At 39.8% G+C, this 144,179-nt stretch overlaps 3 protein-coding genes across 11 annotated transcripts; 2 read left to right on the top strand and 1 right to left on the bottom strand.

The window, feature by feature from the left end:
• The first annotated feature begins 32,118 nt into the window (after positions 1-32,118).
• LOC124124600 lies at positions 32,119-62,357 on the top strand. 3 transcript variants are annotated; one of them, XM_046487814.2, is made up of 25 exons: positions 32,119-32,159; positions 37,519-37,554; positions 38,788-38,823; positions 40,995-41,030; positions 41,294-41,329; positions 41,912-41,947; positions 42,533-42,568; positions 42,993-43,028; positions 43,283-43,315; positions 44,887-44,913; positions 45,207-45,242; positions 47,775-47,810; positions 49,348-49,383; positions 50,062-50,106; positions 51,270-51,299; positions 53,378-53,413; positions 54,681-54,716; positions 55,206-55,247; positions 56,929-56,958; positions 58,288-58,311; positions 59,246-59,287; positions 59,527-59,559; positions 61,362-61,427; positions 61,920-61,967; positions 62,258-62,357. In XM_046487814.2, the coding sequence occupies exons 1-25, from the start codon at positions 32,132-32,134 to the stop codon at positions 62,260-62,262; spliced, it is 885 nt and encodes a 294-aa protein (XP_046343770.2). In that variant the 5' UTR covers positions 32,119-32,131; the 3' UTR covers positions 62,263-62,357. The 3 variants fall into 3 exon arrangements, with proteins under 3 accessions (XP_046343770.2, XP_046343771.2, XP_048257831.1); XM_046487815.2 differs by lacking the exon at positions 59,246-59,287; XM_048401874.1 differs by lacking the exon at positions 49,348-49,383.
• Positions 62,358-73,375: 11,018 nt separating this feature from the next.
• Positions 73,376-111,905, bottom strand: LOC124113530. Of its 7 annotated transcripts, none has more exons than XM_048401878.1 (28): positions 111,861-111,905; positions 109,585-109,620; positions 108,269-108,304; positions 102,403-102,438; positions 102,104-102,139; positions 101,106-101,141; positions 100,607-100,642; positions 100,098-100,133; positions 99,614-99,649; positions 98,075-98,101; positions 97,620-97,655; positions 94,923-94,958; positions 93,647-93,682; positions 92,845-92,889; positions 90,712-90,741; positions 89,892-89,927; positions 89,557-89,592; positions 89,319-89,360; positions 88,195-88,224; positions 84,522-84,572; positions 81,564-81,614; positions 80,389-80,439; positions 79,252-79,293; positions 78,090-78,140; positions 76,932-76,982; positions 74,768-74,833; positions 73,775-73,822; positions 73,376-73,511 (listed from the first exon to the last, which is right to left on the bottom strand). In XM_048401878.1, the coding sequence occupies exons 1-28, from the start codon at positions 111,901-111,903 to the stop codon at positions 73,486-73,488; spliced, it is 1,122 nt and encodes a 373-aa protein (XP_048257835.1). In that variant the 5' UTR covers positions 111,904-111,905; the 3' UTR covers positions 73,376-73,485. The 7 variants fall into 7 exon arrangements, with proteins under 7 accessions (XP_048257835.1, XP_048257834.1, XP_048257836.1 ...); XM_048401877.1 differs by having other exon boundaries at positions 79,243-79,293; XM_048401879.1 differs by lacking the exon at positions 97,620-97,655 and having other exon boundaries at positions 79,243-79,293.
• Positions 111,906-113,633: 1,728 nt separating this feature from the next.
• LOC125383516 (proline-rich proteoglycan 2-like) lies at positions 113,634-115,089 on the top strand. The gene is made up of 2 exons (XM_048401839.1): positions 113,634-114,211; positions 114,714-115,089. Exons 1-2 carry the CDS (start codon positions 113,634-113,636, stop codon positions 115,087-115,089), a joined length of 954 nt encoding a protein of 317 aa, XP_048257796.1.
• Positions 115,090-144,179: the final 29,090 nt, after the last annotated feature.

Below are 144,179 nucleotides of genomic sequence, written 5' to 3' on the forward strand. Positions count from 1 at the left end.
TTAAAAAACTGTACGCTCGTTACGAGTCTAGACTGGGAGCTACCATGACTAAAACGATAGGGTCTTCTATATTACAACTATACACAGCCGTAGCTAGTACGTTTCTCCCCATCCCGGCAGAACATCGCCTGTATTTATGCGAATCTCTAGAGAAAGACCCATTCATCGAACACGCTATAAGCGCAGTGAGCTGTGAGTTTTATCATAGATACGGAATGTTCTTAGCTCCGTTCACCACAGCTTTAATAACGGCTAGGTATTGTCAATTTAAACATACGTGCCCACTTAATAATATAAATGGAGACACAGGTGACACCACAGATTGTGAACGAGGAACCACAGATTGTGGAAACGCAACAACAGATTGCGGAACAACAAGTGAATGAGGAACCACCACCAGTGAATGAGAAAACAAAAAAACAACCCAGAGTTACTAAGAATCCTTTGAAAATAGCCGCAGGAAGAAAGGGTGGGCTGGCGCGCAAAGCAAAATTAATAAATAATTCAAATATTAATCCGATTAAAACATGGGCACTAGTAGGAGTTGCTGGTATAGCGGCTGTATGGTTCTTTTATAAGTCCGGAGAAGATAAAACGTCACCCCCGCCGCAACAACAAGTTCAATTAGAGGTTAGTCCCCATATAATGCTATAAGAAGCATGACTACTCCAGCTACAGACGGTAAAATGTTGGTAAACGCGACGTATCATTCAGCGGTGGTCACCGGCTTGGCCATTGGCTATGCCCGTATGGCTAAAATGATTACTAAAGCCACACCTCCCAAGCTAGATTTTAATGGATATGACATACCAATGATGGTTCTGGATATTGGATTAGCTATGGCAACGAAGGATATGCTCATCAAACAAGGACTTATCCCGGAAGACATAATGAAGTAATTAAACATTTGAATATTTATATTCATATAAACATGGCATCAATTGCGATGATGGTCGGTGGAGCTGTTGTTAATGCTCTAGCTTTTTCGGGGAGTAATTTTTTATTTTCCAGTATGAGGGAATCAAACGCTAAAGAAGTTGAAGAGGAGCGTAAACGACATAACGAAGCTTTAGAACAATACCAAGCAGCTCAGTTACAATATACACAGCAGAGAATGAAGAGATTAGACTTTATTCATGAACAACTGATTAAGGAAGGACATTCAATTCAAACGTTTAAGGATGTCGAATCTGCCATGCACGAATACTTCCTCGTTTATGGGAAAAAACTAGACCCAATACCGAGACCAACAATGAGTCAGTTTTATACACCGTCAGAGGAACAAAAGAACCGAGAGATCACATTTATCATGTTGGGATTGACTTCTGTATTGATTTTCAGCTATACCATGCATAAGTCGGAGTGACAGCTGTGGCTATGCATAATCAATATCTCGCAGTGTAGCTGTGATTTGCATTTAGACAAATGATATGATAGATGTATATACCATGAATAACTGCAAGTTTACACTCATGGGAAAGACTACCCTTTGTAACCGGCGCTGTGTTGATTTTTTTTACTGCGGGATACACAACTATTACATCAGGCGCGGAAACATTAACTATAAGTGTTCTGTATGCGGGATAGGGGTCAAAGGTCGTTATTGTTTATGCAAGGAACACGGTGCTGATAGGGTCAGGAACCAGATTATTTATGCTAGGAAGAGAGATTACATCAATGAGAGGAATAGGTTGGGGAGAATATGTATTTAGATATATGAAAACAACCAATTAGACATTTGTCTCATTTTGCATATACCATTCAACCACAATGGTTTTTGTCAGAGAATTAAAAGCTATGGCAAAGCAAAGTGGACTGCGTGGATATTCTCGTATGAGAAAAGCTGAATTGATGGATTTACTCGGTTTGGAATACAACAGACCCCAGACTGTTAGAGAACTCAAAGTTCGAGCGAGAAACGGTGGGCTGAGAGGTTATTCTCGAATGAGAAGAGCTGAATTGATCGCTTTACTAGATAATAATCAACCTATTGATAATGTTGATAATGATAATGATGATAATGATGATGATAATCAACATCAAGAATTAATATTTGTACCCACATCCGCCGGCGTTGGTAAATATCTAAGAGGTTGGAAGATGGATATTAATTCCAACATGGATGTTAACGATATTAAGCCCATCATATCGAGTAAAATTAACGAGGAATTAGATGATTTACATAGTATAAAATACCAGCTGACGATTAAAATGACATTGAGTAAAAGTAACACAGACGATAGCACCGAATATACCGAACCATATTTCCGTAGCAATCAAGAAGTTATAACCGAATCCGATACTATAAACTCATCATTAGATACATCAATTCAGAGGATACAGGAAACTTTAGAATGCTGGACTAATAGAGGTTCGGGTTGGGGTGTTGATAAAATTGATAGTTTATATTTAGATATAGCAAATTATATGCCCTTCAAAGGTGGATCTTATATAGATTTACCTCCGTATTATAAGAAGAAAAAAGCCATAATTAACGTAAAAAATAAATCCGATGACTGTTTAAGAATGATGATAAGATCTGCATTGTTCCCCGTAGACAAGCATCCGGATAGACCTTCTAGCTATCCTCAAAACGATGGACTCAACTTCGATGGTATAGACGAACCTACGCCAATATCACAAATTGATAAGGTAGAAAAGCAAAATAATTTAGCTATAAATGTTTTTGGACATTCTAAAGGAATTGTTGTACACAGGATAAGCTCCGCTCCGGAAAATATCTCCAGAATCAATTCATTTCTGATCGAAAAAGATGGTAAATATCATTATACGTGGATAAAGAGTTTAAACAGGCTGCTATACGATCAAACTAAATATAAGGGAAAGAAATATTTCTGCGAAAGATGCCTGCATGGGTACAGCAGACAAGATCTATTAGAAGCGCATAAAGAAGACTGTAGAGGTGTTGGACAGAATGCTATCAGGATCGATATGCCTAAAGAGGGAAAAAATATATTAAAATTTGAACATTATTGTAATCAAATGCCAGTACCGTACGTAATTTACGCCGACTTCGAAGTGCTTATCAAACCCATAGAAAATAATCAAGATAATAATCAAGATAATAGTTTTACGTACAAAACTCAAGAACATATTCCTTGTGGGTTTGGATATATAGTTGTAAGGTATGATGGGAAAACAAACACTCCCGTGATTTACAGAGGTCCCGATGCAGCGGGAAAGTTCCTAGAATATCTACAAAATGAAGAGAGAATAATCAGGGAAAAATTATCGTGTAAGATACCCATGCGTATGACGAGGGATGATTGGAGTGCCTATAAGAAGTCAACGAGTTGTCACGTTTGTAATAAACCCCTGGATGGGCATTCCGTAAGAGATCATTGCCACGTCACGGGTAATTATCGGGGAGCCGCTCATAACGAGTGTAACTTGAAACTAAAAATGAATTCTCAAACAATACCCATCCCCGTTGTGTTTCACAACCTTAGGGGATACGATTCACATCTCATTATGCAAGCTATCTCGAAGACCGACGGCGGTTTAACGTGCATTCCTAACAATATGGAAAAATACATATCGTTCTCGTTGACTAAACCTATACATTATACGGACAAGGATGGGAAATCTAGAACAAAGCAAAGTAATGGGCTTAGATTCATAGACTCCGTACAGTTTCTGTTATCTTCCCTGGACAATTTAGCTAATGCGAACAATCCCGATGACTTCGCGATAACAAATAAATATACCGATAAGATAACACGTCATTTGTTGCTGAGAAAAGGTGTATATCCTTACGAATATATGGATGATTGGTCTAGATTCGAAGAAACTGAATTACCACCCCTCGAATCATTCTATAGTAACTTAACAGAATCTAGAATAACAGATGCCGATTATGAACACGCTCTGACGGTGTGGGATAAATTAGGTTGTAAGAATTTAGGCGATTATCACGATCTGTACTTAAAAACCGATGTACTGTTACTCGCCGATATATTCGAGATATTTAGAAAGACGTGTTTCAAACAATATGGCTTGGACCCGGCATGGTACTATTCCAGTCCCGGACTATCGTGGGATGCATTGTTGAAGAAGACCGGCGTAGAACTAAAACTACTCACAGATTACGATATGCACTTGTTTATTGAGAAAGGATTAAGAGGTGGTATATCGATGGCAGCTAAAAGGTATTCTAAGGCTAATAATAAATTAGTGGAAGGATACGATCCCAGTAAACCCGACACCCACATATTATATCTCGACGCTAACAATTTTTACGGATGGGCTATGAGTCAACCTTTACCCACGGGTGGTTTTGAATGGATCGAAGTTAATGATATCGATAATATTCATAATAATGATGTGAATAAAGGGTACATACTAGAAGTTGACTTGGAATATCCAAGTTCGTTACATAAAGATCATAACAGTTATCCGCTAGCTCCCGAAAGATTAATGGTTAATAAAGATTGGATGTCGGAATATCAACGCTCCTTGATGGGTAATAGTAGGTTAGCTAACGTAGAAAAACTCGTACCAAATTTGATGGATAAGACAAAATATATAGTTCACTACAGAAATCTCCAGTTGTATCTATCGTTGGGTATGAAACTTAAGAAAATACACAGAGTTCTAAAGTTCGATCAAAGCCCTTGGATGGAGCCCTATATAAGGTTGAACACAGATTTAAGAAAGATAGCTACCAGCGATTTCGAAAAGAATCTATATAAGCTCATGAATAACTCGGTATTTGGTAAAACTATGGAGAATCTAAGGAAGCGTGTTGATGTTAAATTAGTCAGATCTAATGAGGAAGAAAGACTCAGGAAACTTATAGCCAGTCCGGCTTTTAACAGAAGCAAGATATTTGATAACGACTTAGCCGCGTTGCATATGTAGAAGAGTAATATAAAATTCAACAGGCCGGTGTACGTCGGTATGAGTATTCTTGACTTGTCAAAACACTTAATGTATGACTTTTATTACAACGAACTTAAGAAGCAATACGGCGATAGATGCGAGGTGTTATACACCGACACAGATTCTTTGTTGATGGAAATACAAACCGAGGATGTATATAAAGATATGGCAGAAAAAATAGATATGTACGACACGAGCGATTACCCAAAAGATAATCCACTGCACAACGTAGTAAATAAAAAGGTGTTAGGTAAGATGAAGGATGAATGTGCTGGGACCCCTATAGCGGAGTATGTAGGATTAAGACCTAAGATGTATTCTATAAAGAAGTCCGATAATGGAGAGATAAGAAAAGCTAAGGGTGTTAAGAAGTATGTTGTAAAAAAGCATATCAAACACGAACAGTATAAAGAATCATTATTCAATGGTAGAACGTTCAAACACGAGATGAACTCTTTAAGAAGTTACGATCATAGGATATATGGATTAAGAATGAACAAGACATCATTATCCCCCTTAGATACAAAGAGATGGATTGATAATGATGGTGTAAATACCTATGCTTATGGTTATGGTGGTAATACCGTACCGTCGGGAACTATGAACAACTCTTCTCGTACAAATGCCCTACCCGGTCCATCTTGAAGATAATAAAGAATGGGCTCTCCTTCTTTCGTAACCAATCTACTAATGTTATACGTCTTAAGGGACCATATTGGATCGGTTGCGCGACGTAGGCCTCCTTCGAGTTCACCGGCCTGGTATAAATATCTTACCCTTACTCTATCCGGAAGTTTTCGTTCTTTGCCTCTCCTCGGTGCTGAAGATTCGGAAGTCACGGATTTCATTTTAATAGCATCGGATGGTTTCTTCCCTATTAATCTCGTCACTTCATTATTCAGTGCTGATACAACGGCTGATAATCGTGTCACCCATTCGGTTGATCTCAATCGCTCGGATTTCATTTCGATCCCATACTGATAGCCAAACAAACGTTCCGCTAATGTCCTGTTAAATCTTTCGACGATAGCTTGACTGCGGTGGGCCTCTCTTTCACCACGGACGATTTTGACATCGTGCTTTGTTAACAGTTTAGTTACCGATCCCATAAACTCGCGACCGGGATCTACTTGAAATAGCTTAGGCCATTTTAGTGGTCCACGTTTGTATATGCGACTCAGTGCATTAGCTACCTCTGTTGATTCTTTCGATGTTAATGGCTCAGCCTCTTTGTATCGACTAGCCACATCCACTACCGTTAAAGCGTATTTATACGTTTTGCGTTTTACCTTATCGTGGGGAAGAAACAAGAGGTCAGCCTGATGAACTTCATTCGTTGTAAAAATATCAAACTTCTTCCTCGGTATATAACGTGGTGCCGGTAAATATATTTGCCACATCGCTTGTTTCTTTAACCAATCCTTGGCCACATCTTTAGATACCTTAGCCGTGGTGGCTAAATTTTTTATTGCTCCTACACCTTTCCAATATCCTCGTGGGCTATAGTAAATTTTATCCATTATTAATTAATATTGATATTTCTTTTAAAACGACTTTCGTTGAATCGCATCACTAATAGAAGCAATGATTGGCCCCAGGTATTGGTGAGCTAGAGCCAATTTAACTTAATCTCATGACTATTATTAAATCGCATCATCATTTTGGCATAAAAAATTCCATCTGTAGTAGCAGTATAGGTATATGAATCCGGCTCCAGTGGAAGTGGTCCAGAACCCCTATTACCTATACTACTCTTGGTAATATTCAACTTTTCAAGGTTTTACATTATTAATGAAAGTATACAATAAATAAGATATTCCATGTGTCTCGTGAAATAGAGGAATAGAGGATACGTCATCTGTTGAGTGTATTATCATGTTTCTCTCAACTCGAAATGTAAAAGTAGATATTCCACTCGTGAAAATACCTCCTTTGCCCCCGTCACTGGATGACAGAAACATGATAATACACTCAACACATGACATATCCTCTATTCGGTTCATGATAAAACATTGTTCTATCATGACGTCATTTCTGAAGATTCGAACACCCGCTCGCAAGTTGATGACGTCATATATTGGATGACGTAAGTAGTTTGGGGCCCCGTTACATTACCAGGGGAGATAACTCTGGTAGTAAGATGACGTCACTTCCGGTTCCAGTGGCGTGCGCCTCCAAGATGGCGGCACGTCCGGTTCCGGGAGGCGGGCGCACCTCCAAGAGGGCGGCGTATCCGGTTCCGGGGAGGAGGCCATAAGAAGCGCACGTAAAATCCTCCTCTTTCATTTGTTTCTTTTTTCTTTTTTTTTAAAGTGGTGGTGGTGGTGGTGGAGGAAGAAGGAGCTGGGTTCTTTGTTTTGGTTTGAGGGTCGTCAAAGCAATGGATGAACGCATTCTTTCGGGAGAGATGGGTGGCCCTGAAAAGGGCCGTTTTGGAGAAGAAGTAGATTACTTCTTCTCCCACAAAGGGGCTGTGGTGCAAAGACACGGATGGCCTGACACCTGTCTCCTGACAGGACACTTACTGGTGTGGCATAGTCGCCGCACGTAGGTGTCCTTCAGGACAGTGTTACATTAGATGCAATGAAATGTGCCATCACGCGTACGTTCCCTTTTGCCATGCGGATAGACTGGCAGGCACCCTTTGCACTTGTTGCATTGCCATGGAGGAATGTGTTCCAAGTCCCAGTGGCACCCTTTGCACAGTGGCAAAGGGTGCACAACTGAAACCAGCTCCAAATCCCAATTTTCTTCATTAGTTTGCATGATGATGAGGATCTCATGGAATGCAGTGTGAGTGGCTGAGCTCTTGTTTTATAGGAGAAGCACTGACACCCTGCTTCTTGATTGGTTCGCCACGCAGCGCCCCGATTGGTTCGTTCCGGTGCCTGGTCTGCAGGCCAGTTTTCCAAACTGGACCGACCCTTGTGTTTCTTTTCCATAGGAAATGGATTTTACAATGGGAGAGAAAGCACAACCTCGGTCCGAGCACGGTCCGAGCGCGGCCTCTGATTGGTCCAAAACCAAAGTCTCTGATTGGTCAGATTTTGATCCTATTCTTTCGGGTAGTCATGTTTTTTAGGTAGACGGTCTGCTGAATTCTAAAGGTGGACCCTCATGGGCAGACATGGACGTGATGTGGGAATGCCTACGTGGTGTACTTTGTGTCTCCCCATGCAAATCGTGGTGTCATGTGTGTGCTTTCAAACAGACGTTTATCAATATGATTATTATTATTATTTATACCGATGTGTTGGCACTTGTGTATGTTTACATGCGTACTGTTACTCGTGTTTCCATGCAAACGTGATGTACTTCATGTCTCCATGCAAACGTTGTGTCACGCGTGTCTCCATGCAATCGTGGTGTCATGTGTGTGTCTTCAAACAGACGTTTATCAATATGATTATTATTATTATTTATACCGAGGTGTTGGCACTTGTGTATGTTTACATGCGTACTGTTACTCGTGTTTCCATGCAAACGTGATGTACTTCATGTCTCCATGCCAACGTTGTGTCACGCGTGTCTCCATGCAATCGTGATGTCATGTGTGTGTCTTCAAACAGACGTTTATCAATATGATTATTATTATTATTTATACCGAGGCGTTGACACTCATGTATGCCTACATGCATACTACCATTCGTGTTTTCATGCAAACGTGATGTTCTACATGTCTCCATGCAAACGTAGTGTCACGCGTGTCTCCATGCAATCGTGGTGTCATGTGTGTCTTCAAACACACGTTTATCAATATGATTATTTATCATATTTAGATGAATAAGCATAGAGAGAGATCGATAGTCATACGTGGTGTTTGACTCGTGTCTCCATGCAAACGTGATGCCACTCGTACTCCAGCATCCATGAGCATCTGCACTATCAGTCACCAAGTCTCCCTCACATGTAGTCGTACAGCTCTTCTGTGTCTCTGCCATTCTTGATGCGATGATGATGATTTTCCTTTTTCACAAGTGACACTGACCCACTCGAGTGGTTGTTCTCTTGTTTTATAGGAGAGGAACCGGATCGAAAATTGCTGAACGTTGATTGGTTCAAAACGCAGCGGGCTGATTGGTCCATTCCAGTGCCTGGCCTGCACCTCGGTTTTCCAAAACGACCCGACCCTTGTGTTGCTTTTCCATAGGAAATTGTTTTTATGGGAGAGAAAGCACAACTCGGCTAGGGTGCTGTCTTCTGATTGGGCGGTGCTGTCTTCTGATTGGTCGAAAACCAAAGCCTCTGATTGGTCAGGTTTCGATCCTGTTTTGGGGAAGACATTTTTAGGGAGTCATGATTATCAAAATTTGGGAGAGTTTTGTCAAAGGTTGTACATTTTATCAACATCCTTAAAGAGGATGTATATTGCTAATCGCCTATCAGCGCCAATTATCTGTTGGTTTGTCTTGTTAAGTTTCTACGTTTTTATTTTCATATTCGTTTTTACATGTAGATACTATGCTCTCTGCCTCATACTATTCATTAACCTGATGAAGGAGTAAGCATATACACTGAAACGTTGTGTTCCTCATAACAAAAAAGTTGACATCCATACATTCTCTTCTTATGCGTATCACTTCTTAGTGCCTTTCAAAGCCTTATTCCTTTTTTCGGAGACAAAAAACTTCAAATGACGTCACTGGAGATTTATGCATTCATTTTATTTCAATTAAAAGTAGAGCAACGCGGCTTTATTCAATGTTCTCAGTTTTCTCGGCGTCATTCAGTTTTAGGGAAGAAAAGTAATTTTGAGTGAAATAATGTCGTTTTGTCACCTGCCAGCATGTGTTAATGAACATGGTAGTGATAAGTAATAAGCCACCGATTCTGTATATGATGTATTCGAAAAAGATATTAGGTACTCACCGCATATATTGGCAAACCGTCTGTCTAAACACAGAAAAAAGACAGGTGTCAGATTTATGATTTTGCATTTCGTTTTAACAACAGCAGGCTCTTTATGTCAGGTGTCATTTGAAGCTAAATAAGTGAGTTGGCTTTGCACGTTATTGCGTTTATCGCCATCCTGTCTTCTTTCTCAATGCCGAGCTGCATGTCTTAACCCCTTCTTTCTCAATGCCGAGCTGTATGTCCAAACCCCTTCTTTCTCAATGCCGAGCTGTATGTCTTAACCCCTTCTTTCTCAATGCCGAGCTGTATGTCTTAACCTTTCTTTCTCAATACCGTCATATATGTCTTAACCCCTTCTTTCTCAATACCGAGCTGCAGGTTTGAACCCCCTTTTACTCAATGCCGAGCTGTATGTCTTAACCCCTTCTTTCACAATGCTGACTTGTATGTCTTAACCCCTTCTTTTTCAATACAGAGCTGGATGTCTTGGCCCCTTCTTTCTACACAATGCCGAGCTGTATGTCTTAACCCCCTCTTTCTCAATGCCGAGCTGTATGTCTAAACCCCTTCTTTCTCAATGCGGAGCTGTATGTCTTAGCCCCCTCTTTCTACACAATGCCGACCTGTATGTCTTAGCCCCCTCTTTCTACACAATGCCGAGCTGTATGTCTTAACCCCTTCTTTCTCAATGCGGAGCTGTATGTCTTAGCCCCCTCTTTCTACACAATGCCGAGCTGTATGTCTTAGCCCCCTCTTTCTACACAATGCCGGGCTGTATGTCTTAACCACTTCTTTCTCAATGCCGAGCTATATGTCTTAACCCCTTCTTTCTCAATGCCGAGCTGTATGTCTTAACCCCCTCTTTCTCAATACCGAGCTGTATGTCTTAACCCCTTCTTTCTCAATGCCGAGCTGTATGTCTTAACCCCTTCTTTCTCAATGCCGAGCTGTATGTCTTAACCCCTTCTTTCTCAATGCCGAGGTGTATGTCTTAACCCCATCTTTTTACACAATGCCGAGCTGTACGTGTTAACCCATTAATTCTCAATGCCGACCTGTATGTCTTAACCCATTCTTTCTCAATGCCGAGCTGTATGTCTTAACCCCTTCTTTCTCAATGCCGAGCTGTATGTCTTAACCCCATCTTTCTCAATGCCGAGCTGTATGTCTTAGCCCCTTCTTTCTACAAAATGCCGAGTTGTATGTTTTAACCCCTTCTTTCTACACAATGCCGAGCTGTATGTCTTAACCCCTTCTTTTTCAATACCGGGCTGGATGTCTTAGCCCCTTCTTTCTACACAATGCCGAGCTGTATGTCTTAACCACTTCTTTCTCAATGCCAAACTGAATGTCTTAACCCCTTCTTTCTCAATGCCGAGGTGTATGTCTTAACCCCCTCTTTGTCAAGACCGAGCTGTATATCTTAACCACTTCTTTCTCAATGCCGAGCTGTATGTCTTAACCCCTTCTTTCTCAAAGCCGAGCTGTATGTCTTAACCCCTTCTTTCTGAATGGCGAGCTGTATGTCTTAACCCCTTCTTTCTCAATATCGCACTGTATGTCTTAACCCCTTCTTTCTCAATACCGAGCTGTATGTTTGAACCTCCTCTTTCTGAATGGCGAGCTGTATGTCTTAACCCCTTCTTTCACTATGCCGAGTTGTATGTCTTAACCCCTTCTTTCTACACAATGCCCAGCTGTATATTTTAACCCCTTCTTCTTGAGTGCCGAGCTGTTTGCCTTAACCCCTTCTTTCTCAATGCCGAGCTGTATGTCTTAACCCTTTTTTCTCAATGCAGAGCTGTATGTCTTAACCCCTTCTTTTTTAATACCGAACTGTATGTCTTAACCCCTTCTTTTTCAATGCCGAGCTGTATGTCTTATCCCCTTCTTTCTCAATGCCGACCTGTATGTCTTAACCCCTTCTTTCTCAATGCCGAGCTGTATGTCTTAACCCCTTCTTTCTCAATGCCGAGCTCTATGTCTTAACCCCTTCTTTCTCAATGCCGAGCTGTATGTCTTAGCCCCTTCTTTCTACAAAATGCCGACCTGTATGTCTTAACCCCTTCTTTCTCAATACCGAGCTGTATGTCTTAACCCCCTCTTTCTCAATGCCGAGATGTATGTCTAAACCCCCTCTTTCTACACAATGTCGAGCGGTATGGCTTAACCCTTTCCAGTCAGTGCCGTGATGTATGTCTTAACCCCTTCTTTCTCAACGCCGAGCTGTATGTCTTAACCCCTTCTTTCTACACAAAGCCGAGCTGTATGTCTTAACCCCTTCTTTCTACACAAAGCCGAGCTGTATGTTGTATTCCCGTTTTTTCATAACAATGCTTAACCGTATATTTTCACCCCTTAATCCTGAACAATGCTTAACCCCTTCCTTCGGAACAGGATCGGGCTATGCTTTGATGCCTTATTTCTTAACAACACCGAACTGTATATGTAAACCCCTTTTCTTCTCAAAAATGCTAAACTGTTTTTTAAACTTTTTTTTCTCAAGTTGTATGTTTCGACCCCTTCTTTCTCAACAGTGCCGAGCTATAGGTCTCAGGCCCTTCATTCTCAAAAATTCCGATCTGTATGTTTTTTTTCACAAATGTGCAAGGCTCGTAACACTTACCAACAACAGACTGCATGTTCAAGCTCCAGGCTCATTCCTCAACACACTGTATAAGTAGTACTTGTGTGTGATACTTGCATGGGGTTGGATTGCGTCAACTGTCTGGAAGGAAGGACATTAAAACATTTACATTGACATTCACCAGACAATAATACATATATCTGGTGATTATATATGTTGTCTTGTTTGTCTGTGTACACCGTATGTGAATTGTGTTAGTTGAATCAATGTCAGGATGCATTTTCAGTGGGGTTAGTGGGTTTTCCTCCTGATAATCTCGACCCGTGAAGATCCGGGGTAGAATAGGTCTTCAGCAATTTATGCTTGTCGTAAGAGGCGACTAAAGGGATTGGGCGGTCATGTTCGCTGACTTGGTTGATGCATGTCATCGTATCTCAATTGCCAGGATCGATGCTCATGATGTGAATCACTGGATCGTCTGGTCCAGGCTCGATTATTTACAGACCGCCGTCATATAGCTGGAATATTGCTGAGTGCGGCGTTAAACAACCAACCAACCTCACAAGATGTACGAATTGACTAAAGGACAAGGCATTTTTTTTATATATTTCTTAGATATATGACAAACAAAACATTTACAAAATAATAAACGTGGTCAGGAGAAATTACTTGAACAGGAAATTGTATTGTTTTCTTATTATAGTTAACGCTAACACGGTTTCTAGAAAGTTAACATTAGCAAGTCGTTGCACAATGATGAATTCTGAGGCAAATGTAGGTTTAGGTAGCTTAAACTTATTGTGAAAAAGTCTTCAACCGTTACAAAAGACTCGGAAACTGAGATCTTCTCATTGAACACATCCATATTTATTTGTTTGATTGTATTTTTATTCATCCAAAATATGTTCAAAGAAACAAAGGGCTCGCTGAACGCCATATAAACAAATCCTATTATAAATAATTTCAAAAGAATATTTCGATAACTTTCAAGTGGGCCAAAACAGAGCCTTTGCAGAACTCGTCCTTTGTTATTTACACGCTGGAACAAATCGCCAAACCTACCACAGTAATATCGCAGACTTGCCACCCTGACTGATCTATCAAGTTACCAATATCATTACAGGAGCAGAGTCAGGTAAAAACGGTTTTGTTCAGTATCTACTACATAAAGTGAGTGGGTGTGTTTGGTTTTACGCGCTTTTAGCAATATTCCAGCAATATCACGGTGGGGGACACCAGGAATGGGCTTCACACATTGTACCCATGTCGGAAATCGAACCCGGGTCTTCGGCGTGACGAGCGAACGCTTTAACCACCATACTACCGGACCGCAAACACCACTATGAAACGTGAAATAAACATGATCGACGACCTCGAGTTCGCCAAGCCACGCATGGACTGAGCAAATTTGCAAAAAGTACACTGACGTGTTCATGGTATGCGGTTATGCGATACAACATTTCTGTCATTGAATGTACTGTCACATTGTACCTATATGCCGACGAGGTTATGAAGAAGAAGAAGGCCTTATTTGTACTAAGGCCACTGGCCCATATACAATACATACATTTGAAATAGTGTGGTACATGAAAAAAGGTAATGTCAGGTACAAATTTACAGATTTAAAGGGTTTTTCATAATTACGTCTTCTTTCGTAGCTGTAATACAGGTATTTACATAGTTTTACAAGTAATTGTTTACATGAAGATGACAGCAACGTTTTAAATTTATGCATAGTTGGATTATGGCAAAAAGTTGTTGGTAAATACAGTTGTCTAATATCGTTGTAATATTCACATTCTAAAGTAAAATGATATTCATTCTCTATACTTGTTTCACATATTGGGCAGAGTCGTAAACGTAAATCAATATCAGCCTATCTACCTTCGTTTACCTTAAGTCTTAGTAGCCCGGCTCTGAGCCTTATCATAACCTTTCGATACTTTATTTCAGTTATAATGGAAAGGTATTTTTCTGGTTCCAGGAGACTTTTAAACTCTTTATACAGGATGTACCTAGAAAAAGCCTTGATAGTACTATTCCATGATTGGTAGAACATATTTATCAAAAACTTTTTTAAAACTATTCATGAATGATGGTTTGTCGCGAACAGCTTGACTGAGCCAAACTACTCCAAATCCGTGAGAAAATAATATGGAACGAATAGAAGAAGCAAAGTTATGATGACCACACTTGTCGTTATATAAAAGCATATTATAAGATTGTATCCTATCTTCATCAATTTCAATCACTTTTAGCCAATACTTTAGAGAACGACACATAGCCTTCACATGTAGAGGGTACCGACCGCATTCCCCATACACAATAGCATTTGGAGTTTGCAAACCAACGTTAAGTAACTTCTTACAAGCCATAATATGCACTTATTCTAATTTTTCAAATCTGTCTACACCCCATATTTGCGCACCATATAAAAGAATAGGTTGAATCTGAGTATCAAATATTTTAAAGAAAACTGAAGTGTCAACAAAACCAATCTTCCGTAGATTGCGAAATATTTCCATTAAAGCTCGTTTACCCCTTGATGCTAGATCTGAAACACATTGGTTCATCTTTGATGTATATGAGAATACAAACCCAAGATATCTATAGGAGTTGGCGGTTGAAACACGTTTGCCTTTATAGAACCATTTCTCATGAACAGATAACCGCACTCCTCGTCTAAATACAACAACACTCGTTTTATCTAAATTTACCTTTAATCCATGTGAATCTGCAAACTTTTCAAGAATATTAAGTTGGTTCTGTAAACCAGTTACTGTGTCAGAGACAAGAATAACATCATCGGCAAACAATAATAATATTATTTCAAACAAGTCTCGAAACAATTGTACGCCGTGTTTCCCATGTGATGAAACACCATTTGACAGTTCATTGATGAAAAAGGAAAATAATAGAGGGCTTAATATACAGCCTTGTTTAACTCCGTTAGGACAATCAAAATATTCTGTATAAATGTTATCATCACATCTCACACACGCTTTCACGGAGGCATAGATTCCCTTAAGTGCTCTCATCATCTTTCCGTCCTAGCCTACATCATGCAGACACTCCCATAGCTTAAGGTGATTTACTGAATCAAACGCTTTTTTAAAATCAACAAAAGCAACGTATAATTTCCCTTTTCTTTTCGATAAACATTTGTTAACAATTGCATTCAACGTGAATATGTGATCAGCAGGAGAATATCCCTGTCTAAAGCCTGCTTGTGTCTCGGGTAGTTTACTTCTTATATTAGCCAAGTTTGTAAGTCTAGAATTTAAGACACTTGTGTAAACCTTACTAATTGTACACAATAGAGATATCCCTCTAAAGTTATCTGGATTATTTTTGTTACCTTTCTTATGTAGTGGAAGGATGATAGCTTTCGTCCAGTTCTCAGGAAATAATCCAGAATCAAATAACTCATTGAACAAATTTCGTAGGAAAGGAGTTATTACATTTTCACAACATTTTAACAGTTCAATGACCACGTCATCAACACCAGGGGATTTGCCATTCTTTAAACGATGTATAGCCTTGTGGATTTCTGAGTCGGTAATGGGCGACTCACAAATACACTGGTCAATCCCATCAAGTATAAAATCGTCATGACATTTACATTCGACTTCAGCATGTAATACATCTGTACACTGAAAAACGTTTGTAAAATGATCAAACCAGCACTCTTTACTTATGTTATTCTTTGTTTCCCTACGACCTGATATACTCCGTAACTCTTTCCAAAATGTGGTTGAATCAGATAGAGATAGCTTTAGTTTTGTTCGTGTCATAAATTGATAGTTTGATTTTGCTGTTCTGCAAACATGTTTATACTTGTTTCTCATTTTACAAAAGATTAATTTATTTTCGTTAGATTTCTTCTCTTTGAATTTCCTCATGTATCGCCTTGCTCCCCGTTTTGCTATGATAAAACAATCTATTTCTGAAATACGTATCTCGAAATGCACCTTTCGATTCACTTCCGGGATCCTGACATCAAAATGCTAATTCCAGTGTATTACAGGCATATTTTAGTTGGACCTCGGGATTAAATGTGCAATATCTGCTGTATTAGATACAGAGGATACTATTTTTTGTTTGAAAATGACCATCAGAGAAATGCACAACATGCTCTCTGTTCCCTATAAGCTGATGCGACTCACACTGCATGGAGCTATGCTCTCCAAGCTTTGTTTTCGATCCAAGATTGCGAAAGTGTGAGAGAGACTCGAGAGACAGTCTAATACCAGGTACCCATTGTCAAAACGAGGTACATTTATAAATATATCTTTGTGGTGGGAATGGATGCAGTATTAAGTATACATTTTTACACAAATTTACACGACACAAGGCACAGAGTTACTTCACTGACAAACAAAGATGTCTCGTTGTATGATCATTATAAGCCGACATTTGACAAAATGACGATTCTAAAAACGATATATGCTACATCTGATTTACCTTTCTTAAAATAGAATGTATCTATGGTTAAATTTGTTTTACATTGAACTAAAGAAAGTGCACTTACATAAAAGACTACTTTCTGAAACAATATACTCGCTAGTACACCTTTCTCTAGTAGGTGTTTTCAGAGCTAACTATAAAACAAAAGATACTTACGAAAATGTTCTCATATGAAACATTTTGTGAGTGGTTAAATCTGGTACGTATGCATTACTCCGACGTCCGAGATATATGTCTGAGCCCAACAGCTCATCACACTTACTTAACACTACCAGACTATACAAGGAACCATATTAATGAATGTCCGGCGGACACGAGTCAGATCCTGAATCCGAGCTGTGAGTGAGTCTTGTTTGATTATTTACCATGGACACTATCACAGCCATATACCAGAGGGTTTTTGAATAATCGTGTCTCAACAACCCAGGCTAATGTTTCATTCCAAACCTACCAATGTGTTTAAGTGTGTGAAGGTTGTTTTAATGTGTAGTGGGTAATATCACAGCTGTATATATTAACCTGTCCAGACAAACCAATGGTTGATAGCAGAAGCATATCATTATATCATGACAATATTATATGATACAAAATACACATTAAATGCATGATGTAATGAATTGCAATCATGTCGCATTTATCACATTTTCACGAAATAACCACGCGAGACGAAATATTTTTTTCGTGTCGTGTAATTATTTCGTGACGTTTTCGTACAGTTTGTGACCATGCGAGAGAATGCGAGCCATTATTCATCAACATGACCTTAAACACTTTTAAAAACAAACAATACACTGTATTATAATATATTCAACAACAAAACATGGCGCGATTTGGTACATGTGTATATCGTCACGGGTGACAAGACTGTTAATCCTTTAACTTACCTCAACATGACCTTAAAAACATTAAAAACACATAATACACTGTCATATAGGTGTATCTATTGTAAGCACCTGTAAGTTATCTTGTATCTAAGTTTACACCAAGATAGGATTTTAGCGAGTCAAGAATTTCTGTACACTATCAATATGTTAAGATCACAATTGAAGTAGTGCATGAAAAAATGAACAGCTAATACTACTACTCATAAACTGATTAAGTTATGGAAAAAATAAGTTACTGAAAAGAGCAATATATTTAATTAGGTCCCATAATTATAATAAAGTTAACATCTAGCATAAAAGTGACTCACTAAAATATTCTACACATATCCTTTTTGCAGTACGACTGCACAGATATATAAATTTCCCTGTGCTATATTTTATACTTCCTTGTGGAGTCTTGCCTTTATGTCTTCTCAACAAAATCACATGTGGCACTCGTACTGCAACAATAACAGCTACAATCCCCTTTCCACTCTCATAAGAAATTTCTGTCAAAAACAGAGTCGATTATACGATTCCGACTATATCATGGACATGTGTTTATGAATCACTGTGAAATAATAATGATACCAGGTGTTCGCGAAAAGGTGAAGCGTATCCTGCCCCGCCAGTGGCACCTGTCACAGACACATGCAAAGGCAAGTCAACTGTTCATCTGAAAAAAACGCGGGAACATATGGTAAAGTCGAAATAGGGAATTGCATCGGGCATTAAATTTTTTAACCGATGTGTCAAAGTTACTCTGTCTTAAGAAATCTCGACTGTACGACTCCGACCATATCATGAGCATGTGATGACACCAGATGTTCGAGAAAAGTTGAGCGTATCCTGTCCAAACCCACAAGGAAGGTTTAAATTATATCAGTATGGCCACCTGTCAAAATCAGATAGATTGCAGCGCACAGTTTGCGCAGACATCCGTGAGGATGTATAATCAGTGAATGATCTTATATACGTGAATCAGCATTACTCACAAACTAGAGTTAAAGACAACGAGAAATATTGTAAATAGAATCAACAAAACCTGTTCCTTAGTCATAAACATATCTGCTTCAAGCAGACACTGGAAATGTATTTGTATGACATACATATAAAGGGCCCGTGAACTATTGTAGGATCTCACGTTTGGCTTTTTTTCGAATCCAGTTCAATTAAATATGTCTAGTTTCCAATACCACACAATGACACGTCTAGTTACTAATCTCACTCAATAACCTAGGTTTGGATCCCACTTAATAACCTGAGTCTAGGTTTTGATCCCACTTAATAACCTAAGTCTAGGTTTTGATCCCATTTAATAACCTAAGTCTAGGTTTTGATCCCACTTAATAACCTGGGGCGGTCGGGTAGTCCAGGTGTTAAAGCGTTCGCTCGTCACGCGGAAGACCAGGGTTCGATTCCCGACTTGGGTACAATGTGTGAAGCCCATTTCTGGTGTCCCCCGCCGTGATATTGCTGAAATATTACTAAAAGCGGCGTAAAACCATACTCACTCACTCACTCACTCACTTAATAACCTAAGTCTAGGTTTTGATCCTACTAAATAACCTAAGTCTAGGGTTTGCTCCCACCTAATAACTTAAGTCTAGGTTTTGATCCCACTTAATATCCCATGTCTGGTTTAGAATCCCATTCAGTCACCTATGTTTAGTTTTCACTTCCTCTCACTGACTGACTTATGACTGAATTCACCGTGTGTATATTTGTAACCTTCACCGTGTGTCATTGTTCCCTTCATCGTCTGTGTCATTGTACCCTTCACCGTGTGTCATTGTACCCTTCACCGTGTGTGTCATTGTACCCTTCACCGTGTGTGTCATTGTACCCTTCACCGTGTGCCATTGTACCCTTAACCTTGTGTCATTGTACCCTTCACCGTGTGTGTCATTGTACCCTTCACCGTGTGCCATTGTAACCTTCACCGTGTGTCATTGTACCCTTCACCGTGTGTGTCATTGTACCCTTCACCGTGTGCCATTGTACCCTTAACCTTGTTTCATTGTACCCTTCACCGTGTGTCATTGTACCCTTCACCGTGTGTCATTGTACCCTTCACCGTGTGTGTCATTGTACCCTTCACCGTGTGCCATTGTACCCTTAACCTTGTGTCATTGTACCCTTCACCGTGTGTGTCATTGTACCCTTCACCGTGTGTCATCGTACCCTTCACCGTGTGTGTCACTGTACCCTTCACCTTGTGCCATTGTACCCTTAACCTTGTGTCATTGTACCGTTCACCGTGTGTGTCATTGTACCCTTCACCGTGTGCCATTGTACCTTAACCTTGTGTCATTGTACCCTTCACTGTGTGTGCCATTGTACCCTTCACCGTGTGTCATTGTTCCCTTCATCGTCTGTGTCATTGTACCCTTCACTGTGTGTGTAATTGTACCCTTCACCGTGTGTGTCATTGTACCCTTCACCGTGTGTGTCATTGTACCCTTCACTGTGTGTGTAATTGTACCTTTCACTCTGTGTTTCACTGTACCCTTCATCGTGTGTGTCATTGCACCCTTCACTGTGTGTGTCATTGTACCCTTCACCGTGTGCCATTGAACCCTTCATCGTGTGTCATTGTACCCTTCACTGTTTGTGTCATTGCACCCTTCACCGTGTGTGTCATTGCACCCTTCACCGTGTGTGTCATTGCACCCTTCACTGTGTGTGTCACTGTACCCGTCACTGTGTGTGTCATTATACCAATCACTGTGTGTGTCATTGTACCCTTCACTGTGTGTATCATTGTACCCTTCACTGTGTGTGTCATTGCACCCTTCACTGTGTGTATCATTGTACCCTTCACCGTATGTGTCATTGTACCTGTCACCGTGTGTGTCATTGCACCCTTCACTGTTTGTGTCATTGTACCCTTCACTGTGTGTATCATTGTACCCTTCACTGTGTGTGTCATTGTACCCTTCACTGTGTGTATCACTGTATCCGTCACCGTGTGTGTCATTATACCAATCACTGTGTGTGTCATTGTACCCTTAACTGTGTGTATCACTGTACCCTTCACCGTGAGTGTTATTGGACCCTACACAGTGTGTGTCATTGTACCCTTCACCGTGTGTGTCATTGTATCCTTCACTGGGTGTGTCATTGCACCCTTCACCGTGTGTGTCATTGCACCCTTCACCGTGTGTGTCATTGCACCCTTCACCGTGTGTGTCATTGCACCCTTCACCGTGTGTATCACTGTACCCTTCACCGTATGTGTCATTGCACCCTTCACCGTGTGTGTCATTGCACCCTTCACCGTGTGTGTCATTGTACCCTTCACTGTGTGTGTCACTGTACCCGTCACTGTGTGTGTCATTGTACCCTTCACTGTGTTTATCACTGTACCCGTCACCGTATGTGTCATTGTACCCTTCAATGTTCTGTGTCATTGTACCCTTCACTGTGTGTGTCATTGTACCCTTCACTGTGTGTGTCATTGTACCCGTCACCGTGTGTGTCATTGTACCCTTCACTGTGTGTAACACTGTACCCGTCACTGTGTGTGTCATTGTACCCTTCACTGTGTGTATCACTGTACCCGTCACTGTGTGTGTCATTGTACCCTTCACTGTTCTGTGTCATTGTACCCGTCACCGTGTGTGTCATTGTACCCGTCACCGTGTGTGTCATTGTACCCTTCACTGTGTGTGTCATTGTACCCGTCACCGTGTGTGTCATTGTACCCTTCACTGTGTGTAACACTGTACCCGTCACTGTGTGTGTCATTGTACCCTTCACTGTGTGTATCACTGTACCCGTCACCGTGTGTGTCATTGTACCCGTCACTGTGTGTGTCATTATACCAATCACTGAGTTTCATTGTACCCTTCACCGTGTGTGTCATTGTATCCTTCACTGTGTGTGTCATTGTACCCTTCACTGTGTGTATCACTGTACCCGTCACTGTGTGTGTCATTTTAGCCTTCACCGTGTGTATCACTGTACCCTTCACCGTATGTGTCATTATACCTGTCACTGTGTGTATCACTGTACCCGTCACCGTGTGTGTCATTGTACCCGTCACTATGTGTGTCATTATACCAATCACTGTGTGTGTCACTGTAATCTTCATTGTGTGTATCACTGTATCCGTCACTGTGTGTGTCATTGTACCCGTCACCGTGTGTATCACTATACCCGTCACTGTGTGTGTCATTGTAGCTGTCAATGTGTGTATCATTGTACCCTTCACTGTTGTGTGTCATTGTACCTGTCACTGTGTGTATCATTGTACCCTTCACTGTTCTGTGTCATTGTACCCTTCACTGTGTGTATCACTGTACCCGTCACTGTGTGTGTCATTGTACCCTTCACTGTGTGTATCACTGTACCCGTCACTATGTGTATCACTGTACCCGTCACTGTGTGTGTCATTGTACCCTTCACTGTGTGTATCACTGTACCAGTCACTGTGTGTGTCATTGTAGCCTCCACCGTGTGTATCACTGTACCCTTCACCGTATGTGTCATTATACCTGTCACTGTGTGTATCACTGTACCCGTCACTGTGTGTGTCATTATACCCGTCACCGTGTGTGTCATTGTACCTTAACTGTGTGTATCACTGTACCCGTCACCGTATGTGTCATTGTACCCTTCACTGGTGTGTTATTGTACCCTTCACTGTGTGTATCACTGTACCTGTCACTGTGTGTATCACTGTACCCGTCACTGTGTGTGTCATTGTACCCGTCACTGTGAGTGTCATTGTACCCTTCACTGTGTGTGTCATTGTACCCTTCACTGTGTGTATCATTGTACCCTTCACTGTGTGTATCATTGTACCCGTCACTGTGTGTGTCATTGTACCCGTCACCGTGTGTGTCATTGTACCCTTAACTGTGTGTATCACAGTACCCGTCACCGTATGTGTCATTGTACCCTTCACTGGTGTGTTATTGTACCCTTCACTGTGTGTATCACTGTACCTGTCACTGTGTGTATCACTGTACCCGTCACTCTGTGTGTCATTGTACCCGTCACTGTGAGTGTCATTGTACCCTTCACTGTGTGTGTCATTGTACCCTTCACTGTGTGTATCATTGTACCCTTCACTGTGTGTATCATTGTACCCGTCACTGTGTGTGTCAGTGTACCCGTCACTGTGTGTGTCATTGTAGCCTTCACCGTGTGTATCACTGTTCCCTTCACCGTATGTGTCATTGTACCCGTCACTGTGTGTGTCGTTATACCAATCACTGTGTGTCAGTGTACCCGTCACTGTGTGTGTCACTGTCCCTTCACCGTATGTGTCATTGTACCTGTCACTGTGTGTATCATTGTACCCTTCACTGTTCTGTGTCATTGTACCCTTCACTGTGTGTATCACTGTACCCGTCACTGTGTGTGTCATTGTACCCTTCACGGTGTGTATCACTGTACCCGTCACTATGTGTATCACTGTCCCTTCACTGTTTGTATCACTGTACCCTTCACTGTGTGTGTCACTGTGCCCGTCACCGTGTGTGTCATTGTACCCGTCACTGTGTGTATCATTGTACCCTTCACCGTGTGTATCATTCTACCCTTCACTGTGTGTATCACTCTACCCGTCACTGTGTGTGCCATTGTACCCTTCATCGTCTGTGTCACTGTACCCTTCACCGTGTATCATTGTACCCTTCACCGTGTGTGTCATTGTACCCTTCACCGTGTGTGTCACTGTACCCTTCACCGTGTGTGTCACTGTACCTTTCACTTTGTGTGTCACTGTACCCTTCACCGTGTGTGTCACTGTACCCTTCACTGTGTGTGTCATTGTACCCTTTACCGTGTGTGTCACTGTACCCTTTGCTGAGTGTATCACTGTACCCTTCACCGAGTGTGTCATTGTACCCTTCACCGTGTGTGTCATTGTACCCTTCACTGTGTGTGTCACTGTACCCTTCACCGAGTGTATCACTGTACCCTTCACCGTGTGTGTCATTGTACCCTTCACTGTGTGTGTCACTGTACCCTTCACCGTGTGTGTCACTGTATCCTTCACTGTGTGTGTCACTGTACCCTTCACCGTGTGTGTCATTGTACCCTTCATCGTGTGTATCACTGTACCCTTTACTGTATGTATCACTGTACCCTTCACGGTGTGTGTCATTATACCAATCACAGTGTGTGACATTGTACCCGTCACTGTGTGTGTCATTGTACCATTCACTGCGTGTGTCATTGTACCCGTCACTGTGTGTGTCATTGTACCATTCACTGTGTGTATCACTGTACCCGTCACTGTGTGTGTCATTGTAGCCTTCACCTTGTGTATCACTGTACCCTTTACCGTAAGTGTCATTATACATGTCACTGTGTGTATCACTGTACCCGTCACGGTGTGTGTCATTATACCCGTCACTGTGTGTGTCATTGTACCCTTCACTGTGTGTATCACTGTCCCCGTCACTGTGTGTGTCATTGTAACCGTCACTGTGTGTGTGATTGTACCCTTCACTGTGTGTATCACTGTACCCGTCACTGTGTGTGTCATTGTAGCCTCCACCGTGTGTATCACTGTACCCTTCACCGTATGTGTCATTATACCTGTCACTGTGTGTATCACTGTACCCGTCACTGTGTGTGTCATTATACCCGTCACCGTGTGTGTCATTGTACCCTTAACTGTGTGTATCACTGTACCGGTCACCGTATGTGTGATTGTACCCTTCACTGTTGTGTGTCATTGTATCCTTCACTGTGTGTATCACTGTACCTGTCACTGTGTGTATCACTGTACCCGTCACTGTGTGTGTCATTGTACCCGTCACTGTGTGTGTCATTGTACCCTTCACTGTGTGTATCATTGTACCCTTAACTGTGTGTATCATTGTACCCGTCACTGTGTGTGTCAGTGTACCCGTCACTGTGTGTGTCACTGTCCCTTCACCGTATGTGTCATTGTACCCGTCACTGTGTGTGTCACTGTACCCGTCACTGTGTGTGTCATTATACCAATAACTGTGTGTGTCATTGTGACGTTCACTGTTTGTATCACTGTCCCTTCACTGTATGTGTCATTGTACCCGTCACTGTATGTGTCACTGTGCCCGTCACCGTGTGTGTCATTGTACCCGTCACTGTGTGTGTCATTATACCAATCACTGTGTGTGTCACTGTACCCGTCACTGTGTGTATCACTGTATCCGTCACTGTGTGTGTCATTATACCAATCACTGTGTGTGTCATTGTACCCTTCACTGTGTGTATCATTGTACCCTTCACCGTGTGTATCATTCTACCCTTCACTGTGTGTATCACTGTACCCGTCACTGTGTGTGTCATTGTACCCGTCTCTGTGTGTGTCACTGTCCCTTCGCCGTATGTGTCATTGTACCCGTCACTGTATGTGTAACTGTACCCGTCACCGTGTGTGTCATTATACCAATCACTGTGTGTGTCATTGTAGCCGTCACTGTGTGTGTCATTGTACCCGTCACTGTGTGTGTCACTATACCCGTCACTGTGTGTGTCATTGTACCCGTCACTGTGTGTGTCATTGTACCCGTCACTGTGTGTGTCATTGTACCCTTCACTGTGTGTATCACTGTACCCGTCACTGTGTGTGTCATTGTACCCTTCACTGTGTGTATCACTGTACCCGTCACCGTGTGTGTCATTGTACCCGTCACTGTGTGTGTCATTGTACCCGTCACTGTGTGTGTCATTGTACCCGTCACCGTGTGTATCACTGTTCCCTTCACCGTATGTGTCATTATACCTGTCACTGTGTGTATCACTGTACCCGTCACTGTGTGTGTCATTATACTCGTCACCGTGTGTGTCATTGTACCCTTCACTGTGTGTATCACTGTACCCCTCACTGTGTGTGTCATTTTAGCCTTCACCGTGTGTATCACTGTACCCTTCACCGTATGTGTCATTATACCTGTCACTGTGTGTATCACTGTACCCGTCTCCGTGTGTGTCATTGTACCCTTCACCGTGTGTGTCATTGTACCCGTCACTATGTGTGTCATTATACCAATCACTGTGTGTGCCACTGTACCCGTCACCGTTTGTGTCATTGTACCCTTCACTGTGTGTGTCATTATACCAATCACTGTGTGTGTCATTGTACCCTTCATTGTGTGTATCACTGTACCCGTCACTGTGTGTGTCATTGTACCCGTCACCGTGTGTATCACTGTACCCTTCACTGTGTGTATCACTGTAGCCGTCACTGTGTGTGTCATTGTACCCTTCACTGTGTGTATCACTGTACCCGTCACTGTGTGTGTCATTGTACCCTTCACTGTGTGTATCACTGTACCCGTCACCGTGTGTGTCATTGTACCCGTCACTGTGTGTGTCATTGTACCCGTCACTGTGTGTGTCATTGTACCCGTCACCGTGTGTATCACTGTTCCCTTCACCGTATGTGTCATTATACCTGTCACTGTGTGTATCACTGTACCCGTCACTGTGTGTGTCATTATACTCGTCACCGTGTGTGTCATTGTACCCTTCACTGTGTGTATCACTGTACCCCTCACTGTGTGTGTCATTTTAGCCTTCACCGTGTGTATCACTGTACCCTTCACCGTATGTGTCATTATACCTGTCACTGTGTGTATCACTGTACCCGTCTCCGTGTGTGTCATTGTACCCTTCACCGTGTGTGTCATTGTACCCGTCACTATGTGTGTCATTATACCAATCACTGTGTGTGCCACTGTACCCGTCACCGTTTGTGTCATTGTACCCTTCACTGTGTGTGTCATTATACCAATCACTGTGTGTGTCATTGTACCCTTCATTGTGTGTATCACTGTACCCGTCACTGTGTGTGTCATTGTACCCGTCACCGTGTGTATCACTGTACCCTTCACTGTGTGTATCACTGTAGCCGTCACTGTGTGTGTCATTGTACCCGTCACCGTGTGTATCACTGTACCCTTCACTGTGTGTATCACTGTACCCGTCACTGTGTGTGTCATTGTACCCGTCACTGTGTGTGTCATTGTACCCGTCACTGTGTGTGTCATTGTACCCTTCACTGTGTGTATCACTGTACCCGTCACTGTGTGTGTCATTGTAGCCTTCACTGTGTGGATCACTGTACCATTCACCGTATGTGTTATTAAACCTGTCAGTGTGTGTATCACTGTACCCGCCACTGTGTGTGTCATTATACCCGTCAATGTGTGTGTCATTGTACCCTTAACTGTGTGTATCACTGGACCCGTCACTGTGTGTTATTGTACCCGTCACTGTGTGTGTCATTGTACCCGTCACTGTGTGTGTCATTGTACCCTTCACTGTGTGCATCACTGTACCTGTCACTCTGTGTATCACTGTACCCGTCAATGTGAGTGTCATAGTACCCTTCACTGTGTGTGTCATTGTACCGGTCACTGTGTGTGTCATTATACCTGTCACTGTGTGTATCACTGTACCCGTCACTGTGTGTGTCATTCTACCCGTCACTGTGTGTATCACTGTACCCTTCACCGTATGTGTCATTATACCTCTCACTGTGTGTATCACTGTACCCGTCACTGTGTATGTCATTGTACCCTTTACTCTGTGTATCACTGTACCCGTCACTGTGTGTATCACTGTACCCGTCACTGTGTGTGTCATAGTACCCGTCACTGTGTGTGTCACTGTACCCTTCCACATGTGTGTCATTATACCCGTCACTGTGTGTATCACTGTACCTGTCACTGTGTGTGTCATTATACCCGTCACTGTGTGTGCCATTGTACCCGTCACTGTGTGTATCACTGTACCCTTCACCGTGTGTATCACTGTACCCTTCACTGTGTGTTTCATTGTTCTCTTCACTGTGTGTGTCACTGTTCTCTTCACTGTGTGTGTCATTGTACCCTTCACTGTGTGTATCATTGTGCCCTTCACTCTGTGTGTGTCACTGTTCTCTTCACTGTGTGTGTCACTGTTCTCTTCACTGTGTGTGTCACTGTTCTCTTCACTGTGTGTGTAACTGTTCTCTTCACTGTGTGTGTCACTGTTCTCTTCACTGTGTGTGTCACTGTTCTCTTCATTGTGTGTCATTGTACCCTTCACTGTATGTCTCACTGTACCCTTCACCGTGTGTGTCACTCTAACTTTCACCGTGTGTATCATTGTACCCTTCACCGTGTGTATCACTGTACCCTTTACTGTGTGTGTCATTGTACCCTTCACTGTGTGTGCCACTGTTCTCTTCACTGTATGTCTCACTGTATCCTTCACCGTGTGTGTCACTGTACCCTTCACTGTGTGTATCATTGTACCCTTCACTGTGTGCAATTGTACCCTTCACCGTGTGTGTCACTGTACCCTTCACTGTGTGTGTCATTGTACTCTTCACTGTGTGTGTCACTGTTCTCTTCACTGTGTGTATCATTGCACCTTTCATTGGTCCTTCCATTTTACTCTGTAATATAACTGACCATTGCTTCGCTTTGAGGTGACAATTTTTTCTATGTCTAAGCACGTGGGTGTGTGTGGCTGGTGGATGTTTGTGATGAGCTAGCCTTCGGCGGATTTGGAGCTGTTGAGGGCTGTGATACTTTTGGTGCCCTGTTTGCTTTTGCATGTTGTTTCTGGGTGTTTGTAGCCCTTTGTTTGTTTGTTGTTGTTGGTGTGGGGCACTTCGGAGTTTATTGTTGACTGGTAGGACTTTTTCCTTTCTTACCCTCCTTCGTACCCTTGTTCTTGTTATTACCCAGTGTAAGGTCTGGTGGTGACGGTGATTAACAGGTAGGACTAGGAGGGGGACCTGTCTGAAGGTCAGGATCCTCATCAATTTCTTCAGGGTCAATGTCTTGACCATTATTGACCAGAGGCTCAGGTGGATAGGCTGGACGATCAGCAGGGTCAAAGTAGTGTTTCAGTCTGTTTGCATGGACTAAGGCCTTGTGTCGCTTATCATCTGAACATCTTCGTAACTGATAAGTGTAGTTGGATCCTAGATACACAATGTAGTAAGGGCCATACCATTTCTTAGTTAACTTGTTGCAAAGACCCTTTTCAACTTTCTGACAGTAAAGCCAAACGCTGTAGCCTGGAGAAAAATCTGGTTCTTTACCTTTACGAGTATACTGCTCTGAGTATACTGCTTTGGCTCTAATGACATTTTCTGCTGCACTGTCCTAGTTACTTCTAAATCCTGCAACAAGTCAGACAAGTAGTTCTTGTGGTTCTTTCCTAAATTTTCCTATGGAGCTAAGGCAACATGGTGCACTATGAACCTAATCTGTCAGGCATGGTGTACTGGGGACCTACACTGTCGGATAGGGTGTACTGGGGACCCACACTGTCGAACATTATGTACGGGGGACCTACATCATCAGGCATGGTGTACTGGGTACCTACATCATCAGGCATGGTGTACTGGGGACCTACTTAATCAGGCATGGTGTACTGGGGACCTACTTAATCAGGCATGGTGTACTGGGGACCTACTTAATCAGGCATGGTGTACTGGGGATCTACATTATCAGGCATGTTGTACTGGGGACCTACTTAATCAGGCATGGTGTACTGGGGACCTACTTTATCAGGCATGGTGTACTGGGGACCTACTTAATCAGGCATGGTGTACTGGGGACCTACTTAATCAGGCATGGTGTACTGGGGACCTACTTAATCAGGCATGGTGTACTGGTTACCTACATTGTCAGACATGGTGTACTGGGGACCTACTTAATCAGGCATGGTGTACTGGGGACCTACATCATCAGGCATGGTGTACTTGGGACCTTCATCATCAGGCATGGTGTACTGGGGACCTACTTAATCAGGCATGGTGTACTGGGGACCTACACTTTCGACATGGTGTACTGGGGACCTACATCATCAGACATGGTGTACTGGGGACCTACATCATCAGACATGGTGTACTGGGGACCTACATCATCAGGCATGGTGTACTGGGGACCTACTTTATCAAGCATGTTGTACTGGGGACCGACACTGTCAAACATGGTGTACTATGAACCTAATCTGTCAGACATGGTGTACTGGGGACCTACATCATCAGGCATGGTGTACGGGGGACCTACTTAATCAGGCATGGTGTACTGGGGACCTACTTAATCAGGCATGGTGTACTGGGGACCTACTTAATCAGGCATGGTGTACTGGTTACTTTCATTGTCGGATAGGGTGTACTGGGGGCCTACATTTCCGGCATGGTGTCCTGGGGACCTACATCATCAGGCATGGTGTACTGGGGACCTACATCATCAGGCATGGTGTACTGGGGACCTACATCATCAGGCATGGTGTACTGGGACCTTCATCATCAGGCATGGTGTACTGGGACCTTCATCATCAGGCATGGTGTACTGGGTACCTACATCATCAGGCATGGTGTACTGGGGACCTACTTAATCAGGCATGGTGTACTGGGGACCTACATCATCAGGCATGGTGTACTGGGGACCTACTTAATCAGGCATGGTGTACTGGGGATCTACATTATCAGGCATGGTGTACTGGGGACCTACATCATCAGGCATGGTGTACTGGGGACCTACTTAATCAGGCATGGTGTACTGGGGACCTACTTAATCAGGCATGGTGTACTGGGGACCTACTTAATCAGGCATGGTGTACTGAGGACCTACTTAATCAGGCATGGTGTACTGGTTACCTACATTGTCAGACATGGTGTACTGGGGACCTACTTAATCAGGCATGGGGTACTGGGGACCTACATCATCAGGCATGGTGTACTTGGGACCTTCATCATCAGGCATGGTGTACTGGGGACCTACTTAATCAGGCATGGTGTACTGGGGACCTACACTTCCGACATGTTGTACTGGGGACCTACATCATCAGACATGGTGTACTGGGGACCTACATCATCAGACATGGTGTACTGGGGACCTACATCATCAGGCATGGTGTACTGGGGACCTACTTTATCAACCATGGTGTACTGGGGACCGACACTGTCAAACATGGCGTACTACGAACCTAATCTGTCAGGCATGGTGTACTGGGGACCTACATCATCAGGCATGGTGTACGGGGGACCTACTTAATCAGGCATGGTGTACTGGGGACCTCTGTCAGGCATGGTGTACTGGGGTCCTCTGTCAGGCATGGTGTACTTGGGCCCTCTGTCAGGCAAGGTGTATTGGGGCCCTCGGTCAGGCATGGTGTACTGGGGACCTCTGTCAGGCATGGAGTACTGGGGCCCGTATGCAAGTCACGTAGAAAGAGCATGCGCGATTGTACCTCAAAAGAAGTGAAATGTAGACACCAAGGCTCCAGGGATATTATCCCAAGACTTAAAGTGAAAAGTGAGGATTTGAAAGTTGAAGTCCTCCCTCTACTCAAACAGTCTTGTGGTGAGTGTTTTGTCACTGAAGTCTGATCATTGAAATTGTTAGTTTGCCCACGAGGCGCGTAATCGTTGAAACGGTTTGTAAGATAACGAGGTACCTAATTATTGAAATTGTTAGTAAGACCACGCTGTGCCTGCCTAATCGTTTAAATGGTTAGTTACATCACGAGGCGCCTAATCGTTGAAATGGTTAGTTAGTCCACGAGGTGCCTATTCGTTGAAATGGTTAGTTTGACCACGAGGTGCAAAATCGATAAAAAGGTTTGTTAGACCATGAGGCGCCTACTCGTTGAAATAGTAAGTTAGCCCACGAGGCGCCCGATTAGACACTAGGGTTCATGTGCTATAAACGACTAAAAGCATTGCCAAGACTCGAAAGAACACAAGGACTTAAAATGTCTAACGTAGTATGAAAGATGTTCAGGGACCCTGTGCTTCATTGTGAGTACAATGTGGAGGTCTCCCATGCATGAATTATACCTCGCGTATATACAATTCGTATTATACCAACTCGAGTATCACGTATCACCTAAATATTACTTTTTTACACCCGGGCGCTGATACACCTACAAAGTCGATATTTCAGCACTGTTAATTAACTTTTACAACGAAGGCATATCAAATATTCCGTTTAACAAGAATAAGAATCAAGTTGCCATATACACCGCGCCCTTTTGGATTAAAATGGAAAGTAAATATAATAAACTTGTCAAACGTAGTCGTATATGCAAATATGGTCAGGAATATGCATAATTATACAACTGTTCACTCACGCCCGAATATTTTACTGAAATCATTAATTAATACCAATCCGGTGTACTTAATAGAACTGAAGCTGTTGAGGCCATGTATATATTTCTTATTTCAAAGTTCATAATATGCAAATTATGTTTCTGTGGTACTAAAGAGTTATCATTCGATATGGGCGGTAATTTGGAGCTGAATATACTAATAATGATGGCAATAGCAAATTGATATTAAATTTTCTATTCAGAGCTCGAAATAAATTTAAATATTCGGACAGTTTATTAACTTTTATGTAATTTAATACGTTTAAAAGCGGATATTGAATGTTTATTGGAAGCTTGTGGTTATTTAAGCCTGTGAACAGTCCTTGTATCGATAGTCATGATTCTGATCGTCATGAAGTCACTGGTCCTCTTAATGTTGGGTAAGTTACATCTAATATTTTGTTTCATTTCAAAAGTTATCAGCTTCGACATTTTTTTTCGGTTTTGGAGAATGCAATGGACATGAGGTATATAAGCATCTATATTTCAATTGTGTCGTGCCATGGTCATGTTTTAATTGATGGATACTAGTCAGTATAAATACGCATTTATTATGGTATGTCATAATGATGAGGTTATGAATATTGTACATACGTATGAGTGAAAAGCACAGATTCCGATTCGGTTAACAATTGAAAATAATAGTTTGAAGATGTATATTTAATTATGTACAAGTTTCGTAAGTTTTCATGAATATATAAAGTATATGTATTTTGGGGATTGTATGTCATGTATGTTGGGGATTGTATTTCACGTTTGTTGGAGATTGTATTTTATCTATGTTGGGGCTAGTATTTTATATATTTTGGAGATTGTATTTATGATAGATTATTATAGATTTATGAACTAACGTGTGGTCGTAATTATATCTATCCTATCTGAGGGTGCACACATATTTGCAAATATAAAAATGATTTAAATATCAGACAGGGCTTAGTGTTGTCCGCGTTTTTATTTTGCGTAAAAAGGTAGCACAGTCGCTATTGTATATGAATGAATGTATTGTGCGACATAATGGTTTGCTCGACAGCTTCATGTAAACTGTGATCGAACAGCCTTATATCTGCATATTGATATCTAGAACAAAGTTATAAGACTATGTATGACGTAACACATTGATACGAAATGTATCTTACTATTTATGATGAAGAGAGAGATTCCTCTATGACTTCAAAATCAAAAGATCAGGGGAGATATTTTAAGAATTGTTTAACACTCAAACAAAATAAATATGGAAATTATGAAGTCTTTAAATAGTATCATCACAAATCGTAAAACAATAAAATGGTACTTAATAAGGAATAATGTTATCTAGGGCAAAATGGATGACATTATCTTCCATGTAATTTAGCCCTGATATTCCCAAATTCACCTGATTATGTAAAGGTAATTGGCTCATGTCTTTCAATTGTTTATGTGGTATTATTGTTGCATTAGTCAATCAAACGAATATGACATATAATGACAATATAATACTTTATCTTTCATTTTTAATCGCTTGTTAAATAGCATCTTTAAGGGCGTCGAGAAAAGCGACATAGCTGTATTGGTTGATATTAATCCAACCTAGTTTTCTGTCATATTAACCACAAACTTTATTTGTAAGACAGAATTTACAGCTTTACCATCCGTTATTGATTATGTAATAATATATCCTGAACAGATATAAGATGAGACATGTAGGCTGTATAGGTATCAGTCACATAAAAATCCCATACATCAGAAATGACGAGTGGGAGTCGTTTCTTGTACAACAAAACTCAGCTCCGAATTGTTTATTCTCCCTGCAGTATTTTATTGTACGATATACAACTCCCATTCGTCGTCTATTTCTTAAGTAAAATTCCTGCGATTGTTTAAGTGTGCGATATACAGTATACGATGTGCGATATACAGTATATGATGTGCGATATACAGTATACGATGTGCGATATACAGTATACGATGTGCGATATACAGTTAAGATGTGCGATATACAGTATACGATGTGTGATATACAGTATACGATGTGCGATATACAGTATACGATGTGCGATATACAGTATACGATGTGCGATATACAGTATACGATGTGTGATATACAGTATACGATGTGCGATATACAGTATACGATGTGCGATGTACAGTTTATGATGTGCGATATACAGTATAAGATGTGCGATATACAGTATAAGATGTGCGATATACAGTATACGATGTGCGATATACAGTATAAGATGTGCGATATACAGTATAAGATGTGCGATATACAGTATACGATGTGCGATATACAGTATACGATGTGCGATATACAGTATAGGATGTGCGATATACAGTATACGATGTGCGATATACAGTATACGATGTGCGATATACAGTTAAGATGTGCGATATACAGTATACGATGTGTGATATACAGTATACGATGTGCGATATACAGTATACGATGTGCGATATACAGTATACGATGTGCGATATACAGTATACGATGTGTGATATACAGTATACGATGTGCGATATACAGTATACGATGTGCGATGTACAGTATATGATGTGCGATATACAGTATAAGATGTGCGATATACAGTATAAGATGTGCGATATACAGTATACGATGTGCGATATACAGTATAAGATGTGCGATATACAGTATAAGATGTGCGATATACAGTATACGATGTGCGATATACAGTATACGATGTGCGATATACAGTATAGGATGTGCGATATACAGTATACGATGTGCGATATACAGTATACGATGTGCGATATACAGTATACGATGTGCGATATACAGTATACGATGTGCGATATACAGTATACGATGTGCGATATACAGTATAAGATTTGCGATATACAGTATACGATGTGCAATATATAGTATACGATGTGCGATATACAGTATACGATGTGCGATATACAGTATACGATGTCCGATATACAGTATACGATGTGCGATATACAGTATACGATGTGCGATATACAGTGTAAGATGTGCGATATACAGTATACGATGTGCGATATACAGTATAAGATGTGCGATATACAGTATACGATGTGCGATATACAGTATACGATGTGCGATATACAGTATAAGATGTGCGATATACAGTATACGATGTGCGATATACAGTATACGATGTGCGATATACAGTATTAGATGTGCGATATACAGTATACGATGTGCGATATACAGTATACGATGTGCGATATACAGTATACGATGTGCGATATACAGTATACGATGTGCGATGTGGGAAAAGGTACAGATAATCGAGGTGAGAATATGCGGGAAATACCAAGCTTAACCCACCTATGGACACAAATTGACATTTCGAAAGTGGTCAAATGTAACAAGTGTTACGGACGGGACTCAAACCAAAAAGTACGAGAATCTGTACTTTACTCAGGAAGTGTTATCCCAAATATAACATTTGTTACACTTAACCCACCTGTTCGTAAGATGGACTTGTCCGACATTTCCGAGGTCGTATTCTATTCAGGCAGTAGTCATTTTTAAAATTTGGGTAAATATTTGTAAAGCTTGTACTTTAAATGAACAGCCATGAGGAGGCTGTATGTGGTATTGATATCAAATATATGAAATAAACGACTCGTTGCCGTTGTTTATCGTACAATAAATTACTGCAGGGAGAATAAACCATGAGGGGTGCAGTCCATCTTACGAACAGGTGGGTTTGCTATGTCCCACATGTTTCACAATTCTCACGTCGATTATATTTTTTCCCCCAATACCGATATCTCTTCCACTTGGTTGCAATCGTTCGGCCACTGCGTTTATCTGTGTAGCCCAGCTACATCTATGGGGAACAACTTACTAGACACTTCCTTCTAAACAATAACGTCGTCCAATATATGACGTCATCAAATTGCGAGCGGGTATTCTAATCTCCAGAAATTATGCCATGATAAAACAATGTGTTATCGTGAAACAAACCGCGCATCGTTCTTCGTTGTTCTTTGCGATATAGTGCATAGCTTTCTTATATATGAAAAATAACATTCACAATGTTATGCTTAAATGCTGCAGTTTCGAACAATTACATTGTATCCTATGAGAGAAAAAAATCGATTTTCCCTATTTATGTAAATACGTTTCATACAAACAGTAGTTTTATAATTCTTTTACTCATGATATGATATTGGACAGTAAAAGCTATCGTTTAAGGAAAGAAAACAATATACACATTCTGTGATGAAACAATAGTTTTTTGGTTTAAACTGTGATAGTGTCTACATACATTTGCCATAAAAGAAATAATCCATATGAGAATCTAATTTTATATCTTTTAATCAATCTATTTTTTTAGGTAAAAATATATTTTAATCGTCAACACCAGAGAATAACCATCTGCCGAAACAGATTCCATTCTGCGCCAAAAAATAAAATAGCGGTGAACATAATATGAATTGTCTGGTCCAGACTTGATTATTTACAGACCGCCGTCACATAGCTGGAATATTGCTGAGTGCGGCGTTAAAAAGCAAACAAACAAAAGATACAAGAGCAATTCACGAGTTTCATAAAATCAGTAGTGACACCAGATGTTCGCAAACACAACATATAAATGACCTTTGTCAGAAATAAGAATCTTTATGTCAGTCTACATATCTGTTATCTGAAGTGATGTTTTCCATTCCATGTAGAGACTACGTCGCAAAAAACCCAGATATTTAACAAAAGCTCTTGTACATGATTTTGAGCAGCTAATGGTGTCTCTTGAACTGGAACAAGTCATTGTAAAATATCTGTTAATTAGTCTCCAATTCTACCCCAAACTCACAAACTCGTGAACAGATCGCACAAGCTATCTTTTGAATGCAAAGCGAACTCCCGTGTCATACCAATTTTATGAAACTCGTGAATTGCTCTATCTATCTTTTGTTTGTTTGTTGTTTAACGCCGCACTCAGCAATATTCCAGCTATGTGACGGCGGTCTGTAAATAATCAAGTCTGGACCAGACAATCCAGTGATTGATATCATGAGCATCGATCCTCGCAATTGGAAAACGATGACACGCATCAACCAAGTCAGCGAGCCTGACCACCCGATCCCGTGAGTCGCCTCTTACGACAAGCATAGTCGCCATTTGCGGCAAGCATGATTTGCTGAAGATCTAGTCTACCCAGGGTCTTCACGGGTCCTCTGGTTTGGTTTCTGACGAGCGAAAGCGATTCAGGTACTAGAACAATTCACAAGTTTCATAAAATTGGTATTACAGGGGAGCGAGTTAAGTATTATTTGTGGAATTTTGTTGCCATATCCACCGGCGAAACAATGCCATGTGACGTCAGCCTAGCAACAGGTTGCTGGGGTCATCGAATTTGCATTGGCTCCTCTCAGTGATCTGTCATCTCAACACGCAATGTCCTTGAATAAGCCAGGGACATGTTGAGAGCGTTCAATTTTGGTCGTGAAAATTGATCCCACAGTACATAAGCAGCATTGGTATTACCCAATGTGCAAATAAAGCATGTTTATTAAACTGATGATCTCTTCAAGGGCAAGTAATAAACTAGAATATGATACAAATTTCATCAGACATCATTTGGTCACAGATGCGATAATTTGGAAATGTTTTGAAAGCTTAAGGCCGTAAATGATGTAACTCTAATCAAACGGAAAAGTGGTTTATGCAAGCAGTATGCAATGGTAATAGAAATAGTTCAATTAGAAATGCTTTGATCGGAAGGTACAAATAAAATATATATATATATATATTTATTTTCGTTTCAGTTTTTGGAACCGTAGCTGCAGATGCCGAGGAAACATGTATGTTAACTATTTTGAATTCTTTTGAAGCGACATACATTATGCTATGGTAATCAGTTTAGAAATGAATCTCATACATGACATATCTGTACGATATCAGGATTTTAGTTCTCATTTAAATTTTAGGGTATGGTTTGTAATCAGAACGACATTACTTGTTCTCAGCACACGTGATCCATATTTTTTTCTCGTATTAAAGGATGCATATGTGATCAGAAACTTTGTTTTGCAAACCCGGTCAATATTTTGTAAAATGCAATACACATGTAATATTTAATTTGTAAGCAAATTTCCATGTGAGCATTTGTTATTGGTTTTATCACTTCATCACATATTCCAGACACCAATTCTTCTTCATTAAGCACATCTAGTTCTATATAATACGTTAATTTCTGTACTTTATGTTGCAAAATAAGAAATGCTTAATATTTATGTGAAGTAACTGTAGTTTTAAAAAAGATATCTATCTTCATTTAAAAAAATGAATCAACAGGCAAATGTGCTGACCCAATATAGTTATATTAACCTTGCTCATGCACATACTATCGACCAATTTAGGAACTTTTCGCACACATAGTTATTAAGATGGTAAGGATTGAAACATTTCTTAACATTTGAAAGGGAAAACCTGTTTTACTGTCTCAGAAACATGTCACAAAGAAACTCGTGTCGTACACGTCAGATTTTTAAAAATTATAATATGAATTATCACATGAAAATACGACGCAAAAGTAAGATGTCAATGGACACTTTTTTAATGTAACAGTTACCCAAGAACCGTTTCATTTTGTTGCACATAAGTGGTTTACTGCGAAGTAAAACTATCTATTCATAGCCAACTTTCATGCGCAATATTATCACGGACTTAGGCAATTCCTTTCATATTGCTGAGGACACAATGACAACTATATCCTGAGTGAGTCAAACTGAAAGACGTGAAAAGAGAAACGACCACTCTCCTCCCCTAGCAGGATTTAAATCATGTTCACGTGCTCGATAGCGATCATAAATGCATTATTTCGATCAACATGTGGACACTGCTGTATAATTAGAGAATCAATATCATTCCAAGATAGGCAGTAATAGTCCAGTGTCAAGAATTATTAAAACAAAATAGCTTTCAGACATGAATATTTAGGTCGATGAATATTTCAATATTTCATTACGTCAGTTATGGCGTGTCACGTGCTTGGAAATTCTGAGCAGTGACTACATTACATGAAATTGTTTCAGCGCTCCTTGATATGAAGGAAAGTCTTCAAACAAAAAGTAAGTAACAAAATAAGGAGTCGTTGTGTTGATAAAGAACACGTTGTTCACGAAGAATCTGTGACATTAGGAAAATAATGTTTTTCATTACATGTCAGCCTTAAGTCTGTTTGAAATCATATAATTACCAGATTAACTGACGCCAGATTGCCTAATGTATTTATGCAGCATAAAGTCTTTGAAAGTATTTTAGGAGTGCTACACATAAGGAAGAGCATTTATGGATCTCAACTTCATAATAATAATAATAATAATAATAATAGACAGTCCAGAAGGCCTATATCAAGAAAAAAACCTTCGGGCAGAGTACAAATGTTGACTTAAGAAAATCTTGAGTTTAGAGCCGAACGAATGCAATGAAGTTAAAGCCACAAATACTTATGCTGTACCAGTCCTGTCGTATTCTCTTGGTGTTCTTGATTGGGCGAAACAAGAAATTCAGGGTAATGACACCCTCACACGAAGAATCAGGTCCGACAATAGATTCCACCACCCTCAATCTTCCCCAAATTTCTTATATTTACCAATATTGATGGGAGGGCGTGTTTTGATTAATGTTGGGGCTCTTCATGATAGAAATGTTTTGTGCACTTTTGCACACATTTATTTGTCTGATGATAATCTTGTGAAGCATATCAAGACTCATGATGAAAACAAGACATTGCAAAGTTTTCTTAAACGAGCCATGGATGTTGGACATAATCTCAATGTCAGTGTTGATTTTTGATGGTTCTGTACTACTGGATGGTGCAAAAATGAGTGTCAACCAAGCGAAGTGCCACATCAAATCGGCCAAGACTCAGGTCTTCTAGGAGAGGCTCTCTGAACGACCACTAGTACTGCATCGGGTTTATGTGCAGTGTGTCGGATGGCCTGAAAAGTGAAACAGAAGGCTTTCTGTCTTCTGCTCAGGACCAGTTACTTTCCACTCGACACCGTCAATGGGTGATTTTGCATCAAAATGTAAATTTGAAATGTAGATTATGTAATGAGACTATCCAACATATTGTCAGTGGATGCCAAGCTTTGGCACAAACACAGTATCTTAAGTGACATGCTGGAGAGACTCGATCATTTCATTACCGTCTTCGCCATGTTTGCTGTTGTACGACGCAGAATGTGTAGAGGGTGTTATGGAAAATGATCAATTCAAAATCCTTTGGAATAGGCCCGTTTACGGCTTCACACGTGTCCAGGCCAACAAACCTGAATTTGTCCTTTTTGATAAATCCAATGAAATCATATATATTATTGAATTTTCTGTCCCTTTTTGCACTAATGTCATTGACAAGATTCAGGAAATGCTTATATACAGACCCTGCTTTTGAAATGTCACGCTTTTATCCCGGGTTTGCTACCAGGAATGCAGCCCTTCTGGGTAAAGCAAAAGGCTTCAGTGTTGAGGAGTCTTCACATTCTCTGAAACATTCTAGGTGGGGTTGACTAAGCAGTGCGCACTGTGTGAAGTCCCATTCACTGTCTGGGTTGCGTGTTGGGGGGACAAGGGCCCCAAGCTGGTGCTTAGCCTAACCAGCCTGACTGTGCCAGGGTCACATTGTTTTTTTATCTTTATCATTGCTATTTCTATTAATTTATCTACCAGTGCGAAAAACCCCGTCATCATTTCCATTGTCAATTACCACTCAGGGACAATTGAAGTCCTGGCTTCCAGTTGTCCATAAATATCAACTATCAGTGCTAATTGCTGTAAAATGTTGGCTTCCACTGTCTTTTGCTAATCACCTATCAGTGCCAGTATTATGTCGGCTTCCCTTGTTAAGTTTCCACCTTTTGTAATCATATTACTTTTGCTGTTCTTACATATATATGCCCTCTGCCTCATAGCATTCGTTCACCTGATGAAGGAGTAAGTATACACTCCGAAACATTGTGGTCCTCTTAATAAAGAAGGTGTCATCCATAAATTCTCTTCCTGATGCAGGGAAGTTACTAGTTAGTTTGACAAGGTGAATAATTAAAAATATACAAACAGTTTCTTTCAAGACACATTGTGCTTTTGACACAATGTGTCTATGTCTAGTCATCTTGCTTGGTTTCCTCGACTGAATAAAAACAGAAACTCGTATTTAATGCTGTGAAAAGGCCGACACATTGAACCAACATTATAATGACACAATATTTCAAGGAATTGTGTTTGTTTGTTTGTTTAGTCAAGGAGGCTGTTCCCACTGACGACTTTGTTAAAGGTACGTTCAGGCAGTATACTCGATATTTATTTTATATTTGTATATATAAATGTATAAAAACCTACCACTTTATCCTTCAAATGTTACACTCGTATTTGTCTTCCGGACACAATCGTCTAATCATGACATGCATAATATACCAGAAGCTACAGACAGTGTCTGCGTGAAATGAATATAATGCATATAGTTGAAATGAGAGAAACTGCTATGACTTTGCATTTTGCTGTTGTAAAACATATGAAATGTGTCTTTCTTCTTTTCAGTTCTCCTTGATATCGATGTCGAGGATATTTTAAAAGGTAAATATCTACATTCTTACTTGTTTGGAGATGGACTAGAGCACACCATCCCCACCCACCCCTAGTATGATGGGATTATGCATTTTCAGTGTCTCACAATATGTCAAATGAATTACTGCACCCACTGAAATGTACATATACACAGTTGAGCCTTTGTTCATGCTACGACAACCAACACATGCAATGCAAACAACTTGGGCCCCGCGTGTATGGAGCCACCCCATATTCGACAGTGGAACGTCGTACTGTTATATGCCATTATGAAATTGCTGCCAAGTCAGAGGACTAGTTGCATCAAGGGGCATATAAACAGAGGTATTTACACAAAATACACTCTCTGTGTGAACACTATGTTGCAGGGAACCACATTCGTGGTCATAGAACACCTACTTTGTTTGTACAATGGATCGATGTGTGATCTGTGGAAATAGTACAAATTTAACGTTTTACAACTGAACACATTACATTATAATGAACTTTTACAAAATTATATCGTAGTGACGCTAATAAATGCTTTGATTGAGAAAGAAACAAAAAAAGGTCAACAGGTCCCGATCTTATGAGTTTGGTTTCATTTTGCAGTTCTTGAACAAGTTCCGTTGGAGGATCGCAAGAAGCGTATGTACTATTTCATTGAACGTTTTTTAACACGAATCACGCTTTGCAATGATACATACCCTTAATACTAAGTAACAAATAGTTTTTTATTCAATACTAAGCGTTATCACATAATGACTGGAAACTAGTAAGCTCTATACATCGATGTGATGTCTACGTGCTTGACAAATTATTGATTAACACATAAAAAAACTTTGATAGAGTTATCCCTGTGTGTGAATGCAAACAAACATTGCTGCAGCGAATTTGGCACAATATGAAAAGAAACATTGGCCGGTTAACATCGTTTCCGAAGTTACTTTACGGAATGAAAATATGTCGTTGATGCAGACGAGTTTAAGAATGACATTACATGTATATGATTAAGAGATTAAGCATGATATGTTTTCGTATCGACAGTATCGTATATCTCGAATAAACAATATGTGGTTTGTTTACCAAAGTCTTGTATTATACCATTTCTATTCATAATATATTTGTACAATATGAAAACATACTCGGATATATGTTGCACACACCTATATATGATCAGAGTTTGTATGAGTTTTTATTAAAAAAAACATTCTTTGCTTTTGGTTTTTCCAGTTTGTGAGCTGATGCCAGCCAGGCGCATGGCAGAATGTAGGTATTAACAAAGATGCTGCTGCTGATAGGCCCAACTATTCAAACCTGTCTTGATATCTTCGATTGATCTCTACAGCATCTTTTACAAACGTGATATACGTAAAATATTTTGAAATCTGTACATTAGTTAAAAATGGAATATGTTTCGTGTGTAATGATGTCACGACGTATCGAACCTTTATACAAATAGCTGTTTAATTTAAGTTTAAGGAGGAACATTTTTAAAAGAAATAAGGATTTGCTTTCAACATGTGAAACTATATAAATGATGAAAACAGGCAAGTGTAAAGTATTTTAATAACTTAAGGGAATCACCCCCAAACTATTCATTATTTGCTTGAGGAGAAAAGAATCACTCCTTAAATTTCAAACTCAGTTCATTTCAAGGCAATAATTGTAATGCATGTTTTGTGTATTACAGATTTCGAAAGGTTACCTGTCGAGGATAGAGAAAAAGGTGTGTACCGTAAGATATCACTTAATAATTGTTGAATTTTTTTTATGGAATTTTACTCTTAATACATCACTAGTTTCAATGACATATACATGTTCTAGTTACATCCCATGAGTTTAACATTTGTTAGATACATTCGATGGACCAAATCTGTTTTAGTTCCATCCGATGAAATGAACAAACTAGGTTCTTGCTACCTGAGAAATATTGTCAAAACATATGTTTGAGTTACAACCTATGAATTTAACTTGTTTCAGTTGGATCCTGTCAAGGTGACTTGATCAGATATGGTATGTATCATCATATTCGGGTTGCAAGATTTTTCTCAAAACCAATCTAATCAAAAGGATTGTCATCACAATAAATTAGCAATATTATACAAAACCCGAGAGTATGTAAGAGTGTACACACTAAGCTTTATTTTGAACTGTCAGTAAGACATTTACTTTTATTAGTTTTAAGATAGGATATGTACATAAATTGTGTTTAATTTTTTTAAGTCAGAACAATCAATATATGTGTTAATGTTCCTTACCTATACTAGAAATGGAAAATAAGATTCACAATAGATTAGCAATATTCCAGCAATATCACGGCGGGGGACACCAGAAATGGGCTTCACACATTGTACCCATGTCGGGAATCGAACCCGGGATGTCGGCGTGACGAGCGAACGCTTAAACCACTAGGGTACCCGACCGCCCCGCAACAGTCAGACAGGAACGAACCGGAACAAATATGTCCGGGAGAAGGCGTCAGTTTCAAATGACATGGACAGTTGTCGCCAGAGTCGAACATTCATTCACTGAGAACGTTGAGATACAGTTGGAAAAATCCCAGTTAGAAAGAAAACCCAAAGACAGTTGCGAGCGGCAAAAACAAATCAGTTGTGCGAGCCTTCATGCTTGCCGTTTCATTCATTCTCGGCCTTCGGTCCCAAAGGGTTGTTTGGAAAATGAAGATGCATGAATTTCGCTAAATGTCCTGTGCATGACGATACACGTGAGGGAATTCCCTCGACTGTAATATTGGATTCCCCGACATTCAGAAGTAATAAAAGTAGTCCACTTTGGTGGACGCGGCTTATTTTTTTTTACATTCATTGGGAAATGAATGCAATAACACGTGACCAATTCAGCTAATATATATGACACATTACACTATACATCTACATGGGTGATCTTACTTGGAATGCAAAAAATATGAAATAGTTTATTTCAGTAACAGGTGGCGTTTGTTAACTGGCATACTGTAAGGTGAGTTGACAAGAGTAAGTGGGCGAGTGAGTTGGTTTTGAGGCTACTTTAAACAGTTTTCCAGTCATACGATTGCATGTCCGTTTAATTCGAGATGAAACTCTGTGATAAAACAAATCTTTACACCATTGCTAAAACCTACGAGCTTGTGTATGGTGCCATCTAACCAATTATTTCAGTGCTAAATTTGGATGTTAACCAACGATCTGCTCATGACACACCAATGGAAATCAACCATGAACATATCTTAGGCGCCTGAACCACGCGTACCCCAACAAATGTAAATGTAAAGGAACGCTGTAATAGTGCAGATCATATGGATGCCGTTGTACAAAGCGACCGTAATGCTAAGGTGATCGTAACTCCCAAACTTTAACATAGACTTACGACAGTCGTAAAGCTGAGGTTGTTTTGTTCAATGACACCCTGGTACAGAGGAATATTGCTGAGTGCGACCCTAAACAACAATCAAACACACATTAAACTGAAGTGCCATCACTAAACATGTGGCGTTATACCAAACTCACAAACCACAATACGTGACCATGTTATATGCATTAATGTTTGGGATAACATTTACATATTTTTATTTTCCCTTCTTTCAGAAGACAGGCCTGGACAAGTAGACAAGTGTAAGCATATAACAATAAGATGGATGTACCATGCTAAGTGCCTGAATATCGCCTAATATGTTTACTTGCAAGTATTACCCCACTATTATTCATCAGTAGTTGCTGTGGTGTACTGATTCATGTGCCAAATGTGCATTTAGTCCTTGTTCAAGTAACTGTCTCTTTCATGTGTCTTTGACCCTAAATGTAATGCTTCGTCTTTACTTCTAAGTACTTCATACTTTCGATGGTGATTTTATTATCAGTGCACACGTATAGATCTGTTTAAAGAGACGCTCATGTTATCATTTTAGTTCTGCAAACGTTAACAGGCAAAGAACGAGTGGAACGTAAGTACACACCAACGAAAAGTATCTGAGATACTCGTACAACATTCCAATTGACCTTTTTTTCACACTTGCGCCATCTTGGATCGAAAACGAGGCTATGAGAGCCCAGATCTATGCAGAGTTAGGCGCATCAGCTGATCGGGAATAGAGAGCAAGTGTGACCGTGTATCAATGAAGGACATTTCAAAATGTTCTCTTTGTCTAATACAGAAGATATTACATATTTAATGCTGATGTCCAATTAAAATATGCCTGTAATACACTGGAAAATCAACTGATATAACATGAAACTCGTCCGTGTATTGTGCTAATTTGCTCAGCCAACGAGTGGCTTGGCGACCTCGAGATCGTCATGTTTATTTCACGAGTTATAGGGGCCTAGTGGTGTTGACTGCACCACGCACTATCGTTTTGCCAAGAGTTCCGTTGACATAAGACACCTTTTCTGCTATGATTTTCATCCAAACGTATAACAATGTACATTGTAAATGACAATAGTTTACAAACTAACTTGTGTGTCAAAATAAATATTCAGAATGTGTCATTTATCAAATTTAAAGCAAATATATATTGGCTGTTGCTAATAGTCGTAGCAGGACAATAATTGATTATTTGTTTGATTTCAGAATGACAATTGAAACCATGTTAATAGATTGGTAAAAATCTGGGTCGGTATATTTGTAAAAAATCAGTTCAGAGTGACAAGAATAAATTTTACTAGTCTGGTGTAGATATATATTAAGTTTACACTCTTAACTTAAAGCCTTAAATAAATACTGTAATGATATTGAAATAATATTTCTTCTTCGATGATTTTTTTAAAATAAAAAATAAATATACATCTTCTCTCAAAATATTTCGTATTCAGAAAACTATATTCTTCTGATATAAAGAAATCTATCATCAAATATATAAATTAACATGATTATTCATCAATAATATATCTCAAAGCATTTGCATGTGTAAAAGAACTTATTTTGTTTAAAAACATTCAAATTATGTTTGTGTACATAAAAACATATGGGTTGTGATTGTAATATCCATTGGAATCAAACAACATTCAAAAAGATTTCTTTTCATAGTAATCTCAAATTTTGATTTCTTTGATTATTTTATGACATAATTCTTTTGGTACAGAAAAGTAAATATCATTTTGGTAAAAATATTACAGAACAAACTACTTAGTTTAAATATATCCACACCCTTCATGTAATAATTCAGCAGAAATGTTACACCTCATGTTATCTAATCTGACAACATTGACAATTAAAACGACTACTGTTCACAATCACAGCAACACACGTAGTTGTAGAGGTCCACCATTTTATTGTAATGTATTTGAGTTTTACATTGAATACACAACTAATATACAATTCTGATTCGTTTATGAATGTAAATTCTCAATAGGTTACAATAAGATAAATAAGATCAACATAGCAATTTAGTTTCTTTTATCTATCTAGATAAGGTCAATATTTTCTACTGGCCAAAGACCCAGTTGACTTCAAATACAATCGCAAAATTATTCAAACGTTTACTTTGACTAAAATACAAATATTTGACAAATATATACACAGTTTGGGTGAATGGCGTCTAATAAATGATTATTTACACACGCCTGTAGGTTATGTACTAAGTCTGTGTGCAGCTACTATAAATAAACTGCACTGGTAGTTACCAGGTGGTCATGGATATTTGAAATTGAAATCAAACATAACGGTCACTCACTTGCTAAATGTTTATCAGTAAGGAGACCATCTGACAGTAGAATAGTTGGTAAAGGATAGGAATAAGGATAATGATCAATATTTACGAGAAATGTTGCCGTGACAGTACCAAAATGGTCTTATTGTCCCAGTTTGTCCCGATTGCGTGACTTGTTGAAATCACCATATGTATCGCGGGTTATCCAGCCTTCACCTTCAGCACTCAAAGCCTTGCTTTCTATTCGGAAGTAGCGAAGTGTGAAAAATGTCAATAGTTATATATATACTGTGATGTAACGTAACAATTCACTGATTGGTAATTTCCCATTTCTAATTTACACTATAAATAGACACTACTTACACTAAATACAGTAAGTCGTCAAAGTACTACATTTTTGGGGTTGACATTTTACACACAATATCCTTTTTTACTTTCTTTCTCGAAAAGAAAAGTACATTATGGATGGAATAATCAGCATATGTGACAATGCATAGTGTATTACACACAAAATACATTCACTTTGAATACTCAGATCGCTGTAATACAGTAATTACACAAAGAACATTTGGAAATACTTTAACTTATGCGAGCCTTGCTTGGACTGAATACATTTTGTTTGATTGTATGAACTACGAATTGCAAACCAATCTCATCCATATCACATGTATAGGTCCAGTAAGAATGAGCCCCGGGTAATCATTTAAGGAACTTGTGCAAAAAACCCAAAGTGTATGAATAATTATATTCGAAACATGTGAACTAATTCCAATGCCTAAAGGATTCAATGTCATTGTATTGTTGATAGCATTTGTTGACCTGTTTCAGTTTATGACTATTTCAACAAGACGAGCATTCTACAACGTAAGTGTTATAAGATAGTCATTTGAAATGTTGGAAAAAGAACACGTTCATCTGTGATGTATGAATTGTCCCGTGCAGACACCACATTGCTATTTGAAAATATCGTCTAAATTGGAAGGGAAATCCTAAATAGATTGCTGGTGTTCATTGGTAATTCTGAATGTTAAGTAGCCGGCATGACATACATAGTTGACTATTGCCGGATGTGACCTTGCTCTTGCTAAGAACCGCCTCCGTGGTCTAGTTGTAGAGCGTCCGCCCGGAGAGCGGAAGGTCCGGGGTTCGATCCCCAGCCGCGTCATACCAAAAGACGTTAAAAGATGGTACTTGTTGTTACCCTGTCTGGCGCTCGGCATTAGGGGCTAAAACAAGGACTGGTCGGCTCGGAGTCAGTATACTGTGTCTGAGTGGGGTATTCATGTTAAACTGCAGCATGGTATCTCAGTGTGCTAGCACTATAAATCGGCATCAGTCCGGACTAGTACAAGCAGCCACACACATACACGTGCATGCACGTCGCTATATAAGTGCAATAATCTTGGACGCGACGTTAAACCCAATTTCAACTCTTGCTAAGAAGTTGTTTGATCCAAGTTACAACATTTAAGGCTCCTGTAAAACTTTCATCGTTTACGGGCAAGACACCTGGAGGATATTTTCAAATTCGCGCATCAGACACAAAATCTTTGTCCGATGCAATTCCCTATTTTGACGTGTACCTAACGTGCCCGAGCTTTTTCATGTGAACAGTTGACTTGCTTTTGCATGTGTTTGTGATGGATGAAACCGGTGGGGCAGGATACACAAACATCTGCTCGGAGAGCGTGATGCCAACAGACTTAGAAAATGTTACTTGAAAATTACTGCTCGAAATCATTAGTCCCGACAACTAAAGAAGGTGTCAGCATTCATATTCTTCTGAAAATTGTGTGATTAAAAATAGTGTTGACAATCATCGGTGAAGTCAGTAACATAAACAAAGGATGAAGCCAGTAATATAAACAACTTTCATCCTTTGTTTATGTCACTGACTTCACCGATGATTGTCATCACTACCCTTGTGTGTACATAACAGGCTTCTCTACGCCAGTATAACAATATCTACTCTACTGTATAAACATTGCCTCCTACTTGTATATTTATTTGCCAACCATACTCTGTATATCACTTGCTTGATAACGGTGTTATAACCGGCCAGGCCATTTAATGTGTTTCCGAAAGGGGCACAGACCACTTTCGCCCCTTTCGGAAACACATTAAATGGCCTGGCCGGGCCCGTGTGCGAAATACGCATCAGTCGGAAAGCGCACGTTAAATCTCCAAAGTAAGTAAGTAAGTAAGGTGTTATAACCCACATCGAAAAGTCGCTCTTAATTGCAATAAAGAAGTGGTTTATCAATAAATTCTTATCCTTACTTAAACTACAGGTGGCTTAATGGATGGATGGTGGTGAATAAAAAGAACTTATTTCTTTCTGATGATAATAATATCATCGGATTGTTATAGAGTGTATACAAGTTGTGTATTTCTCCTTCAGTCTATAGGGGCCTCCCGGTTCCCAATGAAGATTTCAGTAAGTACCTACAGTAAGGGCAATAGTCGTTAAGGGCCCCTTCGACAATGTGGCCATGTGTTTGAAGTTATTTTCACAAACCCATACAAATAAAATGATAAACGTTTACCAGTATTTTCACAAATTTATCAAATAAATTTGCATAAAACTTTTTTGAATATATTTGGGCATGTACAGGCTTAGTTAACGAAGCACCAGAATTGTCGATTTTGATTACAATACCTCCATGCTATCTCATGCTTCACAATGTTCACTGGCACAATGATAGTGAACATATTTCCCTGCAGCTATGTCAGTGGCGTCCTATATATGTTTGGCATGCGTAGGTGATGGTACAACATATAAATTCAGCTGTTGCGAATATGCAGTAGTATGTGTGCTTTTGTTATATGTTACGTAATGTGGCAGCCATAAAATTGCCAAGTCAAATAACAAGATTAGAAACATGGACCTTCTCATTCGAGGTCGGACGCCTTGTCAAAACTCCCAACAGTGTGACTCATTCAGCAAGTTGACATGGTATGGATGTCATCTGTTTTATCTGCAACATAAAAATCTTTATTACAGGAGAATGGAGAACAGGGCACAGGTCTGTCATGATGTGACACTATCCCTGTAAAAAATATATATATGATTCTCACCAACGATCATGTGAAACATTATCATTTAATATTGCAGGTTTTCTGGGAAAACATCCTGAAGAAATAAAGAAGACCCTTTTTGGTAAGTACACACATATTATCATAAATGGCACGTTACATGTTTGCAATGGGTAGTTATGAATATAAGGCCTCCGTTTGGACATTCATTCAAGGACTTATATCCTCACGAATTGACATTACTTTTCTTCCTTTTTCTCCAGACCAAAATATGCAAGCTTCAAAGATTGCATCAAAGGCAAATAAAAGTTATATTTTAACAAAAGTGCACAGGCGGTTGCGAGGTAGTTGTGTAATAATATAACTAAATCGCCATTAGAATTCCAGCTCTAAATTTCAAAACCGACTTCGTCTGGGTACTCCTTCCTGTATTCCAGTATGTTTTTTTAAAGTCGTAATATGGAGATTTTGCACACTGACTCTTTGGATTTGCCATTAAACAGATAAGTCTTAGTACAAAAGGAATACCTATCAAGAGATAAGACAACTTTGAATGTCTTAGACGACAGAATGCGAGTGACAATCGTTTATGCTTGAGTAAATTTCCTTTAGAAAAGCTGCTTTATTACCAACTCCCTTGTTCCCCAAATCCAACCCATAATTAAACAGAATAATTTTAACATGATAAACCAACGCATTCCTGCCAATATGATATACATTGAATAACATGTTTTGATATCCACCTCCGGGAACTCCAAAAGTTTATACAGGTATTTAACAATAGTATTTAACGATTAATCAACCAACATATATTTGCTGCCAATTTCAGCTAAAACGGCAATATTTGTACATTCATAATTTATATCCAATACATATTTGCAAAACATCAAATGACAACTCCCGGAGATATATTAAGAAGTCTGACTGCAAATATTTTATCTGAAGACAATACTTTAACTGCCCTTTTAACAATATTTGGAGCCGCTTTTGACCAAGAAAACATATTTGAGAAGGGAAATCTCGAATAATTTTTATATGGTAAAATCATTAACCGTCTATCTCCAACACACCAGGCTTCTTGCTTCCTTAACTTATCATCATTTCTTAAAATAATCACTTTCGTTTTATCAATCTTGATAGTTATAGCCAAATTAGGTGAGAACGCCAATCATTCACACTGACTTTAGTAATAAAACAATGATCATCTGCAATCAGTAAGCATGCAAAAGTATGAGCTATTTGGTAAGAATTGGGACAGTTTGTAATGACAGTTTATAATTCTTTCAGCTCAGAAAAAAAAGTTCAAGCCCTTTGACGGTGAGTACTTATTGAATAAGGGGAGCAGTTTGCAAGGTGTATTCCACAATGGTAGTGAAGGAGATGTCCCGTTATTCAATGTTTTCATCCTTATGTGGATTCCGGGATAGAACAGGCCCCAGCAGCCAGGCTTGTAGAAAAATGGTCTGGTTACCAAGGTTACAAGCTGCTGTGATAAAGTAATCATAATTTACGAAAGTGACCCTAAATAAATACAGTAAAAAATATACTCTCTCATAAAAGAAACGCATAACGAAAATGGTAATTTGATGCAGAAATGTATTGGTACCGGGTGGGTTTTTCAAATATATTTGCTTTGTTTATGATTTCTCTGGTGTTTTTGTCTTAAAACGTCATATCCAAACGAATCCCGCATGAACATCCCGTATGTTAATGCATGATTTTCGATAGACGCATTTAATGTCACCGAACACGTATTGCACGTGCAATGCGCGGGAAACTCGGGGATCACATCGTGTCGTGGATGAGTATAAAAGATCGATCTCCATCTTTTTTCATTCACTTTATTTGGAAGTTTGTGAAGAGTACAAAATGCCAAGACTGAGCCGCGCCAATCGTAACATCGCCATAGGTCTCCTGGTAGCAGGACCACCTCAACTTACAGTTGGCCTGTCGAATGAATGTTCACCAAAGCACGATATCTTGTCTCTTGGAGAGATATCGGCAGCAGAACTTGGAGGAAGATGGACCTAGAAGTGGACGTCCTCGAGTCACCACTGCGGCGCAAGATAGGTACATCACCTGCGTCAGCGAACAGTTACAGCGACCACTACCACTAGCCAAATACCCGGAATGAGAAGGATATCTGCACAGACTGTCAGGAACAGACTACGAGAGACAGGTTTAAGAGCAAGAAGCACCTACTTTGGCCCCGTTATGCGTCGCGTTCAATGGTGTACAAACGTTCAGGCTTGGAATTTGGTGAATTGGCGTTAAATCTGGTTCAGCGATGAATCGAGATTTCTGTTGGAACGATGCCATGGAAGAATGCGGGTGTACAGACGACGTTTTGCCGACGCCTGAGTCCCCCAGGTTGACAGATTCGGCAGGGGCAGCATGATGATGTGGGGTGCCATATCCCACACTGGAAGAAGTGAGTTGGTGTTGATGCAAGGCAACCTGACAGCGCAACGCTACTGCGATCACGTCCTTCGTCCACACCTCCTTCCCATTATCAACCGCCAGAGGGAGCTATTCCAGCAGGATAACGCCAGACCTCATTCGGCACGTGTCACGAGGGCCTTCCTCCAGAATGAGAAATCAATGTGCTGCCCTGGCCCTCCAGATCACCAGACTAGAACATCTTTGGGATGTCCTGGACAGGCGGGTGCGACAGCGTAACCCACAGCCCCAGACACTCCAGCAACTAGTACATGCACTACAGGCAGAGTGGGCTACATTGCAGCAACATCAGATTTAGAGACTAGTTCGTTCTATGTCGCGCAGTTCTGAACGCCAATGGTGGTCGTACTGACTTCAGCGCCATCAAACGTTAATGTGTAAACTGCCTTTTTCCGATGTCTTATTAAACAGTGATACCTTGACATTTTCTGTGTAAAATTTCTTCAAATTTCATTTGCTATTAACTTGTCCACAGTGTGTCAAAATAAAAAGAAATTTGTAGTTAAAATTGTTATATGCGTTTCTTTTTTGAGAGAGTATATATCTTACGTGTCACGTTATATTTTCAATTTTGCATACCGTCATAGCTGCTTCTTTATGCTCTGGGTCCCGTGAAGATTCCGCGTCTTCAGCAACCCATGCTTGTCGAAAGACGAGACGAACCGGATCAGGTCGTCAGCCTTGCTGACTTGGTTGATGAATGTCATAGTATCCCAATGGTATCGAATGTCATGATATCAATGACTGGATGTTCCTGATCCAGATTCGATTATTAACAGATATCATCATATAGCCGGAACAGTGCCCAGTGCGGTGTTAAACAACAAACTAACAAACTTAATGCTCTGGTCAACACATTTTCACGCCCATTACGTTGACATTAAGAGCAGGAAAATACATTAGTGAAGTTAACTTTTTTGTTTTTATTGTTTCAGATCTTCTTCAGTTACCATTGGATCAACAACTGGAAAGTGGGTACAAAACAAAACAGCTATAGAATTTGTTTAGTATGAACCTCTGTATAATAGATGTATGTATCTACAATGGCTGTATGAGTTCAATATTAGTTATGTCCCAAGGTAACACTTTCAACTTTTCACCAAATACGCATACTTACTGTAAAACGCGAAATTAACGCGAGCGTGAATTAAATGCGAAAAATGCGAGAGGTCTTTGCTCGCATTATTAAACATCGCATTTATATCAACAATAAGACATTTTGGATAGCAGAAATACCAACGTAGACACACGCTGAAAACAAACAACTATGTATTCCACATCAATGTTTATTGAGCAGCACTTGTGCATGAGTACATTAACAATGTCATTCAATCACTAAATTCATCCTATAAATTGATGACCGCCTCCGTGGTCTTGTGGCAGAGCGTCCGCCCGGAGAGCGGAAGGTCCAGGGTTCGATCCCGGGCCGCGTCATACAAAAAGACGTTAAAAGATTGTACTTGTTGTTACCCTGTCTGGCGCTCGGCATTAAGGGGCTAAAACAAGGACTGGTCGGCTCGGAGTCAGTATACTGTGTCTGAGTGGGGTATTCATGTTAAACTGCGGCATGGTATCTCAGTGAGCTAGCACTATAAATCGGCATCAGTCCGGACTAGTACAAGCAGCCACACACACACATACACGTGCATGCACGTCGCTATATAAGTGCAATAATCTTGGACGCGACGTTAAACCCCATTTCACCTCACCTCACCTATAAATTGATACTGCTGGGGTGAAGACAAGCGTTCTACTCACTCTTGTCATCACTTATCACACCAGCCAGAAGCCACCCAACACCGACTACACCAAAGGCCGACACGAGCCAGCGCGCACGTTTTGTGTTAGCTGAAGTACTCTACTCAGCGCTAATAAGCGGTGCTATTTGTGTGTGATTGGATTAATGTAAGGTTTGATTAAGGTGAGGATTCTCCTGTAAACATGATAGAGGACGTTTTGTTTAGATATAAATCCACTGATGCTTGAGAGGAGGGTGTGTCGCATTCATATTGAGTCGCATTTTTGACTAGGGGCCAGCGGTCGCATTCTTTTTGGGACGCATTAATTTCACGTATTACAGTATATATTTACCTTCACACTCTTTCAGCCTCAAGTTCAGATAACAATTTCAGGTTACACATGGCACTTCTAAATACAGATGCTTGTGTGACCACAAACCTGCATTGAAAATAATGACAGCTAATAATAACGTGTACTGAGCTTATGTTATTCTTTCAGTGTGGAAAGGCTTTACGCTTAAAGAGCTCAGAAATGGTATGTACTTTCAGACATGATGACGACACTCAACTAGTTATTATAGACATGGGGGGCACGGGTGGCCCTGTCATCTAAGGCGCCGTGATTCGCTGTGCAGAGTTGCGTCCATTGGGCATGCCAGGAACCTAAGATTGTTGGTTCGAATCCCAGTTCACCCCGATCATGTTTCTAGGTTTGTCAGCACCATACACGTGCTCGTCAGTTTCACCGAAGTGGAAAACGTCTGAGGCCTAAATCACTTGGGGCTTTCCTCCCACATTAAGCTGACACGCCGTGATATAACTGGAATACTGTTAAAAGCGGCGTTAAAACCAACTCACTCACCCACTATTATAGACATGTTCATATTTTACATTGAATTAAACACACAATGCGTTCATTGACGACTGTAACAAATGTAGGGAAGGTTTCATTTCATTTCGTTGATAATACTATCACCTTGGTGTAACCATAAGGAGTGTGTAATTGTTCTTTTTCTTATTTCAGTTTTCAAAGTTACAGCATGTCCACTCAGAGATGACTTTGACAGTGAGTACGAACTGGCGGGAAGGATTGGCAAATACTTCTTCTTTTGTTTTGTAATCAAAGGTCTTCTAAACACTGCACCAAATTGCCACAAAGTAATCGTGTAGACTAAGTCGTTAGAATGGTGCAAGAGGCGATAAATGGATCTGACCCGTGGATCGTTTCGCACACTATCAAATACTACATTCTATGGTCCATGTTCAGTTATTTACGGGCTTACCTTCATAGATTTTTTAATGTTGCTGAGTATGGTGTTACACAACAAACAAAAAAACACAGCATGAGGGTGTAATGATACACTTCGCCAAGATACGAGTCTAGAAGTTATGGAAGTCATAACAATAATTAAAACACGACACAAGTCCAATTTCCAAAATGCAGGCAGGATTTTGTTTTGCAAAGAGCATTTTTCTACTGCTGGAGCTAAATGTTTTTCCAAGCTACTCAATTGTTATTTGTTAAAAAGTATCTAAAATAACGAAACGTATTCTTTGGACATCTAAATGTTAATGATGAATAACTTTCTTTTACAATGAAAACAGGGACATGATTATTTTCTGTTCGAATGAGAATGTTTTTGTTTTTCGGGAAAAAAGGAATTTGAATATATTTTTACTAAACACTTTGAATTGTAGTGTGATACAGTTATACACATCTTCCGGTCTTCAACCCTTAAACTACGATAAATACAAAGATACACTGATCTCACGAGGTAATACGTCTTCCAGCAAATGTACCACCAAACCCTTCTAGTCGTCAAAACTACTAACACTATTTCTGACAACAAATAAGCAAGGCCTAATTAATTATTCTCAGAACGTATATAAGACAAGTGGTTCTTGAAACGTTCAGAAGAGATGCAGAATCTCAGACCATGAAATGTTTTTACGTTTGAAATATTTTGAATTTTTCACCTTCAGTTAATGGGGAGTCCAAGAAAAGAGTTCCGAGATTTCATCATTACACAGTTTTCATGTATGCGCTTAATTTGTTGAAAGTGAAACTAACCCTACTCCACCCAAATATATGAGTTTCAGATTTAGTGGCTTGGTTTAACACTGATTCTCAGTTATCAATTCATCTACTTCTTATTGTTTTTTTTACCTTTTACTTCCAATGGCAGATCGTCTAGACGCTGGCCTGACGATCAGACGCCAAATTTTCGCGGCGCTGGGGAGCTGGTGTTAATGCCACTTGTTACTTGGCACTTGCAGCACGTTTGAAGAGTCAATCACTATTTTTCTTGTATTAATGTGATATGTAGAAACATTGTTATTTTATGCTTTGAATTTGAATATTTGGTGTTCTGATTTCAAGTTTTAGGTTTTGGTTTGGTTTGTTGTTTAACGCCGCACTCAGCAATATTCCAGCCATATGACGGCGGTCAGTAAATAATCGAGTCTTGACCAGACCATCCAGTGATAGACATCATGATCCACGTAATTGGGATCGATGACAGGCATCAACCAAGTCAGCGAGCCTGACCACCTGATCCCGTTAGTCGCCTCTCACGACAAGAATAGTCACTTTTTACGGCAAACATGGGTTGCTGAATACCTATTCTACACTGGATCTTCATGGGTCGATTTCAAGTTTTAACTTGATGAAAGGTATTGGTATACACTAACTACATCAGAGATTGCTGATTACTGGGTAACACTGTTTTCTTTTTTCTTTTTTTCAGTTGGGAGAATGATCAACAATATGCTAATAGGTAAGAATGAATATAAAATCAAATATAAATTTTCGCAAAGCTGTTACAATGCCCCAAACAAAAGGTTGCTTACTGGTCCAAGTTTCTGTGGGGTCAAAGTTCGAACAAACTTTGTGTCTTGGTACGGTAACCGCCTGCATTGGAATAAAGGACATGCAAAGAGACCCGTTTCCCGATTTCACGTCCAATACAAGATAATTGTGCTCGAGATATTAAATAGAGTTTAACGTCGTGTTCAAGATTATTTCACTTATACAGCGACGTGCATGCACGTATGTGTTGCTGCTTGTACAAGTCCAGACTTATGCCGGTCTTATAATGTTAGACACCTGAGGTGACATGCTGCAGTTTAATATACACCACTCAGACACAATGATACTGATTTGTCCCAATAATGCTGAGCGCAGGGTAACAAGACCTACATATACATGTACCATTTTTTCACGCCTTTTGTTTTAAGCAGCCAGGGGATCGAACAACCTGATTTCTGCTTTCAGGGCAGACCCTATATCCACTATTCCATTCATGCCTTTGACAAACGAAACTAAGTGACTAAACAATGTCATAGTGTTTTGTTAGCGTCAGATCATGGATTGGCAGCTCCATAATTGAGCAGTCATCATGGACTTCCTGCTGCAAAGTTGTGCGAACACGGCGCTACGATCGTGTTCCTGAAGGAAAGTAACAATATTTGCCGGAACAATTACACGATATCCTGTTTAAAACCTGATAGTTTCGGAATTAGGTTGTCAACCTTGTCTGGTACACGTTTTAACCTACATTTGTTATAATAGGAATTGTGTAATAATAAATCAATTGTTTTATTCCTATAACATATGATATTTACATTGTGGAAACACACAAGAGTAATGATCTCCTACCATTTCATGTAATTCTAAAATCGACGATTCGCTCAAAAGGTTAATTTTAGAAACCACGTATGAAATCAATGACTGAGTTAATTGCAATATTATCATATTGTGGGAAATGATTTCCATCCATGTTTGTCTCGAGAAACCCACATCAGTACGTAAACCCCTAACTAAACGTATTAGAAACGTACGTAAGTAGGCTATTGCCCAATCGGGCACTGCATAAAGGCAATACTGTTGAAAGTAGTCCCCACTTGATGTCTTGATTTGCATATTTATACAGTACTATATAAAGTAGTGTAAAACCATACTCACTCACTCACTCCTCTCTGGTTGTGTGCTAAATGCACATGTATTCAGATCGAGAACATTTACTGAATTCATGAACTCTATGACTATCCATAACGCATTACGATTTTTGTGAGACACACTATTAATTAATGTTACTCTCTTTCAGCGTTTGGCAAAGAAGATAATGACAGTAAGTAAATCTACAACCAATTATTGAAAGCATTTTTGAAACAAGCGAAATATTTATTCTGACGAATGGCATTGTACAATATATCAGCAGTATCTGGCACATTAAAATAGCTATATCAAGAATAAAAGTATGTTTTCCTGTTATTCATGAGACCTTTTCACAGATATGAAAAAAAAATGTAAATGACCTAATGGTATCATGGTGTTTGCGTCTGCTATCACAGTACTATATTGTCAATATTTGATGTGCATATATGGTGACTTATAAAAGAGAAAAGTAAGATAAAATAAATTCTTATTTTGACGTTTAAGGGATTTCCGATCATGTGATTGGTTTATTTGCTGATCACAAAACCCGTATATTTCTCAAGAAACTTTTAAAAAGTGATGAAGTATAAACGTCACAATTTGACGTTTACGTGATTTTTCACCGGAACTACTTCATATGAAATCCCAGACTGGAACAACTGTCTCTGGTCTTACCTGCTTATCACGTTATCACGTTCGTTAGGATCGGCAATATTCGACGATTACTTAACATTTAGGACCCACGTTACAGCATGATGTCAGCGGATGTTCAATAATTAATTTCACATCCAATGTGTGAAAATTAATTCAAGGGGACAAATGAACAAATGAACACTGCTTCTATTTAATTTAAAGCTGTTGAATCCAACAAAATTCCAACAACTAACATGTTTATAAAAAGTCATTTCTGATGTTAAATTACTGCAATTAACTCCTGTTGATTAACAATCGATAGTGTTGCTGGTAAATCTAGCGTAAATTGTCACAGTAAAAATGTATTCATTAAACTTCAAAATACGGATTTATAAGAATTGACTTCATATAGTGTTGCAAACTAACAAAATATGAAATTCATTGTTCTTAATTACTTTTCAGCTGAGACACTGTTTAATTATTATGACTTTCAGATATTAAGGGAACAGAGGATGAAGATTTGGAGAAATCACAGGGTGACCATTCTGCGTATATGCTAAACACTAAAACATTTTTAAGAGGCAAAGTCAATTTTAAAATGCTAAGATGAAATCTTTACAAAAAATGATTAAAACTTCAAAGAATACTCATGTTTTTGTAAAGAAAGTTCATTTATAATTTGTCAATGGAAATTTCATAAGAGAAAAGAAACATGACTACTTTTTATGCTTTTAATTTTCAGAAGAGACTATTTATATTTGTCTTTACCTTACAGGGAGTGCATATACGCATTGGAATCGCGCTGATGGTAGGTACATGCCAATCACATACATCTTAGGAATTCATTCATTGGATGAAATGAAAGCAGCAGCTGAGTGTTCAGATATTGGTAGTCGCAGAATGAGTGAGTGAGTGAGTATGGTTTTACGCCGCTTTTAGCAATATTCCAGCAATATCACGGTGGGGGACACCAGAAATGGGCTTCACACATTGTACCCATGTCGGGATTCGAACCCGGGTCTTTGGCGTGACGAGCGAACGCTTTAACCACTAGGCTACCCGACCGCCCGGTAGTCGCAGAAGTGGACATGACCTCTCAATATTCAAAGAACAAGGCCATTTACAGTCAGTGTCGTGTGTGCCTGACAGTCTACCCGTGGAGGCCATGAGGATACGAATCAGACTTTGTGTAAAACAAAAGCAATAAACCAAACTTAGTCGCACTGTTTAATGCTAAAAATATTTTCCGAGGAATTTATTTCTATGAGATGATTGGGCAATTTCAAACATCGATAGGAGGTTTTCTGAAGGTATTCAAGACTATTATAAATAAATTCTTTATTTGAAAGTACACATGGCAAATAGTCTGGGGGTAAAAAAACCCATCTTATAATGTGACTCTTACGAAAAGAATTGTACAAAACAGGGGTTTTTGTTTGAGAATTGTTTTTCATCCTACGATTTAAAAAAAAAAAGTTATCCATTCAGAATGAAATCGGGCTACATACAATGTTTTACACTCGGTTTTCACATTTCGAAAAATAAAGTCCCGACAAGTAAAATATTTTCTAGGCAAGCTTTTTTACTTTAATTGAGAGACTTAGTATTTAGTTTGAATTTATCTACATATCGTGATGCACAAGTTGATATAAAACTTTCTTTGTTGTAAATGTCATCGAATTATTTATGTGTAGGATAAAACACATAAGGTATGTCTATGAGCTTTACAACCTGAATCGGAGGGATAAAACCGAGGGCGTCAGTCACGAGATTTTATCCCGATGATGAGGGTTTTAAATCTGATAAAAGTTCCAGCTTAGGTATTTTAGTTTACTGATAACTCGATCAAAGAAACTTAAAATAGCATTTATCAACATGTTATGTTACTTTCTGTGAACCTTAGGAAACGGTCGTAAAATATCTGCTACTGGCCTACAGTAACTTGAAAAAGACACAAGCATTGTGATTTATCAGCGCTACAAATACAAGTTGCGTGTTCGATTCTCGGGAATATAAAGAAAGCATTTGTCATTTGATATTACAGTTCACAACATTGTGTTCAAATGCAAAATAAATTTCTACCGATAAACACTCATATGTTGCTATATGAACGGAAATTGTATGAAAACAATCCCAGATATATTAGAACACGCCTGTTGATGAGTTTTTACCCTAGAGAGAGAACATTCGGTTGATGTCACTGGAGGTTTGTAAGATTATATATGCACACAGTGTCTTGATGAAATTTATAGGCCAGTGACACTTTTAAACATGGGAATGAATTGTTTATCAATTACGACCATGGCAGGAGATCATGTTTCTCCAGATTGTATTTTTTGGTCATTTTTTAAAGCCCACCCCCTTAAGTACATCCGTACATATCCATATCTTTAGGAAAGGAAGTATCATGTGATCACAGCTATAGCTTGTTCTTTCTAACAATACTTCTAAAACATATTATATCATGATGGAAGATTTCATAAATATTACACTATAATGCACTCCTTAATAAAAATGTAAACTCTATATGTAACTTTTGTAATATACATACTGTACGTTTAGTAGGATTTAACCAGAACATTTAAACACTTCCTCATTATTTTCCTTCAGCACCTGGGGACGAAGAAGGAAATGGATATGAAGAACCCTTCTTCAAGCAGATAATTGAGATCCAACGTATGTAATGACAGAAACAGCGGGTTGTTTTATATCAAACTTGCATGTTTGGACTTGATTTCAAAACAGTCATCCCTGTAACTACATACAAAGTGTTGCTCTGTGTAGCGCACTCAGCAAAACACTGCATTTAAACAAAGCGGCCGCTGTTTCTCTTCCTCCGCCATGACCTTACTATGACCATGGTGACGCCAAACCAAGTCCCATTCCGTTGATTCACGTCGGTTAAGGCATTATGTTATGCATCCAACTAGGTCAGCGCAGTACGTTATGGCTTTTGCTGCAGCCTGCTCAGATTGGGGATAGGGATAAGGTAATCAAGGAAGATAGTTTGTGAGTTACGTTGAAACTGAAGTTGAGTCGGATAATGATAAATAGATGTCTCTTGGTCTAAAATGATACAGATGGGGGTCAGGTTTCAGAAGAATGTGTTTGCCCTGAATTTGTGCCTTTCTCCAACCTGTTTTTCGAACAATTTATTTTCTCTTTCAGTTGGACAATCCAAGGGAATAAAAGTGGAACAGACACCAGAAATACAAAGTATACCAAACAAACAAACACATGTTTCCGTTCCATATTAATATTTCGTCTCTCCAATTTAAACCAGAGTACTCTAAAAGTATTATATTTAAAATAGAACTTTGATTCTATGCATTGACGCACACTGCTTTATATCTATGTTGCTATCAAATATCTGTTGATAGTTGTCACACTATTTGCGTTTGACGTTTTGACATATCTTTCACTAAAGTCTGTTGTTATATCTGAAAGGACAATTTGTCTTAAACATCATAGTTCGTAAAAATGACATTTGTTTTTGTCTTTTTCAGAATAAATGATCAGCTGGACACGATAGTCTCCTGATGTGATGTCCTTGGACGTGTCCTTGTAAACTGACGTAATAAACATCTTGATGACACAAAACTGAAAAAGCTTTCTGTCGTTGTTATAGGGACACTGCAATGCTCCCAGAATATAATAATAAGACAGACGCTAATATCGGATATAATGTTTGATAACTATTTCATGTGTTGTATGTTTAATGTATACTATGCCAAAAAGGTAGAAGATAGTTGGAATCATCAAAACCTATCTTCTGCTCGATCCATATGGTAATGGCAAATGGAAATAATATAATAATATCCGACTGGGAGTAGGTGATAAGATGTAATGGGTGCTAATGGTTAGGGTGATCAGATGGTGACGCACTAATTTGTATTTTGTAGCAAACGCCATGATCATTAATATCGGTTAAACCACCTCTGTTGGCCGGACATGCTTCTGTGAAGTCGACCAATGTCAACTTGGCTCATGTTGTTCCACCCATCAGTGAGAGGTGCGCAGAGTTCATTGAGAGTGGTGGATGAATTTAGACGTCGGACCGTTTCAGTAGGGCAGTGGCGTAACATGGATGCTTTGCAATGTGCAATGTGAGCATGTGCATTATCATCTTGAAAAATGAAACGTTGCTCGACATGTAAATGCCACTTGTCTGCTGCAATTATATTGTCCCGATAGTATTGGCCTGTGACTCTGCCCTTGACAACATGGAGTGCAGTTCGGCCAGTCACTGTGATACCACCCCATACCATTATGGACCCACCCCTAGACCGATCATGCTGTATGACGTTAACGTCCTTAAAAAGCCCAATAGGAGGTTTCCAAGCTCAATTCCTTTGGTTATGGAAGTCGAGGGTAAACCTCGATTCCTCAGAAAAATGACATTAGCTTGAAACCGATTATTACAGTGATGACGCGTCTGATTCAAATGGTGAGCAGTAAGTTGTAAGATGACACGTGGACGTCATGCACGCAAATGCCATCTGTGCAGACGATTTCGCACCGTCTGGGCATGTACTCATATTGCCTGTTGCAACCGGTCCCTTATCTTACCGATTTCTCGATGCCATCGTTCTGACTCATCTGTCCTGAGCTGGAGCCGTTGCCCTTTAGCGTCCAGAGCCCCGATCATCGGCGTTATGTGTTTGTTGGTATCGGGCCCACGATCTGCTTATGACAAATGGAGAAACATGCAGCATTTGGGCAACAACATTCTGACACGAGCCCATATCTATGGCACGTTAACGTTCAGCACTTGGCAAACGTCGCATGATCAATACAATTGCTTAATTAATGATAAAATGTGCCTATTGAAGTGTCTTCGAGCGTTAGGTTTCAAGAATATAATATGCGACTGCTCACAACCGATTCTGAGTGACAATGGTAACTCGGGCATACAACCCCTTGCCCCTTGCTTGAAGAGCTTGATTTCTTCTGACATTGTCCTGCTGCCACATGAATCATTTACTTTCATTGCCTGACATTTGTGTATTTTCCTGTCGTTCCACCTCAAAACGGAATATGCCCCACATTCTTTTCATTGTAAACATATGCAGCACATTTTCGTTTGCGAACACAAAACTTGTGTTTCTGTCATGTCAAGAGCACATACCACAATAAGGGTATAAACGTCTATTTCATCCCGAATAGGTAATCTAATTTGTTCATTGTCTTATAAAGTGTCTGCACAATGATGTCATGCACAAGGCCTTGTTTATGAATTTATGGCTCTGTAAAAGTCATAAAAACCAAGCCGTTCATGCCAAGTTTGAATTAGCATTATCTTGAAGTCTTGAAGTATGAAGTCTGAATGCTATCATGAACTTAACGTCAATATCTTGGCAAAGTAATAAAGTCACACAGATGTGCTCCTTCGATCATGGGTGTCATAAAATGAGAACGGAGTAATAATGAAACCGTCGTAAAAGGTTAACAGGTTTGTTATTCACAGCTTGTGGTACGAAGAGTTGCCAATTAAGGATCAGATAACACCACCAGCACTAACAAGGATCACTTATTGCATTTCTTATCGTTAATAATCAATATGTAATTTGCCTTTGTTGTCCTCAATGTGTCCTATCCATGAATTCTTGTTTGCTCTTCGTCATCACAGTGATTGGTCAAGGTATCGAGACACACAAACAGTAAATCAGTAACACACCTTTTTGTAAATCGACACACAAATAGTACATCGATAACACCCTTTGTTGTAACTTGACACACATACAATACATCGGTAACACCCTTTTTTTTAACTTGACACACATACAGTACATCGTTAACATCCTTTGTTGTAACTTGACACACATACAGTACATCAGAAACACCCTTTGTTGTAACTTGACACACATACAGTACATCGGTAACACCCTTTGTTGTAACTTGACACACATACAGTACATCGGTAACACCCTTTGTTGTAACTTGACACACATACAGTACATCAGTAAAACACCTTTTTGTAAATCGACACACAAATACTACATCGATGACACCCTTTGTTGTAACTTGACACACATACAGTACATCGGTAACACCCTTTGTTTTAACTTGACACACATACAGTACATCGTTAACATCCTTTGTTGTAACTTGACACACATACAGTACATCAGTAACACCCTTTGTTGTAACTTGACACACATACAGTAAATCGGTAACACCCTTTGTTGTAACTTGACACACATACAGTACATCGGTAACACCCTTTGTTGTAACTTGACACACATACAGTACATCAGTAACACACCTTTTTGTAAATCGACACACAGATACTACATCGATAACACCCTTTGTTGTAACTTGACACACATACAGTACATCGGTAACATCCTTTGTTATAACTTGACACACATACAGTACATCGTTAACATCCTTTGTTGTAACTTGACACACATACAGTACATCAGTAACACCCTTTGTTGTAACTTGACACACATACAGTAAATCGGTAACACCCTTTGTTGTAACTTGACACACATACAGTACATCAGTAACACACCTTTTTGTAAATCGACACACAAATACTACATCGATAACACCCTTTGTTGTAACTTGACACACACACAGTACATCAGTAACACCCTTTGTTGTAACTTGACACACATACAGTACATCGGTAACACCCTTTGTTGTAACTTGACACACATACAGTACATCGGTAACACCCTTTGTTGTTACTTGACACACATACAGTACATCAGCAACACACCTTTTTTGTAAATCGACACACAAATACTACATCGATAACACCCTTTGTTGTAACTTGACACACATACAGTACATCGGTAACATCCTTTGTTTTAACTTGACACACATACAGTACATCGTTAACATCCTTTGTTGTAACTTGACACACATACAGTACATCAGTAACACCCTTTGTTTGTAACTTGACACACATACAGTACATCGGTAACACCCTTTGTTGTAACTTGACACACATACAGTACATCAGTAACACACCTTTTTGTAAATCGACACACAAATACTATATAAATAACACCCTTTGTTGTAACTTGACACACATACAGTACATCGGTAACACCCTTTGTTTTAACTTGACACACATACAGTACATCGTTAACATCCTTTGTTGTAACTTGACACAAATACAGTACATCAGTAACACCCTTTGTTGTAACTTGACACACATACAGTACATCGGTAACACCCTTTGTTGTAACTTGACACACATACAGTACATCGGTAACACCCTTTATTGTAACTTGACACACATACAGTACATCAGTAACACCCTTTGTTGTAACTTGACACAAATACAGTACATCGTTAACATCCTTTGTTGTAACTTGACACACATACAGTACATCAGTTACACCCTTTGTTGTAACTTGACATACATACAGTACATCGGTAACACCCTTTTTTGTAACTTGACACACATACAGTACATCGTTAACATCCTTTGTTATAACTTGACACATATACAGTACATCGGTAACATCCTTTGTTGTAACTTGACACACATACAGTACAAGGGTAACACCCTTTGTTGTAATTTGACACACATACAGTACATCGGTAACATCCTTTGTTGTAACTTGACACACATACAGTACATCGGTAACATCCTTTGTTGCAACTTGACACATATACAGTATATCGTTAACATCCTTTGTTATAACTTGACACATATACACTACATCGGTAATACCCTTTGTTGTAACTTGACACACATACAGTGCATCGGTAACATCCTTTGTTGTAACTTGACACACATACAGTACAACGGTAACACCCTTTGTTGTAACTTGACACACACATACAGTACATCGGTAACATCCTTTGTTGTAACTTGACACAGATACAGTACAAGGGTAACACCCTTTGTTGTAATTTGACACACATACAGTACAAGTGTAACACCCTTTGTTGTAATTTGACACACATACAGTACATCGGTAACATCCTTTGTTGTAACTTGACACACATACAGTACAAGGGTAACACCCTTTGTTGTAATTTGACATACATACAGTACATCGGTAACATCCTTTGTTGTAACTTGACACACATACAGTACATCGGTAACATCCTTTGTTGCAACTTGACACATATACAGTATATCGTTAACATCCTTTGTTATAACTTGACACATATACACTACATCGGTAATACCCTTTGTTGTAACTTGACACACATACAGTGCATCGGTAACATCCTTTGTTGTAACTTGACACACATACAGTACAACGGTAACACCCTTTGTTGTAACTTGACACACACATACAGTACATCGGTAACATCCTTTGTTGTAACTTGACATACATACAGTACATCGGTAACACCCTTTGTTGTAATTTGACACACATACAGTACAAGGGTAACACCCTTTGTTGTAATTTGACACACATACAGTACATCGGTAACATCCTTTGTTGTAACTTGACACACATACAGTGCAAGGGTAACACCCTTTGTTGTAATTTGACATACATACAGTACATCGGTAACATCCTTTGTTGTAACTTGACACACATACAGTACATCGGTAACATCCTTTGTTGCAACTTGACACATATACAGTATATCGTTAACATCCTTTGTTATAACTTGACACACATACAGTACATCGGTAACACCCTTCGTTGTTACTTGACATACATACAGCACATCAGTAACACCCTTTGTTGTAACTTGACGAACATATAGTACAACGGTAACACCCTTTGTTGTAACTTGACACACATACAGTACATCAGTAACAACCTTTGTTGTAACTTGACGAACATATAGTACAACGGTAACACCCTTTGTTGTAACTTGACACACATACAGCACATCAGTAACAACCTTTGTTGTAACTTGACAAACATATAGTACAACAATAACACCCTTTGTTATAACTTGACACACATACAGTACATCGGTAACAACCTTTGTTGTAACTTGACGACCATATAGTACAACGGTAACACCCTTTGTTATAACTTGACACACATACAGTACATCGGTAACACCCTTTGTTGTAACTTGACACACATACAGTACATTAGTAACACAGGTTAATGCTTAGTAAGTGCATAGAGGTGGTAAAACAGTAACAATATAATGACGAAGCCAACGAGATTAACAGGAAAGGATTTATATGTGAATAGTGATAAGGTCTCTAGTTCTTGTTTATGACTTACGTATGCCGCGTATGACACTGTAATCCTGAACCACAAACAACTTCAGGCGAAAAGGACTTCACCAACGTACTCTCATTTCGTCCATGGACAGGAGTTGTCTGGCAGAATGTGACGCTAATGGTGGACACACGAGACATTGAGATCGCACGATCTTGCCCTGTTACTTGTTAGTCATGAAGTGTTCAGATGTGCAGTAAATGAATGTTACTTCACACATCCAAGATCGGAACAGAAGTTAAGCGAGAAACGTGAGATATTTAAACATTATAGATGGTTTGGAACGCTAGTGTTTGGAGAACCTTTACATTTATAGTCTTTCATATAATATTTTGCCAAGTAGCTTAGTTCGCCCTTAGATAAAATTATTGCACAGTTTTTAGTCCCATACCATATTGTGACTCAAAAACATGAAACAAGCGTCACGTGTGATATTAGGATTCACATTGGTCTCAGATTTTTATTCAGTTTCTTCTCTAAGAAACCACCACCGGTGGTACATGAGCCTTTACAGCTATATATATCAAAATACAAAAAGATGTCAACATGACGAGAGACAGAGTCAACGGCTGTTTCTATTTAAGTGTCTCAAACAACCAATAGGAGGTGACAAAATGGATCGAGGGGCCAGTTTCGGTGGCTTGATTTGTACAGCGACGGCGTGGATCGGTGCTCACAATATCAGTCACATGATTCTCTGGTCACTTATTTAAAATCCGTCCAAAAGATCAAATATTATTGAGTGCCGTGTTAAACATCAAGGGTATGCATAGTGTATTCCCTATGACTGACTTACATTCAGCAATTGTATGCATGAACTGAGGAACAGAGGAAACTATTCCTCTCAGTTGATTTGACCATATGTTTAAGTTTCTTAAAGGTAGGGATATTATATATAAATATGTAATATTTGTACTGGGGCGTAATCGAGTCTGGTCCAGACAATCCAGTGATTGACATCATGAGTATCGATCTAAGAAATTGGGTTACGATGACATGCATCAACCATGTCAGCGAGCCTGACCACTCGATCACGTTAGTCGCCTCTTACGACAAGCATAGTCGGATTTTACGGCAAGTATGGGCTGCTGAAGACATACATTTTTCTACCCCGGATCTTCACTATCATAACCATCAATCACAATTGTTACAATGTTCGAATGAGATACTCGTGAATTGGAATTAAAATTACAGTGATGGGTTGTGTTTGAACACATTTATGACATAGTCTCTAGGAAAAACCATCTTATCCAAATAGTGATGCATTTTGCAGTATAACATTTAACATATAAAGGCCGTTTTAAATATGGGAAGTGAACAGAGCATGTGATACACATGTATAGTTGACCTAAAATGTTTATTCATTACATATACACACTCCTTGTCCAAGGAAGGAAATGAAAAGTGGGATTACGTTTCATCTTCCAAATATGTTCCTGATAGCTGTTAAAGTCAGCAGAAGATTGTGTCAGACTAACGCAGCGTGTGTTCATAAGAACGACCGACGACATTTTTTTATGTCTATGACATACTTTTTGAAAATGTTATTTTGGAGAACGGTGGACATGTTGTACTGATCCATATGTCTCTCATACATTATTCTAAAACGATTCGCACAATAAGTGTCGCAAGGCTTATCAAGGTACATTTCCACTGGACGGATTATAATTATCACTTGGTCATGTTGATGCCTTGGATGTTCATACCAATAATCACCGCAATATCAACAACACCGACTTTCTAGTTGTTATGCTATAGGAGATACTAAACTGATGACCTGATGGCTTTGAAAGGTGTCCCACATTGGATCTTTTCAGGCTTGCCTGGGAAGATGAAAGTGGACTGTTTGGTTGCAGTTTCAATATCTGGCCTCTCATTCAGTGAAAGGTTATTTAGATATTTAATTCGTAACCTGCTTCCGGCAGCTGTTACCCGGTAAAGGGGCATCAACCCACAATCTGCAGACAGCTAGGCAGGATTAATGAATTCTATCCCTTTCCATATTCAATAAAATTGACGATCGTACGATTCCAACGATATCATGAGCATGTGTTTATAAAGCACTATCAAATAGTGATGATGCTAGATGTTCATGAAAAGGTGAGCGTATCCTGCCCCACCAGTGACACCCGTTGCAAGCACCTAAAAAGGCGAGTCATTTGATCATGGATGTGATGTTTGCTTGATAAAACCCCATACATAGAGTGATCCTGCCTACAGGTTTTTCTGTCAGGCAATGAAAGGGTTAGGTTTTATCAAATTTCCCTATACTTAGTTTTCTCGCATGATATCTGTACGTGATATATGATTTATCATTTGCGTTATGTGTAAACACCAAGAGTCAACAATGTGCACAATATTTTCATTTTCTAAGTCTGTTGGCATGACGCTGTCCGAGCAGAGAGAGAGAGAGAGAGAGAGAGAGAGAGATTCTTTATCCATTGGTAGAATGGAAAGCATTATATACTGGTATATGACCCTTGATATGAGCATATTTACAGTAATTGCATGTATATGATAACAACTTGTTGGCACTCAGCCTGCTGTTGTTTCACTTCTGTTATGTAACTCTTACTAATTATTGACTAGTTGATGCATTCAGTATTGTACGAAAGTGTGATCGAAGTTCGTCATGGTGTAATGTGTGGCCCACTCAAACACTCGAAACAGATTACATCATGAGCTGATGTACTTTATGTGTGTCAAGTCACAACAAAGGGTTTTACTGATGTACTTTATGTGTGTCAAGTCACAACAAAGGGTGTTACTGATGTACTTTATGTGTGTCAAGTTACAATAAAGGGTGTTACTGATGTACTTTATGTGTGTCAAGTCACAACAAAGGGTGTTACTGATGTACTTTATGTGTGTCAAGTTACAACAAAGGGTGTTACTGATGTACTTTATGTGTGTCAAGTTATAACAAAGGGTTTTACTGATGTACTTTATGTGTGTCAAGTTACAACAAAGGGTTTTACTGATGTACTGTATGCGTGTCAAGTTACAACAAAGGATTTTACTGATGTACTGTATGCGTGTCAAGTTACAACAAAGGATTTTACTGATGTACGGTATTCGTGTCAAGTTACAACAAATGGTTTTACTGATGTACTTTATGTGTGTCAATTTACAAAAAAGGGTTTTACCGATGTACTGTATGTGTGTCAAGTTACAACAAGAGTCATCAGAAAGATGACATATCCCCCCGGGAGCTGTCTGTAAAGTAACCCTTTCCATAAAAAAATGTAAAAAATAACAATTCGTAAAAGAAAATTATCAAAAGGCACCACTTCAGTATGTGCCTGATAGCTTTGCGAAGTTTCGATCAAATACACTGAATGGTTTTGGAATTCTGCCCGGAAACGAACCCCATCCCCAATTGAGTCTATGTCCAACTTCATTCCATAAAAATGTAAACATTAAAAAAATCCCAAAATATCAAAAGACACCACTTCACTACGTGCCTGGTAGAATTGCCAAGTTTCGATCAAATACACCGAATGGTTTTGGAATTCTGCCCCGGAAACGAACCCCATGCCCAATTGAGTCTATGTCCAACTTCATTCCATAAAAAAAATAAAAAAATAAAAATTAGAAAAATCCCAAAATATCAAAAGGCACCACTTCAGTATGTGCCTGATAGATTTGCCAAGTTTCGATCAAATACACTGAATGGTTTTGGAATTCTGCTCCGGAAAAGGAAATGATTACGGACGGACAGACGGAGAGACAGACAGACGGACAGACGGACGGACGGACGGACAGACAGACTGGCTGATCGCTCTATCCCCCCGCATTATATGATTATATGCCGGGGGGATAACAAAGGCTTTTTACCGATGTACTGTTTGTATGTCGAGCGTGTCAATTATTTGTGAAAAGTATTTCCACAGTCTTGACATGACAGAAAAGTGCTTTGTCCACAAAAGAAAATGTGCTGCACATGTATACAATGCACAAAAGGTGGGGCATATTTTGTTTTGTGGTGAAGCGACAGAAAAATACACAAATGCCAGGCAATTAAAGTAAGTGATTTATGCGAAGCTCCAAACAATATTGTGACAGTACGTGCAAGGGGTTGTATGCCCGAGTTACCATTGTCACTCAGAATCGGTTGTGAGCAGACGCATATTGTTTTCTTGAAACCTAATGCTCGAAGACACTTTATTTAGCACATTTAATCATTAATTAAGCAATTGCATTGTTCGTGCGACGTTTGCAACGTGCTGATTGTTAACGTGGCATAGCTATGGGCTCTTGTGGCTGTCAGAATGTTGTTGCCCAAACGATGCATGTTTCTCCATCTGTCCTAAGCAGATCGTGGGCCCGATACCAACAAACACATAACGCCGATGGTCGGGGCTCTGGACGCCCAAGGGCAACGGCCCCAGCTCAGGACAGGTGAGTCAGAACAATGGCATCGAGAAATCGGTAAGATAAGGGACCGGTTACAACAGGCAATATGAGTACATGCTCAGATAGTGCGAAATTGTCTGCATTTATGGCACTTGCGTGCATGACGTCCACGTGTCACCTAATAACTTTCTGCACATCATTTGAATAAGAGACGTCATTATTCTAGGGAAGGTAATCGCTGCAGTAATCGGTTTTAGGTAATGGCATGTTTCTGACGAATCGAGGTTCACTCTAGACTTCCATAACCTAAGGAATTGAGCTTGGAGACTTCCTAATGAGTTTTTCATGGACGGTGACGTCAAACTGCATGATCGGTCCGGGGTAGGGTCGGTATCACAGTGACTGGCCGAACTGCACTCCATATTGGCCATGCAAGAGTCACAGGTCAAAAACATTCGGGACAATATCATTGCAGCACTCAGGAGCCATTTGCACGTCGACCTGCGTTTCATTTTTCAAGATGGTAATGCACATGCTCACGTTGCACATTGCAAAACATCCATGGAGTGCCACTGCCAGCACTGTCCTAACCTTTCCCCAACAGAGGACGTCCGACGTCTAAATTCACCCATCAGTATTATTGAAACGGTGCTGCTCTCACTGATGGGTGGAACAACACGAGCCCAGCTGACATTGATCGACTTCACAGAAGCATGAAGAATTCGTGCATGTCTGGCCAACAGAGGTGGTTTAACTGATATCAGTGATCATGACGTTGGCTACAAAATGCAAATTAGTGCGTCACCATCTCATCATCCTTACCATAAACACTCATTACATCTTATCATCTACTCCCAATCGGATATGATTATATCATTTCCCCCGCCGTGATATTGCTGGAATATTGCTAAAAGTGGCGTAAAACCAAACTCAGTCACACTATATCATTTCCATTTCCTATTACCATATAGATCAATCAGAAGATATGTTTGATCATTCCTACTGTCTTCTTGGTATGGTATACATTAAACATACAAGACATGAAATATTTGTGAAAATTGTATCTGATGTTAACTTCTGTTTTATTCTTATGTTCCGAGAGCATTGCAATGTCTATATAACAAAGACAGAAAGCTTTTTCATTTTTTTGTCATCTAGATGTTTACTACGTCAGTTTACAAGGACACGTCCAAGGTCTTCACATCAGGAGACTATCGTGTCCATCTGATCACTTTTCCTGAAAAAGATAAAACAAATAACATCTTCAAGTACCATGATGTGTAAGACAAATTTTCCTCTCAGATATAACGACAGAGTTTATTGGAAGATATGTTAAAACGCCTCGCAAATATAGTGTGACAACTATCAAAAGACATTTGATGGAAACAAAGAGATAGACCAGTGTGCGTCAATTCATGGAATTACAGATCTATTTAGATATAATACTATTAACGAAATATGAGTACAGAACGGAAATATGTGTTTGTTTGGTTGGTTTACTTTGTATTTCTGGTGTCTGTTCCACGTTTATTCCCTTGGACTTTCCAACTGAAAGATAAAGTAAATTGTTCGAATAAAAGGTTGGAGAAAGGCAGAACTATTTTTAGCATGACAAATGTCAGACCTCACAAATTCAGGGCAAACACATTCTTCTGAAACCTGACACCCATCTGTATCATTTTAGACCACGAGAAATCTATTTATCATTATCCGACTCAACTTCAGTTTCAACCTAACTCACAAACTATCTTCCTTTATTAACTTATTTCCATCCCTAGTGTTAGCAGACTGTGCTTGTAGACCTTTGCGGCTTGGATTTGGCCGAAATATGTTCGAATTGGTACCTTGTTTTGTTTTGTCACTCTGCACTTCTCAACGTTATCGCAGGACAGGAGGACTGTCATCAACGTCTGAACATTGCCCTGACGTCTCATAGATTAGGGTTAGAGTAGCGTCCCTATGACGAAGGGCAGTTACTCTGGCGGACAGAACGATTGATTGCCGCGAAACGCAAGTAAAAACAATTGTTGTTTTGCGTATGTGTTGTTTCGCTACTGTATAAGAAACTGGTTTCTGTTGGAACTATTTTGGCTACTATTACTGTCCGACTGACACATCACTTACCCTGTGACGTAATAAATATTATTGCGCTCATTCCAGGAAAACTTGCAATGTTTCGGTAATGTTTGTGAGAGATGGAAAGAGATTGTCAAGCACATAATAATTGAAGAATGACATTATATGCTAAAGAGGTTATCACGCTTGTGTATTTATGGATGGTAAATATCCTGTATTGGGAATAAACACCATGTATTTAGCTCGCCAAGGCTCACTAAATACAATGATATTTCCTAATACAGGATATTTACCATCCCAAAACACACCTGCGTGATAACCTCTATATATTTCCAGTGCACCTCAGTGATTATGGTTTCAGTGAAAGGTGGAGAGATACAAATCAGGAATGGTTCCTGTTTTTCTGTCACTACATACGTTGGATCTCAATGATCTGCTTGAAGAAAGGTTCTTCATATCCATTTGCTTTTAGGTCCCCAGGTGCTGAAAGAAAATAATGAAGAAGTCTTTAAATGTTCTGGTAAAATTCTACTAAACGTACAGTATGTATATAAGTATACAAAAATGAGTTAAATATTGAGTGAGGCACGTTTTATTAACGTGTGCATTTTGTTGTAATATATTTAAGAAATCTTCCACCATGATATATAATGTTTTAAAAGTATGGTTAGAAAGGACAAAGCTATATCTGTAATCACATGATACATCATTTTTCCTTTCAAAATATATTGATATGTACGGATGTCTGATTAATGCTTGGGATGGGCATTTTAAAATGTTACTATCTCCAGAAACATTACCTACTGGCATGGACGAAATTAAAACAACAACAATTAATTCACATGTTTGGAAGTGTCACAGGCCTACAGTTCGTGTAAAGAGACAGTGTACATATATAATCTCATTATATAACATAGATTTTATTTATATTGTAACCTATGAATGTTTATTGAATGAATCTGTTTTCATTTGAACCAAATTGTTTAAAATGTAATTTCAAATAACAAATGTTTTCTTCATATAAGTATGTTATATGTTAGTAGTTATGTAAGTACTGGAGCTAGTCTAATTGTTGTTGTTTTCATACTGCTCAAGTAATCTAGCTTGAGACAGAAACAGGCTAAAACAGAAACGAGACAATTAAAAGACTTTACTAAAATATTTACAAAATAGCAATAAAATCAACTCGGCCACATATATCCGAGAATCAAACAAGCAGCATTGACATCTGTAGCCTAGATAAAACACACTGCTTGTAATAATGTCTTTTTCAAGTTACTTTACACCAGCAGCAAATATGTTACGCCCATTTCCTGAGGTTCAAAGAAAGTATGTTTGAAACATCAAATATGTTGCGTTTCTTTGATCGGGTAATAAGGGGAATAAAGCACTTACCCTCGAGTTTTTATGAGATTTAATACCCTCATCATTGGGATAAAATCTCGGGACTGACGCCTCACGGTTTTATCCCTTGGATTCAGATTGTAAAGTTCATAAACAACCCTGACGATTTTTTTATTCTACACAAATACAATTCGTTGACAGTTAGAACAAAGAAAGTTTAATATCAACTTGTGCATCACGATATGTTACTAAATCAACTAAATACTAGCATATATCAACAAAATCGCTCAATTAAAGTAATATAGCTTGCCAAGAAAATATACTTTTCTGAATTTCTATTTACATTTGAAAACCATGTGTGAAACTTTATACATAGTCCGTTATCAGTCTGATTTATAAAAATAACGTTTTTTTTTCATGGGATAATCATAATTGAACAAAATCGCTTTCTTTTGTACCAAACATCTAAGAGTTACATTGTACAGGTGTTTTTACCCAAGGCTATTTAAGATGTGTACGATCAAATATAGAATGAGTTTATACTATTCTTGAATACCTTCTGAAAACCTGCGATCGATGTTAGAAATTGCCTACTCATCTGATGGAAATAAATTCCTCAGAAAATAAACTAAAAAATGAACAGTGTGACTGAATGTTTGTTTTACACAAATGTTCATTAGAAAATAGCTGATCATTAAACATATATCTTCATATGACTTCAAGGCCCGATTCGTATCCTCATGGATTTGATGGGCAGGAGCTGGCAGGCACACTCGATACTGACTGTAAATAGCCGTGGCCTTGGACTACTGACAGGTCATATCAACATCAGAGACAACTGTTAACTGTTGTCATATCTGAACACCCAGCTGCTTTCATTTCATCCTCAGAATGAATCCCTTAGACGTCACAAAAAGTGCATTTGCGTTTCTGTTAAGCTGTGTATGTGATTGACATGTACCTAGCACCACCGCCATAACACTTGCCATACGTACTCCTGGTAAGGTAAAGGCAAATATACATAGTCTCTTTTGAAAATTTGTTTTTTCATTGTCCTTTTTTAAGGATGCATGTAGTCATGTTTCTTTTCTCTTATGAAATTTACTTTGACCAATTCTCGATGAAAAAAATGGAATATTCTTTTAAATTTTAATCCCATTTCGTAAAGTTTACATCTTTGCATTTACAAAATTGAATTCACCTTTTAAGAATGTTTCAGTATTTAACATATACATACTTTTGTCTTCCTGTGTTTCCTCCAAATCTTCAAAACATGGTTTCTCGAAATCTGAAAGAAAGTCCTGATAATTAATTAGTGTCTCAGTTAAACATTAATTACGGAAAATGAATTTCATATTGTGTTAGTTTGCGACATAATATGAAAGTCATTTCTTATAAATTCGTATTTTGAAGTTTAAGGGATACAATTTTACTATGACAATTTACGCTAGCTGTAGAAGTTACATTGGAATGAAGTGACCCAGTTGCGTGTATATATTTCACACTGACGCAAAGCAAAGTAGTTCCAGTTCATAAATACTACTTATTATTAATCAATGGGACTTAATTGTATCATTTTAACATCAGAAATAACTTCTTTTAACATATATGAGTTGTTAGAGTTTTTTTCCGATTCAATAACTATACATTACAAAGAAACAATGTTGTGCTTGTTCAACTGCAAGAAAAACACTTCGCTCAAACAAATGCCTATTGACAGCCTTCTGCTAGTTTTTTTCACATTGGATGTGATATTTTATATTGAATACGTCATCTATAACAGGAAAAATGTTTTTATTCATGATAAAGCTTTATTAATGTGCCATATCATGCATATATATATATATATATATATATATATATATATATATATATATATATATATATATTTATATACCTTTGAAATGAACATAAAAATAAATGATTGCAAAATGCATATTTGGAACTGAAAACAATGGAATATTGACAGGTCATATCTACATCAGCGACTAGTCTTAACTGGTGTCATATCTGAACACTCAGCTGCTGCTTTCATTTTGTGCATTGAATGAATCCCTAAGATGTCACAAAAAGTGCATTTGAGTTTCTTTTAAGGGGAGTATGGGATTGAAGTGTACGTAGCACCACCGCGATACCAAGGGTCATATGCACTCCCGGACAGGCGAATATACACAGTCTCTTTTGAAAATTAGGTGTTTTTATCGTCCTTGATATATCATACATGAAGCCATGTTTCTTTTCTTTTATGAAATCTACATTTACAAATTATCAATGAACTTTCATAACAAAAACATGAATATTCTTAGAAGCTTTAATATTTTTGTAAATGTTTCGTCTTTGCATTTTGAAATTGAATTTGCCTTTAAGAATGTTTTAGTGTTTAACATATACGCACGATTGTCACCTGGTGATTCATCCAAATCTCCATATTCTGGTCCTTCCATAACTGAAAGACAGTCATGATAATTAAACAGTGTCTCAGCTGAAAATTAATTAAGAACAAGGAATTTCATATTGTGTTAGTTTGCGACATGATATGAAAGTAATTTCTTATAAATCCGTATTTTGAAGTTTAAGGGATACAATTTTACTGTGACAATTTTCGCTAGATTTACCAGTTACATTGAAATGAAGTGACCCAGTTGCTTGTTTATTCTTCACACTGATGCAAAGCAAAGTAGTTCCAGTTCATAAACACTACTTATTACTAACTATCGGACTTAATTGTATCAATTTAACATCAGAAACAACTTCTTTTAATATATATGAGTTGTTAGAGTTATTTTGGATTCAATAACTATACATTACAAAGAAACAATGTTGTGCTTGTTCAGCTGCGAGAAAAACACACCGCTCTAACAAATGCCTATTGACAGCCTTCTGCTTGGATTTTTCACATTGGACATGATATTAGTTATTGAATATGTCATATATAACAGGAAACATGTTTTTCTTCTTGATAAAGCTATATTAATGTGCCAGGTCATGCATATATATATATATATATATATATATATATATATATATATATATATATATACAATGTCTTTGAAATGAATGTAAAATATATGTGATTGCAAAATGCATATTTGGAACTGAACACAATGGAATATTGACAGGTCAAGTCTACATCAGCGACTAGTCTTAACTGGTGTCATATCTGAACACTTAGCTGCTGCTTTCATTTTGTCCATTGAATGAATCCCTAAGATGTCACAAAAAGTGCATTTGCGTTTCTTTTAAGGGGAGTATGGGATTGAAGTGTATGTAGCACCATCGCGATACCAAGGGTCATATGCACTCCCGGACAGGCGAATATACACAGTCTCTTTTGAAAATTAGGTGTTTTTATCGTCCTTGATATAGCATACATGAAGCCATGTTTCTTTTCTTTTATGAAATCTACATTTACAAATTATCAATGAACATTCATAACAAAAACATGAATATTCTTAGAAGCTTTAATCAATTTTTGTAAAGGTTTCGTCTTTGCATTTTGAAATTGAATTTGCTTTTTAAGAATGTTTTAGTGTTTAACATATACGCACGATTGTCACCTGGTGATTCATCCAAATCTCCATATTCTGGTCCTTCCATAACTGAAAGACAGTCATGATAATTAAACAGTGTCTCAGCTGAAAATTAATTAAGAACAAGGAATTTCATATTGTGTTAGTTTGCGACATGATATGAAAGTAATTTCTTATAAATCCGTATTTTGAAGTTTAAGGGATACAATTTTACTGTGACAATTTTCGCTAGATTTACCAGTTACATTGAAATGAAGTGACCCAGTTGCTTGTTTATTCTTCACACTGATGCAAAGCAAAGTAGTTCCAGTTCATAAACACTACTTATTACTAATCAATAGGACTTAATTGTATCAATTTAACATCAGAAATAACTTCTTTTAATATATATGAGTTGTTAGAGTTATTTTGGATTCAATAACTATACATTACAAAGAAACAATGTTGTGCTTGTTCAGCTGCGAGAAAAACACACCGATCTAACAAATGCCTATTGAAAGCCTTCTGCTTGGATTTTTCACATTGGACATGATATGAGTTATTGAATATGTCATATATAACAGGAAACATGTTTTTCTTCTTGATAAAGCTATATTAATGTGCCAGGTCATGCATATATATATATATATATATATATATATATATATATATATATACAATGTCTTTGAAATGAATGTAAAATATATGTGATTGCAAAATGCATATTTGGAACTGAAAACAATGGAATATTGACAGGTCAAGTCTACATCAGCGACTAGTCTTAACTGGTGTCATATCAGAACACTTAGCTGCTGCTTTCATTTTGTCCATTGAATGAATCCCTAAGATGTCACAAAAAGTGCATTTGCGTTTCTTTTAAGGGGAGTATGGGATTGAAGTGTATGTAGCACCATCGCGATACCAAGGGTCATATGCACTCCCGGACAGGCGAATATACACAGTCTCTTTTGAAAATTAGGTGTTTTTATCGTCCTTGATATAGCATACATGAAGCCATGTTTCTTTTCTTTTATGAAATCTACATTTACAAATTATCAATGAACATTCATAAGAAAAACATGAATATTCTTAGAAGCTTTAATCAATTTTTGTAAAGGTTTCGTCTTTGCATTTTGAAATTGAATTTGCTTTTTAAGAATGTTTTAGTGTTTAACATATACGCACGATTGTCACCTGGTGATTCATCCAAATCTCCATATTCTGGTCCTTCCATAACTGAAAGACAGTCATGATAATTAAACAGTGTCTCAGCTGAAAATTAATTAAGAACAACGAATTTCATTTTGTGTTAGTTTGCGACATGACATGAAAGTAATTTCTTATAAATCCGTATTTTGAAGTTTAAGGGATACAATTTTACTGTGACAATTTTCGCTAGATTTACCAGTTACATTGAAATGAAGTGACCCAGTTGCTTGTTTATTCTTCACACTGATGCAAAGCAAAGTAGTTCCAGTTCATAAACACTACTTATTACTAATCAATAGGACTTAATTGTATCAATTTAACATCAGAAATAACTTCTTTTAATATATATGAGTTGTTAGAGTTATTTTGGATTCAATAACTATACATTACAAAGAAACAATGTTGTGCTTGTTCAGCTGCGAGAAAAACACACCCCTCTAACAAATGCCTATTGACAGCCTTCTGCTTGGATTTTTCACATTGGACGTGATATTAGTTATTGAATATGTCATATATAACAGGAAACATGTTTTTCTTCTTGATAAAGCTATATTAATGTGCCAGGTCATGCATATATATATATATATATATATATATATATATATATATATATATATATATATATATATATATATATATATATACAATGTCTTTGAAATGAATGTAAAATATATGTGATTGCAAAATGCATATTTGGAACTGAAAACAATGGAATATTGACAGGTCAAGTCTACATCAGCGACTAGTCTTAACTGGTGTCATATCTGAACACTTAGCTGCTGCTTTCATTTTGTCCATTGAATGAATCCCTAAGATGTCACAAAAAGTGCATTTGCGTTTCTTTTAAGGGGAGTATGGGATTGAAGTGTACGTAGCACCATCGCGATACCAAGGGTCATATGCACTCCCGGACAGGCGAATATACACAGTCTCTTTTGAAAATTAGGTGTTTTTATCGTCCTTGATATAGCATACATGAAGCCATGTTTCTTTTCTTTTATGAAATTTACATTTACAAATTATCAATGAATTTTCATTACAAAAACATGAATATTCTTAGAAGCTTTAATCAATTTTTGTAAAGGTTTCATCTTTGCATTTTAAAATTGAAGTTGCCTTTAAGAATGTTTTAGTGTTTAACATATACGCACGATTGTCACCTGGTGATTCATCCAAATCTCCATATTCTGGTCCTTCCATAACTGAAAGACAGTCATGATAATTAAACAGTGTCTCAGTTGAAAATTAATTAAGAACAACGAATTTCATATTGTGTTAGTTTGCGACATGACATGAAAGTAATTTCTTATAAATCCGTATTTTGAAGTTTAAGGGATACAATTTTACTGTGACAATTTTCGCTAGATTTACCAGTTACATTGAAATGAAGTGACCCAGTTGCTTGTTTATTCTTCACACTGATGCAAAGCAAAGTAGTTCCAGTTCATAAACACTACTTATTACTAATCAATAGGACTTAATTGTATCAATTTAACATCAAAAATAACTTCTTTTAATATATATGAGTTGTTAGAGTTATTTTGGATTCAATAACTATACATTACAAAGAAACAATGTTGTGCTTGTTCAGCTGCGAGAAAAACACACTGCTCTAACAAATGCCTATTGACAGCCTTCTGCTTGGATTTTTCACATTGGACATGATATTAGTTATTGAATATGTCATATATAACAGGAAACATGTTTTTCTTCTTGATAAAGCTATATTAATGTGCCAGGTCATGCATATATATATATATATATATATATATATATATATATATATATATATTTATATATATATATATATATATATATATACAATGTCTTTGAAATGAATGTAAAATATATGTGATTGCAAAATGCATATTTGGAACTGAAAACAATGGAATATTGACAGGTCAAGTCTACATCAGCGACTAGTCTTAACTGGTGTCATATCAGAACACTTAGCTGCTGCTTTCATTTTGTCCATTGAATGAATCCCTAAGATGTCACAAAAAGTGCATTTGCGTTTCTTTTAAGGGGAGTATGGGATTGAAGTGTATGTAGCACCATCGCGATACCAAGGGTCATATGCACTCCCGGGCAGGCCAATATACACAGTCTCTTTTGAAAATTAGGTGTTTTTATCGTCCTTGATATAGCATACATGAAGCCATGTTTCTTTTCTTTTATGAAATCTACATTTACAAATTATCAATGAACATTCATAACAAAAACATGAATATTCTTAGAAGCTTTAATCAATTTTTGTAAAGGTTTCGTCTTTGCATTTTGAAATTGAATTTGCTTTTTAAGAATGTTTTAGTGTTTAACATATACGCACGATTGTCACCTGATGATTCATCCAAATCTCCATATTCTGGTCCTTCCATAACTGAAAGACAGTCATGATAATTAAACAGTGTCTCAGCTGAAAATTAATTAAGAACAAGGAATTTCATATTGTGTTAGTTTGCGACATGATATGAAAGTAATTTCTTATAAATCCGTATTTTGAAGTTTAAGGGATACAATTTTACTGTGACAATTTTCGCTAGATTTACCAGTTACATTGAAATGAAGTGACCCAGTTGCTTGTTTATTCTTCACACTGATGCAAAGCAAAGTAGTTCCAGTTCATAAACACTACTTATTACTAATCAATGGGACTTAATTGTATCAATTGAACATCAGAAATAACTTCTTTTAATATATATGAGTTGTTAGAGTTATTTTGGATTCAATAACTATACATTACAAAGAAACAATGTTGTGCTTGTTCAGCTGCGAGAAAAACACACCCCTCTAACAAATGCCTATTGACAGCCTTCTGCTTGGATTTTTCACATTGGACATGATATTAGTTATTGAATATGTCATATATAACAGGAAACATGTTTTTCTTCTTGATAAAGCTATATTAATGTGCCAGGTCATGCATATATATATATATATATATATATATATATATATATATATATATATATATATATATATATATATATATACAATGTCTTTGAAATGAATGTAAAATATATGTGATTGCAAAATGCATATTTGGAACTGAAAACAATGGAATATTGACAGGTCAAGTCTACATCAGCGACTAGTCTTAACTGGTGTCATATCTGAACACTTAGCTGCTGCTTTCATTTTGTCCATTGAATGAATCCCTAAGATGTCACAAAAAGTGCATTTGCGTTTCTTTTTAAGGGGAGTATGGGATTGAAGTGTACGTAGCACCATCGCGATACCAAGGGTCATATGCACTCCCGGACAGGCCAATATACACAGTCTCTTTTGAAAATTAGGTGTTTTTATCGTCCTTGATATAGCATACATGAAGCCATGTTTCTTTTCTTTTATGAAATTTACATTTACAAATTATCAATGAACTTTCATAACAAAAACATGAATATTCTTAGAAGCTTTAATCAATTTTTGAAAAGGTTTCGTCTTTGCAACACTACTTATTAGTAAATAATGGGACTTAATTGTATCAATTTAACATCAGAAATAACTTCTTTTAATATATATGAGTTGTTAGAGTTATTTTGGATTCAATAACTATACATTACAAAGAAACAATGTTGTGCTTGTTCAACTGCGAGAAAAACACACCGCTCAAACAAATGTCTTTGAAATGAAGGTAAAATATATTACTGCAAAATGCATATTTGGAACTGAAAACAATGGAATATTGACAGGTCATGTCTTCATCAGCGACTAGTCTTAACTGGTGTCATATCTGAACACTTAGTTGCTGCTTTCATTTTGTCCATTGAATGAATCCCTAAGATGTCACAAAAAGTGCATTTGCGTTTCTTTTAAGGGGGGTATGGGATTGAAGTGTATGTAGCACCACCACGATACCAAGGGTCATATGCACTCCCGGACAGGCGAATATAAACTGTCTCTTTTGAAAATTAGGTGTTTTTATCGTCCTTGATATAGCATACATGAAGCCATGTTTCTTTTCTTTTATGAAATCTACATTTACAGATTATCAATGAACTTTCATAACAAAAACATGAAGCTTTAATCAATTTTTGTAAAGATTTCATCTTTGCATTTTAAAATTGAATTTGCCTTTAAGAATGTTTTAGTGTTTAACATATACGCACGATGGTCAGCCTGTGATTCCTCCAAATCAAGAACCTCTGCTCCGTTAAAATCTGAAAGACAGTCATGATAATTAAACAGTGTCTCACCTGAAAATGGGAGTTAAATGGGAGGCCAACTAAACAACTTAAGAAATCATTTCCACAGAATCAACTGGATAAATTAAATGACATTATAAGTGTCACGCTCAATGCGGACTGTTCCTTGCAGGACATTAACTGTTGCGTTCATGCTGCTGCTCGAACATTGGAGGAACTCAATACAGTTTCCAGGGACACTGGACTATTAAAGGGTAATAAACAAATTCATCCATAGAAACAACGGTTCCAAATTAAACTAAATGAAACAAGGAAAGACATATCCTGGATAGAACTTTGCTTGACATTACGTTCCTCAGGGCAATCAATGTCTAAACGACAAAAATCAATTTGGAAAACTTTAAAATAAAAACAAACAAACAAGACAACAAAAGAGAAGATTCGTAATTCTCTGAAAACGAAGTTAATGGTTTGGACAGAAAGAAAAGGAAAGTGGGACAAGAAATATAATTCTATAAAACAAAACAAATTGTTCAAATCTAATGATAAACAACTTAACAGGGAAACTAAATACATCCAATGGCATTGCTGCGAAAAGACCCACCATGGATTCCAGTGAAAGGTTATGGAAACAGTTGTGGTCTTTACCCGGCAACTGTAACCTTAGAGGAACCATTGGCAGAGGAATATAATGATTATGTACATGAAATAAAATAAAAAAATCACCATCGTTGTGTTTCATTACAACTGATTGCCCAACAGTAATTAAAAAGTCCAAATCCAATTCGGAGACAGAGCCTGATGGAATTCGGAACCTGTTTTGGAAACTGTTCCCTTGTGTCCAAACACCATTACTTCACTGTTTTTTTCTCTTGTAGAAACAGGGGAAGTTCCTCCTTGGTTGTGCAAAGGTCGAAGAATACTTCTCCCAAAGAAAGGTGATTTGACTGATCCAAAAATCTTCTACCCTATTACTTGTCTGAATACACAATACAAACTATTTTCAGGGTGTCTTATTTGTCTCTTGTTGATCAACTACTAGTTCAAAAAATTATCCTTGAAGAGGCTAAAACTTACCACCGTAACCTCTCAATTAGTTAGATATACTACAGAAAAGCTAAAGATTCTGTACCTAACGAATGGATTTTGAGGTCCTTGGAATGTATTGACCTCCCCGAGCGACTACTTGTTTTACTCAAGTCTTTAATGAACTGCTTGTCAATTCAACTTGAGATGTATTCGCAGGGGCAGGTGAGGACGTCGGACCCCATTTCTATTAGAAGAGGAATATTTCAGGGAGATTCGTTTAACCCTTTGCTTTTTTCTGTTTGTCACTAAATCCTACAAGCGTTTTGCTCAACAAAGAGGAAGGTTATCATCCGGAACCTCCTCAACACAGATCCACTGCATCCAGTTTGTGTAGTGTGTTGAGAAGGTCCTTCGCTTGGATGAGGTTGTCTGGCCTGAAACGCGAAACAGAAGGCTTTCTGTTTGCTGCTCAGGACCAGTCACGTCCCACTCAAAACTGTCAGTGTACGATTTTGCATCAAAATGTAAATGTGAAATGTAGATTATGTAATGAATTTAATGAGACTGGCCAACACATTGCCAGTGGATGCCTCGCTTTCGCACAAACACATTATCCTGACTGACATGATGGAGTGGCTCGATCATTTTTTGATGAATCCAATGATTTGTATCTTTGAATTTCATGTCCCTTTTGACACTAATGTGATTGACAAGATTCAGGAAAAAATTGGCAAATATGCGGACCTCGCTTTCGAGCTATTTTAATTTGTAAATAATAAAATATAAATAAAATCCTTTCCATATCTATTAGAAATCTCTGTCCCAGCAGTGGCACCCTTCACAAACACATCACAAGCAAGTCAATAGCAATCTTGGGAGAAAGAGCATGCTCGATTGTATCTCAAAAGTTGCGAAATGTGAACACCAAAGCTGGATCCACTGGAATATTTTGCTCGACATGAAGGGAAGTTGACAATTGAAAGTCATCCCTCTCGTCATACAGTCATGTGGACAGTGTTTTGGCACTCTGAATGTAAGTAACATTATTATTAAACGTTATTTTCTAACACACTTTGAGAACGTAAAACAATTAGTTTTACATTTTCCCAGAAAAATATCCTGATCACGACACAAGAATTATGTCTTCTATCATACAAATGTAACCATATTGATGACAATACGAGAGCAGACCAATAATGTGTAAAGGCGTTAACTTGCTTACTTCATGGTAATTTATAAAAGGCATGTTTCACTTAAGAGATTAACGTTATGTGATTTCAGATTCCTGGAAAATAAAGTTAGCAGATTGTTTTAAACATTCAATGAACCCCGCAAATCTGAAAATAACTTAATGTGTATTCAATATTGTAAAATTACACACATTGATTCCAATTTTCTGTCTCTCGACGGGTGGTGTTAACGATAAGAGAAACCAATCAAATACATTTGGTACCACTATCCGATAAATATGCATATCAAGACATAACTGGGGACTACTTTCAACTGCATTGCCTTTATGCAGTGCCCGATTGGGCAATAGCCTACTTCCGTACGTTTCTAATACGTTTAGTTAGGGGTTTACGTACTGCTGTGTGTTTCTCGAGACAAACATGGATGGAAATCATTTCCCACAATTTGATAATGTTGCATTTAACTCAGTCATTGATTTCATACGTGGTTTCTAAAACTACCCTTTTGAGCAAAACGTCGATTTTAGAATTACATGAAATGGTAGGTGATCATTACTCTCGTGTGTTTCCACAATGTAAATATCATATAGGAATAAAACAATATTTAATATTACACAATTCCCAATATAATAAATGTAGGTTAAAACGTGTACCAGACAAGGTTGGCAACCTTATTCCAAAACTATCAGGTTTTAAACAGGATATCGTGTAGTTGTTCTGGCAAATATTGTTACTTTCCTTCAGGAACACGATCGTAGTGGTGGCATAATTTTGCAGCAGGAAGTCCATGATGACTCCTCAATTATGGAGCTGCCAATCCATGATCTGACGCTAACAAAAAACTATGACATTGCTTAATCACTTAGTTTCGTTTGTCAAAGACCGTATCAGTGGTGTAGTGGATATAGGGTCTGCCCTGAAAGCAGAAATCAGGTGGTTCGATCCCCTGGCTGCATTAAAACAAAAGGCGTGGAAAGATGGTACATGTATGTGTACGTGTGGTTACCCTCCGCTCCGCATTATTGGGACAAATCAAGGACGCGTCGGCTCAGTATCATTGTGTCCGAGTGGAGTATATTAAACTGCGGCATGTCACCTCAGATGTCTAACATTATAAGACCCGCATAAGTCTGGACTTGTACAAGCAGCAACACATACGTGCATGACGTCCCTGTTTAAGTGAAATAATCTTGAACGCGACGTAAAAATCTATTTAATATCTCGAGCACAATTATCTTGGATTGGACGTGAAATCTGGAAACGGGTTTCTTTGCATGTCCTTTATTCCAAGGCAGGTGGTTACCGTACCAAGACGTAAAGTTTGACCACACAGAAACTTGGACCAGTAAGCAACCTCTTGTTTTGGGCATCGTAACAGCTTTGTGAAAATTTATATTTGATTTTATATTTATTCTTACCTAATACCAATTCGTTGATCAATCTCCCAACTGAAAAGAAGAAAAAAGGAAACAGTATTACCCAGTAATCAGAAATCTATGATGTTATTAGGGTATACCAATACCTTTCATCAAGTTAAAACTTGAAATCGACCCGTGAAGATCCGGGGTAGAATAGGTCTTCAGCAACCCATGCTTGCCGTAAAAAGCGACTATTCTTGTCGTTAGAGGTGACTAACGGGATCGGGTGGTCAGGCTCGCTGACTTGGTTGATTACGTGGATCATGATGTCTATCACTGGTCCAGACTCGATATATACTGACCGCGGTCATATGGCTGGAATATATCTGAGTGCGGCGTAAAACAACAAACCAAACCAAAACCTAAAACTTGAAATCGGAACACCATAAATTCAAATTGAAAGCATAAAATAACAATGAAAACTGGTGAGTGACTCTTTAAACGTGCTGCAAGTGCCAAGTAACAAATGGCATTAACATCAGCTTCCAAGCTACACACACAAGACACGCACCACGTGCCAAGAAATAAATGGTATTAACACCAGCTCCCAGTGCCACGCAGAAGACACGCACAACGGAAATTCGGCGAGAATCAGTGTTAAACCAAGCCACTAATCCTTAATCTGATATATTTGGGTGGAGTAGAGTTAGTTTCACTTTCAACAAATTAAGCTCATACATGAAAACTGTGTAATAATTAAATCTCGGAAGCAGTGAAAGAATGTTCTTCGCAAATCAAAATCTTGCTTGCATTGGAAATTGGACTTGTATCGTGTTTTAATAATTGTTATGATTTCCATAATTTCTAGTCACGTATCGTATCGTGGCGAAGTGTATTATTACACCTTCATGCTGTGTTATTTTGTTTGTTGTTTAACGCCGTATTCAGCAACATTCCAAATCTATAAAGGGGGCCCATAAATGATGGAATATGGAACAAACGATGTAGTATTTGATAGTATGCGAAACAATCCACGGATCAGATCAATGTATCGCCTCCTAGACCATTCTAACTATTAGTTTACACAATTACTTTGTGGCATTTCCTGGCAGTGTTTAGAAAAACGTTGGTTACAAAACAAAAGAAGAAGTATTTGCCACTCTTTCCCGCCAGTTCGTACTCACTGTCATAGTCATCTCTGAGTGACAATCCTCCAGCTTTGAGAACTGAAATACGAAAAAGAACAATTACACACTCCTTATGGTTACATCAATAAAATAATATTATGAAAGAAATGAAATGAAACCTTCACAACATTTGCTACAATCGTCAATGAACATATTGTGTGTATACTTCTATGTAAAATATGAACATGTCTATAATAACTAGTTGAGTATCGTCATTATGTCTGAAAGTACATACCATTTCTGAGCTTTTCAAGAGTAAAGCCTTTACACACTGAAAGAAAAACATAAGCTCATTACACGTTATTATTCGCTGTCATTACTTTCAATGCAGGTTTGTGGTCACCCAAGATTCTGTATTTAGAAGTGCCATGTGTAACCTGAAATTGTTATCTGAACTTGAGGCTGAAAGTGTGGAGGTAAGCCTATAAGTATGCGTATTTGGTGAAAAGTTGAAAGTGTTACCTTGAGATATAATTGATATTGAACTGATGTAGCCATTGGAGATACATAAATATATTACACAGAGGCTCATCCTAAACAAATTCTATATCTGTTTTGTTTTATACCCACTTTTCATTTGTTGATCCAATGGTAATTCAAAAAGATCTGAAACAATAAAATCAAAAAAGTTAACTTCACCAAAGTATTTTCCTGTTCTCAATGTCAACGTAATGAGCGTGAAAATGTGTTGACCAGAGCATTAGGTTTGTTCGTTTGTTGTTTATCACCACACTGGGCAGTATTTCAGTAATATGATGGCAGTCTGTAAATAATCGAATGTGGATCAGGCAAATCCGGTGATTGATATCATGACATTCGATACGATTGGGATACTATGACATTCACTAACAAAGTCAGCAAGGCTGATGACCTGATCCGGTTCGTCGCGACTTTCGACAAGCATGGGTTGCTGAAGACGCGGAAGACCCAGAGCATTAAGAAGCAGCTATGACGGTATGCAAAATTAAAAACATATCATGACACGTATATATATTTACGTGATAAGATATCTTTTATCAGATATATATTTTACTGTATTTATTTAGGGTCACTTTCGTAATTATAATTACTATATCACAGCAGCTTGTAACCTAGGGAATCTCGGCCAAACAAATTAATTGTAATTACCATAAACAAATTACAGAAAGTATAGGGAGCTAGCATGCTGGGTCACCAGTCACACTTGGTAACCAGACCATCTTTCTACAAGCCTGCGTACTGGGGCCTGTTCTATCCCAGAATCCACATAAGGATGATAACATTGAATAACGCGACCCCCCCCCCCCCCCTCTCTCTCTCTCCCCCCTCCCCCCCCCCCCCCCCCCCCCCCCTTCACTACCATTGTGGAATATACCTTGCAAACTGCTCCCCTTATTCAATAAGTACTTACCGTCAAAGAGCTTGTAGTTTTCTTTCTGATCTGAAAGAATTATAAAGTGAAATTCTTACCGAATAGTTCATACTTTTGGATACTTACTAATTGCAGATGATATTTGTTTTATTGCTAATTTTGTCACCAGTATGAAAGATTGACATTCTCGCCAAAAATGGGCTATAACTATCGAGTTTGATAAAACGGAAGTGATGATTTTAAGAAATGGCGATAAGTTATGGAAGCATGAAGCCTGGTATGATGGAGATAGACGGTTAATAATTTTACCATATAAGATTATTTGAGCTTGCCCTTTCCAAACATATTTTATTGGTCAAAAGCAGCTCAACATATTGTTCAAAGGGCAATTGAGGTAATTGTCTTAAAACAAAATAATTGCAACCAGACTTCTGAATATATCTCCGGATAATTTCATGTGATGTTTTGCAAATATGGATTGGGTGCACGTTATAAATGTACAAATATTGCCGTTTTAGCTAAAATTGGCAGCAAATATATGTTTATTTGATTAATCGAAATGAGTAACTATTGTTAAATACCTAGATAAGCTTTTGGAGCTCCCGGAGGATAGATATCCAAACATGTTATGTAATTTATATCAACTTGGCAGGAACATGTTGGTTTATAATGTTAAAGATGTTCTGTTTAATTATGGGTTGGATTTGGGGAACGAGGGAGTTGGTAATAAAACAGCTTTTCTAAAGGAAATTTACTCAAAGATAAACGATTGTCACGTGCATTCTGCCTTCTGAGACATTCAAAGTTGTCTTTCTCTTTATAAGTATTCCTCTTGTACTGAGGCTTATCTGTTTAATGGGAAAAGTCATGGTACAAAATCTCCATATTACGACTTGGTTAGTTACCTTAACATAAACACACTGGAAGATGGGAAGGAGTACCCAGACGAAGTCGGTTTTGTGTAACATGTAGCAATGATATTGTTAAAAATGATTTCAGTATATCACGACTGCATTATAAATACTTTAAATGTACATCAATATTTATTTTTTTATTGCATCGTAAGAGTTAGAATCTATGATAAACACTTTCTTGTTTAGCCACTTCATGTATAGTTAATTTCACTTTGTTCGTGGATCTAAGGCCTTATACGAAATAGATTGATTGTCTGACTGACGAATAATCTACATACCTTACAACCACTTCACGTTACAACCACTTCACGTTACAACCACTTCACGTTACAACCACCACACGATACAACCACTTACAACCACTTACAACCACTTACAACCACTTCACGTTACAACCACTTACAACCACTTCACGTTACAACAACTTCACGTTACAACAACTTCACGTTATTACCACTTACAACCACTTCACGATACAACCACTTCACGTTACAACCACTTCACATTACAACCACTTCACGTTACAACCACTTACAACCACTTCACGTTACAACCACTTCACGTTACAACCACTTCACGTTACAACCCCTTCACGTTACAACCACTTCACGTTACAACCACTTCACGTTACAACCACTTACAACCACTTCACGTTACAACCACTTCACGTAACAACCACTTCACGTTACAACTACTTCACGTTACAACCACTACACGATACAACCACTTACAACCACTTCACGTTACAACCACTTCACGTTACAACCACTTCACGTTACAACCACATCACGTTACAACCACTTACAACCACTTCACGTTACAACCACTTCACGTTACAACCACTTCACGTTACAACCACATCACGTTACAACCACTTACAACCACTTCACGTTACAACCACTTCACGTTACAACCACTTCACGTAACAACCACTTCACGTAAAAACCACTTCACGTTACAACCACTTCACGTTACAACCACTCCACGTTACAACCACTTCACGTTACGAAACACTTTGACTGATTTTATGATGGCAAACCAGTTCAGGAAATTTAGAGCTGGAATTCTAATCACGATTTAGTGATATGATTACACAACTACTTCGCAACCGTCTGTGTACTTTTGTTAAAATATAACTTTTATTTGCCTTTGATGCAATCTTTGCCGCTTGAATGAATGTCCAAACGGATGCCTTATACTCATAACTACTCATTGCAACCATGTAACGTGCCTTTTATGATAATATGTGTGAACTTACCAAGAAGAGTCTTCTTTATTTCTTCAGGATGTTTTCCCAGAAAACCTGCAATATTAAAGGATAATGTTTCACATGATCGTTGGTGAGAATCATATATATATTTTTTAATGGGATAGTTTCACATCATGTCAGACCTGTGCACTGTTCTCCATTCTCCTGTTATAAAGATATTTATGTTGCAGATAAAACAGATGACATCCATAGCATGTCGACTTGCTGAATGGGTTATACTGTTGGGAGTTTTGACAAGGCGTCCGACCTCAAGAAGGTCCATGTTTCGAATCCTGTTATTTGACAAGGCGTCCGACCTCAAGAAGGTCCACGTTTCGAATCCTGTTATTTGACTTCGCAATCGTGTGGCTGCCACATTACGTAACATATTACAAAAGCACACATACTACTGCATATTCGCAACAGCTAATGTTATATGTTGTACCACCACCTACACATGCCAAACATATAAAGGACGCCACTGACATAGCTGCAGGGAAATATGTTCACTAACAAAGTGCCTGTGAACATTGTGAATCATGAGATAGCGTAGAAGTATTGTGATCAAAATCGACGATTCTGGTGCAGTGGTCCGTCTAACGAAGTAAGCTTTTAACTTCGTCAACTAAGCCTGTACATGCCCAAATATATTCAAAAAAAGTTTGATACAAATTTATTAGATAAATTTGGGAAAATACTGGTAAACGTTAATAAATATATTTTGGTATGGGCTTGTGAAACACAACTTAAAACACATGACCACATTGTCTAAGGGATCCTAACGACCATTGCTCTTAGTATAAGTACTTACTGAAATTATCCTTGGGAATAGGCATGCCCTCATAGACTGAAAGAGAAAAACACAGTTTGTATACACAATCGTGTGATATTATAATCATCAGAAACAAAGAAGTTATTTTTATTCCTCCGCCCACCATCCATCCGTCTGACTATGTTGTAGAATTAAGACACCTCAAGTGTAAAAGACAGCTTTTATTTAAATAGCCTAATAGTTTCCATATGTTTTCAGTTTTAATCACAACGCCAAGTTTCGTCACGATATGGCCGAAATATTGCCGATGTGACGTTAAACTTTAACTCACTCACTCACAACGCCAAGTCACCTCCAACAAGAATATTTAAGGGTCTCTCAGGAGTAGATCGTTGGCCTGGTGTCGAAAGCGATCGCTCGTCACACTGAAGGCCAGGAATTGATTCCCAACATGGATTCACCCATTTCTGTGTTTTACCCCTCGTGATATTATTGGCATTCAAACTGACCAAACCGTTCTTGGAAGAGGGTGATTATAACAGTAAAACCACATATCATGAAAAAAATAATCTTTGGTTGAAGACGTTCTCACAGCGACAGCGAGATTTTCCGACGTTTAAAAGAAGAAAGGGTTGCTTAAGTTATAAGATTATACCCAATAATGTTTTAACTAATTTCAATCCATCAGAATCTGCATTTTTCTCTTGGGTGCAAACATCCCCTACTATACATGTTCCTTTCTACACTACATGTTTTAGATGAGTAATTCAGTGAATGTGTGTAAGCAAAGCAATAAAAACACCTTCCATGTCCAGTAGAAATCGTATATCAGTGAGTGAGTGAGTGGTTTTAACACCGCTTTCAACAGTATTGCAGTTATATCACGGCGTGTCAGCTTAATGTGGGAGGAAAGCCCGAAGTGATGCAGGTCTCAGACGTTTACTACCTCGGTGAAACCCACGAGCACGGGTATGGTGCTGACAAACCTAGAAACATAATCGGAGTGAACCGGGATTCGAACCCACAATCATAGGTTTCTGGTGTGCCCAAGGGACGCAACTCTGCACAGCGAATCCCGGCGCCTTAGACGACTGGGCCACCCGTGCCCCCTAGTCAACTAAGAGCAAGGCCACATCCAGCAATAGTCAACTATGACGGCTATAGCCAAAAAACACCAGCAATCGATTCAGGGTTTTCCTTCCAATTTAGACGATATTTTCAAATAACAATGTTGTGTGTCCACGGGAAAATTCATACATCAGAGATGAACGTGTTCTTTTTCCAACATTTCAAATGACTAACTTATAACACTTACGTTGTAGAATGCTCGTCTTGTTGAAATAGTGATTAACTGAAACAGGTCAACAAATGCTATCAAGAATACAATGACATTGAATCATTTAGGCACTGGAATTAGTTAACCTGGTTCAGATATAATTATTCATACACTTTGTTTTTATTCAACATGATAACGTGATTTATAGTGTAAATTAGAACATGGGAAATTACCAATCAGTGAATTGTGACGTTAGTATATATAAAACTATTGACCTTTTTTCACACTTCGCTACTTCCGAATTGAAAGCGAGGCTTTGAGTGCTGAAGGTGAAGGCTGGATAGCACATGATACATATCGCGATGTAAACGCAATCGGGACAAACTGGGACAATATGACCATTTCGTTAATGTCACGGCAAACTTTATCGTAAATATTGATCATCATTCTTATTCCTTTCATTTACAAACTATTCTACTGTTAGACTGAAAGACATTGAGCAAGTGAGTGACCGTTATGTTTTTATTTCAATTTCAAATAGCCATGACCACCTGGTAACTACCAGTGCAGTTTATATATAGTAGCTGCACAACGACTTAGTACAAATCCTACACGCATGTGTAAAGCATCATTCATTAGACACCATTCACCCAAACTGTGTATTTATTTGGTTTAGTCAAAGTATGAGTTTGAATAATTTGAATTCAACTGGGTCTTTGACCAGAAGAAAATATTAACATTATCTCGAAAGATATCAGAAACTAACTAAATTGATATGTTGATCTAATTTATCTTATTGTAACCTATTGAGAATTTACAGTCATAAACTAATCAGAATTGTGTATCAGTTGTGAATTTGATGTAAAACTCAAATACATTCCAATATATATGTGTGTTGCTGTGATTGTGAACAGTAGTTGTTTTAATTGTCAATGTTGACAGACTAGATAACATGAGGTGTAACATTTCTACTGAATTATTACATGAAGGGTGTTGAAATATTTAAACTAAACAGTTTGACTGTTATAATTTTACCAAAATGATATTTATTTTTCTGTACCAAAATAATCATGTCATAAAATAATAAAAAAACAACTAATCAATGGCCAGTATAAGTTTAATCTGCATGTGAACTTTATAGTGTTGGTTGGTTGGTTGGTTGTTTAACGCCGCACTCAGCAATATTCCAGCTATTTGATGGCGGTCCGTAAGTAATCGATTCTGGACCAGACAATCCAGTGATTAATATCATGAGCATCAATCCATGCAAATGGGATAGATGGCATGCATCAACCAGGTCAGCGGGGCTGACCACCCGACCCCGTTAGTCGCCTTTTATGACAAGCTGAGTCACCTTTAACGGCAAGCATGGGTTGCTGAAGACCTATTCTACCCCGGCATTTTCATGGGTCTTTTTATGTAATGCACAGAAACATAACTATTTTACAGTCTATTTCAAATTCATTAACAAAGATTGAGATTACTATGAACAGAATTTCTTTTGAATGTTGTTTAATGCCCTTGGGTACTACAATCACAATTCATTTCGTCTCTTTGTTTGTTAAATTATGAATTCGATCTGGTTTTATGTACACAAACATAATTTGAAACTTTTAAAACAAAATATTTTCTTTTACGCAAGCAAATGCCTTGTAATATGTTATTACTAATTTATTGAAATAACAATTCTTTTGATAAGATTGGTGTTGAGAAAAATCATGAAACCCGAATATGATTCGACTGTGAATATATATTTGGATTTATATTTACTTTATAAACAGAGGACTTTGATATTTTTGTTTGGTCATGAGTTTAGGCCAGACACGCGTACTAGTACATTTGGAAATCTGTTTCTTACTCTTATCATGGTAGCTGCCAAATTTATTTTTAATATTCCACAATAACTATGTTATTTTCTTTAGTTGATTTGATGTATGAATAGTTTAGTACCTAATGGTTTCGTGATCAGTGGCAAAGAAAGAATATACAAAAGTTTGTAAGAAGACTAGTAAAATTTATTCTTGTCACTCTGAACTGAATTTTTAAAAATCTACAGACCCAGATTTCTACCTATATTTATTTTAGTTATCTATGAACATGGTTTCAATTGTCATTCTGAAATCAAACAAATACTTAATTATTGTCCTGCTACGACTAATAGCAACAGCCAATATATATTTGCTTTCAATTTGATGTCATAAATGACACATTCTGAATATTTATTTTGACACACAAGTTAGTTTGTAAACTATTTTCATTGACAATGTACATCGTTGTATGTTTGGATGAAAATCATAGCAGAAAAGGTGTCTCATGTCAACGTAACTCTTGGCAAAACGATAGTGCGTGGTGCAGTCAACCCACTAGGCCCCTATAACTCGTGAAATAAACATGACGATCTCGAGGTCGCCAAGCCACTCGCTGGCTGAGCAAATAAGCACAATACACGTTTCATGTTATGCAGTTGATTTTCCAGTGTATTACAGGCATATTTTAATTGGACACCAGCATTAAATGTACAATATCTTCTGTATCAGACACAGAGACCATTTTGAAATGTCCTTCAGTGAAACACGGTCACACCTGCTCTCTATTCCCGATCAGCTGATGCGCCTAACTCTGCATAGATCTGGGCTCTCATAGCCTCGTTTTCGATCCAAGATGGCGCAAGTGTGAAATGGGTCAATTGGAATGTTGTGCGAGTATCTCACATTCTTTTTGTTGGCGTGTACTTACGTTCCACTCGTTCTTTGCCTGTTAACGTTTGCAGAACTAAAATGATAACATGAGCGTCTCTTTAAACAGATCTACACCTGTGCACGGATTATAAAATCACCATCGAAACTGCGAAGTATACTTTGAAGTAAAGACGAAACATTACATTTAGGGTCACCGACACATGATAGAGACCGTTACTTGAACAAGGACTAATTACACTTTGGGGACATAAATCAGTTCACCACAGCAACTGCTGATACCAAATAGTGGAGTAATGCTTGCACGTAAACATATTAGCTGACATACAGACATAAATCTTGTAAATGAAAGGAAAGTATATGCAGGATCAGTTCAACTTCTGATATAATATTTAAATAAATTAATCCAATATTGTACTTCAGCCTTTTTGTCACTTTCGTAAAAGTCCTATGAACACTTAGCATGGTAAATCCTTGTTATTGTTACATGCTTACATTCGTCTAGTTTTCCAGCCATTTCTTCTGAAAGAAGGGAAAATATAAACATGTAAATGTTATCCCAAACATACGTGTATAATATGGTCACACATTGTGGTTTGCGAGATTGGTGTATAAACATGATGGCACATCATGTGTGTTTGTGTGTTTGTTGCTTAGAGTCGTACCAGTGATTGACATCATGAGCATTTCTCACAGCATTTGTGATACGATGACATGTATCAACCTCGTTTGCGAGCCTGACCACCCAATTCCGTTTGTCGCCTCTAAGAACAAGCATGGTCCCCACTTGTAGAACGCATGGGATACTGAAGACATATTCTCTACCCGGATCATGACGGGTCCAGTATAATGTGTGAGGTGAACTCAACATGACCACCGAGCTTGGTAATACATGGTGAGAAACTAGGTACCATGATAAGAGCAACTCTGCCATTCTACACTCGGTCAGCAGATCTCTATGCGATTAAGGGGAATAACTCTACACATTCATATATGCTCCAGTTAGATTGTTGATGGTCGTACCATTTATATTATGACAAGTCATTCACTCACACACTCTATGCCAGGGTGTCGTTGTACAAAACAACCTTCACGTTACGACTGTCGTAAGTCTATGTTAAAGTTAGGGAGTTACGATCACCTTAGCGTTACGGTCGCTTTGTACAACGTCATCCAGGTGATCTGCACTATTACAGCGTTCCTTTACATTTACATATGTTGGGGTACGCGTGGTTCAGGCGCCTAAGATATGTTCATGGTTGATTCCCTTTGATGTGCCATGAGCAGATCGTTGGTTAAAATCCCAGTTTAGCACTGATATAATTGGCTTGATAGCACCATACACACCCTCTTGGGGTTTAGCAAAGTTGTGAAGCTTTGTATTACCTCGGAGTTTCATCTCGAAATAATTAAATTTTCGCTACGTGGATTGATACAGTTTGCACGTCGGTTTTTCGATTCATACCTCAATGAACCGAAAAATATACACAGTCTATCCTTAAATAAACGGACATGTGATCGTATGACTGGAATACCGTTTAAAGTAGCCTCAAAACCAACTCACTCGCCCATTACTCTTGTCAGCTCTTTCTACAGTATGCCAGTTAACAAACGTCACCTGTTACTGAAAGAATCTATTTCATATTTTCACATTCCCAGTAAGATCACTCACAAATATATATATAAGCACATTATATTATTGTTGTGGCTTTAAATTCGTTGACGATTGTCGGTATTCTCCTTTATCAAAGTTACAAAACGCTTTCCATAATCAAAAGAAATCTCTTCGCACTCAATGAAGTCTACACGTTTCCTTTCTTGAACTGTATTAATTTTTTTACGCCATTAATGTCATTTTCAACTCCATTGTGCAACTTATCTATTGTCTTACAGACAGTTTATAATAAAGCTTAATGTGTTGACTCTTACATACTCTCGAGTTTTGTATCAAATTGCAAATTTATTGTAATAACAATCCTTTTGATAAGATTGGTGTTGAGAAAAATCACGAAACCCGAATATGATTATACATACCATCATTAAGGAGCACCTCTATTCCATAGGATTCAGCTGAAACAATTTACATTCATAGGTTGTAACTCAAATAAATTCATATCTTCTGAGGTAACTATAACAAGTTCAGTTCATCTGATGTTACTGAAACAGATTTGGTTCATCGGATGTAACTAAAACAGATTTGGTTCATCGAATGTATCTCACAAATGTTAAATTCATTAATTCAAGTTTATTCCATTGGATTTAACTGAAACTAGTCATGTGACTCAAATAAGTAAAATACATACTTATCGAGGTATTGTCTGAAGTTGTATATCAGATTGTTGCTGCAATTTTATCAAAGGAAATTCAGTGCCGAGCATTGGGCAACACGTGCAAGAAGTCTAGTTTTTTTTATAAACATGCATTACATTGCTCAGTATATACGTGCAATAATGTGTTATGGATTAAACTATTTAAAAAACCCATCAACAATTGTAAAGTGATATCTGACGGTACACACCTCTTCCTCTATCCTCGACAGGTAACCTTTGGCAATCTGTTATACGCAAAACATGTATTACCATTATTGCCTTGATATGAACTGAATATAAATATATATAAAAATAAAAATATAAAAAGGATATATGAATATAAAAAGTGACTGTTTTCTCCTCAGCAAATATTGAATCGTTTGGGGTTAATTACTTTAAGTTGTCTGTATTCATCATTTATATAGTTTCACATGTTGAAAGCAAATCCTCATTTCCTTTCACGACGATATTTCATTTTAACGTTTGACCTGCATGACAGTTCCTCCGAAAACGTAAATTTAACAGCTATTTGTATATGGGCTCGATACTTCGTGGCATCATTAGACAGGAAACATATTCCCTTTATAACTAATTTGAAGATTTCAAAAGATATTGCGTATATTACGTTTGTAAAAGATGCTAAAGAGACCAATAGGGGATATTTAGACAGGTTTGAATAGTTGGTCCTATCAGCAGCACCTTCTTTGTTGATACTTACATTCCACGATGCGTCTGGGTGGCATCAGCTCACAAACTGGAAAACAAAAGCAAAGAATGATTTTTTTGAATAAGTACATCGTCATACAAACACTGATAACATAAAGGTATGTGCAACATATATCCGAGTGTGCTTTCGTATTGTACAAATATATTTCGAATTTAAATTAAAATTATCAACGTCAAACTTTCATTCCGTAAAGTAACTTTTGAAATGGTGTCAACAGCCCCATGTTTCTTTTCATGTTGTGCCAAATGAGCTGCAGCGATGTTTATTTGCATTCACACATAGAGATAGCTCTATCAAAGTTTTTTGATGTGTAAATCAATAACTTGTCAAGCACGTAGGCATCACATCGATGAATAAAGCTTACTAGTTTCTTGTCATTGTGTGATAACACTAAGTGTTGAATAAGAACTATTTGTTTCATAGTACTGAGGTTCTGTATCATCATAAAGCGTGACTCGTGTCCACCAACGTTCAATGAAATAGTACATACGCTTCTTGCGATCCTCCAATGGAAGTTGTTCAAGAACTGCAACATGCAACCAAACTCAATATTAGATCGGGACCTGTTGACCTTTTTTTTCTCAATCAAAGCTATCTATTAGCGTCGCTGCTGTAGAAGTTTGTAAAAGTTCATTACAATATAATGTGTTTAGTTGTAAAACGTTAAATGTGTACTATTTCTACAGATCACACATCGATCCATTGCACAATTATATTCTGAGAACGATCTCTTTTCAACTCTATCCCTCCTCGTTGTGTGCTTTGACTACAAGTCTACATCAAAACCATATAGTGGGCGAGAAAATGTTAAAACGATCTTTCGATGATAATGGCAGCGACGATGAAGACCATAGATATGTCAAATGATCTGATGTCCGTGTTCGCTCTACGTCTTGAGGTAGTAATTGGTTGTATTATAGTACTAATCAACTGCTGGTTTGATATGTACAAACAAAGCAGATGTTCTATGACAGTGAGTGTGGTCCCTGCAACATAGTGTTCACGCATATTGCTGTCTAACTCAGGGCACTGCAGAGGGTGTATTTCGTGTAAATACCTCTGTTTATACAGTAAACTACGGCCATGTGTTGCATAAATGCTGTATATATGCTTATAACGAACTACGGTTATTACGAACTTAAATGGGTGGTCCTTTGAGTTCGTTATAACCGTAGTTTACTGTATGCCCTTTGATGCAATTAGACCTCTGACTCCCAAGCAATTTCATAATGACATATAACGGTACGACGTTCCACTGTCGAATATGGGGTGGCTCCATACACGCGGGGCCCAAGTTGTTTGCATTGCATGTGTTGGTTGTCGTAGCATGAACAAAGGCTCAACTGTGTATTTGTACATTGCAGTGGGTGCAGTAATTCATTTGACATATTGTGAGACACTGAAAATGCATAATCACATAATGTGAGGGGTGGGTCGGGGTGGTGTGCTCTAGTCCATCTCCAAACAAGTAGGAATGTAGGTATTTACCTTTAAACATATCCTCGACATCTATATCAAGGAGAACTGTAAAGACGAAAGACACATGTCACATGTTTTACAACAGCGAAATGCATAATCATAGCAGTTTCTCTCATTTCAACTATATATATTATATTGATTTCACGCAGACACTGTCTGTAGTTTCTGATATTTTATGCATGTCATGATTAGACGATTGTGTCCCAAAGCAAATACAAGTGTTACATTTGAAGGATAAAGTGGTAGGTTTTTTATAAATGTATATATACAAATATAAAATAAATATCGAGTATACTGCCTGAACGTACCTTTAACAAAGTTGTCAGTGGGAACAGCCTCCTTGACTAAACAAACAAACAAACAATCACATTCCCCTTAAAATATTGTGTCATTATAATGATGGTCGGCATTTTCACAGCATTAAATACGTGTTTCTGTTCTTATTCAGTCGAAGAAACCAAGCATGATATACATTCACAGATTGTTAATGGCTTTACAGGGCATGTCAACATCTGGCTGACCGGGCATGTCAGCATTGGGTTTACTGGGCATGACAAGATACGGTTTACAGGGCATTGGGTTTACAGGGTATGTCAAGATACGGTTTACAGGGCATTGGGTTTACTGGGCATGTCAATATACGGTTTACAGGGCATTGGGTTTACAGGGTATGTCAACATTGGGTTTACTGGTCATGTCAACATTGGGTTTACTGGTCATGTCAACATTGGGTTTACTGGTCATGTCAACATTGGGTTTACTGGTCATGTCAACATAGGGTTTGCTGGGCATGTCAACATTGGATTTACTGGGCATGTCAACATCTGGCTGATAGGGTAAGACAGCATAGGGTTTACTGGTCATGTCAACATTGGATTTACAAGTCATGTCAACGTTGGGTTTTACAGGGCATTTCAACATTGGGTTTACTGGGCATGTTAACATTGAGTTTACTGGGCATGTCGACAGAGGGTTTACAGGGCATGTCAACATACGGTTTACTGGGCATGTCAACATAAGGTTTATAGGGCATATCAACATAGGTTTACAGGGCATGTCAACATTGGATTTACAAGTCATGTCAACGTTGGGTTTTACAGGGCATGTCAACATTGGGTTTACTGGGCATGTTAACATTGGGTTTGCTGGGCATGTCGACAGAGGGTTTACAGGGCATGTCAACATACGGTTTACTGGGCATGTCAACATAAGGTTTATAGGGCATATCAACATAGGTTTACAGGGCATGTCAACATTGGATTTACAAGTCATGTCAACGTTGGGTTTTACAGGGCATGTCAACATTGGGTTTACTGGGCATGTTAACATTGGGTTTGCTGGGCATGTCGACAGAGGGTTTACAGGGCATGTCAATATACGGTTTACTGGGCATGTCACCATAAGGTTTATAGGGCATATCAACATAGGTTTACAGGGCATGTCAACATAGGGTTTACTGGTCATGTCAACATTGGGTTTACTGGGCATGTCAACATGGGGTTTAGAGGGCATGTTGACATAGGGTTTACTGGGCATGTCGACAGAGGGTTTACTGGGCATGTCAACATACGGTTTACTGGGCATGTCAACAAATGGTTTATAGGGCATATCAACATAGGTTTACAGGGCATGTCAACATAGGGTTTACTGGTCATGTCAACATTGGGTTTACAGGGAATGTCAACATGGGGTTAATAGGGCATGTTGACATAGGGTTTACAGGGCATGTCAACATAGGGCTTAGAGGGCATGTCAACTTACGGTTTACTTGGCATGTCAACATAGGGTTCACTGGGAATGTGGACAGAGGGTTTACAGGGCATGTCAACGTACGGTCTACTGGGCATGTCAACATAGGGTTTACAGGGCATGTCAACATACGGTTTACTGGGCATGTTGAGATAGGGTTTACAGGGCATGTCAACATAGGTCTTACAGGACAAGTCGATATAGGGTTTACTTGGCATGTCGACAGGGGCTTTACAGTGTATATCAACATAGGTCTTACAGGACATGTCGATATAGGGTTTACTTGGCATGTCAACATTGGATTTACAAGTCATGTCAACGTTGGGTTTTACAGGGCATGTCAACATTTGGTTTACTGGGCATGTTAACATTGGGTTTATTTGGCATGTCGACAGAGGGTTTACAGGGCATGTCAACATACGGTTTACTGGGCATGTCAACATAAGGTTTATAGGGCATATCAACATAGGTTTACAGGGCATGTCAACATAGGGTTTACTGGTCATGTCAACATTCGGTTTACAGGGCATGTCAACATGGGATTTAGAGGGCATGTTGACATAGGGTTTACTGGGCATGTCGACAGAGGGTTTACAGGGCATGTAAACATACGGTTTACTTGGCATGTCAACATAGGGTTTATAGGGCATATCAACATAGGTTTACAGGGCATGTCAACATAGGGTTTACTGGTCATGTCAACACTGGGTTTACAGGGAATGTCAACATGGGGTTAATAGGGCATGTTGACATAGGGTTTACAGGGCATGTCAACATAGGGCTTAGAGGGCATGTCAACATACGGTTTACTTGGCATGTCAACATAGGGTTCACTGGGAATGTGGACAGAGGGTTTACAGGGCATATCAACGCACGGTCTACTGGGCATGTCAACATAGGGTTTACAGGGCATGTCAACATACGGTTTACTGGGCATGTTGAGATAGGGTTTACAGGGCATGTCAACATAGGTCTTACAGGACAAGTCGATATAGGGTTTACTTGGCATGTCGACAGGGGCTTTACAGTGTATATCAACATAGGTCTTACAGGACATGTCGATATAGGGTTTACAAGGCATGTCAACATGGGGTTTAGAGGGCATGTTGACACAGGGTTTACAGGGCATGTCAACATAGGGTTCACTGGGCATGTCAACATAGGGTTTACAGGGCATGTCAACGTACGGTTTACTGGGCATGTCAACATAGGGTTTACAGGGCATGTTGACATAGGGTTTACTTGGCATGTCAACATAGTGCTCAGAGGGCATGTCAACATACGGTTTACTGGGCATGTTGACATAGGGTTTACAGGGCATGTTGACATAGGGTTTACTGGGCATGTTGAGATAGGGTTTACAGGGCATGTCAACATAGGTCTTACAGGACAAGTCGATATAGGGTTTACTTGGCATGTCGACAGGGGCTTTACAGTGTATATCAACATAGGTCTTACAGGACATGTCGATATAGGGTTTACTGGGCATGTCAACATGGGGTTTAGAGGGCATGTTGACACAGGGTTTACTTGGCATTCCAACATAGAGTTCACTGGGCATGTCAACAGAGGTTTTACAGGGCATGTTGACATAGGGTTTACTAGGCATGTCTGCATAGGGTTTACAGGGCATGTCAACATACGGTTTACTAGGCATGTTGACATAGGGTTTACTGGGCATGTCAACATGGGGTTAAGAGGGCATGTTGACATAGGGTTTACATGGCATGTCAACATAGGGCTTAGAGGGCATGTCAACGTACGGTTTACTTGGCATGTCAACATAGGGTTCACTGGGAATGTCGACAGAGGGTTTACAGGGCATGTCAACGTACGGTTTACTGGGCATGTCAACATTGGGTTTACAGGGCATGTCAACATAGGGTTTATTTGCATGTCAACATAGGTTTTACAGGGCATGTCAACATACGGTTTACTGGGCATGTTGAGATAGGGTTTACAGGGCATGTCAACATAGGTCTTACAGGACAAGTCGATATAGGGTTTACTTGGCATGTCGACAGGGGCTTTAGAGGGCATGTTGACATAGGGTTTACTGGGCATGTTGACATGGCTTTACTTGGCATGTCAACATAGGGTTCACTGGGCATGTCAACAGAGGGTTTACAGGGCATGTCAACGTACGGTTTACTGGGCATGTCAACATAGGGTTACAGGGCATGCTGACATAGGGTTTACTTGGCATGTCAACATAGTGCTTAGAGGGCATGTCAACATACGGTTTACTGGGCAAGTTGACAGAGGTTTTACAGGGCATGTCAACGTACGGTTTACTGGGCATGTCAACTTAGGGTTTACAGGGCATGTCAACATTGGGTTTACTGGGCATGTCGACAGAGGCTTTACAGTGTATATCAACATAGGTCTTACAGGACATGTTGATACAGGGTTTACTTGGCATGTCAACTAAGTGTTTACTTGGCATGTCAACATGGGGTTTACAGGGCATGTCAACATAGGGTTTACAGGGCATGTTGACATAGGGTTTACAGGGCATGTCAACATACGGTTTACTGGGCATGTTGACGTAGGGTTTACTGGGTATGTCAACATAGGGTTTACAGGGCATGTTGACATAGGGTTTACTGGGCATGGCAACAAAGGGTTTACAGGGCATGTCAACATAGGGTGTACAGGACATGTGATCATACAGTTTACTGGGCATGTTGACGTAGGGTTTACTGGGTATGTTAACATAGGGTTTACAGGGCATGTCAACATACGGTTTACAGGGCATGTTGACATAGGGTTTACTGGGCATGTCAACATGGGGTTAAGAGGGCATGTTGACATAGGGTTTACATGGCATGTCAACATAGGGCTTAGAGGGCATGTCAACATAGGGTTTACTTGGTATGACAACATAGGGTTTACAGGGCATGTCAACATACGGTTTACTAGGCATGTTGAGATAGGGTTTACAGGGCATGTCAACATAGGTCTTACAGGACAAGTCGATATAGGGTTTACTTGGCTTGTCGACAGGGGCTTTAGAGGGCATGTTGACATAGGGTTTACAGGGCATGTCAACATAGGGCTTAGAGGGCATGTCAACATACGGTTTACTGGGCATGTTGACATTGGGTTTACTTGGCATGTCAACATAGGGTTCACTGGGCATGTCAACAGAGGGTTTATAGGGCATGTCAACGTACGGTGTACTGGGCATGTCAACATAGGGTTACAGGGCATGCTGACATAGGGTTTACTTGGCATGTCAACATAGTGCTTAGAGGGCATGTCAACATACGGTTTACTTGGCATGTTGACAGAGGTTTTACAGGGCATGTCAACGTACGGTTTACTGGGCATGTCAACTTAGGGTTTACTGGGCATGTCAACATTGGGTTTACTGGGCATGTCGACAGAGGCTTTACAGTGTATATCAACATAGGTCTTACAGGACATGTTGATACAGGGTTTACTTGGCATGTCAACATAGGGTTCACTGGGAATGTCGACAGAGGGTTTACAGGGCATGTCAACGTACGGTTTACTGGGCATGTCAACATGGGGTTTACAGGGCATGTCAACATAGGGTTTACTTGGCATGTCAACATAGGGTTTACAGGGCATGTCAACATACGGTCTACTGGACATGTCAACATGGGGTTTACAGGGCATGTCAAGATAGGGTTAAGAGGGCATGTTGACATAGGGTTTACAGGGCATGTCAACATACGGTTTACTGGACATGTTGACGTAGGGTTTACTGGGTATGTCAACATAGGGTTTACAGGGCATGTTGACATAGGGTTTACTGGGCATGTCAACAAAGGGTTTACAGGGCATGTCAACATAGGGTCTACAGGACATGTGATCATACGGTTTACTGGGCATGTTGACGTAGGGTTTACTGGGTATGTCAACATAGGGTTTACTGGGTAAGTCTACATAGGGTTTACTGGGCATGTCAACATACGGTTTACAGGGCATGTTGACATAGGGTTTACTGGGCATGTCAACATAGGGTTTGCAGGGCATGTCAACATTGGGATTACAGGGCATTTCAACATAGGATGTACTGGGCATGTCAACATAGGATTTACTGAGAATGTCTACATAGGATTTACTGGGCATGTCAACATAGGGTTTCAGGGCATGTCAACATAGGGTTTACTGGGCAGACAACGTAGGGTTTACTGGGCATGTCATATCCACATGGTTGATCCACAAATTCTCTTTGTTATATGTATCACTTCTAAACGCCTTTCAAAGACACTATACTGTATGAATACGTTAGGCAATTTGGCGTTAGTTAATCTGGTAATAATATGATTTCATACAGACTTAAGGTTAACATATAATGAAAAACATTATTTTCCTAAAGTCACAGATTCTTCGTGAACATTGTGTTCTTTATCGACACAAAGACATATCTTACTCCTTTATTTGGTTACTTACTTTTTGTTTGAAGATTTTTCTTTATATCATCGATCCCTGAAACAATCTCATGTAATGTAATCACAGTTCGGAATTTCCTAGCAAGTGACACGCCATAATGTGTGAAAACTGACATAATGATATGTTGAAATATTCATCGACCTAATTATACACGTCTGATAGCTATTTGGTTTCAATAATTCTTGACACCGGACTATTACTTCCTATCTTGGAATAATATTGATTCTCTAATTTTATGGCAATGTCCACACGGGGATCGAAATAATGCATTTATGATCGCTATCAAGCACGTGAACATGATTAAAACCCCCGATAGGTGAAGAAAATGGCGTTTCTCCTTTCACGTCTTTCGGTTAGACTCATTCAGGATATGGAACAACAGACCTCCGGTTTATGCCAACGCTCTATCCACTAGACAACGGATACGGTTTGTTATGAACTGTTGACATATTACCTTCGATTTAATTGTCATTGTGTCCTCAGCACTGGGAATGGAATTGCCAAAGTTCGTGATAATATTGCATATTCAAAAAGTGACTATTGAAATCTTATTTTCAGGTCGTATTTTCACATGATAATGTGAACGTATTATGATTTCAAAAGTCTGACGTGTACTACATGAGTTTTTCTGTGACATGCTTCCGAGACAGTAAAACAGATTTTCCCTTCCAAATTTTAAGTTATTTTTCAAATCACAACAATCCTAATTACTATGTGTGCGGAAAGTTTCTAAATTGGTCGATTGTATCTGCATGAGCAAGGTTAGCATAATTATATCGAGATAGTACATTTGCATGTTGATTCATTCTTATAAATGAAGATAGATGTCCTATTTCTTAATTACAGTTACTTCACATAAATATTAAGCATACATATAAAAAACATGGATGCACATCTTCTTTTGCAACGTAAAGTAAAGAAATTACCATACTATATAGAACTTGATGTGTTTAATGAAGCAGAATTGGAATCTGGAATATGCGGTGAAGTGATAAAACCGATAACAAATGCTCACATGGGAACTTGCTCACAAATTAAATACTGCATTTTACAAAAAATCTTGGCCAGGTTTGCATAACACAAACGTTCTGATCACATATGCATCCTTTAATATGAGATAAAAATGTATGGATCGCCTGTGCTGAGAAGAAGCTATTTCCTTTTGATTACAAATGATCCCCTAAAATTAAAATGTGAACTGAAATCCTAATATCGTGCAAATATATCATATATGAGATACATTTTTAAATTGATTACTTTTGCATGATGTATGTTGCTTCTTCTAGGCTAAAAAGAATTCAAAATTCTTAACATACGTTTTGCGTTGGCATCTGCAGCTACGGTTCCGAAAACTGAAACGAAAATAAATATATATATTATATTTGTACCTTCGAATGAAAGCATTTCTTCTTGATGTTATTATTGCGTAATGCTTGCATAAACCACTTTTGTGTATTATTAGGGTTACATCATTTTAGGCCTAAGGTAAATTTTCAAAACATTTCCAAATCTGACGCATCTGTGACCAAAATTATGTCCGATGCAATGTGTATACTATTCTACATTATAACATGCCTGTGAAGAGATCCCCGTTTGATAAACATGCTGCATTGCACTCAACATGCCCCTGTCTTATTCAACGACATTGCGTGTGGAGATGATAGATCACTGAGAGGAGCTTATGCACACTCGATGCACACTCGACGAACAACCCTGTTGCTAGGCTGACGTCATATGGCATTGTTTCGAAGGTGGATCTTGCAACAAAATTCCACAAATTACGTTATATGATATTGCGACGAATTTGTAAACTTTGTGGCACAGTGATCGTACTGTAGCGCAACGATAGTCGTAATTTTCTGTTAAAGTATGGAAGTTACAATAACCTTAGCGCTACGATAACTTTGTGGAACGGAAGCATGAATTCAAAGGGTGGGCCGCTGTATGGTATTAAATTAATACTTTTCGATTCTGCTGTGAATTGTGTCGGTGTCTGATAATTCACACACGACAGAGTGAGTGAGCTTTTAACAGTATTCCAGTTATAACGCGGCGTGTCAGCTTAATGTTGGAGGAAAGCAAGAAAGTGATGCAGGTCTCAGATGTTTACCATTTTGGTGAAACCCACGAGCACGGGTATGGTGCTGACAAACCTAGAAACATAATCGGGGCGAAACGGGATACGAACCCACAATCATAGGTTTCTGGCGTGCCCAAGGGACGCAACTGTGCACAGCGAATCCCGGCGCCTTAGACGACTGGGCCACCCGTGCCCCCGAACCCAGAACAGAGAAATTCTAAAAAAGGTTATAAATGGCAAGTAATAAATATAATACGAAACTCGCTCTCGTGTTATACCAATTTTATGAAACTCGTGAATAGTTCTTTAACCTGAATCGCTTTAGCTAGTCAGATACCAGAGAAACCGTGAAGATCCGGGGTAGAACAGATCTTCACCAACCCATGCTTGCCGCAAATGGCGATTATGCTTGTCGTTAAGAGGCGACTAACGGGATAGGGTGGTAAGGTTGTCTTGGTTGAAGCATGTCATCGTATCCCGATTGCGAGGATCGATGCACATGATATCAATCACTGGATTGTTTAGTCCGGACTCGATTATTTACAGACCGCCGTCATATAGCTGGCATATTGCTGAGTGCGGCTAAAACAACAAACACACACAAGATACCAGAGCTATTCACGAGTTTTATAAAATTGGTATTAAACGGGATTTCGCTTTGCATTCTATTGATATCATGATCGATCTGTCCACGAGTTTGTGAGTTCTAGGTAGAATTGTAGACCAATTCATAAATATTGTACAATGATTTGTTCAAATCCGCGAGACGCCATTACCTGCTTAAAATCATGTACAAGCACTTTTGTTAAATATCTGGTTTTTTTTGCGACTTAGTCTCTACGTGGAATGGAAAACATCAAATCAGATAACAGATATGTAGACTGAAATAACGATTCTGATTTCTGACATAGCTCATTTATATATTGCGTTTGCGAACATCTGACTGTGCTACCTTTTTCCGCAAAATAAAACCGCGGACATCACTAAGCCCTGTCTGCTATTCAAATCAATCTTATATTTGCAATTATTTGTACACCATCAGATTGGATAAATATAATTAAGGCCACACGTTAGTTCATAAATCTATATAAATCTATCATAAATACAATCTCCAACATAAATTTAATACTATCCCCAACATAGATAAAATACAATCTCCAACACACGTGAAATACATTCCCCAACAAACATAAAATACAATCTCCAACATACATATACTTTATATATTCATGAAAATTAAATGTACATATTCAAACTATTATTTTCAATTGCAAACCGAATCGGAATCTGTGCTTTTCACTCATATGTAGATACAATTTTTACAACCTCATCATTATAACTACCATAAAAAATGCGTATTTATACTGACTAGTATCCATCAATGAAAACATCTAAAAGACACAAATAAAATACAGATGCTTATATATCTTATGTCCATTGCATTCTCCAAAACGGAAAAAATGTCGGAGCTGATAACTTTTGAAATGAAACAAAATATTAGATGTAACTTACCCAACATTAAGAGGACCAGTGACTTCATGACGATCAGAATCATGACTATCGATACAAGGACTGTTCAGTTTGCTTAAATAACCACAAGCTACCAATAAATATTCAATATTCCCTTTTAAACGTATTAATTACATTAAAGTTAATAAACTGTCCGAATATTTAAATTTAGTTTTGAGCTCTGAATAGAAAATTTAATATCAATTGCTATTGCCATCATTATTAGTATATTCAGCTTCAAGTTACCGCCCATATCGAATGATAACTCTTTAGTACCACAGAAACATAATTTGCATATTATGAACCTTGAAATAAGAAATATATACATGACCTCGACAGCTGCAGTTCTATTAAGTACACCGGATGGGTATTAAGTAAAGATTTCAGTAAAATATTCGGGCGTGAGTGAACAAGTGTATAATTATGCCTGACAACATTTGCATACACGACTATGTTTGACAAGTTTATTATGCATACTTTCCATTTTAATCCAAAAGGGCGGGGAGTATATGACAAACTTGATTCTTATTCTTGCTAAACGGAATATTTGAAATGCATTCGTTGTAAAAGTTAATTACAAGTGCTGAAATATCGACTTTGTAGGTGTATCAGCGCCCGGGTGTAAAAAAGTAATATTTAGGTGATACGTGATACTCGAGTTGGTATTATATGAATTGTATAAATCACGCATGGGCGACCTCCACATTGTGCTCACAATGAAGCATAGGGTCCCTGAGCATCTTTCACAATACGGTTAAACATCTTAAGTGCTTGGGTTCTTTGAGTGTTGGCAATGTTTGTAGTAAGCTATAGGTATGGACCCTAGTGTCTAATCGTGCGCCTCAATGGTCTAACTAACCGTTTTAATGATTAGGCCCCTCGTGGTCTAACCATTTCAACGATCACGCGCCTCGTGGTCTAACTAATCATTTTAATGATTGTAGTAGGCTATAGCGTATGGACCCTAGTGCGCCTCAATGGTCTAACTAACCGTTTTAATGATTAGGCGCCTCGTGGTCTAACCATTTCAACGATCACGCGCCCCGTGGTCTAACTAACCATTTTAATGATCACGCGCCTCGTGGTCTAACTAACCATTTTAATGATTACGCGCCTCGTGGTCTAACTTACCATTTTAATGATTACGCGCCTCGTGGTCTAACTAATCATTTTAATGATTAGGCGCCTCGTGGTCTAAATAGCCATTTCAACGATTATGCGCCTCGTGGCCTAACCGACCATGTCAACGAATAGGCAACTCGTGGTCTAATTAACCATTTCAACGAGTAGGCACCTCGTGGTCTAACCATTCCAACGATTAGATACCACTTGGTCTTACAAACCATTCCAATGATTACGTGCCTCGTGGTCTAACTAACAGTTTCAGACTTCAGGTTCACTAGACCTGAGCTATACAATCGCGCATGCTCTTTCTTTGTGACTATTGCTCAAAATTTGTTTGATTGCAATATTCAAGGCCCCTGTGAAACGTTCAAAAATATTTATGGTAGACATGTGGAGGACATTCCCAAACTTGCCAAATCAGTGACAAAAATTATGTCCGATGCTTTCCTTATTTGACATATGTTCCCATTTTTGTTCAGGTGGACAGTTGACTTGCCTTTTATGATGGTGCCACCGGTGGGGGTCAGAAAATGATCACCTCTTTGTGAACACAATCATCAATCTTTTGAGAGTGATTCATAAACTCATACTCATGATAAAATCGGAATCGTGAAACCGACGGTGCCTGACAGTGTAGGTCCCCAGCACACCATGCCAGACAGAGGTCCCCAGATCATCATGCCTGACAGTGTAGGTCTCCAGTACACCATGCCAGACAGAGGTCCCCAGCACACCATGTCTGACAGTGTAGGTCTCCAGTACACCATGCCAGACAGAGGTCCCCAGCACACCATGTCTGACAGTGTAGGTCTCCAGTACACCATGCCAGACAGAAGTCTCCAGTACACCATGCCAGACAGAGGTCCTCAGCACACCATGTCTGACAGTGTAGGTCTCCAGTACACCATGCCACACAGAGGTCCCCAGCACATCATGCCAGCCAGAGGTCCCCAGATCATCATGTCTGACAGTGTAGGTCCCCAGTACACCATCCCTAACAGAGGTCCCCAGATCATCATGCCTGACAGTATAGGTCTCCAGTACACCATGCCACACAGAGGTCCCCAGCACATCATGCCAGCCAGAGGTCCCCAGATCATCATGCCTGACAGTGTAGGTCTCCAGTACACCATGCCAGACAGGTCCCCAGCACACCATGCCACACAGAGGTCCCCAGCACACCATGCCAGACAGAGATCCCCAGATCATCATGCCCGACAGCGACGGTCGTAAGTACATCATGCCTGAAATAGTAGGTCCCCAGTACAACATGTCTGACGATGATGGTCCCCAGTACACCATGCCTGACAGTGTAGGTCCCCAGTACACCATGCCTGACAGTGTAGGTCCCCAGTACACCATGCCTGACAGTGTAGGTCCCCAGTACACCATGCCTGACAGTGTAGGTCCCCAGTACACCGTGTCTGACAGTGTAGGTCCCCAGTACACCATATCCGACAGTGTAAGTAACCAGTACACCGTGTCTGACAATGTAGGTCTCCAGTACACCATGCCTAACAGTGTAGGCCCCCAGTACACCTTGTCTGACAGTGTAGGTCCCCAGTACACCATGTCTGACAATGTAGGTCCCCAGTACACCATGCCTGACAATGTAGGTCCCCAGTACATCATGTCTGACAATGTCGGTCCCCAGTACACCATGCCTGACAATGTAGGTCCCCAGTACACCATGCCTAAAACAGTAGGTCCCCAGTACACCGTGTCTGACAGTGTAGGTCCCCAGTACATCGTGCCTAAAAGAGTAGGTCCCGAGTACACCGTGTCTGACAGTGTAGGTCCCCAGTACACCATGCCAGACAGAAGTCTCCAGTACACCATGCCAGACAGAGGTCCTCAGCACACCATGTCTGACAGTGTAGGTCTCCAGTACACCATGCCACACAGAGGTCCCCAGCACATCATGCCAGCCAGAGGTCCCCAGATCATCATGCCTGACAGTGTAGGTCTCCAGTACACCATGCCAGACAGGTCCCCAGCACACCATGCCACACAGAGGTCCCCAGCACACCATGCCACACAGAGGTCCCCAGCACACCATGCCAGACAGAGATCCCCAGATCATCATGCCCGACAGCGACGGTCGTAAGTACATCATGCCTGAAATAGTAGGTCCCCAGTACAACATGTCTGACGATGTTGGTCCCCAGTACACCATGCCTGACAGTGTAGGTCCCCAGTACACCATGCCTGACAGTGTAGGTCCCCAGTACACCATGCCTGACAGTGTAGGTCCCCAGTACACCATGCCTGACAGTGTAGGTCCCCAGTACACCGTGTCTGACAGTGTAGGTCCCCAGTACACCATATCCGACAGTGTAAGTAACCAGTACACCGTGTCTGACAATGTAGGTCTCCAGTACACCATGCCTAACAGTGTAGGCCCCCAGTACACCTTGTCTGACAGTGTAGGTCCCCAGTACACCATGTCTGACAATGTAGGTCCCCAGTACACCATGCCTGACAATGTAGGTCCCCAGTACATCATGTCTGACAATGTAGGTCCCCAGTACACCATGCCTGACAATGTAGGTCCCCAGTACATCATGTCTGACAATGTCGGTCCCCAGTACACCATGCCTGACAATGTAGGTCCCCAGTACACCATGCCTAAAACAGTAGGTCCCCAGTACACCGTGTCTGACAGTGTAGGTCCCCAGTACACCATGCCTAAAAGAGTAGGTCCCCAGTACACCATGTCTGACAGTGTAGGTCCCCAGTACACCGTGTCTGACAGTGTAGGTCCCCAGTACATCGTGCCTAAAAGAGTAGGTCCCCAGTACACCGTGTCTGACAGTGTAGGTCCCCAGTACACCGTGCCTAAAAGAGTAGGTCCCCAGTACACCATGCCTGACAATGTAGGTCCCCAGTACACCATGCCTAAAAGAGTAGGTCCCCAGTACACCATGTCTGACAGTGTAGGTCCCCAGTACATCGTGCCTAAAAGAGTAGGTCCCCAGTACACCGTGTCTGACAGTGTAGGTCCCCAGTACACCGTGTCTGACAGTGTAGGTCCCCAGTACATCGTGCCTAAAAGAGTAGGTCCCCAGTACACCGTGTCTGACAGTGTAGGTCCCCAGTACACCATGCCTAAAAGAGTAGGTCCCCAGTACACCATGCCTGACAATGTAGGTCCCCAGTACACCATGCCTAAAAGAGTAGGTCCCCAGTACACCATGTCTGACAATGTAGGTCCCCAGTACACCATGCCCGACAGTGTAGGTCCCTAGTACACCATTTCCGACAGCATAGGTGCCCAGTTAGCAATGCCTCCTTACAAATTGTCCTGAACCTTGAAAATAGTGATGAAAATATATTTGTGGTGACCACGTTCAGAGACAAAATTTAATGCAGTATGAATCAAGGCCTAGAGCTATTCCTGGAATTTGACGTGTGGGAGAGTTAAAAAAGCAAATCATTGCACCTGGTTCTTGCATATGTGTTTTACAAGAGTGAGTACAGTTTATGAATATTAACTCTCAAACTTATAAATACTTTTAAATACATCATATAAACAAGTTATTACCTTTATTTGGTTAAAAATAAGAAGTTGAAGCAACACCGAAACTTATAGCTTGATGTATTGGCCTTTTCGTGTATAATTCGTATATTTTAGGGAAGATCTTCCACTTTGCCTCTAAGGTTTGATACCTGTGAAGATTCCGGGGTGGAATAGGTCTTCAGCAACCCATGCTTGCCGTAAAAGGTGACTATGCTTGTCGTAAAAGGCGACTAACGGGATCGGGTGGTCAGGCTCGCTGACTTGGTTGATACATGTCATCGATCCCAATTGCGTGGATCCATGCTCATGATGTCAATCACTGGATTGTCTGGTTCAGACTCGATTATTTTACAGACCGCAGTCATATAGCTGGAATATTGCTGAGTGCAGCGTTAAACAACAAACAAACAAACAAACTCTAAGGTTTCAATATTCAAAAGAGATAATGTACATTTCATGTTGATAATAATGGGAGAATTCTTCAAACGAAATGCTCTGTCTGCTGGATGAATGTTAATGAAAGTCTGTAGTCATTCATATGCCGTGTATCTAATGGTAGACACTACAAATGAACCATTGCTGTTGCACTTTGTCAATTAATCGATCGTGTTGCGTATACTTGTGGTCGTCAGTATTCTCTAGAAATACAACACATCCTGTCCAACCGGATATCTAGCAGATTCATTCCTTTAATGACTGATGACTTGCGTCATGTATTTGTGAGGATCGTTTAGCTCATCTGGAATGTTTACAGTGTAGTTCTAGAAACAATACCTAAAGTCACATTACATGTGAAGAAACTTACCCCAAGAATACGTCCATGTTAAAGAGATAAGCAATCTCTCCTTTTTATTTGCATGAGACCCATGCGAAAGGACTTTTATTGTATTGCTAATTGCAATTCAAGCATCCTTCTCATCTACAGGGCTGACCTACTTCGTGATAGGACACGTCTTCGTGAACATGCTTTGAAGAGGACTTTAATTTCAAATTAACTAAACATTATAATATTTTCTGTCACGATTTCTTTTTACATTTTTTGTTTCTTGTTGATGACGCAGTTTCAGATGTTGGTATTGATATTGTTACCCTGCCACACCTTATGACAGATATAACCTTGAGGTAGGAAACCATTGTTCTTGAAGTTCAACAATAAATCGATCTGGCCAATCTAAAGGACATGTGATTTTTGATGACTGTTAGTTAACGCAAACTACACAAAGATTTAATATCAGGTGTACACCAACGTCACATAGCGACCATGTCCTAAAGGCACGTCATCAACTGTCTTATATAATATTCAGAGAAGCATGCATGGCAAACTGAAACGATCTTGCCATTTGTGTGAAGTTATACATTCCAAATAAATCCTGTTTCTCTGCTAAATCAGTTGTTAATATTTATTCCAATCCACTTTATACAAGGCACCAGTGCCAAAACTCAATCACTATTACGTAGTGGCGCACATAATGCCAACTCACATCTTGGCGTTATACTCGTGTGTTTTAAACGCTGCCCTGTTAGGCATGGTGTACTGGAGACCTACATTGTCAGACACGGTGTACTGGTTACTTACACTGTCGGATATGGTGTACTGGGGACCTACACTGTCAGGCACGGTGTACTGGGGACCTACACTGTCAGGCATGGTGTACTGGGGACCTACACTGTCAGGCATGGTGTACTGGGGACCTACACTGTCAGGCATGGTGTACTGGGGACCTACACTGTCAGGCATGGTGTACTGGGGACCAACATCGTCAGACATGGTGTACTGGGGACCTACTATTTCAGGCATGATGTACTTACGACCGTCGCTGTCGGGCATGATGATCTGGGGACCTCTGTCTGGCATGGTGTACTGGGGACCTCTGTGTGGCATGGTGTGCTGGGGACCTCTGTCTGGCATGGTGTACTGGAGACCTATACTGTCAGGCATGATGATCTGGGGACCTCTGTCTGGCATGGTGTACTGGAGACCTACACTGTCAGACATGGTGTGCTGGGGACCTCTGTCTGGCATGGTGTCCTGGGGACCACTGTCAGGCATGGTGTACTTGGAACCTCTGTCAGGCGTGGTGTGCTGGATACCACTGTCAGGGATGGTTTACTGGGAACCTCTGTTAGGGATGGTGTACTGGGGACCTACACTGTCAGACATAGTGTGCTGGGGACCTCTGTCTGGCATGGTGTACTGGTGACCTACACTGTCAGACATGGTGTGCTGGGGACCTCTGTCTGACATGGTGTACTGGAGACCTACACTGTCAGGCATGATGATCTGGGGACCTCTGTCTGGCATGGTGTACTGGAGACCTACACTGTCAGATATGATGATCTGGGGACCTCTGTCTGGCATGGTGTACTGGAGACCTACACTGTCAGATATGATGATCTGGGGACCTCTGTCTGGCATGGTGTGCTGGGGACCTCTGTCTGGCATGGTGTACTGGGGACCTCTGTGTGGCATGGTGTGCTGGGGACCTCTGTCTGGCATGGTGTACTGGAGACCTACACTGTCAGGCATGATGATCTGGGGACCTCTGTCTGACATGGTGTACTGGAGACCTACACTGTCAGACATGATGATCTGGGGACCTCTGTCTGGCATGGTGTACTGGAGACCTACACTGTCAGACATGGTGTGCTGGGGACCTCTGTCTGGCATGGTGTACTGGAGACCTACACCGTCAGACATGGTGTGCTGGGGACCTCTGTCTGACATGGTGTACTGGAGACCTACACTGTCAGGCATGATGATCTCGGGACCTCTGTCTGGCATGGTGTACTGGAGACCTACACTGTCAGACATGGTGTGCTGGGGACCTCTGTCTGGCATGGTGTACTGGAGACCTACACTGTCAGGCATGATGATCTGGGGACCTCTGTCTGACATGGTGTACTGGAGACCTACACTGTCAGACATGGTGTCCTGGGGACCACTGTCAGGCATGGTGTACTTGGAACCTCTGTCAGGCGTGGTGTGCTGGATACCACTGTCAGGGATGGTTTACTGGGAACCTCTGTTAGGGATGGTGTACTGGGGACCTACACTGTCAGACATGGTGTGCTGGGGACCTCTGTCTGGCATGGTGTACTGGAGACCTACACTGTCAGGCATGATGATCTGGGGACCTCTGTCTGGCATGGTGTGCTGGGGACCTACACTGTCAGGCACCGTCGGTTTCACGATTCCGATTTTATCATGAGTATGAGTTTATGATTAACTCTCAAAAGATTGATGATTGTGTTCACAAAGAGGTGATCATATTCTGACCCCCACCGGTGGCACCATCATAAAAGGCAAGTCAACTGTCCACCTGAACAAAAATGGGAACATACGTCAAATAAAGAAAGCATCGGACATAATTTTTGTCACTGATTTGGCAAGTTTGGGAATGTCCTCCTGATGTCTCATGTCTCCAGGTTTTCCCGTTGGCCTGTGAATAATCGAATTCGGACCAGACAATCTAGTGAACGATAATCTCAGCACATCAGTGATAAATAATATGAACAGTTTCTGACGCCGACGGCATAACATGATAGGCAAGTCGCCAAGCCTTACCATTCATCCATAAAGAAAACTGTGACACACTGGTTTGAAGGGATCGCCTGTGCGTCTTCTTAATAACTGCTGATACACAGGGATTGTAATACTATAAAAACAATCCTGTTTCACATGTTTCGAAAAAAATCTCTCTTGCTTTGGTTTGTCGCTCAGATCATAAACAAGTCAATGCTAGATTCTGAAAACTCACACTTAAATTAAAATATGAATTTAAAATCTATAAAATCTAACTGAATGGAACTGTAAAATTACCCTTCACTCACAAATCACTGTGGTGCACTAAACTACGTTGTGCAGCAATATACAATCTTTAATTGCATCCGTGTTACCTGAGAGAGATCATGTATTTCTGTGTGTTTTCCGAGAAAATCTTGCCTTTGTAGTATTTTGTCAAGTGAGTGAGTGAGTATGGTGTTACACCGCTTTTAGCAATATTCCAGCAATATCACGGCGGGGGACACCATGCATGTCGCACATTGTACCCATGTCGGGAGTCGAACCCGGGTCTTCAACGTGACGAGCGAACGCTATAACCACTAGGCTACCCGACCACCCCCTGCCTAAGTGAGACTCGCTTTGAGATTAATACATTTCGTAGAGGTAAACTGTCAAATGAATGGACAGTTTTGCTATCACAGATATCATGCGTCATCGACACTCAAGTGTGGTATCTGTCGAAACACACGCGCTGTTTGAGCAACCACTATCTAATATGTATTTGCTTCACAAAAAGAGAGTTAATCAAGAACTACATGTATAATACTGATTTCACGCGTGCTACAATTGATCAATGACAATCCACGGCTGGTCGTGAGAGGGTAGTCAATTATACAATGTTCTATGTTCCTATGGCACGGTTGTGGCACCCCATGGCGTGGATCAGTACTCATGCTTTCAGTCACTCGATGCCTTACAGTCCGCAGTGATATATCTGGAATACTCTGGCCAATACTGCACATCTGTAGTACACATAGGACACGTGAACAGTATCCCCTGCATCACCCTGCTGCTGGATAGAACATACTTGAGTGAGTGAGTGAGTATGGTTTTACGCCGCTTTTAGCAATATTCCAGCAATATCACGGCGGCGGGCACCAGAAATGGGCTTCACACATTGTACCCATGTCGGGATTCGAACCCGGGTCGTCGGCGTGACGAGCGAACGCTTTAACCACTAGGCTACACGACCGCCCCTCAGAACATACTTGACACGTGGTCGTCATATCAAAGGTTTCGAATGGTATGCACCATGTTGATTTTTCATGATATAATATTTGCTGGCGGTGTTAAGCGTGTGAAAACAGAGTGAACAGATTTGTTTCATTATGCCATTGGGTGATAGTCTGAACATGGCCCTGTCGGAATTGACACAGTTGTGCTTCATGACTCTTTTTACTCTCCATCGGGAAATACTCACAAGCGAGTTCTACAATGGGGAGACTGGGCTATGAATTAGGGCCAAACGCTTTATTGCTTGCTGAGTGGTGATGTACAGCTGCATGTAATCCATCAAGTCGGGACCAGATAAACCAATGCTTGATAGTCTCAGCAACAACCACGCCATCAATACACGGGGACACACCATCAACCAAGTCACCGCAAGTCCACCCCCCACCTGATTCCCTCTGTTTCACAAGCCTGGCTTTCTTAGGCAGAATCCAGACATTGACCCAATGCGAAAATTCAATTTAAAACAAATCCTTCTTGGAGTTTAAATGAATAAATCCCGAGCAAATAACATCGGTTCTCTATTAACAGCTAAGATACCATTGGCCCATGCCTAGAATGAACGTAATGATTACATGGTGTAACATTCAATTCGATTTTTATTCAGAAATCTGAAGTGATTATAGAATTGATTATAAATGAAGGCAGAGAGACCTCATCTATATCAGACAAGAAAGAGACTCTGTCACATGTCGGTTAGTAATATACATTTCCATTTCCCTTTATAGTAACTTTGCCAATCATCATGTTTAGTGCTGAATGTCTGTATACTCCATATCAAGGAACTAGTTACCAGTTAATACATCTGTTGTACACAGATACCAGTTACTACATCTGTTGCCAATCTTATAGACGGAAATCCTCCAGATTCCTCAACACACCGTGCTTCTGTCTCCAGTACATGGTGTGTTGCATTCAGTGTCAGGTCTCTTGGCGTACCCAGATCTGATGACATCACCACAGAAGCATTGGCGTCCTCCCTGCAACAAAAGTTTTAGTATGTCGTTGAATATTATCGAAAATATTTTGATAAATTGGCCTGGTGTGCTGGTCTGATGCATATGGAAAGTTTTTTTTCGCTTTTTTGTATTGAATTATTGATCTGACGTTCTAGTCAGATGTACTGCTACGATGTACTAGTATTGTAGAAGCACTGGGAGGTGTCTATAATGCCACTAGAAGCACTGGGAGGTGTCTATAATGCCACTAGAACCATTGGCGCGTATCTATAATGCCATTAGAACCATTGGCACGTATCTATAATGCCACTAGACGCATTGGAACGTATCTATAATGCCAGTAGACGCATTGGAACGTATCTATAATGCCACTAGAACCATTGGCGCGCATCTATAATGCCATTAGAACCATTGGCACGTATCTATAATGCCACTAGACGCATTGGAACGTATCTATAATGCCAGTAGACGCATTGGAACGTATCTATAATGCCACTAGAACCATTGGCGCGTATCTATAATGCCACTAGAACCATTGGCACGTATCTATAATGCCAGCAGACGCATTGGAACGTATCTATAATGCCACTAGACGCATTGGAACGTATCTATAATGCCACTAGACGCATTAGCACGTATCTATAATGCCAGTATCTATAATATGATAAGAAGCACTGGGACGTATCTATGATGTGACTTGAAGCATTGGGACGTGTCTATTAGGTGACCAGAAGCATTGGGACGTATCTATAATGTGACAAGAAGCATTGGGGCGTATCTATGATGTGACTAGAAGCATTGGGCCGTATCTATAATGTGACTAGAAGCATTGGGGCGTATCTATAATGTGACAAGAAGCATTGGGGCGTATCTATGATGTGACTAGAAGCATTGGGCCGTATCTATAATGTGACTAGAAGCATTGGGGCGTATCTATAATGTGACTAAAAGCATTGGGACGTGTCTATAATGTGACTAGAGGCATTGGGACGTGTCTATTAGGTGACCAGAAGCTTTGGGACGTGTCTATTAGATGACCAGAAGCATCGGGCCGTATCTATAATGTGACTAGAAGCATTGGGACGTATCTATGATGTGACTAGAAGCATTGGGCCGCATCTTTAATGTGACTAGTAGCATTTGGACGTACCTATGATGTGACTAGAAGCATTGGGCCGTATCTATGTTACTAGAAGCATTGGGGCATATCTATGATGTGACTAGAGGGATTGGGATCTATCTATTATGTGACTAGAAGCATTGGGCTGTATCAATGATGTGACTAGAAGCATTGTAACGTATCTATAATGTGACTAGAAGCATTGTGACGTATCTATGATGTGACTAGAAGCATTGGGCTGTATCTATGGTGTGACTAGAAGCATTGGGCCGTATCTATAACGTGACTAGAAGCATTTGGACGTATCTATGATGTGACTAGAAGCATTTGGACCTATCTATAATGTGACCAGAAGCATTGGGACGTATCTATGATGTGACTAGAAGCATTGGGACCTATCTATAATGTGACTAGAAGCATTGGGACCTATCTATAATGTGACGAGAAGCATGGGGGTATGTTCATAAAGTCACTAGAAGCATTTGGGCAGAACATATATCGTTTCTAGTCATACGATGACCTTGTTCATGGATTACTTTCTGATGCTTTTATCCACTGATTTCTTAACAATGATTGCTATTCAGGTAGAACGGTATCATGGTCTGATAACACCGACGCCTTATTCAATCTCACGATCTAAAGTTGCTGTACATTTTGAAGCAGGTTACCGTGAAATTAACAAAATATTATTGTTATTTGAACAAAATGACGCCATTGACATCAACAAAAGAACCGTGACGATCCGGGGTAGAAGGGTCTTTGCACTGCAAACACGAAAACGTCGTTTTTTTCCGTATATGGTCATTGGACGGAGAAACGACTACAAATTCATTAAAATTGATTAATTGGTGAGCGTCCAGAGGGTGTCCGGAAAAGCGTCGAGTTTTTCAAGCGTAAAAGGGACGGAAAGATATGGTTTTTGCTTCGCCTTGTACAAACTGTTAACGGCCAATTAGATGGCGCCGGTCCCCCGACGCACGTGATGCCCAAGGCTTCCTTTCGGAAGTATTAGGTTTCGTATTTGTGGCATGCCTTGCTCTAGTATCTGTCGCGTGCAGTAGAGCGACATTTGCTGATTAGTCAGTTTTAGGATATGTAACAAGTTAATGGAATTCAGACACGTGCCAAACTGACTACTTTCACATTCCTGGGGAAAACACTGGGAATTCCCTAGCACGAATTCATACAGAAGCGTTGTTTCTCATCATTTGGTCCCTTTAATTTTGAAATTAGCGTCTTAGCATACTCTGGGATAAGTTAGAGAGTTTGATTGCATGCCAGTTCAAGGATACCCTCCCTGCAACCCATCCCAGAGAAAAAACCCGAAATAACCCCCAAAACATCCAAACTATCGTAGTGACATTCTACAGCAATCTATGAATTTACCTTAGTATCTATTTGACACTTCTTTACAATCACCTAGGTTGCATGCCGTCATCGGCCCTGCATCGGCACTGCATCTGCAAACATCGTCGGGCCGATGAAGTATTGCTCATCAGATCAACATCGGCAAATTTCATCGGTCCTGCAACGGCCCTGCCCGGCGTCTGGCCGATGAAGTTTTGCTCATCGGATCGACATCGGCCCAACGTCGTAAATAGTTGTCTGGCCAGCCATCAGATGGACATCGGATGGACATCGGCAATCATGGGTTGCTGAAGACCTATGCTTGTCGTAAAAGGCGATTAACGGGATCGGGTGGTCAAGCTCGATGACTTGGTTGTTACACGTCATCGATTCCAATGTCGCGGATCGATGCTCATAATGTCAATCACTGGATTATCTGGTCCAGACTCGATTATTATACCGACCGCCGTCATATAGCTGCAATATTGCTGAGTGCGGCGTTAAAAAACAAACCAAACCTAATACCTAATTATAACGGCGTAATGTATGGTGTTGTATATTTTCACGTGATAACGGGATAACACAGGCGTCAAATTTATATGTATGTAATAGTTCCAGTGGTAATACTAAGTATGTGGGACCCGTGAAGATTCCGAGGTAGAATAGGTCTTCAGCAACCCATACTTGCCGTAAAAGGCGACTAGCGGGATTGGGTGGTCAGGCTCGCTGACTTGGTTCATTCATGTAATCGATCCGAATTGTCTGGTCCAGACTCGATTATTTCACAGACCGACGTCATATAGCTGAATATTGTTGACTGCCGCGTTAAACAACAATTGTAAACCTATAGAAAGTGTGTTCTGTGTTGTGATTGGCTAATTTGGGTCACATTACCAAATGTCAAAGGGTGAAAATATGATTTGCATTCCCTGAAGCAAGCGACCGAATCACTGTGTAGGAATACATAATTACTCAGCATTTTTTGCATACTAATTAAAATGGACGCCATGGCTCAGCTGCCTCAGGAAATTAATTTCTCGCTGCCTTCAGCAGAAGAAATATTTGCAGAAATGGATGAATCTGTTTTGCAACAACACTTATCGGATGATTGTGAGTAAAATTCATATTTTTTTTTCACTTTTAAAAGCCTATTTGGATTTTTTCACAAAATTATGATTGACACCTGTCAAAAGTCATCATCTTGCTGTGCTAGCATTTTCCTAAACAATATAAATCATAATGGTTCGTTTCCGACCCTATGAATGATAAAAACGATAATGAAAATTTTATTCTATTAAAACATGAATATATTTACAGACTCTGAAGGTCTTGACAACGTCTTGAACGCCGCGGCTGATGATGCAACGTTGCCCGGTTCAGCGTCCCCACAGCCAGATGTTCCCTTGGCTCTTCCAAAATGTGAAGCCCCCACTGGACGATTTTGCCAAACTGATGAAATCAAACTGCAACAATTAATGACAGAAACAACTGCAAAAAGTACTAATTGGGCCGTGAAAATCTTCCGGCGTAAGATTGTTTACAATTACAGTGATGACAACAAATTAGAGTTATGCCCCTTCCCGTTTGCAAAAAATGACAAAAAATGACCTCAATTCCTTTTAAAAAATTAATTGCAATAAAATTCAAAAATGAGATAAATTACTCTGTAATAATAAGGTGGATTAAATATATACACACACATGAATAATATGCTAAACAAAATAAAAACAACAACATTACCTATAGATGCGTTCGTAAAATATACTGCAGAATGTACTGTCAATATTGAATTTTTTATGCCTAAATATTTACGAATACAAAAAAAACTAATAAACGCTAACGCTTTCGGGTCTCGAGATGAATTCGCAAGATGCAAATACTCGATAAAATCCCGGAAATAGACACACACATCGTATTTTTATCTTCTAAATAAAAATACTTATCTGAATTTTTACTTTGTTTTCAGAATGGCTTGATGTTCGTGGCCTTGGTAGGGACTTTGAACTGCTTCCTTCTGGGGAGTTGAATGAGAGACTCCGGATTTTCTATGCACAAGTGCAAAACACGAACGGTGATTTGTATTCCAAGTCGGCCCATGTTGGATTGAGGGCTGCGATTCATCGCCATATTCGTTCTGCCCCATTTGAAAGAACCATCAATATTTTAAGCGGCGAGGAAATTCATTCTACCAATAACATTTTTCTTTCTATGTTAAGAAAGCTAAAAAAAGAGGGTCTTGACAAGTCCACGCATCATGCGACCATCCCTTTGTCACAACTTGAATCTATCCGTCAGAGTTTTAATTTGTCCGACCCCACTATGCTTCAAAGAAAACTTTGGCTTGACATCACTTTGGGATTTGCTAGACGGGGGAATGAAATCAGCGGGAGTTAAATGTTTCTTCCTTCAGAGTCGATTCAGATGAAGACGGTTTGAATTCCTGGAAGTGACTCACTGCGCTTTGACAAAAAATCACAGGGGAGATTTGAAGGACGGGATTGAGCCCAAAAACGCGTTTATGCCACTGGCACTTCTTCTTGTCCCGTTGCTTCCTTCAAAACTTACATTTCCCACTTGAATCCCGATAATTCCGCGTTTTATCAGCAGCCGAAACGGTCTTTGAAGGCGTTTGATACTGGGTGGTACACGACACGTCCTCTCGGCTAAAACAGCATGTCCACGTTTATGAAAGACATCAGAAAATCAGCAAATATGCCAAAAACTTACACAAATCACTGTCTTCGTGCAACTGCAGTAACTCTATGTCAAACGCAGGCATTTCCTCACGCGAAATATCAAAATAACTGGCCACCGAAATGACCAGGCCCTGAAATCCTACACCGTTAACTCGACCTCTGTTCAAAAGCGCGAATATTCTAACATCTTGCAGGGAAAACGAATCAGTATCTTGTAATCAACGCGATTCCGGGGTAGAATAGGTCTTCAGCAACCCATGCTTGCCGTAAATGGCGACTTTGCTTGTCGTAAAAGGCGACTAACGGGATCGGGTGGTCAGGCTCGCTGACTTGGTTGATGCATTGTCATCAATCCCAATTGCGTGGATCGATGCTCATGATATTAATCACTGGATTGTCTGGTCTAGACTCGATTATTTACAGACCGCCGTCATATATATGCAAATTGAAATACAAAAATAACATTCATAACAAATATTTTGATTTTTTCTATTCATGGGTTGGTTGGTTGGTTTGTTGTCTAACGCCACACTCAGCAATATTCCAGCTAGGGTAAACCGGGGTAATTTCGTCCACCCAAGTCATACTTTACAACCACCGCTCTCCCGGGTCAGCTACAGCATGTTTTCGTCGTTGGGGGAAGGTGAAGGTCATTAAGCCTATCACTTTCTGTAAAGTGGAATTTGATTGGTCCATAGACCCACACACAACAGTACCGTAAACGGGGCAAATTCGTCCAACTACTTTTTTACGGGGTAATTTCGTACAGTATGTAATAAATAATATACACAACATAACATTGCATGTCATTGTTTTTTATATTATAAACTGTATTTCTAATGACCAGAGTTGTTTTATTTTCTTTCGAATGAGATATCAAACAAACAACAAAGACGGATCCATTTCTGATGATAACATTCATTTAATTAAAGAACTACTTCTGTGAAGTGAATTTAAGAGACATGTCTCCTTTTTTTGTTATTTGTGTGCAATAATAACTGTCATGAAACTATTGCAAGTGCAGTTTTTGCGGAACATTTATACTCGCAAATCTCTCCAGATTTACAATATTCAACACATTAAACGAATACAGAGCTAGAGTGTGAGTGAATGAGTTTCGTGTTACGCTGCTCCTTGCAATAATTCAGCAATATAACGGCGGGTGATATCAGAAATGGGCTTAACACATTGTACCCACGTGGGGTAAGTAACTCTTTCACCACTAAATAATGGGTGAGTGAGTTAAACTTTTGAGTCACATCGGCAATATTTCAGCCATATCGTGACACAATACATACGATTAACTTACAGAAAACGTGCTATGGATCGCCAGCCACTGAAGGCTGATCACCATACTGGGGACCATGGGGACTTACAGTACCTTTGCTACCTGCATGGACCCCAGCCGGATTTGCATCACCCCTTCAAGTGCTGGCGATCATGACCCCACCGACGCTACTGTAAGATTTGCATAGGTAACAGAAAAATGGTTTGTCATTTGATAAATCTTCCTGTTTAACCGTGTAGGGAAGGCAAGCAATGAGCATTTATCGCACTGAACCCAGGTGGTTTGCACTGAGTTGTTGATTGTGTTGGATGGATTTCGCCGTCTGCACACAGAACATACTTACTTTTGCTCCTTTTTTCTGCTTTTCCTGGCGTTCTTCTTACTTCCTCTTTCTGTCTTGAATCCTCTGCTCTTTCATCATGTTCTTCTTTTCCTTTACTTCCTCTTGCTCCCTCTTCGGTTGAATGACTTCATTACTTGTCAAAATGCGGCAAGACGTAATTAATTTTTTTTGTCTTTTTGGACTGGAGAGTAACAACAGGTGGCAGGAAGATTTCCTTAACAGCAATGTTCCATGATGATGTTTCAATCTCCTTGAATATTTTTGAACCACCTGTTGCGAGTGACTGTAGGCTCGAATGTACGTCTAACACAGCTGTGACGTCTCTGGCATCCTTATCAAGAGTGGCAGAGGCCACAACCTCAGCATCGGAAGGAGCCTTCTCAACAACGTCTAACTCCAGTTCTAGCATCTCTCCAAGCGCAGAGGAGGTTACTAGTGCCTCAGGAGGTACTGCAGCCTCTAGAGCAGAGGGGTACCAGGGCCTCAGGAGGTACTGCAGCCTCTAGAGCAGAGGGGTACCAGGGCCTCAGGAGGTACTGCAGCCTCTAGAGCAGAGGGGTACCAGGGCCTCGGGAGGTACTGCAGCCTCTAGAGCAGAGGGGTACCAGGGCCTCGGGAGGTACTGCAGCCTCTAGAGCAGAGGGGTACCAGGGCCTCGGGAGGTACTGCAGCCTCTAGAGCAGAGGGGTACCAGGGCCTCGGGAGGTACTGCAGCCTCTAGGGCAGAGGGGTACCAGGGCCTCGGGAGGTACTGCAGCCTCTAGAGCAGAGGGGTACCAGGGCCTCGGGAGGTACTGCAGCCTCTAGAGCAGAGGGGTACCAGGGCCTCGGGAGGTACTGCAGCCTCTAAAGTAGAGGGGTACCAGGGCCTCGGGAGGTACTGCAGCCTCTAAAGTAGAGGGGTACCAGGGCCTCAGGGGGTGCTGCAGCCTCTAGAGGGGGGGGGGGGGGGGGGGGGGGGGGGGGGGTACTAGAGCCTCGGGTTCATCTAGAGTCGCCTGGGCTGCCTTGTATGATTGCGATGGCATGAACGCATCTTTATTAAACGGGACCGCACGCCCTGAACCCGCTTGTGATGTTCCAATGGGTAAGTGCTGCATTATACGCAGACCTAAATATGGAAGGCCAGGTAGCTTTGTATATGGTTTGTCCTGGGTTCTCGCTCATAAATACGGAGGCCCTTTTATTATAGTTGCTCTTCAGTGATTAAAAGACACTCCTGTCCAGTGGCTGAAGGTGGTGTGGGGAGGAAAGGCTATGGCGTAATATTCTCTTTAGAGGCTGCATCTAGGAGACCCAGGGTCTCATGGCTGCAGTGACTGTCCAACAGCAGCAGCTGAGGTCTCTCCTCGCCGATGTTTGGTGAGAATACTTTCGTAAACCACTCCTTAGCAAGGATATCCTCGATCCAAGCCTTGGACTGGTAAGTCCAAAAAGCTCCCTCTGGACCAGCACCCACGTTCCAGGCATTTAAAGCCTTCCTCGTCTTGCCCCTCACGATGATCATGGTTGGTTGGTTGGTTGGTTGGTTGTTTAACGCCGCACTCAGCAATATTCCAGCTAAATGACGGTGGTTTGGAAATAATCGAGTCTGGACCAGACAATCCAGTGATTGATATCATGAGCATCGATCCACGCAATTGGGATTGATGACATGCATCAACCAAGTCAGCGAGCCTGACCACCCGATCCCGTTAGTCGCCTTTTACGGCAAGCATAGTCACCTTTTACGGCAAGCATGGGTTGCTGAAGACCTATTCTACCCCGGATTCTTCATGGGTCCACGATGATCGGGGGGGGGGGGGGGGCAGAGACCTTCCACTTGCATTGGCAGTAACCACTATCGTGATGGACTCCCTGGGGGGGGGGGGGGGGGGCAGAGACCTTCCACTTGCATTGGCAGTAACCACTATCGTGATGGACTCCCTGGGGGGGGGGGGGGGGGGGGGGGGGGGCAGAGACCTTCCACTTGCAGTGGCAGTAACCACTATCGTGATGGACTCCCTGGAGTTGCTAGTTCTGCCAAAAACAGATTTGCTGCCTCTTTTTGCAATTACGGAGCTTGGGGCGTGTTCCATAATTATCCTGTTTCATCTAAATTCCATATACGCTCTGGTTTATCCATGATATCCAGATTATCAAGTGTCTGGTTTAGAGTCTGAAAGTACTCTTTCCCTATTGGCCGGTTCATCATTCTCACCCTACTCTGGCTGAGTTTTTCAGGGCGTCTTATTGATAGTTCAGGGTGACGTTTGTGGAAGCTTTCCCACCAATCTACACTGGGGATGCTTTCTTTGAAAGGTGTTTGTATTTTTAATCTTTTTACTATGCGGCCTGTTTTAATTAACACTTGCTTTTTCGATAACCCGAAACCCATTGCAGCAGCTTTGGAAACGTTGTCCGCAATTTCATTTTCAATTTTTTCTGGTATTGCCGGGGGTCTGCCAATGGTGGGACCAGACTCTTCCCGCCCTTTAACGTGATCTCGTAAAGTAGATTTGATGATGCCATAAAGGGTAACAGCTTTGCCTTGACTTAGTGTGCCAGATTTTATCCCAGAAACGGCAGCTTCCAGTTTAATAATATCATGCTGCTTGTATACGCCCTTCTTCTTGTAGGTTCGGGGCATCTACAAATTAGCAAAATATTTGTCAGGATTTCCTTTTGTCTTCATTAATTATTGCTATTTATGTGCAAATGATTAATGTTAATCACTATTTCATACTGTTTATTCTCATTTGATAACTTGTGAAGTCTATTTCTAAACAAAACTTTAGCTCATATTCGCGTTATGTTTATTCAAATAACCTGTACAACAAGGACGGGGTAATTCCGTCCACTTTAAATTCCTGTGTAATAGCTTATTTTTCAATTAAATTTATGTCATATGTTACATTTGATTGAATTTTAGAACGAAAGTAACATGTTTACAACTTTTAATATTACCTTTCGGGCAGTGTTTTGTACGGAAGCCTTTTAGGGCCATTTGTTTTTTAATATTATCGATACTATCTAGAAATTTCAAATTTATATCTTGAAATTTTAAGATAGTATTTTGAAATTTCAACTTAGTATCTTGAAATTTCAAGATAGTATCCGAAAAAAACAAACAAACAAATGGCCCTAAAAGGCTTCCGTAGTTTTGGGTTGTTTCCTAACGTTGTTGAAAGCTGTCGGTTCCCGGTAATGGAGCGTCCCAGTGACGTCGGAATCTTGACCAATCACAATGAATGTTACAGTACTAGATAAAAATAACCAGTCACGTATTGGGAAAAAACCGGACTATTTATAGATTTAGTCCCGAGTGAAGCGACGCCATTTTTCTTTGGTTTTATAATATATTAGGAATGTAAATTGCGTTGGAAATAGGTGTGCGAAATTACCCCATTCTCCCCTTTAAGACGGCGGTCTGTAAATAATCGAGTCTGGACCAGACAATCTAGTGATTAATATCATGAGCATCGATCCACGCAATTGGGATCAATGACATGCCTCAACCAAGTTTGTTTGTTGTTTAACGCCGCACTCAGCAATATGACGGCGGTCTGTAAAATAATCGAGTCTGGACCAGACAATCCAGTGATTGACATCATGAGCATCGATCAAACAATTGAGATCGATGACATATATCAACCAAGTCACCGAGCCTGACCACCCGATCCTGTTAGTCTCCTTTTACGAGAAGCATAGTCACCTTTTACGGCAAGCATGGGTTGCTGAAGACCTTTTCTACCCCGGAATCTTCACGGGTGACTCTATTCATGGGAATTATTGGGATTTTAAATCATTAATTAAAAAAAATTATAAAGAAATAATTACTAAAAACACAATCACCATAGCAACAACAGAACGTATGTTCTATGTTGACGCCTAACATCCAGGTAAGAACGAGGTGTTAAAGAGTGCGCATGTTTTTTTTTCTAAATAAAACAATAGGTTTACAATATCGATAAATACTATGTGTGTGTCTCTTCCCGGGATTCTATCGTTACCTTGAGGGTCTCGAATGAAAATTTGGAAATACCGCCGTCATATAGCTGGAATATTACTGAGTGCGGCGTTAAACGACAAACCAGCCAACCAACCAACCAATTGCAGGGGATGGGGATCGATGACATGCATCAACCAAGTCAGCGAGCCTGTAGCAAACCATGCTTGCCGTTAAAGGTGACTATGCTTCTCGTAAAAGGCGAATAACGGGATCGGGTTGTCAGGCTCGCTTACTTGGTTGGTGCATGTCATCGATCCCAATCGCGTGGATCGATGCTCATGATATCAATCACTGGATTGTCTGGTCCAGACTCGATTATTTTACAGACCGCCGTCATATAGCTTGAATATTCCTGAGTGCGGCGTAAAACAACCAACCAACAACAACAGTACGCGCCAAGAACCTGGAAATAATCCATGGCAGCCCGTGGATATCAGTGGACGTCCGTCAGGTTTCCGCTCTAGTTATGAAGATAACAACCTTTCCGTTGAGATTCCAGGTTAGAATTAGTCCAGAGGCTACTAAATAGATCGGTTGGTCAGGCTCGGTGACTTGGTAGATTGCGTGTCATGGCTCATAACACCAATCACTGGATTGCTTGATCGTTGGGAACCCCTTGCAGCAATATAGGGTTCCGTCCTTTGTGCTAAATATAGTAACATTACCCACGAGCCCGTGCGGCGCGACATGTTGGTAGGCTCGCATGACTGTCTGCTATCGGCGGCCATTATCTAATCCAAGCAAATATTGTTGAAAGCGCACTGTGAATGCTTTGAGCAAGTGTTTTTGGTGACTATCAAGATATCGTACGTCATGGAGAAGTATGTGGATTCCTTAAACAAACAAGCACATGCGAGGTATTTGGAAAAGATTGCATTTATCGGTAAACAGGACCCTTACCAGATTGATGAAAAAGAATGGAGTAGAGATCACAGCTTGTTTCCCGAACTGACTTACCCGGACCTGGTAAATTATCTGATTTTCCATCCCAGTCCCTTCTACAGGCTGAAAGACTTTCAAAATTACAAGAGTTTAGATGCTTACGATCGTTTTATCTGTGGGTGGGTGAGGGATGTTAGTGTTTACATCTACAGTGCAAGTGTTTAGCTGTATTGTGGTGCTTATACTTTGACCATGTCTGAGCTCTTGCCGTCATGTTAGAAGGCCTGTCAATGAAAATTTCAAAACAGTCAAAAATGCATGTTGTACCTCAACCAAAATACTTTCTGAAAACCATTGGCATTGTTTCATGCAGTTCATCTCTATCTGGCCATCTGACTAAAAACTGGAGTGACCGGTACATCATATTCAAAGTTACCAAAAATGTCTTTGACACTGTTGCCCTTGACACATCAAATCTGTAGGTTAATTCGAAGCCGCATAAGTGTAATAATCAGTTTCTGAAATCTGTTCAGTGATGAATTCTTGTTTTCACTCATTTCAGGGGAAATGAGGTTAAACAGTGACATGAGGGTAAGAAAGCTAGGCAAACCGGTGTAATACTTCACTTTGTCATTGTCATTTTCAAAATCTTCAGGCATGTTAGCCTTCATTTTATGCACAATGTTTTTCAAACACTCATATCGTGACACAATACATACAATTAACTTACAGAAAACGGGCTATGGATCGCCAGCCACTGAAGGTAGATCACCATACTGGGGACCATGGGGACTTACAGTACCTTTGCTACCTGCATGGACCCCAGCCGGATTTGCATCACCCGTTCAAGTGCTAGCGATCACGACCCCACCGACGCTACTGTAAGATTTGAATAGGTGACAGAAAAATGGTTTGTCATTTGATAAATCTTCCTGTGTAACTGTGTAGGGGAGGCAAGCAATGTGTGTCCACCTTGAGCATTTATCGCACTGAACCCAGGTGGTTTGCACTGAGTTGTTGATTGTGTTGGATGGATTTCGCCGTCTGTACACAGAACATACTGACTTTTGCTCCTTTTTTCTGCTTTTCCTGGCGTTCTTCTTACTTCCTCTTTCTGTCTTGAATCCTCTGCTCTTTCATCATGTTCTTCTTTTCCTTTTCTTCCTCTTGCTCCCTCTTCGGTTGAATGACTTCATTACTTGTCAAAATGCGGCAAGACGTAATTATTTTTTTGGGTCTTTTTGGACTGGGGAGTAACAACAGGTGGCAGGAAGATTTAGTTAACAGCAATGTTCCATGATGATGTTTCAATCTCCTTGAATATTTTTGAACCACCTGTTGCGAGTGACTGTAGGCTCGAATGTACGTCTAACACAGCTGTGACGTCTGTGGCATCCTTATCAAGAGTGGCAGAGGCCACAACCTCAGCATCTGAAGGAGCCTGCTCAACAACGTCTAACTCCAGTTCTAGCATCTCTTCAAGCACAGAGGAGGTTACTAGTGCCTCAGGAGGTACTGCAGCCTCTAGAGCAGAGGGGTACCAGGGCCTCAGGAGGCACTGCAGCCTCTAGAGCAGAGGGGTACCAGGGCCTCAGGAGGTACTGCAGCCTCTAGTGCAGAGGGGTACCAGGGCCTCAGGGGGCACTGCAGCCTCTAAAGCAGAGGGGGGTACCAGGGCCTCAGGAGGTACTGCAGCCTCTAAAGTAGAGGGGTACCAGGGCCTCGGGAGGTACTGCAGCCTCTAAAGTAGAGGGGTACCAGGGCCTCAGGGGGTGCTGCAGCCTCTAGAGCAGAGGGGGGTACCAGGGCCTCGGGAGGTACTGCAGCCCATAGAGTAGAGGGGGGGTACCAGGGCCTCAGGGGGTACTGCAGCCTCTAGAGCAGAGGGGGGTACCAGGGCCTCAGGAGGTACTGCAGCCTCTAGAGCAGAGGGGTACCAGGGCCTCGGGAGGTACTGCAGCCTCTAAAGTAGAGGGGTACCAGGGCCTCGGGAGGTACTGCAGCCTCTAAAGTAGAGGGGAACCAGGGCCTCAGGGGGTACTGCTGCCTCTAGAGCAGAGGGGGGTACCAGGGCCTCGGGAGGTACTGCAGCCTCTAGAGCAGAGGGAGGTACTGCAGCCTCTAGAGCAGAGGGGGGTACCAGGGCCTCGGGAGGTACTGCAGCCCATAGAGCGGGGGGGGGGGGGGGGGGGGGGGGGGTTACTGGAGCCTCGGGTTCATGGCTGCAGTGACTGTCCAACAGCAGCAGCTGAGGTCTCTCCTCGCCGATGTTTGGTAAGAATACTTTCGTAAACCACTCCTGAGCAAGGATATCCTCGATCCAAGCCTTGGACTGGTAAGTCCAAAAAGCTCCCTCTGGACCAGCACCCACGTTCCAGGCATTTAAAACCTTCCTCGTCTTGCCCCTCACGATGATCATGGTTGGTTGGTTGGTTGGTTGTTTAACGCCGCACTCAGCAATATTCCAGCTATATGACGGCGGTCTGGAAATAATCGAGTCTGGACCAGACAATCCAGTAATTGATATCATGAGCATCGATCCACGCAATTGGGATTGATGACATGCATCAACCAAGTCAGCGAGCCTGAACACCCGATCCTGTTAGTCGCCTTTTACGACAAGCATAGTCACCTTTTACGGCAAGCATGGGTTGCTGAAGACCTATTCTACCCCGGATTCTTCCTGGGTCCACGATGATCGGGGGGGGGGGGGGGGGGGCAGAGACCTTCCACCTTGCAGTGGCAGTAACCACTATCGTGATGGACTCCCTGGAGTTGCTAGTTCTGCCAAAAACAGATTTGCTGCCTCTTTTTGCAATTACGGAGCTTGGGGCGTGTTCCATAATTATCCTGTTTCATCTAAATTCCATATACGCTCTGGTTTATCCATGATATCCAGATTATCAAGTGTCTGGTTTAGAGTCTGAAAGTACTCTTTCCCTATTGGCCGGTTCATCATTCTCACCCTACTCTGGCTGAGTTTTTCAGGGCGTCTTATTGATAGTTCAGGGTGACGTTTGTGGAAGCTTTCCCACCAATCTACACTGGGGATGCTTTCTTTGAAAGGTGTTTGTATTTTTAATCATTTTACTATGCGGCCTGTTTTAATTAACACTTGCTTTTTCGATAACCCGAAACGCATTGCAGCAGCTTTGGAAACGTTGTCCGCAATTTCATTTTCAATTTTTTCTGGTATTGCCGGGGGTCTGCCAATGGTGGCACCAGACTCTTCCCGCCCTTTAACGTGATCTCGTAAAGTAGATTTGATGATGCCATAAAGGGTAACAGCTTTGCCTTGACTTAGTGTGCCAGATTTTATCCCAGAAACGGCAGCTTCCAGTTTTATAATATCATGCTGCTTGTATACGCCCTTCTTCTTGTAGGTTCGGGGCATCTACAAATTAGCAAAATATTTGTCAGGATTTCCTTTTGTCTTCATTAATTATTGCTATTTATGTGCAAATGATTAATGTTAATCACTATTTCATACTGTTTATTCTCATTTGATAACTTGTGAAGTCTATTTCTAAACAAAACTTTAGCTCATATTCGCGTTATGTTTATTCAAATAACCTGTACAACAAGGACGGGGTAATTCCGTCCACTTTAAATTCCTGTGTAATAGCTTATTTTTCAATTAAATTTATGTCATATGTTACATTTGATTGAATTTTAGAACGAAAGTAACATGTTTACAACTTTTAATATTACCTTTCGGGCAGTGTTTTGTACGGAAGCCTTTTAGGGCCATTTGTTTTTTAATATTATCGATACTATCTAGAAATTTCAAATTTATATCTTGAAATTTTAAGATAGTATTTTGAAATTTCAACTTAGTATCTTGAAATTTCAAGATAGTATCCGAAAAAAACAAACAAACAAATGGCCCTAAAAGGCTTCCGTAGTTTTGGGTTGTTTCCTAACGTTGTTGAAAGCTGTCGGTTCCCGGTAATGGAGCGTCCCAGTGACGTCGGAATCTTGACCAATCACAATGAATGTTACAGTACTAGATAAAAATAACCAGTAACGTATTGGGAAAAAAACGGACTATTTATAGATTTAGTCCCGACTGAAGCGACGCCATTTTTCTTTGGTTTTATAATATATTAGGAATGTAAATTGCGTTGGAAATAGGTGTGCGAAATTACCCCATTCTCCCCTTTAAGACGGCGGTCTGTAAATAATCGAGTCTGGACCAGACAATCTAGTGATTAATATCATGAGCATCGATCCACGCAATTGGGATCAATGACATGCCTCAACCAAGTTTGTTTGTTGTTTAACGCCGCACTCAGCAATATGACGGCGGTCTGTAAAATAATCGAGTCTGGACCAGACAATCCAGTGATTGACATCATGAGCATCGATCAAACAATTGAGATCGATGACATATATCAACCAAGTCACCGAGCCTGACCACCCGATCCTGTTAGTCTCCTTTTACGAGAAGCATAGTCACCTTTTACGGCAAGCATGGGTTGCTGAAGACCTTTTCTACCCCGGAATCTTCACGGGTGACTCTATTCATGGGAATTATTGGGATTTTAAATCATTAATTAAAAAAAAATTTAAAGAAATAATTACTAAAATCACAATCACCATAGCAACAACAGAACGTATGTTCTATGTTGACGCCTAACATCCAGGTAAGAACGAGGTGTTAAAGAGTGCGCATGTTTTTTTTCTAAATAAAACAATAGGTTTACAATATCGATAAATACTATGTGTGTGTCTCTGCCCGGGATTTTATCGAGTATTTGCATCTTGGAAATACATCTCGAGACCCGAAAGCGTTAGCTTGAGGGGCTCGAATGAAAATTTGGAAATACCGCCGTCATATAGCTGGAATATTGCTGAGTGCGGCGTTAAACGACAAACCAGCTAACCAACCAACCAATTGCAGGGCATGGGGGATCGATGACATGCATCAACCAAGTCAGCGAGCCTGTAGCAAACCATGCTTGCCGTAAAAGACGACTATGCTTCTCGTAAAAGGCGAATAACGGGATCGGGTTGTCAGGCTCGCTTACTTGGTTGGTGCATGTCATCGATCCCAATTGCGTGATATCATGATATCAATCACTGGATTGTCTGGTCCAGACTCGATTATTTTACAGACCGCCGTTATATAGCTGGAATATTGCTGAGTGCGGCATAAAACAACAAACCAAACCCAAACCAATTTCGTGGATCGATGTTCATGATGTCAATCACTGGATTGTCTGGTCCATACTCGATTATTTTACAGACCGCCGTCATATAGCTTGAATATTCCTGAGTGCGGCGTAAAACAACCAACCAACAACAACAGTACGCGCCAAGAACCTGGAAATGATCCATGGCAGCCCGTGGATATCAGTGGACGTCCGTCAGGTTTCCGCTCTAGTTATGAAGATAACAACCTTTCCGTTGGGATTCCAGGTTAGAATTAGTCCAGAGGCTACTAAATAGATCGGTTGGTCAGCCTCGGTGACTTGGTAGATTGCGTGTCATGGCTCATAACACCAATCACTGGATTGCTTGATCGTTGGGAACCCCTTGCAGCAATATAGGGTTCCGTCCTTTGTGCTAAATATAGTAACATTACCCACAAGCCCGTGCGGCGCGACATGTTGGTAGGCTCGCATGACTGTCTGCTATCGGCGGCCATTATCTAATCCAAGCAAATATTGTTGAAAGCGCACTGTGAATGCTTTGAGCAAGTGTTTTTGGTGACTATCAAGATATCGTACGTCATGGAGCAGTATGTGGATTCCTTAAACAAACAAGCACATGCGAGGTATTTGGAAAAGATTGCATTTATCGGTAAACAGGACCCTTACCAGATTGATGAAAAAGAATGGAGTAGAGATCACAGCTTGTTTCCCGAACTGACTTACCCGGACCTGGTAAATTATCTGATTTTCCATCCCAGTCCCTTCTACAGGCTGAAAGACTTTCAAAATTACAAGAGTTTAGATGCTTACGATCGTTTTATCTGTGGGTGGGTGAGGGATGTTGGTGTTTACATCTACAGTGCAAGTGTTTAGCTGTATTGTGGTGCTTATACTTTGACCATGTCTGAGCTCTCGCCGTCATGTTAGAAGGCCTGTCAATGAAAATTTCAAAACAGTCAAAAATGCATGTTATACCTCAACCAAAATACTTTCTGAAAACCATTGGCATTGTTTCATGCAGTTCATCTCTATCTGGCCATCTGACCAAAAACTGGAGTGACCGGTACATCATATTCAAAGTTTCCAAAAATGTCTTTGACACTGTTGCCCTTGACACACCAAATCTGTAACTGAGATCTGTAATCGGTAGGTTAAGTCGAAGTGTAATAATCAGTTTCTGAAATCTGTTCAGTGATGAATTCTTGTTTTCACTCATTTGAGGGGAAATGAGGTTAAACAGTGACATGAGGGTAAGAAAGCTAGGCAAACCGGTGTAATACTTCACTTTGTCATTGTCATTTTCAAAATCTTCAGGCATGTTAGCCTTCATTTTATGCACAATGTTTTTCAAACACTCAATTTGCTCCCGAAGTTTCCTATTTTCATCCTTCAATCCCAAAATTTCCAAATTTCCAAATTTTAACTTCTCTGTGTCAGATATTTCGACACAGTCAGTCTCCGGCAGAGGTCCACACACATCTGCGCCTGTATCGATAGCAAATGATGCATTTAATTCCAAAAGGCTCATTGCAGCTTCAGTTGCTTTTATTGATTCTTTCCTTTTCTGCAATCGTTCATGCCTGACAGCTGATACCACTGGTAATTTCACAGAAACGTAGCCCAGTTTGATGCTCGGTACATAGTCTGGATTTGTTTCACCATACAAATGTGGTTTACCTGAAATAAAAAAGCAGGATGGATATATATATATATATATATATATATATATATATATATATTTATCATTTAACTAAAGCATTTATCCTCGTCCCATTAATCGGTATTTGCCTCGCCAAAGGCTTGGCAAATACCGATTAACTAAGACTCAGTTGATATTTCCCATATTAAAAAACACTCGTGATGAATCCTCTATACATATATTATAATCATAAACATATATATATATATATATATATATATATATGCAAAAGTTAAAAATTCAACACTCCTGACATATGTATAAATTAGTGGAATGACTGGAGGAGTGTCATCAGGTCATTGCAATATAATACATGCCATCTACCATCATCTGCATGAGTGAGAAATGCATGTGCACGGACTGTATATGTAAAGATATACACCCCTCCTGCTTAGATGTATCACTGTTCAACTAAAGCGAATTTTTTACTTCGGCCAGTGATTACGACTACGATAACAGTAATACACACGTGAGGTGTTTACTTCTCTCTGACAAAATCTTACACCATTTTAAACTAAACTGTGAAATAAAAAAATCGTACCCGAAAGGAAGTGTTCGGAACAAACACAGAGTTGATCACACGTTTTCATATCGGACCTGTTGATAGCCGCCAACCAAAGACGTCTGCGCCGCTCACTTTTTCTCTGTGTGTCCTCGCCATGATGACAAATTACCTTTGGGATCCGATAAAAGTTCTTTTGGTCTCTACCAGATCGGTTATGACAATTGACAATAGCGCAAGTAGTCGGCATTTTCACGTGTTGGATGACTGAGCATTAACAATAGGACAACCCGAGCGTGTTTACAAAGCAGCCTACCGTCATGGCCGCCGGCGATGCATTGTGGGTAATCGGAAAAAGCTCGGAGCCCTCTATAGGTCCCGAGCATCCTTTGCTTGTCACAAGAGGCGACCAAATAGTTTGAGTTGTCGCGGAGCGTTGCTCGAAATATCGATCATAGGATTGTTCACAGTTCAGACCATACAAACCGGTGATTGATGTTGAGAGTCATCGATCGCCAAACGAGGTACCTTTTGGCTCGAGAAATCGGGGACGTTTTACTGAGGTGCCGTTTTATACGACTGCCTTTTAGGGCCATTTGTTTTTTGTGTGTGTTTTTTTCGATACTATCTTGAAATTTCAAGATAATAAATTGAAATTTCAAGATACATAAGTTGAAATTTCAAGTTAATGATCTTGAAATTTCAAACTAGATCTAATTACTCGAAATTTCAACATAGTATCTTGAAACTTTGTATCGAAAAAAATATAAAAACAAATGGCCCTAAAAGGCTTCCGTAGTTTTAGCATGCACCCATGCAAAGTCTTTCTCACCAGGCAATTCAGACGAAACCTTTTTTTCTGGGGACTGCAAGTTCAAGTTTGAGTCAATATTTTAAATTGGATAGGTCTAGTCCATGAAGCGAAACTCTACACTGTTTTCTTTAACTTTAGATTAACACCCGGGTATCAAGTTATAGTTAGAATCTATGAAGAGAAATCTTAGTGGCTGAGAAGGGGCAGAGCGAGCGGAGCGAGCGAGCCCCTTTTTAGCCACTAAGATTTCTCTTCATAGATTCTAACTGACTTAGAACTTCGCCTACATTTTGATTGACAGTTCCCGTGACGTCATTATCAAGGTTGGTCTACGTCATTTGGCGCAATGACATCAACGAGTATGGACGTGTTCGATGAAAAGGGAACGTTTGATTTGTTGTTTGAAGAATTTTTTGCGAATGCAGATTTTGAAGCTCCCAGTCCAGCCCAGCTAACATCTATTCCAACCCAAGAGGTTGTGAAAATTGAACAAAACGATGGCCGTTTTATGGCGCCCTTTTCCTCTGACGACATCAAACAGGAGCAGAAAGGCGCTATTCCAAAGAAAACTAGACAGAATAACCAGTGGGCCATTAATGTTTGGAAAGACTGGGTACATTATAGAAATCAGCAAAGTACAACTCTTGTAGAGTTCGGTGTGATTCCAGAAGATATTTCCGCGTTAAACAATCGAGATTTGGATTTCTGCATGCAGCGTTTCATTCTTGAAAATCGGAGGAGAGACAAGTCGCCGTATCCCCCCAAAACATTAACCCAGATTGTGTCAGCAATACAGAGATATCTTCGACAGGATTGTAGCAGACCTGATATAAACTTTTTCAAAGATGACGGCCCTACGTTTTCCGACTTCCGTAAGACGTTGGATGCTCAGATGAAAACGTTAACGGCAAAAGGCGTCGGTGTGGATAAGAAACGCTGTGATCCCGTCACTGGAGACGATGAGCGTAAAATGTGGGAATCTGGTGTTTTTTCATTGGATACAGCGAAAGGGCTCAGTAACGGCGTATTTGTCTACAACGGAAAAGCTTTCGCTTTCCAAGGATATCAGGAACATAAAAACTGTGAAGCTGATCAGTTTGAAGTGAAACAAGATCCCGACGGAACTAAGTATGTGAAATATTTACCTCGTGTTTCAAAAAATGTGCAGGGAGGACTTAAACATCGCCATATTGACATCGAACCTATCATTCATTTTGAACAACTAGAAAACCCGAGCTGTCTTGTGAAACTGTATGACAAGTACTTGTCACTGATTCCGAGAAAAGGACCCCTGTACCGGAAACCGCTTGACCTAAAACATGGCCTCCCGAGATTCAGTGTTAGTTGTATTCCAAATAATAAACTGTCCGGGATTTACAAGAAATTCTATGACGAAGCAGGGATAAATACAGATGGAAGAAATATCTCGAACTACTCCGGTCGCGTTACATGTTGTACAACATTGTACAACATTTGATTTACAGACAAGGCCGTTACAAGCCGGAGTAAACATCGCAGTAACGCCGTGAGAATTTACCAACGTGAACAGTTTGGTATCCTACAAACAACAGGCCTAAGTTGTTGTTTTTCTCATATTCGTGTTCGGGAGTCGAGTCATGTGGAGTTGGATGTCAATAAACATATGAAAACATTGTTGTCGTTTTCCTTTGAACAAAGAAAGCCTGTGTGGGCGTGTCATGTAGAGGCATTTAGCCTTGAGTTCTTAACCATTAAGTGTCTATATTGTCAGGAAAATCCGACCGTCTGATTGGTTAAAAATGTAGGTTGAGTTCTAATTACTTTTGGAGATCAAACTTTTGGAAAAATTCTTTTCCCAGGTTTTCGGTGGGAAAATATTACAATATTTTAAGGTCCTCGGATTCATCGGTACACCAAGGAAGGCAAACGTAAAAACGTTTGTTCCGGTTTGGGGACCCAAATACTGCAGTCTACCCCATAATTTCTCATACCAGAATGTGCTTACTGAACTATGACTTAGATACACGTATAATGCTTGTTGTTTAACACTGCACTCCAATATTCAAACAATGTAATGGCAGCAAGAAAATATATAAGTCTGGACCA

Source organism: Haliotis rufescens, unplaced genomic scaffold, assembly GCF_023055435.1.
Source record: "Haliotis rufescens isolate VD_foot unplaced genomic scaffold, xgHalRufe1.0.p SCAF_24, whole genome shotgun sequence".
NCBI classification, from domain to species: Eukaryota; Metazoa; Mollusca; class Gastropoda; order Lepetellida; family Haliotidae; genus Haliotis; species Haliotis rufescens.

What these genes read in the sequence shown, in the direction of transcription:
- LOC124124600 (XM_046487814.2), top strand. Translation starts at nt 32,132, where the DNA reads ATGAAGTCACTGGTCCTCTTAATGTTGG. An exon ending in ACTGGTCCTCTTAATGTTGG is followed by an intron (nt 32,160 to 37,518) that starts GTAAGTTACATC and finishes TTTTCGTTTCAG; the next exon opens with TTTTTGGAACCGTAGCTGCA. An exon ending in AGCCAGGCGCATGGCAGAAT is followed by an intron (nt 42,569 to 42,992) that starts GTAGGTATTAAC and finishes TGTGTATTACAG; the next exon opens with ATTTCGAAAGGTTACCTGTC.
- LOC124113530 (XM_048401877.1), bottom strand. Translation starts at nt 111,903, where the DNA reads ATGATTCTGATCGTCATGAAGTCACTGGTCCTCTTAATGTTGG. An exon ending in AGGCAAAGAACGAGTGGAAC is followed by an intron (nt 94,959 to 97,619) that starts GTAAGTACACGC and finishes GACCTGTTTCAG; the next exon opens with TTAATCACTATTTCAACAAG. An exon ending in TGAATCACCAGGTGACAATC is followed by an intron (nt 78,141 to 79,242) that starts GTGCGTATATGT and finishes ACTGTCTTTCAG; the next exon opens with TTATGGAAGGACCAGAATAT.
- LOC125383516 (XM_048401839.1), top strand. Translation starts at nt 113,634, where the DNA reads ATGCCAGACAGAGGTCCCCAGATCATCATGCCTGACAGTGTAGGTCTC. An exon ending in CATGCCCGACAGCGACGGTC is followed by an intron (nt 114,212 to 114,713) that starts GTAAGTACATCA and finishes CGTGTCTGACAG; the next exon opens with TGTAGGTCCCCAGTACATCG.